Below are 144,179 nucleotides of genomic sequence, written 5' to 3'. Positions count from 1 at the left end.
TCCTTGGAACAGGGAAGATTAAGAGGTGACCTAATAGAGGTTTTCAAGATGATGAGAGGTTTCGATAGAATAGAGGAAATCTATTCGCTCTGGTGAATGGGTCAATAACCAGAGGTGATGGATTTAAAACCATTCGCAAAAGATGTAGAGGGGAGATGATAAGAATTTTATCATTTAGAGTTGTCTGGATCGGAAACACTCAACCTGAAAAGGTAGTGGAAGCTGATTCCACAAATAATTTTAAACAGAAGTTGGACGGGTACGTGAGGACAAGGAACTTACAGAGTTACAGACATAAAGCGGGGATGTGGGACTGAGCACCACTGCTCTTTCAAAGAGCCAGCACAGGCACGACGGGCTGAATATGAAATCTTTCTTCATATGTCCGTCCTGCCATCCTGGGAATCAGTCTGGTGAACCTTCGCTGCACTCCCTCAATAGCAAGAATGTCCTTCCTCAGATTAGGAGACCAAAACTGAACACAATATTCAAGGTGTGGCCTCACCAAGGCCCTGTACAACTGCAGTAAGACCTCGCTGCTCCTATACTCAAATCCTCTCGCTATGAAGACCAACATGCCATTTGCCTTCTTGACCGCCTGCTGTACCTGCATGCCAACTTTCAATGACTGATGTACCATAAAAACCCTCGTTGCACCTCCCCTTTTCCTAATCTGTCACCATTCAGATAATATTCTGCCTCCCTGTTTTTGCCACCGAAGTGGATAACCTCACATTTATCCACATTATACTGCATCTGCCATGCATTTGCCCACTCACCTAACCTGTCCAAGTCACCCTGCAGTCTCTTAGCATCCTCCTCACAGCTCACACTGCCACCCAGCTTAGTGTCATCTGCAAACTTGGAGATATTACATTCGTACAAATCATTAATGTATATTGTAAATAGTTGGGGGCCCAGCACTGAACCTTGCGGTACACCACTGTTAATACAGATTCTTTTTTCCTCAATCTGTTTCAGCGAATACACTGACACGAACACCTTGCCTTTTCTGTAAAGGACCTTTATTGAAGATTCTCCGGCCGGGTCTTGTCAAGACAAAGGGACACACTCAATCAGAGCCTGTTTACCTTCCTCTGGACAAGCCCCCTTTACAGTGCGAAAAGCACAGTAATTATACATTTTCAAAACAGAACACATTTGATTAGCACTTGGTCTATCCAATCCCTTTCTGCCTCCCCCCCCCCCGAGTACGTCCAATGGCAGACAAGGAAGTCTCCCAATTAGGGCTGGTGTCAGGGTCAGGTTAGTTATAGCTTCACTACACTGTCTTCCCTTATCAGTAAAGAACCCAATTAGTTTCCCTTCCTCCTTATCAGTAGAAGCTATTACTTTTCCCTTCCTATCTAGGATTGCTTTCTTTCTTTGTGCTGCCTTGGGCTTTCTCATGACCCGTGTTTAACCTCAACTTCAACTCTTGGTAACCCTTTTTTTTCCTGTCGATTCTGCAGTTGTCTGCATCTTGACATTTCTTTAGCTATTTTCCCATGATTCACTATTTCCATCCCTCTGCCACATTTACAATCCTTCTGTATCCATTCTCACCACTAGTCACTGCCTGCCATTCTGAAAAGGACCTGTTTATTCCCAATCTTAGCTTCCTGTCTGCCAACCAGTTCTCTATCCACGTCAATACATTACCCCCAATACCATGCGCTTTAATTTTGCACACCATTCTCTTGTGTGGGATCTTGTCAAAAGCCTTTTGAAAGTCCAAATACACCACATCCACTGGTTCTCCCTTGTCCACTCTACTAGTTACATCCTCAAAAAATTCTAGAAGATTTGTCAAGCATGATTTCCCTTTCATAAATCCATGCTGACTTGGATCAATCCTGTCACTGCTTTCTAAATGCGCTGCTATTACATCTTTAATAATTGATTCCAACATTTTCCTCACTACTGATGTCAGGCTAACCGTTCTATAATTACCCGTTTTCTCTCCCTCCTTTTTTAAAAATGGTGTTACATTAGCTACCCTCCAATCCATAGGAACTGATCCAGAATCTATAGAATGCTGGAAAATGACCACCAATGCGTCCACTATTTCTAGTCACTGTTGTAATGTAGAAAATGTGACAGCCAATTTTCTAGCTCCCAGAAATAGCAATGTGATCATGACCAGATAATCTGTTTTAGTGATGTTGATTGAGGGGTAAATATTGTTCACAGGACACCGGGGATAACTCCCCTGCTCTTCTTCAAAATAGTGCCATGGGATCTTTTATGTCCACTTGAGAGAGCAGACGGGGCCTCGGTTTAAACCGAAAGATGGCACTTCCAACAGTCCGGCACTTCCAACAGTCCCGCACTTCTCTCAGCAATGCACCGGGAGTGACAGCCTGGATTTTTCTGCTCAAGTGTGTGGAGTGGGACTTGAACCCACAACCTTCTGACTCAGAGGTGAGAGTATGACTCACTGAGCCACGCACGACTGACACTAAAGTGCAGAGGAACTGCAGGTCCTGAAATGGTCATTACAAGTAAAGTTCTAGAGCTGCACTAGGCCAACCTTCTGCCCAGCTGGCCTGGGAGACTGGAGATCACGTCTGGGGAGGAACTACTGCAGCTCACCGGGATGGGGCGCTGCAGCGCGGGGCATACCCCGCTATGACGTCTTCGAAACCGGTCCAGCGAAGGCGCGGACGGCGCATGCGCAGCCCCAGACTGACGCCACGACGCCTGTGCGGGAGAGGGGGGGGCGGGATCTGGTGATTGACAGCTGAGCGGACCAATCAGAAACTAAAGTCAAAAGCAAAAGAAAAAACACACGGCGGGGGCTTTTTTAAATTGAATTGGGGGAAATGCAAACACTTTCCAACACCGAGCTCACAGAAAGGCTGAGTGAGGAAGGAGCCTGAGGGGGAGGGGGAAGGGTAGGCGACCCGGGTGCTGATTGGCCGAGCGCGCGTCACTGACCTTGGCCCAGTGACCCCGGAAGTGGACGGCAGAGTGTCCGGAGCGTCTGAGATGGTGAGTGTGAAGGGGGGAGAGAGAGAGAGAGAGATAGATATATTATAGATAGATAGATAGATAGTGAGTGAATGAATACTGAGGGAGCGCCGCACTGTCGGAGGGGCAGTACTGAGGGAGCGCCGCACTGTCGGAGGGGCAGTACTGAGGGAGCGCCGCACTGTCGGAGGGGCAGTACTGAGGGAGCGCCGCACTGTCGGAGGGGCAGTACTGAGACAGTGCCGCACTGTCGGAGGGGCCGTCTTTTGGCTGAGACGTTAACCCGAGGCCCCCCCTGCTCTCTCAGGTGGTCATAAAAGATCCCATGGACCTATTTCGAGGAAGAGCAGGGAGTTCTCCCCGGTGTCCTGGGGCCAATATTTATCCCTCAACCAACATCACTAAATCAGATTATCTGGTCATTATCACATTGCTGTTTGTGGGAGCTTGCTGTGCGCAGATTGACTGCCGCGTTTCCCACATTCATCATCATAGGCAGTCCCTCGAACGAGGAGGACTTGCTTCCACATGGGTTCACAGATGTTTCGATGAAGGACCTGATGTTCCAGTCCTGAACTCCAATTGAGGGGGGTGGAAGATGCCTGCATGGATTTTTTTAACGTGTGGTGACCGTTGCACATCAGCCACCACACGGGCTTGACAGAGCCAGGCCTTTATCCAGTGGCAAGGGTTAACCGGGACGCCTGGAGACCTGCTCTGCTGCACGGACCCAGTGCGCTCACATATCGCACAGTGTGGGCTGCCCCTGGGCCCTCGGCTCTTCTGGGCCCCGTACCATTCGCCACACCTCCGCCACGATGTTCCAGGGCCCGGTGCTCCAGCTCTATTTCATCATAGGACAGTCGTTGAGGGTAAGGGAGGGTGGGACAGGTTTGCCGCGCGTTCCTTCCTCTGCCTGCTCATTACAACAGTGACTACACCCCAAAAGTATTTCATTGGCTGTAAAGTGCTTTGAGACGTCCTGAGGTTGTGAAAAGGGGCTATATAAATGTGAGACTTTTTTTTAACTTAATAGTAAAAAGGAAGCCCTTGCCTGTTTATAATCAGGCAAAAAGAAAGACTTGCATTTATAGGGCCTTTCACCACCTCAGGATGTCCCAAAGTGCTTTACAAAGGGATTGTGACCCAGTGACGAAGGAACGACAATATATTTCCAAGTCAGGATGGTGTGTAACACCAACAGAAACTTGCAGGAGATGGTGTTCCCACGCGCCTGCTGCCCTTGTCCTTATAGGTGGTAGAGGTCGCAGGTTTGGGAGATGCTGCCGGAAAAGCCTTGGCGAGTTGCTGCAGTGCATCTTGTACCGACTCACTGAACAATGGCGATGAATTTACCCGTTCAAATTCCATCATAATTTTGAACACCTCTATCAGATCACTATTTCATATGAAATGAGCCCCTACTTCTCTAGTCGCTGTTAACAACTGGCTCTCATTTTGAAATGTTTACGGGCTATGGAGGTGATCTCATCGAAACACACAAAATTCTTAAATGGCTTGACAGGATAGATGCTGAGAGGCTGTTTCCCCTGGCTGGAGAATCTAGAACTAGGGGGCATAGTCTTGGGATAAGGGGTCGGCCATTTAAGACTGGGATGAGGAGAAATTTCTTCACTCAGAGTTGTGAATCTTTGGAATTCTCTACCCCAGAGCGATGTGGATGCTCAGTCTTTGAGTATATCCAAGGATGAGATCGATAGATTTTTGGACACAGAATCAAGGATAGGACAGCAAGGTGGAGTTGAGTTAGAAGATGTTATTGAATGGCGGAGCACGTTTGAGGGGCAGTATGACCTACTCCTCCTATTCCTGATGTTCTTGCAACTAAACTTCACTTTTGATTGAGTTCTAGGTTGTGAGTGAAAGAAGGTCAGAATGTTTTTATGGGTTAAAATAGAAATGAGGAGCTTCCCCTGATGGCTAAGTTGGTAGATGCTGGACCACGCAGACTAGAAAGGTCGGAGGTACAATACCTGGTCTATGTTGAGTTCGCTGATTGCGAGTCAGGATAGCAGTAATTATGCTAAGTGGCCAGGAGTGAGGTTGGGTCACGAGGCCTGTATACAAGTGGTAACCAACCACCAAAGCATGAGTGGCTGGAGAGAGAGCGGAAAAGCGCAGCAGAGTCTGAGCATGGAGAGCAGCGTGCTGGAGCCGGGGGGCCGGGGGTACGCTGTCAGTATCCTATGGATAAATACGCAAGCTGAAAAACAGGGAGAGAGGACCTGAGGAAGGGAGGGGGTTAGTAGGAATGTGTGTGTTTGTGTTAGGCCCATGCAGCCGAGCCTGGTCTCCAATTGTCTCGAATCCCCTTGCCACTGGACCAAGACCTTATTCTGTCAAGTCCATGTGGCGGCTGGTGTGCAACGGCCACCCCACGTTAAAAGAATTCACGCACAGGATTCCACCCTTTAAAATGAAGTACAGGACCTGGCCCACATTGGTCTTATCAGTCACCTTAGAGCTCATTTTAGTGTGGAAGCAAGTCATCCCTGACTCCGGGGGACTGCCTAAGAAGAAGGTTCGATTCGATTGTACTCCCTATCTCTCTAATCTATTCCAGCACCACCCCCCCCCTCCCCCCCGAGATGTCTGAACTCCTCTAATTCTGCCCTCTTGAGCATCCCTGATTATAATTGCTCAACCATTGGTGGCCGTGCCTTCTGTTGCCTGGGCCCCAAGCTCTGGAACTCCCTGCCTAAACCTCTCTGCCTCTCTATCCTCCTTTTACGATGCTCCTTAAAACCTATCTCTTTGACCAAGCTTTTGGTCACCTGCCCTAATTTCTATTTATGTGGCTCGGTGTCAACGTTATTAGAATTGTCTTAAAGCTCTCCTGTGAAGTGCCTTGGGACGTTATACTACGTTGTTGTTGTACTTTCTCTGTCTGGTTCTATCACATTCTCGTGTCGTTCTACTCTTGAGAAGTAGCTCCAGGCTTTTCACAATCTGCTGTTGGTGTTTTCAATAAACAAAAATTTTAAAGCTGAGACCGATAGATTTTTGTTAGGAAAGGGTTGCAGAATCCAGACGGGTAGATGGAGTTAAGGTACTGTTCAGCTATGATCTAATTGAATGGGGGAACAGGCCTGAGGCTGGAAGGCCTGCTCTTGTTCCTGTGTTAATGCTGAATGATGTGGTTTGCAAATTCATAAACTATCCCATGAGAGAAACTTCAATAACCTTTCAGTGTCTTGACAATCTCTGCTGAGAATCATCTTCATACCATTTCTATGTTCTCCATAGCTGACACTTTCCATCTGTGACTATCTGTCCAACATCCGTCCAGTCTCCTGGAACCGAGCTCTTATCACATTTTATATATTATCCTTGTATAAAATTCTGACGGGATTGGACCGGTTAGATGCGGGAAGAATGTTCCCGATGTTGGCGAAGTCCAGAACCAGGGGTCACAGTCTAAGGATAAGGGGTAAGCCATTTAGGACCGAGATGAGGAGAAACTTCTTCACTCAGATAGTGGTGAACCTGTAGAATTCTCGACCACAGAAAGTTGTTGAGGCCAGTTCGTTAGATATATTCAAAAGGGAGTTAGATGTGACCCTTACGGCTAAAGGGATCAAGGGGTATGGAGAGAAAGCAGGAATGGGGTACTAAAGTTGCATGATCATATTGAATGATGGTGCAGGCTCGAAGGGCCGAATGGCCTACTCCTGCACCTATTTTCTATGTTTCTATATCAAATTCCGATCCTTGGGCATTCCCCTTAAATCTCCACTGATAGACTTCCTGTAACACTGATAACTGTAATCAGTATCAAGTATCTTTCAGTTGGAGTTACACTCGCTCGTGTTCATTTAAAACAAAACCTCCCTTGTGTCACTCTGACTAAATAAAGGCAGTGCTATTTCTGCTTCCTGATCTTCCTCCTGAATAGCTTGACTCTGTGATTATGCCGCCTTGTTCTTGATTCCCCCCACCAGAGGAAATAGTTTCTCTGTATCTGCCCTTATCAAAATCATGTTAACATTTTAAAAGCCTCAATCAGATCACCCCTCAATCTTCTAAACTCAAGGGAACAAAGGCCAAGTTTATGCAACCTGCCCTCATTATTCAACCCTCGGTATTAATCGAGTGAATCTGCACTGCACCCCCTCCAAGGCCAATATAATCCTGCCTACCTCACACTAAGTCCCACTCACCTATCACCCCCTGTGCTCGCTGCCCCATGTCCTAACTCGCACCGAGTCCCACTCACCCATCACCCCCTGTGCTCGCTGTCCCATGTCCTAACTTGCACCGAGTCCCACTCGCCCATCACCCCCTGTGCTCGCTGTCCCATGTCCTAACACGCACCAAGTCCCGCTCACCCATCACCCCCTGTACTCGCTGCCCCATGTCCTAACACGCACCAAGTCCCACTCACCCATCACCCCCTGTACTCGCTGCCCCGTGTCCTTACTCGCACCAAGTCCCGCTCATCCATCACCCCCTGTGCTCGCTGCCCCTGTCCTTGGCTGCTGGGATGCATATTTTGGCAGTCAAATTAAACAAAGCTAGTTCATGTAGTTGTCTTTCCTGCGTGTGCTATATCTCTCGTCGTCCATCTGTATTATCCAGTGCCTGCGTGGGCCTCAAGGTCCCCAGTATCCAGAGTCGAAGTAGACGCTGCGGTCCCATCTCGGTGAGTGTTTTATCTGCAAATTTTAAACAGATAGCCTGGTCGTCACCAGGTGTTAGGTTCTGGTCTACTCCTCTTTTATCCATGCATGTTGCGGTCACTCTGTGAAATCGGAGGTAAAGTTAGGTTGGGTTTGTAGACTACACTTACCCACCGTGGGGTACATTGGCTCTATTGCCATAGGTGATGGTGCTATGGCTGCGCACTGCACTATCCGTCTGGCCCCGTTTTAAAAAAAAAAAATCTCTTCCAGCTTATTTATCTTAGCTTTTAACTCTTGAATTTGTGTTGTTTGAGTATCTTTCTTTTATTTGTATCAGGCGAGTATTATTACATAGGCTAGTTCTGTTTTTATTTTTATTCTGACTATCGCACCATTTCCTCTGTTAGGTGAGTCTTTTTTATTCTATTAAGAAATCCAAATTAATAATGTCCATTGTAAAACAGCTGTCAATGGAAAGGGTTAACTCCTTTACAGGTTTGTAAGAAAGCCTGATGTCATTACGTGACTTCACGTAATCATCCGAAAAATTCTCTTTTTTCAAGTCTTTGTGCCTTCAAAACTTGCTTAGACATTAGGAATCCGTTAAAACAGCAGAAATCATTAGTAAAGCCGTCATAATAAAAGTCTTCTCATCAGGAAAGACGGCATTTTAGAGTAAACTCCAATGTTTTCTTAACTTCTAATTGCCAAAGATTTGTTTTTTTGATTGATTTAAAACGGGACCACACATTTTTAACAGCTATTTTGTTTACTGAAATCCAATTTTCACATACACTGTGTACATTCTAACATTTCGTTTTATTTTACGGTCTCCTTTACTGGGCAAATCTTGTGTTTTATTTCTCTCTCAGCACAAAATCTAAACATCCGTGCCAGTTCCATTTTCTATAAGAATTTTAAAATTTAGTAAGATTCCTAATTCCCAGTTCTTTCTGTGCTGAGTTCGTATAGCTTAGATCTTTTCTTCTCGTTATTTTCAAAACCCTCCTACTTGTTTAGACTGTTCGGGACTTTTCTTGATAAACAATGTCCATTTTGGAAATCTTTCAAACTGCAGTGAAACTTTCTTGTAATTTAAAATCATTATCAATGGAGAGTGTCTTTTACTACTTCAAATTCTTTTTTTCTTCAATTAAACCAATATCTTTTTCACAGCCAATATCAACCAGTATTTAGTAAGTTATGTCTTTTTCCATCGCAAACACCCCTCTTTTTTTTTTAGCACCTAATTAGTGCATTACGTCTTTTTTCCAGATCACCTTTCTTCAAATTAGGTTTTGTATTTTACACGGAGGGCTCGTGTCTCTAAATTTGTTAATTTAAAATCATTTGTTTACTTTTAAAGTGGCTTCTTCATCTTTTTCTTGTGAGGGTATTTCTAGATTGTTTCCAAACCTTTTAGTTTTATTTCCTCTTTTTTTCTTTAAGAGATCAGATTCAATTTAATAATTTTTTTTTTAGTTTGAATCCACCTCAGTATTTTGCTGTGCCTTCTCTTAATATCTCAAAATCCCAATTCAAATTTTGTAATTTCAATCTTTATTTAAAACTTTTTTTTTGAGCTAGAAGCTTTTTTTAAAAGGCAATCTTCATCTCAATCCGAGACTAAATTTATGTCTTTCAACCCAATGTAATCAATCCTTTGTGCATTTCCTAGCTCCATAACTTATCATCCGAATAAATCCACACCTGCGTTTCTAACTTAAAATGTCTTAAAACTTCCCACATACAGGACAACACTACAAAGGGTTGAAAAAACTTTCACCCTGTTTGGAGAAGTGGGTGGAGCTAAAATAAACAAACAGCTGCTCCACTCTTCCAAACAGGCTTTTAAAAACATGAAAACATAAAAATTAATTCCGCAGTCAAAAAATCACACAAGCATTCTCACTCAACGACAGACATTCACAAAAGTCTCTCTTCATTCAACAAAGCTTATTAATTAATTTTTTTCTTTGGCCGGCTCTATTTTTGGATCCATGATTGCCCATTCCACGTCGCCCCGCGGTAAAGAAATATTTTATCCTTACACAATTCCTTATATCCTTACACAATTCCTCGCGTCACCCCGCGATTTAGTTTTACACAATTCCTCGCGTCGTCCCGCGATTTAGTTTTACACAATTTCCCTTTTCTTCCGCGTCGCCCCGCGGTGTTCGTATTCGCGTCGCCCCGCAATAGTCTATTTCCCTATCCCTCCGCGTCGCCCCGCAGTGTTTCTATTCGCGTCGCCCCACGATGGTCTATTTAGGTCCAATCAGCGCCTAGACGGGCCAAGTGAAATACAAGGTCGACGTCGTACCTGACTTGGACACTTATTTCCTAAGTTAAAAGGTATTCGCCAGATTGACCTGGATCTCGTTCGGACGCTACCTGAGAACCAGCGAGTGGCAAAACTTTCTTCAGACTTTTGGGACTGGAGGGAACCGAAGTGGTATTTAAAAAGTACTCACTCCTGTGGCCATTTTCCTCCCGTCTCGTCCGAGGCTAGTTCGGCTCTTAATTCGCAAGCTTTCGGCAGTCGTCCGTTGAGATCCCACTTCTGACACCAAATGTTAATACGGATTCTTTTTCTCTCAATCTGTTTCAGCGAATACACTGACGCGAACACCTTCTTGCCTTTTCTGTAAAAGACCTTTATTGAAGATTCTTCGGCCGGGACTTGTCAAGACAAAGGAACACTCTCAATCAGAGCCTGTTTACCTTCCTCTGGACAAGCCCCTTTACAGCGCGAAAAGCACAGTAGTTATACATTTTCAAAACATAACACATTTGATTAGCACTTGGTCTGTCCACTCCCTTTTTTCCTCCTCCTCGAGTATGTCCAATGGCAGGCAAGGAGGTCTCCTAATTAGAGCTGGCCCCGAGGTCAGCTTGTTTATAGCCCATTAAATTCTTCTTCTTTATCAGTAAAACCTATTTCCCTCTTATCAGTAAAAAGCATTACGTTATTCTCCCCTCCTTATTAGTGAAAACCATTACGTTACCTTCTCCTATCTGTGATTACTTTTTCTTTCCCGTGACCCGTGTTTAACCTCAACTCTCAGTAACTCCCTTTTTTTCTGTCGATTCTGCAATGTCTGCATCTTGACATTTCTTTAGCTATTTTCACATGATTCCATATCTCCATCCCACTGCCACATTTACGATCCTTCTGTATCCATTCTCACCCCATGTCCTAACACGCACCAAGTCCCACTCGCCCATCACCCGCTGTGCTCGCTGCCCCGTGTCCTAACTCGCACCAAGTCCCGCTCACCCATCACCCCCTGTGCTCGCTGCCCCATGTCCTAACTCACACCAAGTCCTGCTCACCCATCACCCCCTGTGCTCGCTGCCCCATGTCTTAACTCGCACCAAGTCCCGCTCACCCATCACCCCTGTGCTCACTGACCTACATTGGCTCCTGGTTAAGCAACACTTCGATTTCAAAATTCTCATCCTTGTTTTCAAATCCCTCCATGCCCTCGCCGCTCCCTATCTCTGTAACCTCCTCCAATCCCTCCGAGATGTCTGCATTCCTCTAATTCTGCTCTCTTGATCATCCCTAATTATAATTGCTCAATCATTGGTGGCTGTGCCTTCTGTTGCCTAGGCCCCAAGCTCTGGAACTCCCTGCCTAAACCTCTCTACTTCTCCTTCCTCCTTCCAGATGCTCCTTAAAACCTACCTCTTTGACCAAGCATTTGGTCACCTGCCCTAATTTTTCCTTATGCGGCTCGGTGTGAGATTTTTTTATCTTGTAATACTCCTGTGAAGCGCCTTGGGACATTTCACTACGTTAAAGGCAATATATAAATACAGGTTGTTGTTGTTGAGGTGCAGTGCCCAGAACTGAACTCCAATTGGGGTCTGACCTAGAGTCCGTACAACAAGCAAACTGGGACTGCCGTGGACTTGGCTTTGGTCACAGTAGATTCTCATCCTCTGTACACTCCGTTCACACCCTCGATTTCCCACTGAGACAGAAGTAACTAGAGATAGTGCCTCCCTGGGCTGCTCTTCTACACCTTGTGACAGGCTTCAGGATAACTCTGATAAAGGTCCTGGGACAAAGATGTCAACAATTGGAGTAGGGTTACTCCCTTTATCTGTAACCTCCTCCAGCGCCACAACCCTCCGAGATCTCTGCCTTCCTCTAATTCTGGCCTTTTGAGCATCCTCCATTTTAACCGCTCCACCATTGGCGGCCGTGTGTTCAGCTGCCACGGTCCCAAGCTGTGGAATTCCCTCCCTAAACCTCTCCGCCTCACCTTTTAAGACTTTTCTTAAAACCTACCTCTTTGACCAAGCTTTTGGCCACCTGCCCTTGCATCTCCTTTTTGTGGCTCGGTGTCAAATTTTGTTAGATAATTGCTCCTGTCACGTGTCTTGGTACGTTTTATTACGTACTATATAAATAGAAGTTGTTGTTGTTACAAAAATCCAGGAAGTGGAGAAAAATGCCATCAATCAAAACCAACCTAACTGTCTAAAGTCATTCAGATCAGTCGCTATCCAGTGATTAATGGTGTGCATACAGTACAACTTGCACAATATTCTGTAATGATTATCACTCAATTAGAAATCTCTCAACTTAGAGTGTCTGCTGCAGGAAGTCTAAATGTCACACTGGTGTAATAGGGGCTGCCCGATAGAACTTCTATTATTGGCATAGTATCATCATAGGCAGTCCCTCAGAATCGAGGAAGACTTGCTTCCACTCTTAAAATGAGTCCTTAGGTGGCTGAACAGTCCAATACGAAAACCACAGTCCCTGCCACAGGTGGGACAGACAGTCGTTGAGGGTAAGGGAGGGTGGGACAGGCTTGCCGCACGCTCTTTCCGCTGCCTGCGCTTGATTTCTGCATGCTCTCGGTGATGAGACTCGAGGTACTCAGCGCCCTCCCGGATGCACTTCCTCCACTTAGGGCGATCTTTGGCCAGGGACTCCCAGGTGTCAGTGGGGATGTTGCACTTTATCAGGGAGGCTTTGAGGGTGTCTTTGTAACGTTTCCTCTGCCCATCTTTGGCTCGTTTGCCGTGAAGGAGTTCCGAGTAGAGCGCTTGCTTTGGCAGTCTCGTGTCTGGCATGCGGACAATGTGGCCTGCCCAGCGGAACTGATCTAGTGTGGTCAGTACTTCATTTCTGGGGATGTTGGCCTGGTCGACGACGCTAATGTTGGTGCGTCTGTCCTCCCAGGGGATTTGTAGGATCTTGTGGAGACATCGTTGGTGGTATTTCTCCAGTGACTTGAGGTGTCTACTGTACATGGTCCATGTCGCTGAGCCGTACAGGAGGGCGGGTATTACTACAGCCCTGTAGTCCATGAGCTTGGTGGCAGATTTGAGGGCCTGGTCTTCGAACACTCTTCCTCAGGCGGCCGAAGGCTGCACTGGCGCACTGGAGACGGTGTTGAATCTCCTCATCAATATCTGCTCTTGTTGATAAGAGGCTCCCGAGGTATGGGAAATGGTGCTCGTTGTCCAGGGCCGTGCCATGAATCTTGATGACTGGGGTGGCAGTGCTGTGCAGCGAGGACAGGTTGGTGAAGGCCCATGCTTTCGTACGCCTCAGTAAATACTTATGCCTTGTAGATGGTGGTGGACATGTACGGTTTGACTGTTTCCATGTGCACTGGAGATGGCAGACGTGTTGCTTGCTAAACTTCTCATGTTTTTCTCTTAGGCTACGGGAATAGACCAAGTGGTTGGGATGGGCCTCGTAGGGTTCAGCTTGGTACTTTTCACATATTACACTATCTGGGTCATCATCTTGGTGAGTACTGATTTTAAAGATGAGGTGCCACTGTGTTCAATGCAACTATATCACTTTTAGATCATGGCGATTTAAATACTTCTCATCAATCAGCAAGTTGCTGAGCATTTGGATTCATTTCCAGTACTGTTTTAAATTTTCCCCATTTTCAGATATCTGCACAGCCTCCCGAGCCTGCTCCGCCATTCAATAAGATCACGGCTGATCTTCGACCTCAATTCCACTTTCCCGCCCAATCCCTTGATCCCACTGTGTCAGCTGTGGCTCAGTGGGCACCACACTCGCCTCGGAGTCAGAAGGTTGTGGGTTCAAGTCCCACTCCAGAGACTTGAGCACATAAATCCAGGCTGACACTCCCAGTGCAGTGCTGAGGGAGCGCTGCACTGTCTTTCAGATGAGATGTTAAAGCAAGGCCCCGTTTGCGCTCTCAGGTGGATGTAAAAGATCCCATGGCACTATTTCGAAGAAGAGCAGGGGAGTTCTCCCCGGTGTCCTGGGCCAATATTTATCCCTCAATCAACATAACAAAAAAAACAAATTATCTGGTCGTTATCACATTGCTGTTTGTGGGAGTTTACTGTGCGCAAATTGGCTGTAAAGCGCTTTGAGACATCCGGTGGCCATGAAAGGTGCTGTATAAATGCAAGTCTTTTTATTTCTTTCGTATCCAAAAATCTGTCGATCTCTGCCTTAAATATACTCAAAGACTGAGCATCCACAGCCCTCTGGGGCCAAGAATTCCAGAGATTCACCACCCTCTGAGTGAAGAAATTCCTCCTCATCTCAGCCAACCCCTTATCCTGAGACTGTGATCCCTGGTTCTAGACTGGGAAATATCCTCCCTGCATCTACCCTGTCAAGCCCTCTAAGAATTTGATACCTTTCAATGAGATCCACTCTAGCCCGTAAATATTTTGCAACGAGAGGCAGACCCAGGACTTTTAAAATATTCATTCTTGGGGTGTGGGTATTGCTGCAAGGCTAGCAATTATTGCCCATTCCTAGTTGCCCTGACCAAGAAACTAGGTCACGTCAGAGAGGCAGTTAAGAGTCAAACATGTTGGTGTGGGACTGAAATCCCATATAGGCCCAGACCGGGTAAAGTCAGCGGGTTTTGTTTAGTGAACCAGTTGGGTTTTAAATGACAAACCCACAGCTTCATCTTTATTGATGCCAGCCTGATTTAATTACAGATTTCTTAACCTGCTTGTTTATTTAATGACACCAACTTTCTTCACACAAGGCACAAAGACAGAACGTCCCATTATACTACCCTTTTTCCAAACCTCTATGTCTCACCGTGTTTCTAGGCAACTACTGAAGCATAGTCACTGATGTAATGTAGCAAACACTGCAGCCAATTTGTGCAAAGTAAGATCCCACAAACAGCAGTGTGAGAAATCTTTTTTTTTTAAAAAGATGATTGAAAGATAAATAATAGCTGGGACTTGGAGAATTCCCCTGGTCTTGTTCAGCTAGTGCCATGGGACTTTTTTTGAGATCCACCTGAGAGGGCAGGTAATTTTTATTTTTGGCATTAAGAATTCCGGAGTCAGGGCAGGTGGATGGAGTTGCGATACAGCTCGACCATGATCTAATTGAATAGCAGAACGCACTCGAGAGGCTGAATGGACTCCTCCTTTTTGAAAGGGAAAATTTTGCTCTGGGAAGGAGCAGGACTAATTGGATCGCTCTTTGAAAGAGTCGGCACGGGAACGATGGGCCGCATGGCCTCCTTCTGTGCTGTTTGATTCTATATGTGATAGAACAAAAACCTGGAGCAGAAATGTCTGTGCAGCCATAGTGTCACTTAGAACAGTCTGTAGCGTTTGTACTTTATGCCTCCAACAATCACTTTTGGCTGCAGTGAGTTACAGTTTTCTGTGTCCATTACAGCCTGTGTGATGTAGAAATCCCAGTCTGGTTGATCATGTACTTGTATAATAATCGGCTCTTTGCTGTACATTTTTTCCCCTCTCATCTCGCAGTCTCCTGATAGAGTAAAGCGACTCTTCCCTCTTTAGTCTGCCTTTTAATATTGTGAGTAAATCTGCTGACCAAAGCAATTCTTGTGTTTGCAGCCATTTGTGGACAGTAGCCATCTTCTTCACAGCTATTTCCTGCCCCGGGAGTACGCCGTGATCCTGCCCGCTGTTGCTGGCCTGCTCCTGGTCTTACTTGTGGGTGAGTCGCTCTTTGTTGCCCAGTAGTCGTTTCATCAAAGCACTCGACGCACTTTCTGCCGGTCAGTTGTCCATGAGGGTCCTGACGTTCCAGTTCCCGAACTTCATGTTAACGGAGTGGAAGATGCCTGTGCGTGAGTTCTTTTAACGTGGGGTGGCCGTTGCACGCCGGCTACCACACGGGCTTAGCTGAGCGAGGTCTTGGTCCAGTGGCAAGGGGCTCCGAGACGACTGGAGACCAGGCACTGCTGTATGAGCCTCGCTGCCCACGGCGAGATGTTGGCTGCAAGCTCGGCACTGAGTGGTGCCTTTTGTTGAGATGGTAGGTGGTCCAAGGCTTGGTCGGGGGCAGGCATCGGGAGGGTCAGTGGGTCAGGGTGGTCGCAGCCTTTGTGCTCACCACGTGCTGGAGGAGAAGAGGCCAGGTCATCAGTGGGGAAGGAGAGGCCCAGTTGTCGCTGAAGGAGAGGAAGCCCCATCACCGTTGAGGAGGAGAGGCCCAGTCGCTGTTGAAGGAGGAGAAGCCAGCCGTCGTTGCTGAAGGAGCCAGTCAGATACTGCTCCTGAGCCCTTTAGTCGGCTGATTGATGATGGAAGGTGCGGGGGGGGGGGGGAACTACATTCCAGATTCAAGTTTTATTTTAGGCCCCTGTTGGCTACTTTTTAAGCTACTTTAGACAGACTTTCAGATTAATGCCGATTGGCAAAAAGGAAGGAGATATATTTCATCTTGATCGGTCTGTTCTCAGTTGCAGTGTCTCAGGATTCTGAGGTTTTATTTTGTTGTTGCCAGAGTTACAGAGAAGTGCATCGATCGGCCATTGTACTGTTCATGATTCTAAAACACTATATCGGTGTTTTTTAAAAATTTCTCTCATTTCTCATCTTTCTTTTAGTGTCTTTCCTTCCCCCCGCCCCTCCCCAGTGTCTCACATCTTTCTCTGACTAGGAGGGCAGATAGCTCGCCTTCCCCAAGGTCTCTGCTGATGACGTTCTCGAGCCCAGAGTTGTGAGGCGTGCTGGGACTTTTTTTTTTTCATATTTTAAAAGCTTGTGCTCTCTTCCAACATCACAACCCTAAAAAAAAAATCATTTTTGTCCCCTGTTTTTGTAAGACAATCAGGACAAATCAGTGCAGTACCAAAAAAGGAAAACTTACATTTATATAGCGCCTTTCACGACCACTGAACGTCTCAAAGCGCTTTACAGCCAATGAAGTACTTTTGGAGTGTAGTCACTGTTGTAATGTAGGCAATGCGGCAACCAATTTGTGCACAGCAAGCTCCCACAAACAGCAATGTGATAATGACCAGATAATCTGTTTTAGTAATGTTGATTGAGGGGTAAATATTGGCCCCAGGACACTGGGGATAACTTCCCCTGCTCTTCTTTGAAATAGTGCCATGGGATCTTTTACGTCCACCTGAGAGAGCAGACGGGACCTCGGTTTAACATCCCGTCTGAAAGACGGCACTTCTGACAGTGCGGCACTCCCGACAGTGCGGCACTCCCTCGATACTGCCCCTCCGACAGTGCAGCTGCCTCAGCACTGCACTGGGAGTGTCAGTCTGGATTATGTGCTCAAATCCCTGGAGTTGGACTTGAACCCCACAACCTTCTGACTCAGGCGAGAGTGCTGCCCACTGAACTGCAGCTGACACTAAAGGCTTGTGATCTCTCCCAACCCCACAACCCTCCAAAAAAAAAATTGTGCCCTGTTTTTTTTTAGGCCATGATTGTCTTACAATCAATGCAGTACCGAGGGACAATGTTCCCTTAGTGCAGCGTGGCTGCACAGCTGTCTCGAGAACCCGTCCAGCCGGTGAACCAGCTTCACAATCCCACCCCCCCCCCCCACCCCCAAAAACGCACATGTGCGGAAGTTTGAATGGGTTACACAGCCCCCCCAAAAAGTTAGTGGAAACATTGCTGAGGGACTGCCATCTTTTGATGAGACGTTGAATCGAGGCCCCGTCTGTCCTCTCAGGTGGACGTAACAGATCTCGTGGCCTCTATTCCAGGAAGAGCAGAGGAGTTAGGCCACAGCTGGAGTACTGCGTGTAGTTCTGGTCGCCACATTACAGGAAAGATGTGATTGCATTGGAGAGGGTGCAGAGGAGATTGACGAGGATGTTGCCAGGACTGGAGAATTTTAGCTATGAGGAAGGATTGGATAGACTGAGGTTGTTTTCTGTGGAACAATTGAGGCTGAGGGGAGAGATGTGTAAAATTATGAAGGGCCTAGATACAATGGATAGGAAGGACCTATTTCCTTTAGCAGAGGGGTCAAGTACCAGGGGGCATAGATTTAAAGTAATTGCTCGAAGGTTTTTTTACCCAGAAGATGGTGGGGGTGTGGGACTCACTGCCTGAAAGGGTGGTAGAGGCAGAAACCCTTATAGCATTTTAAAAGTGCTTTTATGTGCACTTGAAGTCCCGTAACCTACAGGGCTACGGACCAAGAGCTGGAAAGTGGGATTAGGCTGGGTAGTTCTTTTTCGACCGGCACAGACACGATGGGCCAAATGTCCTGCTTCTGTGATTTCTATGATTTACGCAGAGTACGGTGAGAATGTGGAACTCGCTACTACTTGAAGCAGTTGAGGCAAATAGCACAGATACATTTAAGGAGAAGCTGGATAAACACATGAGTGAGAAAGGAATAGAAGGATATGTCGACGGGGTGAGATGAATCGGGGTGGGAGGAGGTTTGCGTGGAGCATGGACCAGTTGGGCTGAATGGCCTGGTTTCGTGCTGTACACTCTGTGTAACCAAGGCGGGTGCGTGTTGACTGTGTCCTGTTCTTTTCTCATCCCAGGAACGTTTATTGCTGTGGTGATGTGGAAAAACAGAAAACCTGCAAAGAAAACCGATTAGCCAGGATTGAAATGAGAACTGCAGATTGCCCCAATGTCGACTTGTCCAGGTCAGAAAGCGGATTCAGTGGAGGATTAAAATACAGACAGCGGACTAGCAAAATAAACTTTTCTGCTTTGCTGAGAGCTGTGCGATGCAGTCACGCATTGTTCTTTTTATTTGACTGTCTGCTGCGTTATATTAATACCTCATTCCTGTCTGTATCAGGATTCCACTGTCGCCAGATTGGGACACAATATCCCCTTGTGTTGGTCTGTAAATCCTGTTGTAACACTGTGAAAATTGAACACTGTGCTTAGTCAGAGGGAAACCCGTGTGTACAGAAAAAAATCGGTTTTGTTCTGAAACTGTTTGAGTAAATTTTTTGTGCAATATACCTGTTTATTAGGAGATTCTGAAACACTGTCGTACATTGCAGGGGCTAACAAAAAACCTTGAGGAATTGAGCTACCCCAACTATGGTGGAGCTTTAGAAAGCATTGGGGCAAGAGTTTTAACACGTGCCGTGCATTCAACAATGTCTGAGGTCACTGGTCAATGTTTCTACTGATCTATTATCCTTTTAAACATAATGCGAAACTTAAGTCCCTGACAGTTTACCGCTATCAAGTCTCCCATCTTTAGACAAGTGTTTTTGAGAATAATGTTGCAGTTGTAACGCAGTGTAGGTGCTGAGGTCGCTCGGTGCCAAGTGCCAGATACAACCAACAACAGCCGAGGTGGGGACACAGGCAGGAAATTACACCCTAGACCTCCGGGGGGGGGGAAGAGAGCGAGAGAGAGAGAAACATACATAGAAACATAGAAAATAGGTGCAGGAGCAGGCCATTCAGCCCTTCTAGCCTGCACCGCCATTCAATGAGTTCATGGCTGAACATGAAACTTCAGTACCCCCTTCCTGCTTTCTCGCCTTTACTCGCATGTCTAGAGCTGCACTCCTGGCTGACCAAATTTTAAATGTTTTTGGAGCATTATTGGGAGCGTCCAGTTCTCACGGTATTAAAAAGACTCTGCTTATAAAAGATTCAAGAGGATCACTTAAGTTCTGTTTATACCCAGCAGCTCATTGCCCTGGTGTTTTATTTCACGCAATGGTGAGCTTTTTAAAAAAAAAATAATGAATTCTCTGGATATGGGCGTCGCTGGCAAGGCCGGCATTTATTGCCCATCCCTCACCCCTTGAGAAGGTGATGAGCCGCCTTCTTGAATCACTGCAGCCCGTGTGGTGAAGGTACTCCCACAGTTCTGTTAGGTCAGGGAGTTCCGGGATTTTGACCCAGCAACGATGAAGGAACGGCCGATATACTTTCAAGTCAGGATGGTGTGTGACTCGGAGGGGAACGTGGAGGTGGTGGTGTTCCCATGCGCCTGCTGCCCTTGTCCTTCTAGGTGGTAGAGGTTACGGGTTTGGGAGGTGTTGCCGAAGAAGCCGTGGAGAGTTGCTGCAATGCATCTTGTAGATGGTACACACTGCAGCCAGGGGGCGCCGGTGGTGGAGGGAGTGAATGTTTAAGTGGTGGATGGGATGCCAATCAAGCGGGCTGCTTTGTCCGGATTGGTGTGTCTCTACCTGAAGTCTGATCAGGACCTGACTGCAGTTACACACGTCATCCTTACATCACTGCAAGATGGAAATTGCTTTGCGGTGTACATGTGGGAGTGTGGTATAACTGGACTCTCTGTATAATGCTGCAGCATTTTAAAAACAACTTGAAGTGTGGGAGAGCTATGCTGGAAATTATTTTCTCTAATTTTTATCGTAAGTGCACATTTTGTATCAAATTGGCATGATAGAAACACACACAAAGGGATCCGTGTTATGATGTAAAAACAATTCTGTTTGACTTTGTGTAGGAGGAGCTCTCATTGTAAAAGACGATCGAGTATAAAGTGCCCTGTAAATAGATTTATGTAATTGACACGTCTATTAAACATGAGCAATAAAATCAGTTTAAAAATAAAAAGACTTGCATTTACTGTGAGAGTCAGCAAGTTATTCATTCACCCCTCCAGACCATTCCCAGCCGAGGAAGCTGGATAGCAGCCCGGAGTGGGAACATAGGCACAGAGGAGGCCATCCAGCCCCTCGAGTCTGTTCTGCCATTCAATGAGCTTGTGGCTGATCTGCGATCTAACTCCATATACCCGCATTTGGCCCATATCCCTTAATACCTCCTCGTTAACAAAAAGCTTTCAATCTCAGATTTACAATTGACAATTGACCTAGTATCAACTGCCATTTGCAAAAGAGAGTTCCAAACTTCGCTTTGTGTGCAGAAGTGTTTCCTAATTTCACTCCTGAAAGCCTGGCTCTAATTTTTAGACTATGCCCCCTAGTCCTAAACTCCCCAACCAGGGAAAATATTTTCTCTCCATCTACACAATCAGTTCCCCTTTACCGTCTAAATTCTAGGGAATACAACTCTAATTTGTGTTATCTCTCCTCGTAATTTAACCCTTGGAGTTCGGGTATTATTCTAGTAAATTTACGCTGCACTCCCTCCAAAGCCAATATATCCTTCCGAAGGTGCGGTACCCAGAACTGAACACGGTACCAGGTGTGGTCTAACCAGAGCTTTGTATAGCTGCAGCATGACTTCTACTCCCTTGTATTCTAGTCCTTCAGATATAATGGCTAGCACTCCATTGGAGCTTTTGATTATTTTCTGTACCTGTCCATGACATTTTAATGATCTATATACCTGGACGCCCCCCCCAGTCTCTTTGGACCTCCAATGTTTCTAGCTTTTCGGCATTTAGAAAGTACCCTGATCTATCCCTTATAGGTCCAAAGTGGATGGCCCCACAACTGCCTATATTGAAACGCTAGTTAATTTTTTTTTTCTACTAACACCACCTGACCCCCGCCCCCCTACCCACAAATGCAGCACCCCTGCTGTCAACGTGGGTGAGATAAGTTAACTCAGCCCAGGCTAGACATTGAACCCAGGGACTCCCTAATATGTGTGGCTTGGCTTCTCCCTGCACGAGCTTTTTAAAATATTTGTTTATTTTTACGTATAAATCTATTTTCTCTCTGGAAATTGAATGAGCGAGTATTGTCGCAAACTGCTACATATTTACTGTAATTGTGGAAAGTATCCGTACCTGTTGTGGTTGTAGTTGTTTTATTTACTTCAGTTATAGCATGCTGCAGATGGTCTGATTGGGCTCGGAGAATGTCGTGGAAATTTATAATTAGGAACATTAGAGTTAATTATAGCCCAACTTCTGTTGTTCCATCTGAGAATGATTGTTTGTGTTGCACAGTTCTGTGGATGGTGTGCTAAGTGACATGGATGGGATATGTGACGACTGGAAAAGTCCTTCCAGACTGCATAAAACTTATATTTTACGCTGTTAAACTTGTATCAAACCTTGGTTAGACCACACTTGGAGTACCGTGCACAAAAGGGATGCAGAGGCACTAGAAAAGGTGCAAAAAAGATATACAAAGATGATGCCAGAACTGTGAGGTGATACCTATGAGGGAAGACTGAACAGGCTGGGGCTCTTTTCTCCAGAAAAGAGACGGCTGAGGGGCGACCTGATAGAGGTCTTTATGAAATATTTTGACAAGGTAGACGTAGAGGAGACGTTTCCACTTGTGGGGAAGACCAGAACTAGGGGCCCTAAATTTAAGAAAGTCACTAATAAATCCAATGGGGAATTTAGGAGAAACTTTTTGACTCAGAGCGGTGAGAATGTGGAACTCGCTGCCACAGGGAGTGGTTGAGGCGAATAGCATAGATGCATTTAGGGGGAAGTTAGACAAGTATGAGAGAGAAAGGAATAGAAAGATATGTTGATAGGGTGAGATGAGGAGGCTGGTGTGGAACATAAACACCGGCACAGACCTGTTGGGCTGAATGGCCTGTTCCTGTGCTGTATATTCTATGTAACATCTTCAGCTTATCAGAGTGACTATTTTCATCAGCTCAAATTGTTCAATTGAAGTAACTTTATTCTTGCAGCTGTGATACTGGTTTTGGAGATCATGAAAAAAGTTGGCACCAGAGTAAAGGAAATCTTTTGTTTTTGAAGTTTCTTTTGCCCTTGTTATTCCAAGTGATTGTTCCATCCCTGGCTCTCCAAGTGTGAAACACTATCATAAACACCATCATTTTTCCAGCCAAATATATTTACTGAATATTGGGAATCCTGGCATTACCACAAAAACTACGTTTCTGTTGTCACAAATCTTGGGCTGGATCATGATTTGATGTATTTTGTATGATTGCACAAAGGGCTTAAATTCTGGAATAAATCTCAAGGTTTCTCTTGTTGCGCACTGATCCCGGTTTAACGCGGGCTTGTTTACTACACGCACCCAAAGCCAAAAGATGATTCTGCATATTGGACTCACTTGGGAATCGCAGGTAGTCCCCAGCTCTTGAGTTTAAAAAAAAATTAATAATTCTCAGGCATCGTTGGCAAGGCCCGCATTTATTGCGTTCGAAAAGGTAATGGTGAGCCGCCTTCTTGAACAGCCTTCTGGTTACATGCTCCCACCGTGCTGTTCGGGAGGGAGTTCCAGGATTTTGACCCAGCGATGATGAAGAAACGACGATTATACGTCCAAGTGTCATCTGTGGCTCAGTGGGTAGCACACTCAGCTCTGAGTCAGAAGGTTGTTGGTTCAAGTCCCACTCCAGGGACTTGAGCTCAAAAAAAAAGGCTGACACTCCAGTGCAGTGCTGAGGAAGCGTACCCCTGCTCTTTTTCGAGATAGTGCCATGTGATCTCTTGCATCCACCTGAGAGAGGGCAGACAGGGCCTCGGTTTAACATCTCATCTAAAAGACGGCACCTCCGACAGTGCAGCACTCCCTCAGCACTGCACTGGAATGTTAACCTAGATTTATGTGTTCAAGTCCCTGGAGTGGCACTTGAACCCACAACCTTCTGGCTCAGAGGTGAGTGTACTACCCACTGAGCTACAGCTGACACTGCTCAGAGGGGAGAAATTCAAAGAAAGAATGGCTCGTATTACCAATGATTTGATTTTCTCCTTTTTAATGCTGTTGCGGTGAAAATACTGACGATTTCAGAAGAGACTCGAGCTAGAAAGTGTAATATTTCTCAGATTGTCAGTTCTGAAATATATAGGGCCATAAATGGAATACTTAAATGCAATCCTATCTTCAAAGTACTTGTATCATCTCCTAGCAACCTTCTATGAGGTATGAATATTTAATAGTGATGCTGACACTATTGCAGCCTCGCTTTGCGGAACGCACTGAACCGCTCAAAATGATCAGGAGAGGATATATTCTCGCACGCTTACTGACGTTGAGAAGGAAGGAGGCTTCGGTCTTAAGAATAATGAACCAAGGAATGAGGTTCCCACACTGGAACTAAGGGGATTATCATACTACGGGCCTTGGGAGAGAGGCAAAAAACAATTCTTTTGCATTCGGGGAAAATAGCCTCTTCACGGGCAACAGAGAGAACCGCGATGAGAAGGAAAACAAGGTAAAGAAGCCAAACTTTCTATCATTGTTGACGTTAAGAACAATATCAATAAATGGGTCAGCCATTTAGGACGGAGATGAGGAGGAATTTTTTCACTCAGAGGGCTGTGCATGCTGAGTCATTGAATATATTCAGGCTGAAATCGATAGATTTTTGGACTTTAGGAGAATCAAGGGATGTGGGGATTGGCAGGAACATAAGAATATAAGAAATAGGAGCAGGAGTCGGCCATTCGGCTCCTCGAGCCTGCTCCGCCATTCAATGAGATCATGGCTGATCTTCTACTTCAACTCCACTTTCCTGCACTATCCCCATATCCCTCGATTCCCTTAATATCCAAAAATCTATCGATCTCTGTCTTGAATATACTCAAAGACTGAGCCTCCCCAGCCCGCTGGGGTAGAGAATTCCAAAGATTCCCCACCCTCTGAGTGAAGAAGTTTCTCCTCATCTCAGTCCTAAATGGCCAACCCCTTATTCTGAGACTGTGGCCCCTGGTTTTAGACTCTTCAACCAGGAGGAAACATCCTCCCTGAATCTATCCTGTCTAGCCCTGTAAGAATTTCGTATGTTTCAGTGAGATCACCTCTCATTCTTCTAAACTGAAGAGAGTGAAGTTGAGATAGAAGATCTTCCATGATCTTATTAAATGGCGGAGCAGGCTCGAGGGGCCAAAGGGGCCTACTCCTGCTATTCCTTATGTTCTTATCATCACAGCAACAAGAATTGGACCGAGCAAAGAGGGAGGAAGACATTCTGGCGCCACTGGTGACGGTCAAGCAAGTGGGGAGATAGTCTTGCACTCGACGAGAGCTTTGGATAGAGGTTCTCTTGCAAAGAGCAGTGAGAGGCAATGAGAAATATTCTTGCCTTCAACCTAGCACCAAAAAAAATGGATAGCTATTCAAAAGATGAATTCTGGATAATCCATGAAGGTCTTGATGTTTCTGTTCCAGGCAAGTTTTGTATTGTAAGATGTTATTGACGGAACTCCTAATCTGATCAGAATGACAGTGGACTTGGCTTTAGTTTGTGCTGTTATCCTGTTTGCGCTATTGTTCTTATCAACTGGGCCTTTGATTGCCACCATAACTCTTCATCCACTGAGCCTTGGTGTCCAGGTTCCACACAGCCATCCTCACCTGGAGCCACAAAACACCCCCCCACCCCCACACTCCGGTGTTAAAGGTGATGTATAAGTGCTCTTTTCCATTTGTGTATGGCCTGTCGTTTCTATGCATCTGATATATAGGAGATCTCGGTGGGGGGAGGGGGGGTGGTGTGGTTGATGGTGTCAAAGCTGCTCGGTAGAATTGGTTGTAGTCAAAGGATTATGAGTGCAAATCATATGAACCTGCCATCAGTAATGGAGCGCAGGGTGGTAAGTTTGTAGTAAGAACATAAGAATTGGGAAGCAGGAGTAATCCATTCGGCCCATCGGGCCTGCTCCACCATTCAATAAGATCATGGCTGATCTTCTACCTCAACTCCACTTTCCTGCCCGATCCTTGATTCCCTTAATATCCAAAAATCTATCGATCTCTGTCTTGAATACATTCAACGACTGAGCCTCCACAGCCCTCTTGAGTGAAGAAGTTTCTCCTCATCTCAGTCCTAAATGGCCGACCCCTTATTATGAGACTGTGACCCCTGGTTCTAGTAATGTATACAACAACAAAACACTAAGGGATTAAGGATTACATAGAATTACATAGTATTTACAGGCCATTCATCCTATCTGGTCTATTCTGGTGTTTATGCTCCACATGAGCCTCCTCCCACCCCTACTTCATCATCTCTATCCTATTCCTTTCTCCCTCTGGTGTTTATCTAGCTTCCCTTTAAATGCATTTATGTTATTCTCCTCAACCACTCCCTGTGGAATTATGCAGCTTGGCACTGGGGAGAGCTCCAATGAAAGATCGCGGAATCAGAATGATGTTCCTTTTGAGCAATCTCATTGGCCAACAGTAAAGCTGGGAATTCTGCTCCCAGCTTCGCTGCTCTTTCCCCTGCCTCCCATCCCCACCGAAACACCATTCTTCCCCTTCCCCTCAGGATGACTCTGGACTTCCTACCTGAGCGCTGTTGCTCTTCCGTGATTCCCACAGCGTGCTTTCTGTCCACCACCTTCAACATTCACTCCCTCCACCACCGGCGCCCCCTGGCTGCAGAGTGTACCACCTACAAAATGCACTGCAGCAACTCACCACGGCTTCTTCAGCAGCACCTCCCAAACCCGCCATCTCTACCACCTGGAAGGACAAGGGCAGCAGGCGCATGAGAACACCATCACCTACATGTTTCCCCCCCCCCCCCCAGTCACACACCATCCTGACTTGGAAATATATCGGCCGTTCCTTCATCGTCGCTGGGTCAAAATCCTGGAACTCCCTCCCTAACAGCACGGTGTGGGAGCACCTTCACCACAAGGACCGCAGCGGTTCAAGAAGGCGGCTCACCACCACCTTCTCAAGGGGCAATTAGGGATGGGCAATAAATGCCAGGCTTTGCCAGCGACGCCCACATCCCGTGAATGAATAAGAAAAAAAACTATGGATTGGAAATCTTGATCTCACCAGACCTCCCTGCCCAGAATATGCAAAAGATCGGTTCCAGTAGAGGCAGTGCTGAAGGCGGAGGGAACAGGGACCAGCCCCCAAAACATTGCTGTCAGCCTCAAAAGCCGATGGAATATGAAATTCCCTTCAAAACTCAAGTCAAGAAATAGAATATAGAATAGAATAAGAAATATAATAGGAGAGGGATGAGTTCAAAGTACAGGCAAGTGAACAATGGAACAGCAGGAAATCCATAACTTTGTGTAGTGCACTGCCTATAGAAAAATGTACGTTATATTTTATCTGGGAGCACTGCTACGGGAGCTCAGCTAGTGTTCCATCTGGATCACGTCTGCAGGTGGAAGAGGTGGCAATGCTGTCGTTTCTATGAAGCCACTTGCAGCTGCAAGAAGTTCACTAGATTGATTCCTGGCTGTCTTATGAGGAGAGATTGTGTAGAATGGGTCTATACTCTGGAGTTTAGAAGAATGAGCGGTGATATCATTGAAACATACAAGATTCTGAAGGGGATTGACAAGGTAGATGCTGAGAGGTTGTTTCCCCGGGTTGGAGTGTCTAGAACTCAGGGGCCGCAGTCTTAGGATAAGGGGTCGGCCATTTAAGACAGAGATGAGGAGGAATTTCTTCACTCGGAGGGTTGTGAATCTATGGAATTTTCTGTCCCAGAGGGCTGTGGATGCTGAGTTGTTGAGTATATTCAAGACTGAGATCGATAGATTTTTGGACTCTAGGAGAATCGAGGGATGAGGGGATCGAGCGGGAAAGTTGGGTTTAAGGTAGAAGATCAGCCATGATCTTATTGAATGGTGGAGCAGGCTCGAGGGGCTGTATGGCCTACTCCTGCTTCTAATTCTTCTGTTCTTATGTTACAATTAATAACAACAACACCAACCATTAGCCTTTGTGTCGCACCTGTAATGGAGAAAGAAACACCCAAAGAGCTTTATACAGGTGCAAATATCTGACAAAAGTGAATGTTGAGCCAAAGAAGAAGGTATTAAGCGGGGTGACCAACAGCTTGGTCAATGAGGTGGCTTTTAAGGAGGGTCTTAATAGAGGAGTGGCAGTGAGCAAGGGAGAGAGGTTTTGGGAGGGAATTCCAGAGTGTGCGAGGCACGGCAAAGGGGTCAGGGTGCACAAGAGGCCAGAGTCGGAGAAACGGAATGTTCTGGAGTGGCTGTAGAGTTCGAGATAGGGAGGGGCAAGACCATGAGAAAGAAAGAAAGATTTGCATTTATATAGCGCTTTTCATGACCACCGGGCGTCTCAAAGCACTTTACAGTCCCAATTAAGTACTTTTGGACTGTAGTCCCTGTTGTTAATAGTACAAGATAAAAGTTCACGGGGTTGGGGGTAATATATTAGCATGGATAGAGGATTGGCTAACTAACAGAAAACAGAGAGTCGGGATAAATGGTTCATTCTCGGGTTGGCAATCAGTAACTAGTGGGGTGCCGCAGGGATCAGTGCTGGGACCCCAATTATTTACAATCTACATTAACGACTTGGAAGAAGGGACTGAGTGTAACGTAGCCAAGTTTGCTGATGATATAAAGAAGGGAGGAAAAGCAATGTGTGAGGAGGACACAAAAAATCTGCAAAAGGACATGGACAGGCTAAGTGAGTGGGCAAAAATTTGGCAGATGGAGTATAATGTTGGAAAGTGTGAGGTCAAGCGCTTTGGCAGAAAACAAATCAAAGAGCAAGTTATTATTTAAATGGAGAAAGATTGCAAAGTGCTGCAGTACAGCGGGACCTAGGGTACTTGTGCATGAAACACAAAAGGATAGTATGCAGGTACAGCAAGTGATCAGGAAGACCAATTGAATCTTGGCCTTTATTGCAAGGGGGATGGAGTATAAAAGCAGGGAAGTCTTGCTACAGCTATACAGGGTATTGATGAGGCCACACCTGGAATACTGCGTGCAGTTTTGGTTTCCATATTTTCGAAAGGATATACTTGCCTTGGAGGCAGTTCAGAGAAGGTTCAATAGGTTGACTTATGAGGAAAGGTTGAGTAGGTTGGGCCTCTACTCATTGGAATTCAGAAGAATGAGAGGTGATCTTATCGAAACCTATAAGATTATGAAGGGGCCTGACAAGGTGGATGCAGAGAGGATGTTTCCACTGATGGGGAAGATTAGAACTAGAGGGCATGATCTTAGAATAAGGGGCTGCCCATTTAAAACTGAGATGAGGAGAAATTTCTTCTCTCAGAGGGTTGTAAATCAGTGGAATTTGCTGCCTCAGAGAACTGTGGAAGCTGGGACATTGAATAAATTTAAGACAGAAATAAACAGTTTCTTAAACGATAAGGGGATAAAGGGTTATGGGGAGTGGGCAGGGAAGTGGAGCTGAGTCCACGATCAGATCAGCCATGATTTTATTAAATGGCGGAGCAGGCTCGAGGGGCCATATGGCCTACTCCTGCTCCTATTTCTTATGTTCTTATGTAATGTGGGAAACGCGGCAGCCAAATTGCGCACAGCAAGCTCCCACAAACAGCAATGTGATAATGACCAGATTAACTTTTTGTTATGTTGATTGAGGGATAAATATTGGCCAGGACACCGGGGATAACTCCCCTGCTCTTTTTCGAGAAATAGCGCCATGGGATCTTTTACGTCCACTTGAGAGAGCAGACGAGGCCTCGGTTTAACGTCTCATCTGAAAGACGGGATTTAAAGTCGAGGGAGATTCAGTGAAGGGATTTAAACCCGAGCGGGAGCGGGAGCCGATGTCGGTCCGCAAACACAGGGATGGTGGGTGGGTGAGCGGGACTTGGTGCGGGATAGGATATGGGCAGTGGTGCTTTGCTGTAGTGCTGAAGATTACAGAGTGCGCAGGATGGGAGGCCGGCCAGGAGAGCATTGGGATTGGAAAAGTATCTCCTATATCTCTCTGTTTAACCAATGCAAATGCATACAAGATTGTAAGTTTGTAGCAATGGAATTTTTAAAATAGGATTGCTGATAAGAGGACCAGTGTACCTGGACTGGTTAAACCAGCTGTAACTAAACCTGGAGCACCCCACACATCTCTTCCACGTTTGCTTGAACAGCGTATTTGATTATTCAGATTTACCTGCAGGTGGATTTGAACGGCTTAACACGCCACAGGTAAGCATAAGGCAGATCTTGAAGAGGCAAGAGAGAGACAAAAGAACTGTCTGCCTTACTGCTGCCAGCGTCAGATTCTCCCCTGGACGTAACGCGGGTTTCTGGCCTGCGATTGTTGGTGAGAGACGTTGATGTCAGGAGACAGGTATGAGAAACGCGACGAGATGGGTCTGCGAGGGGCGGGGTTTGCATTGTGACCGCCCTGGCGGTTTTATAACACGGAGCTTCGTGTTAGGCTGGACAGATGACAACAGTGGGCTTTCCGTTTAATGCTCGGCCTTTAGTTTAGAATCCAGAGTGTGAACGTTTTGCACTAGCCTCGGGACAATGGAAGCTGTTTCCAGTGGTGGGTGGGCCGGTAACCAGAGGGTTCAGATTTCAGATAAATTTCAGATACTTCAGAAGCCGGTGGCCTTCCTGGGACTGAGGCAGTGAGGAGATGTATCCAGAGACATAACACGATGGCCGGTCGTGCTGTTGCAGAGCGGTGGTTTAAAATGAATCCTTACGCTATTGCGTACCGAGAGTTATGGCCCAGTCTAGCCATCACAACCTTTGTTGTTTTACAAGGTGTCACATAGAGCTAAAAAGGCAGTAAAAAAACAAATCTTCCAGTCAAGAACATTGATGCCACCACTAAGCTAGATGGACTTGTGCAAAAATTATGTGAACCACCACTGAACGAAATGGGTTTCAGAAGAATGAATATCATCTGGAAGCATACTGTGTATCTTGTACAAACTTGTGATAAAATGCTTATGAAATGATAACAATAAAATGTTGCTTTGGAAAAAAAAAATTGGCAAAAGAACCAGAGTGGGAGATGAGGAGATTTTGTTCTTACGCAGCAAGATTTGGAACGCGCTGCCTGAAAGGATGGTGGGAGCAGATTCAATGGCAACTTTCAAAAGGGAATTGGATAAATACTTTGAAGAGGAATAATTTGCAGGACAATGGGGAACAAGCAGCGGGGGAGTGGGACTAATTGAACAGCTCTTTCAAAGAGCCGGCACAGGCTCGATGGGCCGAATGGCCTCCTTCCGCGCTATATGGTTCTATGTTTTACCTGACCTCCCAACTAATTGTTGTCGATGCTGCGGGGAAACCAGGCCATGTCCGATGTGGTTCTAAACTCCATCTTGTGTCAGAGGAAGACAGTTGGAGCAGTTTGGGATACAGTCAGCGACAACATTCGGTCCGCCGATGGGGCTCGTCTCGCATCTCCCTCAGGTCAGGACGCTCAGGGCTTTTACACTTGAGTAGGTTTTTTTCTTTTGCTGACAACCTTCTCTCTGCACGGGAACTGAGCTGAATCCGGTTTAATTGCTCTTGAAATTGTGAGTAGGACACAAATAACCTGCAAAGGGATATAGACAGGCGAAGTGAGTGGGCAAATATTTGGCAGATGGAGTATAATGTGGGAAAATGTGAGGTTATCCACTTTGGCAGAAATAATAGAAAAGCAAATTATAATTTAAATGGGGAAAAATTGCAAAATGCTGCAGAACAGAGGGATCTGGGGGCCCTTGTGCATGAAACACAAAATGTTCGAATGCAGGTACAGCAAGTAATCAGGAAGGCAAAAGGAATGTTGGCCTTTATTGCAAGGGGCATAGAGTATAAAAGCAGAGAAGTCCTGCTACAACTGTACAGGGCATTGGTGAGGCCACACCTGGAGTACTGCGTACAATTTTGGTCTCCGTATTTAAGGAAGGATATACTTGCATTGGAGGCTGTTCAGAGAAGATTCACTGGGTTGATTCTGGAGATGAGGGGGTTGACTCCGCCATTCAATAAGATCATGGCTGATCTGATCATGGACTCAGCTCCAGTTCCCCGCCCGCTCCCCATAACCCCTTATCCCCTTATCGCTCAAGAAACTGTCTATTTCTGTCTTAAATTTATTCAATGTCCCAGCTTCCATAGCTCTCCGTGGCAGCAAATTCCACAGATTTACAACCCTCTGAGAGAAGAAATTCCTCCTTATCTCTGTTTTAAATGGGCGGCCCCTTATTCTAAGATCATGCCCTCTAGCTCTAGTCTTCCCCATCAGTGGAAACATCCTCTCTGAATCCACCTTGTCAAGCCCCCTCATAATCTTATACGTTTCGATAAGATCAGCTCTCATTCTTCTGAACTTCAATGAGTAGAGGCCCAACCTACTCAATCTTTCCTCATAAGTCAAACCCCTCATCCCCGGAATCAACCTAGTGAGCCTTCTCTGAACTGCCTCCAAAGAAAGTATATCCTTTCGAAAATATGGAAACCAAAACTGCACGCAGTATTCCAGGTGTGGCCTCACCAATACCCTGTATAGCTGTAGCAAGACTTCCCTGCTTTTATACTCCATCCCCCTTGCAATAAAGGCCAAGATACCATTGGCCTTCCTGATCACTTGCTGTACCTGCATACTATGCTTTTGTGTTTCATGCACAAGTACCCCCCAGGTCCCGCTGTACTGCGGCACTTTGCAATCTTTCTCCATTTAAATAATAACTTGCTCTTTGATTTTTTTTCTGACAAAATGCATGACCTCACACTTTCCAACATTATACTCCATCTGCCAAATTTTTGCCCAGTCACTTAGCCTGTCTATGTCCTTTTGCAGATTTTTTGTGTCCTCCTCACACATTGCTTTTCCTCCCATCTTTGTATCATCAGCAAACTTGGCTACTTTACACTCAGTCCCTTCTTCCAAGTCATTAATATAGATTGTAAATAGTTGGTGTCCCAGCACTGATCCCCGTGGCACCCCACTAGTTACTGGTTGCCAACCCGAGAATGAACCATTTATCCCGACTCTCTGTTTTCTGTTAGTTAACCAATCCTCTATCCATGCTAATATATTACCCCCAATCCCGTGAACTTTTATCTTGTGCAGTAACCTTTTATGTGGCACCTTGTCAAATGCCTTCTGGAAGTCCAAATACACCACATCCACTGGTTCCCCTTTATCCACCCTGTTCGTTACATCCTCAAAGAACTCCCAGCAAATTTGTCAAACATGACTTCCCCTTCATAAATACATGCTGACTCTGCCTGACCGAATTTTGCTTTTCCAAATGTCCTGCTACTGCTTCTTTAATAATGGACTCCAACATTTTCCCAACCACAGATGTTACTTCATTGGCTGTAAAGCATTCGGTGGTCATAAAAGGCGTTACATAAATGCAAGTCTTCCTTTCTGATAAACGCCTGAAGTTACTGCAAAATGGGGAGGGTAAACATTACAGTAAAACATTTCAAAGCATAAGAAAGAACTTGCATTTCTATAGGTCCTTTCACATCCTCCGGACATCGCAAAGCGCTTTGCAGCCAATTAAGTACTTTTGAAGAGCAGTCACTGTTGTAATATCGACGGTTGGTGTGGGCTGAGATCCCACACACAGCCATAAGATAAACGAGCAACCAACCTGGATTAAATGTCGCTGAGGCCTGATTTGAAATGTACAAATGCTCTTACAATGAAAGCATGCTTGAGTTTAGTAAATATTTAAAAAGAAAAAGGAAAGAAAGAATTGCATTTATATAGCACCTTTCATGACCAACCGACATCTTAAAGCGCTTTACAGCCAATGAAGTATATTTGGACTGCAGTCACTGTTGTAATGTGGGAACCGCAGCAGCCAACTTATGCACAGCAAGCTCCCACAAACAGCAATGTGATTATAACCAGATAATCTGTTTTTGTTGTGTTGATTGAGGGATAAATATTGTCCAGGACACCAGGGATAACTCCCCTGCTTTTCTCTGAAATAATGCCATGATATTTTATGTCCGCCTGAAAGCAGACACGGCCTCGGTTTAACATCTCATCCGAAAACTGCGCCTCTGACAGTGCAGCACTCCCTCAGCGCTGCACTGGAGTGTCAGTCTAGACTTAAGTGCTCAAGTTTCTGGAGCAGGACTTGAACCCACAACCTTCTGACTTAGGGGCGAAAGTGCTACCCACTGAACCACAGCTGAAATACATCAATATTTTGCTCTACTAGGGCGTGTTAGCCAGTGGTTCAATGGGTAGCACTCTTGCCTGAGTTAAAAGGTTGTGGGTTCAAGTCCCACTCCAGGGATTTCAGCACATAAATCTAGGCTGATACTCCAAGTACAGTGCTGAGGGAGTGCTGCACTGTCAGAGATGCCGTCTTTCGGATGAGACATTAAACTGAGGCCCTGTCTGCTCCCACAAGTGGACGTAAAAGATCCCGCGGCAGTATTTCAAAGAACAGCAGGGGAGTTTTCTCCGGTGTCCAGGCCAATATTTATCCCTCAATCAACATCACTAAAAGCAGATTATCTGGCCATTGCTGTTTGTGGAACCGTGTTATGTGCAAATTGGCCGCCATTTTTCCTACATTACAGCAGCGACTACACTTCAAAAAGTACGTCAACAAAAGCAAAATACTGCGGATGCTGGAAATCTGAAATAAAAATTGAAAATGCTGGAAATACTCAGCAGGTCAGGCAGCATCTGTGGAGAGAGAAACAGAGTTAACATTTCAGGTAATGACCTTTCATCAGAACTGACCCCAGTAGATGAACTTCAGTTATGTGGAGATACTGGAGAAGTTGTGATAGTTCTCCTGAGAGCCGAGAAGGTTGAGGGGAGATTTAATAGAAGTGTTCAAAATCATGAGGGGTTTTGATAGAGTAAATCGGGATAAAACTGTTTCCATTCGCAGGGGGGGGTCAGTGACCAGAGGACACAGATTTAAGGTAATTGGTAAAAGAACCAGAGGGGGGATGAAGATTTTTGTTACGCAGCGAGTTGTTGTGATCTGATTGCGCTGCCTGAAAGGGTGGTGGAAGCAGTTTCAGTTGTAACTTTCAAAAGGGAAATTGGATAAATACTTGGAAGGGAAAAATTTGCAGTGCTCTGGGGAACAGGCAGGGGGGAGTAATCCTGGCATGATGGGCTGAATGTCCTCCTTCTGTTAACACAGGAACAGGAGGAGGCCATTCAGCCCCTCGAGCCTGTCCCACCATTCAATGAGATCATGACCTTTGGCCCATATCCCTTAATACCTTTGGCTAACAATAAGCTATCAATCTCTGATTGAAAATTAACAATTGACCCAGCATCAATTGCCATTTCCAAACTTCTACCGCGCCTTGTGTGTAAAAGTGTCTCCCAATTTCACTCCTTGAAAGGTCTGGCTCTAATTTTTAGACTATGCCCCCTAGTCCTAGATGCCCCAACCTATCTACCCTATCTGTTCTCCTTAATATCCTGAAAACTTCAATCAGATCACCCCTTAGCCTTCTAAATTCGAAGGAATACAGTTTGTGTAATCTCTCCTCGTAACTTAACCGTTGGAGTCCAGATATCATTCTGGTCAATCTAAGATGCACCCCTCCAAGGCCAATATATCCTTCCTACAGCGTGGTGCACAGAACTACTCACAGTACTCCAGGTGTGGTCTAACCAGGGTTTTGTACAACTGCAGCATAACTCCTGCCCCCTTGTACTCTAGTCCTCTAGATATAAAGGCCAGCATCCCATTAGCCTTTTCATAGAATCATAGAAATTTACAGCACGGAAGGAGGTCATTTCGGCCCATCGTGTCCGCACCGGCCGACAAACAGCTATCTAGCCTAATCCCACTTTCCAGCTTTTGGTCCGTAGCCCTGTAGGTTATGGCACTTCAAGTGCACATCCAAATGTTGTGCTGTGCACTTGATCAGCTCCGTTGGGCAGGCCACATTGTTCGCATGCCTGACACAAGACTCCCAAAGCAAGCACTCTACTCGGAACTCCTTCACGGCAAACTAAAGGTGGGCAGAGGTAACGTTTTAAGGACACCCTCAAAGCCCCCTTGATAAAATGCAACATCCCCACCAACACCTGGGAGTCCCTGGCCAAAGACCGCCCTAAGTGGAGGAAGTGCATCCGGGAGGGCGCTGAGCACCTCGAGTCTCATCGTCGAGAGCATGCAGAATCCAAGCGCAGGCAGCGGGAGGAGCGTGCGGCAAACCAGTCCCACCCACCCCTTCCCTCAACGACTGTCTGTCCCACCTGTGACAGGTTCTGTGCTTCTCTTATTGGACTGTTCAGTCACCTAAGGACTCATTTTTAGAGTGGAAGCAAGTCTTCCTCGATTCCGAGTGACTGCCTATGATGACGATGTGCTGTGTCACTGTATGATTCTATAAAAGGGCGTCCTGAGGTGGTGAAAAGCGCTATATAAATGCAAGTTCCTTGCGTCTTTCTATTGAGCCTGTTTCCGAGAGGTGCATTTTGGCCCCCTTGTCTCACACGGTCGCAACTGCAGAGCGGAACAAGAAACTTGCAGAGAGGATTTCCAAACGCGGCAGTAAGGCACACCTGTCACTCTGGCGTGCATTGTTTTGCTGTAAGGGTATTTTTCTGGCCGGCTGTTTTTGTTGGAAGGCAGCTGCATGCACTGAACGGAGTCGGAGTTTGAAGTTACCTGGCAACGTGATTTGTTTATCACCTAGTGTGTGATTATGGGGTGGATCGAGAGCTCTGGAGTCAGCTGCAATGCTGTCAATATTAGTCCTGCTGACTGGAGCTGTTTTTTAAAAATATTCTGGTACAGTCTGAAAACACTGCCCTACAACCATCCCATTGTTGGAAAGTGGCACAAGTAATTGTTTTTTTTAAAAAAAACAAGTAGTATATTGTCAGAATAAAGTTTTTGCAATTGAGAAAAGGTTTTACTTTAAAGGGGTTATTCAGAGGAGTGCATAGACATTTGCATCCAGCAGTCTGAAATCTGGTCACCTCCTCTCCCCCCCCCCTGCTTCCAGTTAAATAAAGGTTCAGCCCACAAGCTCTCGATGCAGCAGACTTTGGCAGTGATGGATTTTCTGGGCTTTGTAAGTTTGCACCGTGCAGCGGAGGCCCTGGAATGATCACTCAGGTCTGTGGTGTGTGTGTGGGACACTTGAGGGTCTGAACTGGACCAGACCCCAGGAGGGGACTCGCCAGCAAAGGGAGATGCCAGGACGGAAGGGAGTGGTTATCAGCTGGACCTAGCCCCAGGGAACACCCCCCCCCCCCCCCCCCATCCCCAGCAAAAAAATAACCGATCAGATCAGAGGGAAGTCACAGTGCTGACAACATCCTTACATTATGGCTGAGGAGGTGAGTAAGATCTGATGAAATCTGTCCAATATCTTGGCATGCCTTGAAGGGATTATTGCTGTGATTTGCTTGCGTTTTGACTTTATTTTTAAGTGCTTAATCAGAATGAATTGGATTTGCTACTTACCAGTTTCATTGAAGAGCCTCAGAAATCTGGAGATTCCAGCAAATTGATTGATTTGGATTTTTTTGTACATTTTTTTCTCAATCTTGCTTTGCAAATGTTTTTCTTATTTATGACAGATTTTTATTTGCGGGCGGTCCAAATAATTCCCGTTTGGAAAGCTGCGGTGCCCAATTCAGCCTGCAAAATGCCTTTCATGCAGCAACTATCAATCCGGGCGCTATCAGTGTCAGGGAAATGCAAGACACCGGGAGGTGCAGTTGATGTTATCGATGAAAAGATGTCTGTGCTGGCACAAACTTTGATGACCCCCCATAGGTTCTGAAATGTTAATTTGTGCAGAATTTAAAGCAGGATGTTAGTATAATTACATAGAATATAACAGCACAGAAACAGGCCATTCGGCCCAACTGTTCCACACCAGCCTCCTCTCACCCCCTACTTAATCTCACCCCATCAGCATAGCCTTCTATTCCTTTCTCCCTCATGTGTTTATCCAGCCTCCCCTTAAAGGCATCTACGCTAATGGACACAACCATTCCTTGTGGTGGCGAGTTCCACATTCTCGCCACTCTCTGGGCAAAGAAGTTTCTCCTGAATTCCCTAGGTTACTGTAAGGAGGAGGAAGGGGTTATTTTTTAAATAATAATTTAAACAGTTGAGCTATGCGGTTCTTTTTGCAATCTATTCCTGTCAGAGGCTGAGTGGATAAGTGTTACTGAACTATATAGACCAGGGCGGTCTCGGATTCAATCACCTGTGTGCGCCGAGATAGCTGTGTTCAGCGGGAGCAGTATTTGAGCTGGAAGAATTGAGCTCATCCAAAACTCTAGCTCCCATGTCCTAATTCACACCATAATGGTTGATGGGTGTTTTTGTGACTGGACGGCTGTTTCCAGCGGGGTTCCGCAGAGCTCACTGGGTCACTTGCTTTTTGCGGTATATATCAATGATTTTAGACTTGAATGTTGGGGTTATGATTAAGAAGTTGGCAGACGATACAAAAATTGGCCTTGTGGTTGATAATGAAGAAGAAAGCTGTAGACTGCTGGAAGATATCAATGGACTGGTCAGGTGGGCAGAGCAGAGGCAAATTGAATTCAATCCAGAGAAATGTGAGATAATGCATTTGGGGAGGGCCAAAAAGGCAAGGGAATAAACAACAAATACTAGTAGAGGAACAAAAGGACCTTGGAGTGCATGTCCACAGATTCCTGAAGGTAGCAGGGCATATAGATAAGGTGGTTTAAAAAGGCATACGGAATACTTGCCTTTATTAGCCAAGGCATAGAATACAAGAACAGGGAGGTTATGCTTGAACTGTATAAAACACTAGAGTACTGCGTGCAGTTTTGGTCACCGCATTACAGGAAAGATGTGATTGCACTAGAGAGGGTACAGAGGAGATTTACGAGGATGTTGCCTGCACTGGAGAATTGTGGCTATGAGGGAAGATTGGATAGGCTGTGTTTGCTTTCTTTGGAACAGAGGAGGCTGAGGGGAGAACTTATTGAGGTATTGAGATTATGAAAGTAAACTAGCACGAAATATAAAAACAGATAGTAAAAATTTCTATAGGTACATAAAAAGAAAAAGAGTGGCTAAAGTAAACATTAGTCCCCTAGAGGATGAGACTGGGGAATTAATAATGGGGAACAGGGAAATGGCAGAGACTTTGAACAAATATTTTGTATCAGTCTTCATGGTAGAAGACACTAAAAACATCCCAATAAGGGATAATCGAGGGGCTATAGGGAGGGAGGAATTTAATAAATCACTAAAGAAGTAGTACTCGGTAAAATAATGGGATTAAAAGCAGACAAGTCCTCTGGACCTGATGGCGTGCATCCTAGGATCCTCAAAGTAGTGGCTGCAGAGATAATGGATGCATTGGTTGTAATCTACCAAAATTCCTTGGGTTCTGGGGAGGTCCCAGTGGATTGGAAAACCGCAAATGTATCGCCCCTATTTAAAAAAGGAGGCAGACAGAAAGCAGTAAACTAAAGACCAGTTAGCCTAACATCGGTCGTTGGGTAAAATGCTGGAGTCCATTATTAAGGAAACAGTGGCAGGACATTTGGAAAAGCATAATTCAATCAAGCAGAGTCAGCATGGGTTTATGAAAGGGAAATCATGTTTGACAAATTTACTGGAGTTCATCAAGGATGTAACAAACAGGGTAGATAAGGGGAAACCAGTGGATGTGGTGTATTTGGATTTCCAGAAGGCATTCGATAAGGTGCCACATAAAAGCACAAGATAAAGGTTTACTGCACAAGATAAAAGTTCACGGGGTTGGGGGTAATATATTAGCATGGATAGCGGATTGGCTAACTAACAGAAAACAGAGAGTCGGGATAAATGGGTCATTTTCCGGTTGGCAAACAGTAACTAGTGGGGTGCCGCAGGGATCGGTGCTGGGACCTCATATATTTACAATCTATATTAATGACTTGGATGAAGGGACTGAGTGTAATGTAACCAAGTTTGCTGATGACATAAAGATGGGTGGGAAAGCAAATTGTGAGGAGGACACAAAAAGTCTGCAAAGGGATATAGACAGGCTAAGTGAGTGGGCAAAAATTTGGCAGATGGAGTATAATGTGGGAAAATGTGAGGTTATCCACTTTGGCAGAAATAATAGAAAAGCAAATTATAATTTAAATGGGGAACAATTGCAGTGCTTCAGTACAGAGGGACCTTGTGCATGAAACACAAAAAGTTAGTATGCAGGTACAGCAAGTGATCAGGAAGGCAAATAGGATGTTGGCCTTTATTGCAAGGGGGCTATAGTATAAAAGCAGAGACGTCCTGCTACAACTGCACAGGGTATTGGTGAGGCCACACCTAGAGTACTGTGTACAGTTTTGGTCTCCATATTTAAGAAAGAATATACTTGCATTGGAGACTGTTCAGAGAAGGTTCACTAGGTTGATTCCGGAAATGAGGGAGTTGACTTATGAAGATAGGTTGAGTAGGTTGGGTCTATACTCATTGGAGTTCAGAAGAATGAGAGGTGATCTTATCGAAACATAAGATAATGAGGGGGCCCGACAAGGTGGATGCAGAGAGGAGGGCCCAAGTTTTCCCAGGAGTTGCTCCTTTTTTTTTTTGGAGCAACTTGATTTTTCTGGACTATCTTTTTAGTTGCAATTCTGGCCATTTAATTTGCGCCAGTGTAAATGAGTTAGTTCGGTTTTTTTTTAGGTTTTTTTTTTCAAAAGGGGGCATTCCCAGCCACTTACCCCTGTTTTAGACGTTTGGACAGCAAATAGTTGCTCCAAACTAACTTAGGGCAGCGTATACTGCCACTTCTGTCCGCACAGAAAAACCTTACCTAGAGTTAAGGAATCGGCGCAAGTAACTACATTTAAAGCACAACCAAGCACCAAACAAAGCACAAAAAGTAATAAGCAATTAATTAACAAATAAAATAGAAGGAACCCTGCACCTAAAGCACTAAGACCAAAGTAATAAGCAATCAATAAATAACAAATAATAAAATAGAAGGAACCCTGCACCTAAAGCACTAAGACCAAAGTAATAAGCAATCAATAAATAACAAATAAAAAAATAGAAGGAACCTTGCACCTAAAGCATCAAAATCAATCAGTAAGTAAAAAATAAAAAATACAAGTCCTACCTTGGGGAACGCTGCTGGCCGTTGATGAGGGAGCCATTTAGCCAGAGCTAGGGACAGCGTGCTTCAGGCCCCTCCCACACAGCCCACGCGCGTTTGCAGAAATGGCCTGCCAGGAGCTACTGCACATGCGCGCAGAGTCTCGCGTGCATGTGCAGAGGACCCAGCACTGTTTTCAGCGCCGGGACCTGGCTCCGCCCCCAATCCAATGAGCCACGCTGTGCCACGACCGATGAGAGGCTGGGGAGTGGCCTGAATACGGATGTCTTTTTTCGGCGCGCTTGGAGGCGGACAAAAACGGCGCACCTCGAGTGAGGGCGCCAGAAAAACAGGTTAGGGAAACTCTAGCCCTGTATTTCCACTCATGGGGGAGACTAGAACTAGGGGGCACAATCTCAGAATAAGGGGCTGCCATTTAAAACTGAGATGAGGAGGAATTTCTTCTCTCAGAGGGTGGAATTCTCTGCCCGAGAGAGCTGTGGAGTCTGGGTCTTTGAATATATTTAAGGCGAAGATAGACATATTTTTGAGCGATAAGGGAATAAAGGGTTATGGGGAGTGGGCAGGGAAGTGGAGCTGAGTCCATGATCAGGTCAGCCATGATCATATTACAAAAGCAAAATACTGCGGATGCTGGAATCTGGAATAAAAACAGAAAATGCGGAAATCTCAACAGGTCAGGCAGCATCTGTGGAGAGGAAGCAGAGTTAACGTTTCGGGTCGATGACCCTTCGTCAGAACTGGAGAATGTTCGGAAAGAACGGATTCTTAACAAGCACTGAAAGGGGCAGGGGAAGAGAGAACAAAAGGGAAGGCTTGTGATAGGGTGGAAGGCAGGAGAGATTAGAGAGACAAAAGGGATGATGGCCCAAATTCAAATGGCAATGCCAGGAGTTAGAAAAACATTAATCAAGTTAGGGTGCCAATGGTGGGATAATGACCAACTGCCACTAGAGACGAGGAGAAAAAAAGAAAGAAACAGGGGTGCTGGGCGGGGGGGATGGGGGGGAGGGCTGGGGGTGCTGGGTGGGGAGGGAGGCAAAGATTGGCAGCGGTTATGCTTTGAAATTTTTGAACTCGATGTTGAGTCCAGGAGGCTGTAAAGTGCCTAAACGAAAGATGGGGTGCTGTTCCTCGAGCTTGCGTTGAGCTTCATTGGAACAGTGCAGGAGGCCGAGGATGGAGAGGTCAGAGTGGGAGCGGAGAATTAAAGTGACAGGCGACCGGAAGCTCGGGGTCACACTTGCGGACTGAACGGAGGTGTTCTGCAAGCGGTCACCCAATCTACGCTCGGTCTCCCCAGTGTAGAGGAGACCCCACCGTGAGCAGTGAATACAGTATACTAAATTGAAAGAAGTACAAGTAAATCGCTGTTTCACCTGGAAGGAGTATCTGGGGCCCTGGATAGTGGGAAGGGAGGGGGTAAAAGGGCAGGTGTTGCATCTCCTGCGCTTGCACGGGAAGGTGCCGTGGGAAGGGGAGGGGGTGCTGGGGGTGACTGCGGAATGGACTAGGGTATCGCGGAGGGAGTGGTCCCTTCGGAATGCTGGGAGGAGAGTGGAAGATGTGATTGGTGGTGGGATCACGCTGGAGGTGACGGAAGTGGCGGAGGATGATCCGTTGAACCTGGAGGCTGGTGGGGTGAAAGGTGAGGACAAGGGGAACCCTGTCATGGTTCTGAGAGGGAGGGGAAGGGGTGAGAGCAGAGGTGTGGGAAATAGAACGGACACGATCGAGGGCCGTATTAACCACGGTGCAGGGGAATCCTCTGTTGAGCAAAAAGGAAGACATGGCAGAGGCACTAGTGTGAAAGGTGGCGTCGTCAGAGCAGATGCGACGGAGACGGAGAAACTGGGAGACTGGAATGGAGTCCTTACAGGATGCAGGGTGGGAGGACGTGTAGTCCAGGTAGCTGTGGGAGTCAGTGGGATTATAGTGGACACTGGTCGATAGCCTATCCCCAGAGATGGAGACGGAGAACTCGAGGAAGGGAAGGAAAGAGTCGGAGATGGACCGTGTGAAGGTGAGGGAAGGGTGGAAATTGGATGCAATGTCTCTCTAATCTCTCCTGTCTTCCAACCTATCACAGACCTTCCCCTCCCCCTTTCAGTGCTTGTTAAGAATCTTCTTTTTGCTCCAGTTCTGATGAAGGTTCATCGACCAGGAATGTTAACTCTCATGATCTTATTAAATGGCGGAGTAGGTTCGAGGGGGTCAAATGGCCTACTCCTGCTCCTATTTCTTGTGTTGTGTATAAAATTATGAGGGCCCTAGATAGAGTGAATAGGAAGGACCTATTTCCCTTAACAGAGGGGTCAACAACCAAGGGGCATAGATTTAAAGTAATTGATAGTCGGTTTAAAGGATACTTGAGAGCAACCTTTTCACCCAGAGGGTGGTGGGGGTCTGGAACTCACTGCCTGAAAGGGTGGTAGAGGCAGAAATCCTCATTACATTTAAAAAGTATTTGGATGTGCACTTGAAGTGCCGTAACCTACAGAGATACGGACCTAGAGCTGGAAGGTGGGATTAGGCTGGTTAGCTCTTTGTCGGCCGGCGCGGACACAATGGGCCGAAATGGCCTCCTTCCACGCTGTGAATTTCTATGACTCTATTATGTCCCGTTCACCCATCACCCCCTGTGCTCGCTGACCTACATTGGGTCCCGGTCCGGCAACGCCTCGAATTTAAAATTATCATCCTTGTTTTCAAATCCCTCCATGGCCTCACCCCTCCCTATCTCTGTAATCTCCTCCAGCCCCCCCCGAGATATCTGCACTCTTCCAATTCTATCCTAGCGAGCATCCCCGATTTTAATCTCTCCGCTATTGGCGGCCGTGCCTTCAGCTGCCGAGGCCCCAAACTCTGGAATTCCCTCCCTATACCTCTCCGTCTCTCCTCCTTTAAGATAAAACCCATCTCTGTGACCAAGCTTTGGTCACCTGCCCTAATACCTATTTGCGTTTCTCGATGTCAATTTCTGTTTGATAACACTCTTGTGGAGCGCTTTGGGATGTTTTCTTACAGCAACAACAACACACTGCATTTATATAGCGCCTTTAACTTAGTTGAGCGATTATAATCAGGGATGCTCAAGAGGGCAGAATTAGAGGCGAGCAGACATCTCGGGGGGGTTGGGGGGCTGGAGGAGATAGGGAGGGGCGAAGCCATGGAGGGATTTGAAAACGAGGATGAGAATTTTGAAATCGAGGCATTGCTTAACCAGGAGCCAATGTAGGTCAGCGAGCACAGGGGGCGATGGGTGAGCCGGAACTTGGTGCGAATTTGTCAGCATAGGTCACGGGCTATCGAATTTTGGATGACCTCAAGTTTACGAAGGGTAGAATGTGGGAGGCTAGCCAGGAGTTAATTGGAGTAGTCAAGTCTAGAGGTAACAAAGGTATGGATGAGGACTTCAGCAGCTGATGAGCTGAGGTAGGTGCAGAGGTGGGCGATGTTACGGAGGTGGAAAGAAGCGATTGTAGTTATGCCGTGGATATGTGGTCAGCAGCTCATTTCGGGATCAAATATGACACCCAGGTTGCGGACAGTTTGGTTCAGCCTCAGACCGATGCTAGGGAGAGGGATGGAGTCTTGGGTTAATCATCATCATTATAGGCAGTCCCTCGGAATTGAGTAAGACTTGCTTCCACTCTACAAGTGAGTTCTCAGATGGCTATACAGTCCAATACGGGAATTGCAGTCTCTGTCACAGATAGGACAGACAGTGGTTGAAGGAAAGGGTGGGTGGGGAGTCTGGTTTGCCGCACGCTCCTTCCGCTGTCTGCAGTCACTCGGAATCGAGGAAGACTTGCTTCCACTCTAAAAATGAGTCCTTAGGTGACTGAACAGTCCAATAAGAGAACCACAGAACCTGTCACAGGTGGGACAGACAGTCGTTGAGGGAAGGGGTGGGTGGGACAGGTTTGCTGCACGCTCCTCCCGCTGCCTGCGCTTGGTTTCTGCACGCTCTCGACAACGAGACTCGAGGTGCTCAGCGCCCTCCCGGATGCTCTTCCTCCACTTAGGACGATCTTGGGCCAGGGACTCCCAGGTGTCGGTGGGGATGTTGCACTTTATTAAGGAGGCTTTGAGGGTGTCCTTGAAACATTTCCTCTGCCCACCTGGGGCTCACTTGCCGTGTAGGAGATCCGAGTAGAGCACTTGCTTTGGGAGTCTCGTGTTAGGCATGCGGACGATGTGGCCCGCCCAACGGAGCTGGTCGAGTGTGGTCAGTACTTCGATGCTGGGGATGTTGGCCTGATCGAGAACACTGACGTTGGTGTGTCCATCTTCCCAGTGATTTGCAGGATCTTGCGGAGACAGTGCTGGTGGTACTTCTCCAGCGCTTTGCGGTGTCTACTGTATATAGTCCACGTCTCTGAGCCATATAGGAGGGCGGGTATCACTACTGCCCTGTAGACCATAAGCTTGGTGCCAGATTTGAGGTCCTGGTCTTCAAACACTCTCATCCTGACCAACGGATCCACCACAGACCCAATCCACGTCCGGACAGGGGTCAAGCAGGGCTGTGTCATCGCGCCAACCCTCTTCTCGATCTTCTTCGCTGCAATGTTCCACCTCACACTCAACAAGCTCCCCGCTGGAGTGGAACTAAACTATAGAACCAATGGGAACCTGTTCAACCTTCGTCGCCTCCAGGCTAGATCCAAGGTCACCCCATCCTCTGTCATCGAACTACAGTACGCAGACAAAGCTTGCACCTGCGCACATTCAGAGGCTGAACTCCAAGCCATTGTCAACATCTTCACCAAGGCAAGGTACGAAAGCATCGGCCTTACACTAAACATCCATAAGACAAAGGTCCTCCACCAACCTGACCCCGCCACACAGCACTGCCTCCCCAGTCATCAAAATCCACAGCGCAGCCTTGGACAACGTGGACCACTTTCCACACCTCGGGAGCCTACTATCAGCAAGGGCAGACATCGATGACGAGGTCCAACACCGCCTCCAGTGCGCCAGCGCAGCCTTCGGTCACCTGAGGGGGAGAGTGTTAGGTTAAAGGCACTATAGAAGTGCACGTTATTGTTGTAAACTTGGCTTCATTGGGCTCTTGATCACTAGCCAGGGCCTGACGGTGGATGGTGCAGAGTGCGTGGCTACCAGATCGGATTGGGTCACAGTCTGTGGCCAAATAACCTGCTGGCGCTCGTTGTCCAGACTCAGTCACAGCCACTTGGGCGAGATATTGGAGGTCCATCAGCGCCTGTACCCCAGAAAGAGCAATGTGTGCAGGAGAAAAGGGGTGAAAATTGGAGGGGGTGGGAAGAGAAGGGGACCTCCCTCCCGCCCCCCTCCCAATTCACTGGATACAAAACAATCGTTCCCAGAGAAAACTCAAAGGTTTCTAGTAAGAGACTTCTTGTATTGTCCCGTTCTGTCCAAATTCAACAGGCTCTCCCAGGGCATGTTCCAGCGCTAAGCATGTGTGTATTCTTGATGGTGACTTCCACCCGCAGCTCGCAGTAACTTGGCCCCTATCTCCACCACACCTCCACCTGCTTCAGGTAGGTTCATGTATACTAGCAGCCGAGTCATTGGACTTCAGTATTGCGATTGTTTAACACAACAAGTCAAGAAATGCTGACAAATTTACAGAATTCTACCCCCTTCAACTAATGGACCATCATCAAAGGGAGACAATATTTACGTCATTCTATAAACCCCGATCTTGATCACTCGCGCATGCACCAGAAGGAACTGTGCTCGGTATCAGAAATTAATACAATCATAGAATCACGCAGCACAGAGGAGGCCATTCGGCCCATTGTGTCTGTGCCGGCTCTTTGAAAGAGCTCTCCAAATAGTCCCCACTTCCCTGCTCTTTCCCTGTAGCTCCGTAAATTTCTCCCCTTGACTTTGTTTCCACCGCCCTTTCAGGCCGTGCATTCCAGAGCACAACAACTAATAGAACAATGTTCATGAGTCTTTGGGGGAAAAGAGTAGAGGTTTTCAATCAGCAGGTGAATTTAGGAGCCCGAGTGGCAGAGCTTGATGGCCATGATTGAATCTCAGCCTCGACTGATGTTCAAGTTCGACACTTCCTGGCCAGGTTGGTGAAGGAACAAACTCGGAAGTAGAAAAATCCATTTCCATCCACAAAAAAACCTCGCAGAATATCACGGGAGTCCAGGTTAGGAGTGTCTCCCACAAGTTCACCACCTAGTGGTCAGTGGTCTCACGGTGTACAACTTAAGTCAGTTTATACATGGATTACAATGACAGTTGAATACATGACATCACCTCCCCCACAAAGTCTTATTGGGATCACAGGTTGAGTCTCTCTGGTGGTTTACGCTCCCTTGTAGAGCGCCTGAGTTGGAGCTCCGGTTGTTGGGCGCTGGCCTGAGTGTCTACTGTTTGCGGTGCCTCAGGCCTGTCCGGACTGCCCACAGTGACTGGGCTCTCCTCCCTTTGGTTCCGGTGTTCGGTCACCTGTGGTGGAGTGAACTCTACATCGTGTTCTTCCTCTGCTTCTTCTATGGGGTTGCTGAACCTCCTTTTTGTTGATCCAGGTGTTTGCAGCAGATTTGTCCATTGGTAAGTTTAACTACCAGAATCCTATTCCCCTCTTTGGCAATCACAGTGCCTGCGAGCCATTTGGGCCCTGCAGCATAGTTGAGGACAAAGACAGGGGTCATTGACATCAATACATCGCGCTCTCGCATTCCTGTCATGGTAATCACATTGTGGCTGGCGCCTGCTCTCGACAATTTATTTCATGGTGGGGTGTATAAGGGATAACCTGGTTTTGAGCATTAGCAGCTCTGCGGGTGGAACCCCTATGAGCGAGTGTGATGTATTGGCCAACAGGAGGCATGATAAGCGGCTTTGTAGGGAGCTCCCTTAGATTCTGAGCATCCCCTGTTTGATTATCTGCACTGCTCGTTCTGCATGGCCGTTTTGAGGCCGGCTTGAACGGTGCCGTTCTGACATGCTTGATACCATTTCCTGCCATGAAGTCCTGGAATTCAATGCTTGTAAAGCACGGGCCATTGTCGCTGACCAAGATGTCTGGTCGACCATGGGCGGCGAACATTGCCCATAGACTTTCTACCGTGGCAGAGGATGTGCTTGAATTGAGAATGTCGCACTCAATCCATTTGGAGTAGGCGTCTACTACAACCAAAAACATATTTCCCATGAAAGGACCTGCGTGACCAAGGCTTGGTGGGCTAGGACCAGGGGCTAAGGGGGGCTTCCCTGGGCGCATTGCCCAGCTGGGCACACGTGTTGCACCTGCGAACACAAAGTTCCAGGTCTGCGTCTATCCCTGGCCACCAACCCTGGCAATTGCCTTCATCATGACAATACCCGGGTGCTCGTTGTGGAGTTCTCGGATGAATGCCTCTCTGCCCATCTGGGGCATGACTACTCGGTTTCCCTATAGTAGGCAATCGGTTGAATCGAGAGTTCATCCTTGCGCCTGTGAAATGGTTTAAATTCCTCAGGGCATGCCCCGTACGTGGCTGCCCAGTCCCCATTCAGGACACATTTCTTGACTAAAGACAGTAGTGGGTCTCTATTTGTCCAGACTTTGATCTGACGGGGTGTTACAGGTGAACCTTCGCTTTCGAAAGCTTCAACAGCCATGACTATCTCAGCAGCATGCTCGGTTGCCCCCTCGTGGTGGCTAGTGGGAGCCTGCTGAGTGCATCGGCGCAGTTTTCAGTGCCCGGTCTGTGCCGAATTGTATAGTCATAGGCGGATAACGTGAGTGCCCACCTCTGTATGCGGGCCGACGCATTTGCGTTTATGGCCTTGTTGTTGGCCAAAAGGGACGTTAGGGGTTTGTGATCTATCTCCAGCTCAAATTTCCTGCCAAACAGGTACTGGTGCATTTTCTTTACCACATATACACATGCAAGCGCTTCCTTTTCTACCATCCCGTAGCCCCTTTCTGCCTGGGACAGACTTCTGGAGGCATAAGCTACCGGCTGTAACTGACCCTTGGCATTCACATGCTGCAACACACACCCGACCCCATAGGACGACACATCGCACGTTAAAACAAGTTTCTTACATGGGTCATATAGCGTTAACAGATTGTTGGAGCATAACAAATTGCGTGTTCAATCAAAAGCCCTTTCCTGGCTGTCCCCCCAGACCCATTCGCGACCTTTGTGTAGGAGCACGTGTAGCGGCTCTAGCAGCGTACTCAATTTGGGAAGAAAGTTACCAAAATAGTTCAGGAGCCCCAGGAACGAACGCAGCTCCGTCGGGACCAATGTTCTCGCGGGTGGTTTTGATAGTGCGGTTGGGAGAGCTTTAAACTAGCTTGGCAGGGGGATGGGAACCCAGGAGAGGGATCTGAGCTAGTTAGAGTGAGTGAGAGCTCAGATGAACAGAACCGCAAGAAAGGATGCAAAAGGCAGGAGGTAACAGAGCAGAGTAGCACTGGGATAAGTGTAAACCACAAGGTGATAGGAAGGGACAATATGTTTGAATATAAAGGGGCTGCAGAAGGGGTCAAAACTAAAAATCATGGTTTAAAAACTAGTATTAAAACACTTTACCTAAACGCACGCAGCATTCGAAACAAAGTAAATTAGTTGACAGCACAAATCGTTACAAATGGGTATGATTTGGTGGCCATTACAGAAACGTGGTTGCAGGATGGCCAAGACTGGGAATTAAACATACAGGGGTATCTGACAATTCGGAAAGATAGACAAGAAGGGAAAGGAGGTGGGATAGCTCTGTTAATAAAGGATGCTATCAGGGCAGTTGTGAGAGACGATATTGGCTCTAATGAACAAAATGTTGAATCATTGTGGGTGGGGATTAGAGATAGCAAGGGGAAAAAGTCACTGGTGGGCGTAGTTTATAGGCCCCCAAATAATAACTTCACGGTGGGACGGACAATAATCAAGGGAATAATAGAGGCATGTGAAAAAGGAAAGGCAGTAATCATGGGGGATTTTAACCTACATATCGATTGGGCAAATCAAATCGCACGGGGTAGCCTTGAGGAGGAATTGTTTCTTAGAACAGTATGTTCCAGAACCTACAAGGGAGCAAGCTATCTTAGCTCTGGTAATGAGACAGGAATAATAAACGATCTCCTAGTAAAAGATCCTCTCAGAATGAGTGATCACAGTATGGTTGAAATTGTAATACAGATTGAGGGTGAGGAAGTAGTGTCTCAAACGAGCATACTATGCTTAAACAAAGGGGACTACAGTGGGATGAGGGCAGAGTTGGCTAATGTAGACTGGGAATACAGACTAAACGGTGGCACAATTGAGGAACAGTGGAGGACTTTTAAGGAGCTCTTTCATAGTGCGCAACAAAAATATATTCCAGTGAAAAAGAAGGGCGGTAAGAGAAGGGATAACCAGCCGTGGATAACCAAGGAAATAAAGGAGAGTATCAAATTAAAAACCAATGCGTATAAGGTGGCCAAGGTTAGTGGGAAACGAGAAGATTGGGAAAATTTTAAACGACTGCAAAGAATGACGAAGAAAGCAATAAAGAAAGGAAAGATAGATTACGAAAGTAAACTTGCGCAAAACATAAAAACAGATAGTAAAAGCTTTTACCGATACATAAAACGGAAAAGAGTGACTAAAGTAAATGTTGGTCCCTTAGAAGATGTGAAGGGGAATTTAATAATGGGAAATGTGGAAATGGCTGAGACCGTAAACAATTATTTTGCTTCGGTCTTCACAGTGGAAGACACAAAAACCATGCCAAAAATTGCTGGTCACGGGAATGTGGGAAGGGAGGACCTTGAGACAATCACTATCACTAGGGGGGTAGTGCTGGACAGGCTAATGGGACTCAAGGTAGACAAGTCCCCTAGTCCTGATGAAATGCATCCCAGGGTATTAAAAGAGATGGTGGAAGTTATGGCAGATGCATTCGTTATAATCTACCAAAATTCTCTGGACTCTGGGGAGGTACCAGCGGATTGGAAAGCAGCTAATGTAACGCCTCTGTTTAAAAAAGGGGGCAGACAAAAGGCAGGTAACTATATGCCGGTTAGTTTAACATCTGTAGTGGGGAAAATGCTTGAAGCTATCATTAAGGAAGAAATAGCGGGACATCTAGATAGGAATAGTGCAATCAAGCAGACGCAACATGGATTCATGAAGGGGAAATCATGTTTAACTAATTTACTGGAATTCTTTGAGGATATAACGAGCATGGTGGATAGAGGTGTACCGATGGATGTGGTGTATTTAGATTTCCAAAAGGCATTCGATAAGGTGCCACACAAAAGGTTACTGCAGAAGATAAAGGTACGCGGAGTCAGAGGAAATGTATTAGCATGGATAGAGAATTGGCTGGCAAACAGAAAGCAGAGAGTCGGGATAAATGGGTCCTTTTCCGGTTGGAAATCAGTGGTTAGTGGTGTGCCACAGGGATCGGTGCTGGGACCACAACTGTTTACAATATACATAGATGACCTGGAAGAGGGGACAGAGTGTAGTGTAACAAAATTTACAGATGACACAAAGATTAGTGGGAAAGCGGGTTGTGTAGAGGACACGGAGAGGCTGCAAAGAGATTTAGATAGGTTAAGCGAATGGGCTAAGGTTTGGCAGATGGAATATAATGTCGGAAAATGTGAGGTCATCCACCTTGGGAAAAAAAACAGTAAACGGGAATATTATTTGAATGGGGAGAAATTACAACATGCTGCGGTGCAGAGGGACCTGGGGGTCCTTGTGCATGAATCCCAAAAAGTTAGTTTGCAGGTGCAGCAGGTAATCAGGAAGGCGAATGGAATGTTGGCCTTCATTGCGAGAGGGATGGAGTACAAAAGCAGGGAAGTCCTGCTGCAACTGTACAGGGTATTGGTGAGGCCACACCTGGAGTACTGCGTGCAGTTTTGGCCACCTTACTTAAGGAAGGATATACTAGCTTTGGAGGAGGTACAGAGACGATTCACTAGGCTGATTCCGGAGATGAGGGGGTTACCTTATGATGATAGATTGAGTAGACTGGGTCTTTACTCGTTGGAGTTCAGAAGGATGAGGGGTGATCTTATAGAAACATTTAAAATCATGAAAGGGATAGACAAGATAGAGGCAGAGAGGTTGTTTCCACTGGTAGGGGAGACTAGAACTAGGGGGCACAGCCTCAAAATACGGGGGAGCCAATTTAAAACCGAGTTGAGAAGGAATTTCTTCTCCCAGAGGGTTGTGAATCTGTGGAATTCTCTGCCCAAGGAAGCAGTTGAGGCTAGCTCATTGAATGTATTCAAGTCACAGATAGATAGATTTTTAACCAATAAGAGAATTAAGGATTATGAGGAGCGGGCGGGTAAGTGGAGCTGAGTCCATGGCCAGATCAGCCATGATCTTGTTGAATGGCGAAGCAGGCTCGAGGGGCTAGGTAGCCTACTCCTGTTCCTAATTCTTATGTGTTACGGGGTCTGGCTGCTCTCTGGATTGCTTCCGTTTTGGACGCAGTCGGTCTGATCCCGTCTGCTGCTACCCTCATCCCCAGGAATTCTACCTCTGGAGCTAGGAAAACGCACTTCACCTTTTTCAGTCACAGACCTACCTGGTCCAGTCTGCGTAGCATCTACTCCAGGTTGTGGAGGTGTTCTTCAGTATCGCAACCCGTGATGAGGATGTCGTCTTGAAAAACCACCGTCCTTGTAATCGACTTGAGACTTTCCATGTTTCGTTGAAAGATCGCGGCGGCCGAGCGAAACCCGAACGGACATCGTTGTACTCAAACAACCCCTTGTGTGTCGTGATGGTGGTCAGCTTCTTTGACTCACTCGCCAGCTCCTGGGTCATGTAAGCTGAGGTCAGGTCCAATTTTGAAAAAAGTTTGCCACCGGATAGTGTCGCAAAGAGGTCCTCCGCTCTCGGTAGCAGGTACTGGTCTTGGAATGACACCCGATTGATGGTGGCCTTGTAATCGCCACATATCCTGACCGACCCATCCGCCTTGAGCACCGGCACAATCGGGCTCGCCCAGTCACTGAATTCGACTGGCGAGATGATGCCTTCCCTCAGCATGCGGTCCAATTCACCTTCTGTTTTTTCCCGCATCACGTACGGCACCGCTCTGGCCTTGTGGTGTACTGGCCTGGCGTCTGGATTTATGTGAATCACTACCTTGGCCCCCATGAAAGTGCCAATGCCGGGTTGGAATAGTGAGTCAAATTTGTCCAGGACCTGTGAGCATGATATTCGCTCCACAGAAGAAATTGCATTGACATCGCCCCATTTCCAGTTCATGACAGCAAACCAACTCCTCCCCAGCAGTGCGGGACCGTCCCCCGGGACAATCCAGAGAATCTTTGTGGGTCACGACTACCGTGGCGCTGCCTAGCACCGGAATGATCTCCTTTGTATATGTCCGTAGCTGTGCATCAATCGGCAATAATTTTGGCCTCATGGCCTTGGACACCCACAACTTGTCGAACTGTTTGATACTCATCAGGGACTGGCTGGCCCCCGTGTCTAGCTCCATTGATACTGGGATGCCATTGAGGAGCACTTTCATCATTATCGGTGGCGTCCTGGTGTATGAACTGTATACGTGCTCCACATGAACTCGCTGAACTTCAGCTTCCAGTGATTTCCTCCAGTGTCCATTTGGCCCCGTAGGGCTTACATCGGGCCCGTCCTCCTCGTACATCAACCTGGCTGCAGGCTTCCTGCACATACGCGCCGTGACCGCTGACGTTGCAATTTCTGCAGGTATATTGCTGATACCCGCAAGCTCTGGCTGTGTGTTTACCTCCACATCTCCAACATGAGCCGTTGTTGGAAACAAAAGATCGTCTCTGACTGTCTCTGTTACTGTCCTTAAACGCACTATTGACAGGTGTTGATGGCCCCATTACTGGCCGCATTGTCCCTTGCGATGGCATGAATCGCCGTTCAGCTAGCCATTGTCTCTGTTGAATTCCCCCTTTGGGTTCGACTACATGTTCGGGCATGTCTGAATGCCCCTATCTGCCTGGAGAACTGTGTGTCACATTAACGATGTTGACTTCCTGTCTATTTGCTGCATTTAAACCAAGATTTTTGTCAAACATCATTCTGGTCTCTTCTTCCCCTGAGATAAATGTCTAGGCCATCAAAGCCACCGTTTCCAGGGTCAAGTCTTTGGTCTCAATCAGTTTCCTGAAAACCCCAGCGTGCCCGATGCCCTCAATAAAAAAGTCTCGCAGCATCTCCGCTCTGCATGCATCTGGGAACTTACATAGGCTCGCCAGTCGCCGGGGGTCTGCCACGAAGTCAGGAACGCTTTGCCCTTCTCGCCGCCGGTGCGTGTAAAACCGGTGTCTCGCCATGTGCATGCTGCTCGCCGGTTTAAAGTGTTCCCTGATCAACTTACTGAGCTCTTCAAAAGTCCTGTCCGCCGGCTTCTCTGGCGCTAGAAGGTCCTTCATCAGGGAGTACGTTCTGGATCCACAAACCGTCAGGAGATGAGCCCTGCGTTTGTCGGCCGAATCCTGTACCAGCCATTCCTTAGTGACAAAACGTTGCTGTAGTCTCTCAATAAAATCATCCCAATCATCACCAACACAGTACCTCTCGTCTGTGCTGCTAGTGGCCATGCTCGCATGGTTTAAATCCCAGTTTCTCGTCGCCAACAATATGTCCCTACTATACAGTATAAATGCACACGAGGCCCATACTAGAGAGAAGGTCACTCTGTGACCAGCAACCTTTATTTGCCAGCACTGAAGTGGAGAAGGTGGGTGGAGATTCCCCTTTTATACCAGAGAGTCCAGGTTAGGAGTGTCTCCCACAAGTTCACCACCTAGTGGTCAGTGTTCTCACGTGTACAACTTAGGTCAGTTTATACATGGATTACAATGACAGTTGAATACATGACAATAACCTCCCAGTCACCCTTGTGAATCTTTTTTTTGCACCTTCATCCAGTGCCTCTATATCCTTTTGGTAATGTGGAGACCAGAACTGTGTCCTTGGAAACTGGGTGCTGGCCCACAGGGTTTGTGTTGTTTACCGTTTGGCAGTCAGTGTAAGAGCAACATACCCAGATGCCAGGGAACAGTCATGCATAAAATGGCATTTCACAGATTTCTGCAGCAGGTTGTCTGCATTCCCTTTACAGGTCTACAGATTACATGGTCTACAGGGCTGTAGTGATACCCGCCCTCCTGTATGGCTCAGAGACGTGTACAGCAGACACCTCAAATCGCTGGAGAAATACCACCAACAATGTCTCCGCAAGATCCTGAAAATCCCCTGGGGGGACACACACCAACGTTAGCGTCCTCGATCAGGCCAACATCCCCAGCATCGCAGCACTGACCACACTCGACCAGCTCTACTGGGCGGGCCACATTTATCACATGCCTGCCACCAAGACTCCCAAATCAAGCGCTCTACTCGGAACTCCTACACGGCAAGTGAGCCAAAGGTGGGCAGAGGAAACGTTTCAAGGACACCCTCAAAGCCTCCTTGATAAAATGCAACATCCTCACCGACACCTGGGAGTCCCTGGCCAAAGGCCGCCCTAAGTGGAGGAAGAGCATCCGGGAGGGCGCTGAGCACCTCGAGTGTCGTCGCCGAGAGCATGCAGAAAACAAGCGCAGGCAGTGGGAGGAGCGTGCGGCAAACCAGACTCCCCGCCCACCCTTTCCTTCAACCACTGTCTGTCCCACCTGTGACACAGACTGTAATTCCCATATTGGACTGTTCAGTCACCTGAGAACTCACTTTTAGAGTGGAAGCAAGTCTTCCTCGATTTTGAGGGACTGCATATGATGATGATGCAGTCCCTTTAGGAGGGGGTTTGTGCATTACAAAGACACACGCCCTCTCCCCACATACACTAATGTTTAGGTTGGTGAGGAATGGGATCAAGAGACAGGAACAGGAGTTAGTGTAAGATCTTCGTTGAACTTCTCAAATCTGCAGCAATATTCCAATCCCGACATACAAAACTGAATTCACTGTAGAATTTAATTTATCCAAATAACACATTTTGCACAGTGGAAGGACATCCATTTTCAGAATGTTGGCAGATCAGCAGAGAATGAGTCTGAGCCTTTCATGCTCAGTCTACATAGAGGCCTGGGCAGGCTCCTCCTCGCGTGCTCCATTCAGCTCAGATCATTGATGCATATGGGCAGGAACCTAAGCTTAGGAAACAGAGCCGCTTGGGCCTCTACACATTAGAATTCAGAAGAATGAGAGGTATCTTATCGAAACGTATAAGATTATGAGGGGGCTTGACAAGGTGGATGCAGAGAGGTTGTTTCCACTGATGGGGGAGACTAGAACTAGGGGGCATAATCTTAGAATAAGGGGCCGCCCATTTAAAACTGAGATGAAGAGAAATTGCTTCTCTCAGAGGGTTGTAAATCTGTGGAATTCGCTGCCTCAGAGAGCTGTGGAAGCTGGGACATTGAATAAATGAAAGACAGAAATAGACAGTTTCTTTACCGATAAGGGGATAAGGGGTTATGGGGAGTGGGCAGGGATCAAGTTATGAGATGAAAGGGTTGGAAAACTTGGATTCATTTTATTGAAAGGAGACAATTGAGAAGGGACCTTCTAAATGGACATAGGGACTGGAGGAGGCCATTCAGCCCCTCGAGCCTGTTCCCCCCCATTCGATCAGACCATGGCTGATCTGTATCTCATCTGTAACTCTTAATACCCTAACAAAAATCTATCAACACAGAAGCAAAATACTGCGGATGCTGGAATCTGATATAAAAACAGAAAATGCTGGAAATCTCAGCGGGTCAGGCAACATCTGTGGAGGGAGAAACAGAGTTAACGTTTCAGGTCGATGACCCTTTGTCAGAACTGGAAAAGTTTGAAATTAATAGATTTTTAAGGAAGGGGGCAGTGAAGAGAGGGGAGGAAAGAACAAAAGGGAAGGTTTGTGATAGGGTGGAAGGCAGGAGTGATTTGAGAGACAAAAGGGATGATGGGCCTAATTGAGGTGGTAATGGCTCACGTTAGGAAACAAAAGATGAGTCTAGATAGGGTGTGAATGGCAGAATAATTACCAACTGCCGTGGGAAACCGAGAGAAAAAATTAAATAAAAAGGGGCCGGGGCTATCAATCTCAGTTTTGAAATGATAGGCCTATAAAATCCTAATTGGAATAAAATAGGTTAATCCTAATATTTCAGAATAAACCACAACAGCAGGACAGGGGAACGCAGGTACAAACTCATAAGAACATAACAATTAGGAGCAGGAGTCGGCCATTCGGCCCCTCAAGTTTGCTCCACCATTCAACCTTAGATCTCAACTCCACCATCCTGGTCCCCATATCTCTTGATTCCCCTCGAGTCCAAAAATCTATCGATCTCTGTCTTGAATATACTCAAAGACTGAGCCTCCACAGCCCTCTGGGGCAGAGAATTCCAGAGATTCCCCACCCTCTGAGTGAAGAAATGTCTCCTCATCTCAGTCCTAAATGGCCGACCCCTTATTCTGAGACTGTGACCCCTGGTTCTAGACTCCCCAGCCAGGGGAAACATCCTCCCTGCATCTACCCTGTCAAGCCCTGTAAGAATCTTAGACGTTTCAATGAGTAGTGTAGTGGGGCCCTTCGAAAGGCAGTAGGATGCTGTGGTGACTGTTTCTATACAAGAATGAGATAAACAGGACAAATCGTCCCTCATATTTGTACTTAGCTTGTGTTCAGAAAGTAACTGGAAGTGACCCAGTGATTGATTGGGAATTTAGGAAAATTTGACGAGGTAAGTCTGGCACTAAAAGGAGGGAACATAATAACAGAAGGAGGACGTTCAGCCCCTCGAACCTGTTCTGTCATTTAGTTAGACCATGGCTGATCTGTATTCATGGATTCATGGCTATAACCATTCTCCCCACCCCCAGCCATATCCGTGTCTGTAACAGAACAACTTAGTCTCCGATCTTCCAGGATTGTAGTGATGTTTTTGGAGAAGCTTCTTCCAGGAAATTAGCTACGTGAAACTCCCCAGTGACATTACACATTCTTAATGCTTTTTCTTCCAATAAGCAAGCAATTAAGAAAGCAAATGGTATGTTGGCCTTTATTACAAATGGATTTGAGTACAAGTAATGACATTTTATGTCAATTATCTAGGGCCCTGGTGAGAACGCACCTGGAGTATTGTGAACAGTTTTGGCTTCCTTACCGAAGGAAGGATATACTTGCCATAGAGGGAGGTCAACAAAGGTTCGCCAGACTGATTCCTGGGATGGGGGATTGTCCTATGAGGCGAGATTGAGTCGACTAGACCTATATTCTCTAGAGTTTAGAAGAATGAAAGGTGATCTCATTGAAACATACAACATTCTTACAGGGCTTGACAGGGTAGATGCAGGGAGGATGTTTCCCCTGGCTGGGGAGTCTGGAACCAGGGGTGACAGTCTCAGAATAAGGGCTCGGCCATTTAGGACTGAGATGAGGAGAAACTTCTTCACTCAGAGGGTGGTGAATCTTTGTAATTCTCTACCCCAGAGAGCTGTGGAGGCTCAGTCGCTGAGTATATTCAAAACAGAGATCGATAGATTTTTGAATATTAAGGGAATCAAGGGAGATGGGGACAGTGCAGGAAAGTGGAGTTGAGGTAGAAGATCAGCCATGATCTTACTGAATGGCGGAGCAGGCTCGAGGGGCCGAATGGCCTACTCCTGCTCCTAATTCTTATGTTCTTATGTTCTAACTGTATGGACCGTAAACTGCGGCCTCTCTGGGTGAGAAATCCGGCCAATGCACCCCAGGAGATGGGCCTTCGCGGACGGAGATTTGGGCTATTTGCCCAACTCCTGCCCAGCAAAAGTCCTTCAAACTCTTGCACCTGGTAAGAGCAGGCATAAGGCCTTCTTTTACCAGCATAAGAATTTTAAAAGATAGAAAAATAAAATGTTATCAATAATTTTTATATTAAAAACCCTGTCCACTCAGGTAAGTTTATTTTTACCCCTATTAAAACATAATTTAAAAAATTCAAAATTGTTTTTGTCTAAAACATTTAATTAAATTCAATTTCAATTAATTTTAAATATGTAAAGTGTTTTTCTTATTTATTTAAAATGATTGTGTGTTTTTGGGGGTGTCCCCATTCACAGTTACGGCGATCTCCGTACAAACGGAACTCACCATTGCTGTGAATGGGGATGCGCCATTTCCATTGGTTGGCCAGGCCCACGTGATCCCGGGCTGTGCACACGCTCCTGGGATACGTGGGTTTCCGCGCTGGGCTGCGCGAGGAGGCCTCGGAGCGCAAGTGTTCGTTCCTCCGGGACCACCGGGTACTTTCGTAATTATTTTTGTGGTCGGAAGCATCCGACTTCAATTTCTGCATTTGTATAGTGCTTTTAGTGTGCAATTCCTATAACGTCTCCTTCCGGTACGAGGAGGGAATAAATAGAAGGAATAATGGAACTGACACCAAGGCAAGGTGAGAGAGGTAGGAGCAGAGAGGTGTTTAAGGACGTGCTTTTAGACACTGGAGAGGATGCAAAAATGATTTGCAAGGATGATACCAGAAATGCGAGGGTATACATATCAGGAAAGGATGAACAGGCTGGGTCTCTTGTCTCTTGAAAAAGATAAGGCTGAGGGGTGACCTAATAGAAGTCTTTAAAATTATGAAAGGTTTTGATAGGGTGGATAGAGAGAGTGTTTCCACTTGTGGGGAAGAGCATAACTAGAGGTCATCGATATAAGGTGGCTCCTAAGAAATCCAATATAACTATAATTCTATACAGCCTTAAAAATATTAGGAAGGCTGAGAGATGACCTGATGGAGCTCTTTAAGATAATGAAAGGGTTAGATGTAGAAAAAATGTTTCCACTTGTGGGGGAGACCAAAACTAGGGGCCATCAATACAAGACAGTCACTAATGAATCCGCTGGTGAATTCAGGAGAAACTTCTTTACCCAGAGAGTGGTGAGAATGTGAAACTCGCTACCACAGGGAGTGGTTGAGGCGAATAGTATCGATGCATTTACGGGGAGGCTAGATAAACATATGAGGGAGAAGGGAATAGAGGGTTATGCTGATAATTTAGCTGAGGAAAGACGGGAAGAGGCTTAAATGGAGCATAAACACCGGCATGGACTGGTTGGGCCGAATGGCCTGTTTCTGTGCTGTATATTCTGTGCATTCCTATGTAGTAGAGGTCACAATCTTCTTATTTCGTATGGTAGTAGCAAAGTCAATCAAATGTCAATATCTAAGTTGGATATCCAGGCCAGAGCTTCCGGTGTAACAGCGTGGATATCTTGTAGGCTGCCTGCGAATTCCCTCTGAGGGCAGTGCTCAGTGAGGTGCTCCAGGGTCTGATTAGGAGCTCCAGAGTCGCATGATGGGGAGGCTTCAATCTTCCACCTATGGAGAAGGTGGCAGCATCTGCCACGGCCTGTTCTGAGGCGGTTGATGGTTGTCCACTGTTTGCGAGAAAGGTTTGATCCTTCAGGTTGTATTGTGGGGTCCGCTGTAAGGAATCCATTCCGTATGTCTCAGTTCTTCCAAGCATTTCGCCGCCGGTCATCAAGGCTGAGGGGAGATCGCTGAAGGGCTTCGGCGACGGTCCAAAATGGCCTTCTAGATTTGAGACGGGTTGGTGGTCGGTTGTTGGAGTCGGCCTGGATCGGCATGTCTTTGCGAGTGTAGCGGTTGTATTCTCTGGAGATTGTATATTTGCTGCGTAGGTGTGGTGGTGCAATGTTTGCAAGCACGGGCAGCTAAGGTGTTGGTGTCGAGCAAAGCGTACTGGTGATAATTTTCATAGTAGAATTCAGCTGGACATCAACGGATTCGCCATGCGGATTTGATAGCCATGCCGGAGAGCAGTACTTTGCTGTAGAGTACACCAGGGCGAGTGCTGCCGTACGAATGGTGACAGATTAGGAAAAGGGGAGGTGCAAAGAGACCTGGGTGTCATGGTACATCAGTCATTGAAGGTTGGCATGCAGGTGCAGCAGGCGGTTAAGAAAGCAAATGGCATGTTGGCCTTCATAGCAAGGGGATTTGAGTACAGGGGCAGGGAGGTGTTGCTACAGTTGTACAGGGCATTGGTGAGGCCACACCTGGAGTATTGTGTACAGTTTTGGTCTCCTAACCTGAGGAAGGACATTCTTGCTATTGAGGAGTGCAGCGAAGGTTCACCAGACTGATTCCCGGGATGGCGGGACTGACCTATCAAGAAAGACTGGATCAACTGGGCTTGTATTCACTGGAGTTCAGAAGAATGAGAGGGGACCTCATAGAAACATATAAAATTCTGACGGGGTTAGACAGGTTAGATGCAGGAAGAATGTTCCCAATGTTGGGGAAGTCCAGAACCAGGGGTCACAGTCTAAGGATAAGGGGTAAGCCATTTAGGACCGAGATGCGGAGGAACTTCTTCACCCAGAGAGTGGTGAACCTGTGGAATTCTCTACCACAGAAAGTTGTTGAGGCCAATTCACTAAATATATTCAAAAAGGAGTTAGATGAGGTCCTTACTGCTAGGGGGATCAAGGGGTATGGCGAGAAAGCAGGAATGGGGTACTGAAGTTGAATGTTCAGCCATGAACTCATTGAATGGCGGTGCAGGCTAGAAGGGCCGAATGGCCTACTCCTGCACCTATTTTCTATGTTTCTATGTTTCTATGAAGGGTTTGAGCATCTGCTCCCCATGTGGATCCGGCGACTTTCCGGATCAAGTTGACCCAACTCTTCGGTTTCTTCCCAAGTTTCTGGAGATGCTGTCTATATGACAGGGTGCGATCGAGCGTGACTCCTAAATAGGAAGATTTCTTGGCCTGGTTTACCTCTGCGCTGCAAAAGGAGACTTTCAAAACTTGGTTTGCTTGATGGGTGTTGAGGTGGAATGTCGAGGTGACGGTCTTTTGCGGGTTTGGTCGAAGCCGCCATTGACGGAAGTAGGCCTCCAGCCTCTGTAAATCACTGGTCAGGATCTCCTCGGTGATGGACAGATTTGTGTTTTGCGCGGCCAAGGCAATGTCATCAGCGTATACCAACTTGCGGGACTCTGTTTCGGGCAGGTCACTGGTGTAAATGTTGAATAACACGGCTGCCATGACAGAACCCTGTGGGACTCTGTTGTTCAATGTCCTATATCTGTTCCTCTGGGTGCCAGAGTACAGACGGAAACGTTGCTTACTAAACAAGGCGGTCACAATGACTGGAGGCTTCGTCACCAGTTTTGGGATGTAGAAGGGAGCGGGTGCACAGAAGGTTCAAGTTGGAAGACCAGAGGACACGGAAGGAGATACAAGGCTGGAGGTTGCAGAGGCAGGGTGAGGGCTTACACGGGTTTGAAGACAAGGGTGGGAAACACTTACCTTAATGCGACGGAAAGCCAGTGTAGACGAGTGAGGGACGGGGGTGATGGACAGCTGCGGCAGCAAAAACCAAAGTCGTGAAGTCGTTGGAGCTCGTGGAGAACAATGGATGGCAAGACTTTGGGGCGATCAAGTCTGGAGCTGACAGAAGCAACGATGAAGGTTAAGGATGAGGTAGGAGCGGAGGCAGGAGATGGTTTGAAGTTCAGCTCTGGTTTGAGAACAGCAATGATTCACGGGGCAGGATTCCGTGTGGCCAGAGAGAGGACATTTACTAAATTATTCATTCCCATATCTCGCACAGAAGGAGCATAATCAGTCCATCGTGTCTGTGCTGACTTTTTGCCAGAGCAATCCAAAGCTAAACCCACTGCTCCGTGCTCTCCTGTAGACAGCGTGGTGGCCCCGACCTGCGAGAGACCATCAGTGGCAGGTCGGGGCCATAAAAGGAGCGGAGAGTGGCAGCATACCACTTCAGGGAGCAGTGCGAGCTGGCAGCGAAGAGTGACGTCATCAAGGTCCAGGTCGGTGATTGGAGCGTGGGCTGGTACAGCAGGAGCGGCGAGGTCGGGGCGAAGGAGCGGCGAGAGAATGTAGAGAGACGTGATCGGGGCCCGGGAGAGGCGTGAGTTCGGGGCTAGAAGAGGCGAGGGCCCAGGGGCAGCACTGGGCCAGCCCACACTGCGATGTGTGTGCGCACTAGGCCCGCGTAACAGAGCAGGTCTCCAGTCGTCTTGGATAACCCTTGCCACTGGACCAAGACCTAGCTCTGTCAAGCCCCGTGTGACGGCTATGTGCAACGTGTTAAAAAAATCCACGCATAGGCATCTTCCACCCTTCAACATGTAGTTCAGGACCTGGAATATTAGGTCCTTCATTGAAACACCTGTGAACTCATCCCTTTTTTGGCGTGGAAGCAAGTCATCCTCATTTCGAGGGACTGCCTATGATGATGATGATGAGTTCTGTTCCTCCATCGAGTGCTAATACTTATCCACATTTCCCTTCAAAGATCCAATGGTCGCGACCTCAAAGCATTCCATGCTCCAACAACCCTCTGCATAAGGACCTTTCTCCTAACCTTTCCCTTCACTTCCTTCGTGGTAATTTTAAGTTGACAATCCCTCATCATTGACTCACCAACCAGGTAAGATAGTCTTTATCTATTAACCCTATCAAAACCTTTCACCAATTTAAAAACTTGATTAAATCTCCTTTTAGCCATCTCTCCTCCTGTAGCACCAGTGTCTCAAGTGTCTCATTCATGGCATTGTCCAAGTGAATCGACACTGTACACTCTTCATGGCTTTAATGTTCTTCCTATAATTGGGAGCTCAAAACACCACAAAATACTCCAACCAATACCACGCATAAATTTAGCAATACCTCCAATTGAATATAGGGAAGACCGAAGCCATTGTTTTCGGTCCCCACCACCAAACGCCATTCCCTAGCCACTGACTCCATCCCTCTCCCCAACTTCTGCCTGAGGCCCAACCAGAATGTTTGCAACCTTGGCATCATATTTGACCCTGAAATGAGCTTTCGACCACATATCCGCAGCATAACTAAAACCACTTATTTCCACCTCCGTAACATCGCCCGTCTCCGCCCTTGCCTCAGCTCATCCGCTGCTGAAACCCTCATTCATGCCTTTGTTACCTCCAGACTTGACTATTCCAATGCACTCCTGGCTGGCCTCCCACATTCTACCCTTCGTAAACTAGAGGTGATCCAAAACTCGGCTGCCCCGTGTCCTAACTCGCACCAAATCCCGCTCACCCATCACCTCCTGTGCTCGCTGACCTATATTGGCTTCCGGTTAAGTAACGCCTCGATTTCAAAATTCTCATCCTTGTTTTCAAATCCCTCCATGGCCCTCGCCCCTCCCTATCTCTGTAATCTCCTCCAGCCCCACAACCCCCCCCGAGATGTCTGCGCTCCTCTAATTCTGCCCCCTTGAGCATCCCTGATTATAATCACTCAACCATCGGTGGCCGTGCCTTCTGTTGCCTGGGCCCTAAGCTCTGGAACTCCCTCCCTAAACCTCTGCATCTCTCTACCTCTCTTTCCTCCTTCAAGACGCTTCTTAAAATCTACCTCTTTGACCAAGCTTTTGTCATTTTTAAAAATCTCATAACACTCCTGTGAAGCGCCTTGGGACGTTTCACTGCATTAAAGGCGCTATATAAATACAAGTTGTTGTTGTTATACCTCTTTACTCTTGTACTCTAAACCCCTATTCATAAAACTCACAATGCTATTGGCCTTTTTAAGGCTTTTTCTACCTTGCAGGGAATTATGTATTTGAACCAATAGGAGTCTCTTCATGGATGCCACTGGCAAGGCCGACATTTATCGCTCATCCCTAATTGCCGTTGAGAATGAGGTGCTGAGCCAACTTCTTGAACCGCTGCAGTCCGTGTGGTGAAGGTACTCCCACATCGCTATTCGGGAGGAAGTTCCAGGATTTTGACCCAGCGACGATGAAGGAATATATTTCCAAGTCAGGATGGTGTGTGACTGGGGGGGGGGACATGTAGGTGATGGTGTTCTCATGCGCCTGCTGCCCTTGTCCTTCTAGGTGGTAGAGGTCGCGGGTTTGGGAGGTGCTGCCGAAGAAGCCTTGGCGAGTTGCCGCAGTGCATCTTCTAGATGGTACACACTGTAGCCAGGGGGCGCTGGTGGTGGAGGGAGTGAATGTTGAAGGTGGTGGATGGGGTGCCAATCAAGCGGGCTGCTTTGTCCTGGATGGTGTCGAGCCCCTTGAGTGTTGTTGGAGCTGCACTCACCCAGGCTTGTGCCTTGTAGGTGGTGGAGAGACTTTGGGGAGTCAGGAGGTGAGACACTCACCGCAGAATACCCAGCTTCTGACTCGCGCTCGTAGCCACAGCATTTACGTGGCTGGTCCAGTTAAGACCCCCAGGATGTTGATGGTGGGGGATTCGGTGATGGTAATGCCGCTGAATGTCAGGGGGAACGTTGAGGAGTAATGTCCGACTGAACAGCATGTGCAATATAGTTTCATGATGTCAAGTAACGATTGCATGTGAACACGCACATGCGTACGTACCAGCACACATGTGTTTGATCAACCTGGGAGTTGGAACAAATGCGAGAGAAATGGTAATGATTCATTGCCCAGCCAGAATGTTCTATGTCATCCCTGTCTCTGTTTGTGTTGGTTTATTGTGAGCCTGTTTATATTGTGTGTGTGTGTCACAAACCCTACGCAAGGCTCTAATGAATAAGCGGACTGAAGAGAATGGAAACCCTGGCAGCTTCCACGGAGAATGCCCAGCTCCCACTGCAGTTTTTCAGCAGCATTCTCAGGACTGAGTGTGACTCGGTGGGACCTCGAGGAAGGAATATCCCATTAGAATATCCTGTGGGGAAAGCCAGTTAGTGCCCGACGGCTGTTAGTTAGCAAAGGAAGATTAGAGTTTCTCCATCTCACCCAGTTGGCTTTTCAGATGATTGCCTGATTATTCAACAAAACCCTTTTGTGGTAGTTGTGCTTTAGTGAATGTTGCCGTGCCGTCTCTCTCACTTTTTTGTGGAGATGTAATCGTGTCAGCTTTGTAATTACAACAACTTGCATTTATACAGCGCCTTTAACATTGTAAAAATGTCCCACGGCGCTTCACAGGAGCGATTATCAGACAAAATCTGACACCGAGCCGCATAAGGAGATAGTAGGACAGGTGACCAAAAGTTTTGTCAAAGAGATAGGTTTTAAGAAGTGTCTTAAAGGAGAGAGAGGGATTTCCAGAGTTTAGGGCCCAGGCAGGTGAAGGCACAGCCGCCGATGGTGGAGCGATGAAAATCGGGGATGTGAAAGAGGCCAGAAATGGAGGAGCGCAGAGATCTCAGAGGGTTGTAGGGCCAGAGGAGAGCAGAGATCTCGGAGGGTTGTGGGGCTGGAGGAGAGCAGAGATCTTGGAGAGTTGTAGGGCTGGAGGAGCGCAGAGATCTTGGAGGGTTGTAGAGCTGGAGGAGAGCAGAGATCTCAGAGGGTTGTAGGGCTGGAGGACAGCAAAGATCTTGGAGTTGTAGAGCTAGAGGAGAGCAGAGATCTCAGAGGGTTGTAGAGCTGGAGGAGAGCAGAGATCTCGGAGGGTTGTAGAGCTGGAGGAGAGCAGAGATCTCGGAGGGTTGTAGGGCTGCAGGAGAGCAGAGATCTCGGTGGGTTGTAGGGCTGGAGGAGAGCAGAGATCTCGGTGGGTTGTAGGGCTGGAGGAGAGCAGAGATCTCGGAGGGTTGTAGAGCTGGAGGAGAGCAGAGATCTCGGAGGGTTGCAGTGAACAAGCTCTGGTGTTGAACACAATGTCTCCCACCTCGCACAAGCCTCTGAGTTGATTTGTAGCTGGGTATTGTGCATGAAACAATTGGGCCACTTGTGGGGAGCCCACAGAAATCCAATCTCCAAAGCAAGGGTATCAAGATTGCGCTACTGTGTCACGCGACATTTCTATCAATGATCCTGTGTATGTACTAAATTATGGTCAAGGTCAGAATTGGAGATGCGCAGAATCTCAGGATGGGGGGCAGGGGGCTGGTGGGGTTGTAGGGTGGGAGGAGGTCACAGAGATAGGGAGGGGCGAGGGCCATGGAGTAATTTGAAGATGAAGGTTGGGGTGTTGCCGAACTGGAAGCCAATAGGTCTGTGAGCACAGTGGGTGATGGGTGAGCGGGACGGTGCAAGTTAGGACACAAGGCAGCCGGGTTTTGGATGAGCTCAAGTTTATGCAGGGTGGAAGATGGGAGGCCGGCCAGGAGAGCATTGGAATAGTCAAGACCAGCACTGGTGGAATCCTGGGAGGAGGGATGGTGGTCTGTATTGTGCACGAGACCCGAAGGGGCAGGATCGAGGGGGAGAACAATAGCGAATAATATATAGGAGCAAGAGGAGGCCATTCAGCCCCTCTACCCTGTTCCGCCATTCAATTAGATCATGGCTGATCTGTATCTTAATTCCACCCACCCATCTTGGTTCCATAACCCTTAATACCCTTGCCTAACAAAACTCGTGAAATTTTTTTTTTATAAAAGGGAGAATACTTGCCAAGAAAATAAAGTTTGAAAACATAATGGGAAGAAAACAGACTAAGTAACAATCTGTGAGGGAGTGCAACAGATAAGAAATTCTACAACACGACAGAACTAAGGCTGACCTTACAAAAATGCACATTATCACACTTCAATATTTACAGAGTATCACATGGAGTGTACAGCACAGAAACAGGCCATTCGGCCCAACAGGTCCGTGCCGGTGTTTATGCTCCACACCAGCCCCTCCGACCCTTCAACATCTCACCCGACCAGTGTAACTTTCTATTCCTTTCTCCCTCATGTACTTAAAATCCATGTTTATTGGGTATCCCAAAACCCTTAAACTCATATGGAATAATCACGCTTGATTTTTTTAAAGATTAATTTTAAACTGTTTGTCTAGTGGCTGGTACTTAAGAATATAAGAATTAGGAGCAGGAGTCGGCCATTCGGCCCCTCGAGCCTGCTCCGCCATTCAATGAGATCACGGCTGATCTTCTACCTCAACTCCACTTTCCTGCACTATCCCCATATCCCTTGATTCCCTTAATATCCAAAAATCTATCGATCTCTGTCTTGAATATACTCAAAGTCTATGGGACCGAAATTTCCTTCCGCCCGAATCGGCCCGCACACACCCTGTTTCCGTTGTTTTTTCCGCGCGGTGGATGCGATGGCCTCTTGAGCGAAATTCCGCTCTTTGGTTTTTCTTTTGCCGGACCGGAAGTCGGTGATAATGTGGGCGGGGGGGGGGGGGGGCGGTGGAGGTGAGAACACTCGAGGGGCAGACATTGGTGGGGGTGGGGGGAGTGTAGTGGCCGTCGCTGTTAGTCACCAGCATAGCGCTGATGATGTCATCATGGCGCCGCGTCACTGTGGCTCTCCCCTTCACTTAAAGGGGCGAGCCTCATCGATTTCCAAAGTTCAGTCCACTTGGCCACCAGGGTGGGATTCGGCTGGGCCAGCAGCCTGGCACCCAAGGGGGGACAATTCACTGCCCGTTGGTGGCCCGACCGGACCCGGGGGCGTAATTACCGACCCGACATGGCAGTCGGCCAACAAAAAAAAACATGGTGGCAGCGGCAGTGCATCCTCCCCATTAACGGGAACCGTGCCGCCATTGCAGAAGGACGCAGCCTCACTGCACCGCCGGGGAAAAAAGCAGCTTTTGGCACCGCCCAGCGGGAGGAAGATTTTCACGGCGGAATATCACCATCGGGGGGGGGGGGGGGGGGTAGATCGTTGGTGCGCACAGTGATGACACACTTAGCACGGATTGGCAGCGATGGGGGGGGGGGGGGGGAGGGGAGCGGGTCACCGCCGCGATACCGCAGGAGCGGAAGTTCAGCGGCCATTGCCCTCGCAGCATAGCTGCCGATCCCCGGATTTTAGAAGTCTTCGGGAAAGGGGAAATTTTGGCCCTTGAGCATCCACAGCCCTCTTGGGTAGAGAATTCCAAAGATTCACCACTCTCTGAGTGAAGAAGTTCCTCCTCATCTCAGTCCTAAGGCCGGCCCCTTATCCTGAGACTGGGACCACAGTCTGCAAGACCACTTTTTAAAAAAAATGTTTAACACAAGTCTGGTCAAACCACGATCCCCTCGTGGTGATGGGAAGGAAGGAAAATCCAGTGGTACAGGATCTGAGATCCGTGAGGTCTCCAACTAACAGGAACAAAAAATTTGCTTCGAAACAATTTGGACCTCACACTGGGACAAGATGGACTTTTCCTTTTCAAGCTACTCCCATCAAATCATGATTTGAAACAATCACAAAAACTGCTGTTCATCTTTTTAAAGACATTTTACTCACTCTTAGGATGTGGGCGTCACTGACTTTGACGTCTGTATTCGACACGATTATTCAAGTCAGGGTGGGCAAGAGAGAGCCTGGTCTTGAGATATCTCCATCAATAGTTCAGCAGGGGAGACCCCGGTAAGCGTATGGGGTCTTGTCCTGTAACTAAGCAATATGCATGACAAGCGAGTTTGCAGTGAACCTTGAGTTACACGTTTCATACTCTGCTTGATGGTTTGGACCGCACGCTCTGCTTGACCATTGGATGCGGGTTTGAATGGTGCTGACCTCACATGTTTGATACTGTTATGTATGCATTAAAGGGACAAACTGAGTAATGTTTAACTAAACAAGGTACACCCTTGGCTCTGCTTTATTAGGGCCCAAAGTGCCTGACTCACAAAATGGCTAGCCTTTTATACCAGAGCAGAACCATGTGCGTGCTGCTCATGTGCCTTCAACAGTGGCACCATCTGGTGGCTACAAACAGCATGTACATACATGTTTGATACCATTGAATTTCATGAACTCTTGAAACTCCATACTGGTGAAGTAAGATCCGTTGTCGCTTACAACGATGTCAGGCAGACCATGCATAGCAAACATGACACAAAGGCTCTCAATGGAATCTGTGGATGTGCTGGATGACATGATTGTACACTCTATCCACTTGGAATAAGCATCCACCACAACTCAGAACATCTTTCCCAGGAAGGGACCTGCAAAGTCGATGTGGATCCTGGACCATGGTTTAGTTGGCCACGACCACAGACTCAACGGCGATTCCGCTGGTGCTTTACTAAACTGCATGCAAGTGTTGCACTGATGCACACACGATTCCAGATCAGTGTCAATTCCATGCCACCATACATGAGACCTGGCAATGGCTTTCATCATGACAATACCCAGGATTCGTGCTATGTAGATCATGTACAAATTTCTCTCTGCCTTTCTTGGGCATAACGACATGATTACTCCACAGTATACAATCTGATTGAATGGATAGTTTGTCTTGATGTAAGGCTTGGTCTCCTCACACATTTGCTTGGGTATGGCAGACCAATCACCACTAAGGATACAACGTTTCACAACCGATAATATTGGGTCCTGGCTGATCCAGGTCTTAACTTGTTGGGCCGTGACAGGGGTTCCTTCACTTTCAAAAGCATCCATGACTAACAGTAGGTCTGCCGGTTGTGGCGTTTCCACCTCCGGTGTGGGCAACGGCAGACGGCTCAATGCATCGGCACAATTCTCAGTGCCAGGTCTTTGGCGAATGACATAATCATAGGCAGATAATGTCAGCGTCCACCTCTGGATGCAGGATGATGCATTGGTGTTGATACCTTTGTTTTCCGAAAACAATGAAATGAGTGGCTTGTGATCTGTTTCCAGTTCAAATGAGACCAAACAGGTACTGATGCATCTTTTTAACCCCATACACACAGGCTAGTGCTTCTTTTTCTACCATGCTGTAGGCTCTTTCCGCCTTTGACAAACTTTTTGAAGCATATGCAAAAGGTTGTAATTTGCCCGACTCATTAGCTTGTTGGAGCACGCAACCAACTCCATATGACGAAACATCACAGGCCAATACTAGACGCTTACACGGATCATAATGTACCAGCAGCTTGTTAGAGCAAAGCAGATTAGTAGCTTTCTCAAAAGCTCTATCTTGAGACGCACCCCAAACCCAGTTGTCGCCTTTTCTTAGCAGCATGTGCAGTGGCTCTAATAAAGTGCTCAATCTAGGGAAGAAATTACCGAAGTAGTTGAGTAGACCATGGAACGAACGCAGCTCCGTCACGTTCTGAGGCTTGGGTATGTTTTTGATGGCCTTGGTTTTCGAGTCTGTCGGCCTGATACCGTCAGCAGCAATTTTCCTCCCCAGGAATTCGACTTCCGGTGCCATGAAGACGCAATTTGAGCGTTTCAATCCGAGTCCCACTTTGTCCAGACGATGTAGAACCTCTTCCAGGTTGTTCAGATGTTCGGCGGAGTCACGACCTGTGACCAGTATGTCATCTTGGAACACGACGGTTCTGGAGATGGACTTCAGTAGACTCTCCATGTTCCTCTGAAATATGGCTGCAGCCGAGCGAATTCCAAAAGGGCACCTGTTGTAGATAAACAGTCCTTTATGAGTGTTGATGCACGTAAGTTTCTTCGACGTCTCGACCAGCTCCTGTGTCATGTAGGCCGACGTCAGATCCAGTTTTGTGAATGATTTCCCCCCCGGCTAGCGTTGCAAACAGGTCATCAGCCTTTGGTAACGGGTATTGATCCTGTCTCGAAACTCGGTTGATCATAACCTTGTAGTCTCCACAAATCCTGACAGTGCCATCACTTTTCAACACGGGAACAATGGGGCTGGCCCATTCGCTAAATTTGACCGGTGATATGATCCCTTCACGCTGGAGTCTGTCCAGTTTGATTTCGACCTTCTCCCTCATCAGATACGGAACTGCCTGAGCTTTATGATGGCCGAGTCTTGCATCCGAGTCCCTGTGGATCTGCACCTTGGCTCCCGTGAAATTGCCAATGCCTGGTTCAAACAGCGAGGGGAACTTGCTCAGCGCTTGAGCATATGGAGTATTCTCCTCTGACGACAATGCTTTGATCTCGTTCCAGTTCCATTTGATTTTTTCTAACCAGTTGCTGCTGAATAGCGTTGGACCATTGCCTGGAACAATCCATAACGGTAAATCATGAACCACACCATCATAGACATCTTGATTACTGCACTGCCAATCACCGTTATGAGTTCTTTAGTGTACGTATGCAACTTGGCATTGACTGGACTCAGCTTAGGCCTCACAGCCTTAGTATCCCACAGCCTGTCAAATGGCTCATTATTGATTGACTCGCACCCGTGTCCAATTCCATCGATACCGGCACACCATTAAGTTTTACATTAATCATCAGTTGGCTCTTTGTTAGGAACGAATACAGTCCATACACTTCCTCCTCTGGTATCTCGGATTGCATATCCGGATCCACGCTAGACTGGTCATCATCCTCCACGTGGTGTGTCGCAGCACGCTTGCTCAGTTGCGGACACATGCGCTGGAGATGCCCCACTCCCGAACAGCCTTTACAAATATACTGTTTAAACCGACACTGATGATGCCGATGATTTCCCCCACAACGCCAACACGGTGATATCGGAGTCATTCCCGTTGGCGGACTTTGAGCAGCCACAGGTTTCGCGTACGCAGTCGGGTCGGCCCTGCCACGTGCAGCTCTGCCAAACGATGATACTATCTTGTTTACAGTACTTGTCGAGTTCCGATTTTTCAATGATATCTGCTTTAAGCTTTTGTCCATCGTCATGCATGATTGGGCAATCGTGATGGCCTTGTTCAAATCCAGCCTCTCCGTCACCAGTAGCTTACACAGGATCACCTCGTGGTTGATGCCAGTTACAAAGAAGTCCCGCAGATTGTCTGCCAACGCAGTTTCGAACTTACACGGTCCAGCTAGACGTCTTCGGTCGGCAACGAAGTCCGATACATCCTGGCCCTCAGAACGAACGTGCGTATAGAATCGATATCTTGAAACGATGATGCCTTCATCTGGTTTGAGATGGTCACCTACCAGAGCACACAATGTTTCATAATCCTTGTCCGTTGGACTTAAGGGCGAGAAGAGATTCTTTATGAGTCCATAGATTTCCGGACCGCAAACTGTGAGGAGGACCGCCCGGCAGCGAACTGCGTCTGCCACTGTCTCCATTTTGTTGGCCACGGAGTGTTGGTTCAAGCGGGCTACAAAGTCTGTCCAATCTTCTCCCTCTACGAATCGCTCCAGAATTCCAATTGTGCCCATTTTTGCATGTGAAGGTTCTTGTTACCCCGTCGCCAAATGTTGTGTGTGCGATAACTCAAAAGACTGAATACTGTAAACTCCGAACAGGTACAAACCTGGCTCTACTTTATCAGGGCCCAAAGTGATTACATTACAAGATGGCTGGCCTTTTATACCTGGGCTGCACACATGTGCGCACAGCCCAATGACCTCTGACAGTGGCGCCACCTGGTGGCTAGTAAACCCGGGCATACATACATGACAGGTCCTGGCAACATCCTCGTAAATCTCCTGTGTACCTTCTCTAGTGCAATCACATCTTTCCTGTAATGTGGTGTCAAGAACTGCACGCAGTACTTTAGCTGTGGCACAACTAGTGTTTTATACAGTTCAAACATAACCTCCCTGCTCTTGTATTCTATGCCTCTGCTAATAAAGGCAAGTATCCTGTAAGCTTTCTTAACCACCTTATCTACCTGGCCTGCTACCTTCAAGGATCTGTGGACCTGCACTCCAAGGTTCCTCTGTTCCTCTACACTTCTCAGTGTGCATTCTCTTACTTCATGGCTATTCCCCAAAGATGCAGCAAAGTGACCAGGAATGAATTGACTTTCTCCTATTTTTGTTTTAAATACTTTTTAACTGTGACACAGAGACCTGCATGTGAACGCATCACAAAACTTCTATAAATTGAGGGTTGAAAGTGGCCCTGATTTCAGACGCTGCTGCTGGGACAACATACTGTCGTGGTTCTAATTGACTAGGCCCAGGACCAACAACAACAACTTGTATTTATATAACGCCTTTAATGTAGCAAACCGCCCCAAGGTGTTTCGCAGGAGTGATTGTCAAACAACAATATTGACAATTAGCCACACAAAGAGATATTTGGACAGGAAATGCTTGGTCAAAGAGGTAGGTTTTAAAGAACGTCGTAAAGAAGGAGAGAGACGCGGAGAGGCTTAGGGAGGGAGTTCCAGAGCTTGAGGACCCAAGGCCGCTGATTGTGGGGTGCAGATAGTCTGGGATGTGCAAGAGGCTGGAATTGGAGGAGAGCAGCAATGCCGGTCCACAAAATGCCTTGATTTAAAAATCCTCATCCTCGTGTTCAAAATCCCTCCTTGGCCTCGATCTCCCTATCACTGTGACCTCCTCCAGCCCTACAACTATCTACACTGCTTATAGAATCATAGAATAGTACAGAACAGAAAGAGGCCATTCGGCCCATCCAGTCCGCACCGGCTCTTTCGAAGAGCCATCCAGTTAGTCCCACTCCCCTCGCTCTTTCCCCATTACCCTGCCATTTTTTCTCCTTGAAGTATTTACCCAAGTCCCTTTTGAAGGCTACTATTGAAACTGTATCCACCACCCTATCAGGCAGTGCATTCCAAATCCTAAACACTCGCTGCGTAAAAAAGTTTCCCCTCGTGTTGCCTCTAGTTTGTTTGCCAATCATCTTAAATCTGAGCCCTCTGGTTATCAACCCTTCAGCCAGTGGAAATAGCTTCTCTTTATTTACTCTATCTAAAATCATCATGATTTTGAACACCTCAATCAAATCTCCTCTTAGCCTTCTCTGCTCCAAAGGACAACAACCCCAGCTTCTCCAGTCTATCCAGATAACTGTAATCCCTCATCCCAGGAACTATTCTAGTAAATCTCTTCTGCACCCTCCCCAAAGCTTTCACGTCCTTCCTAAAATGCGGTGCCGGGAATTGAATACTTCTTCTAATTCTCAACCTTGTTACTAAAGCAAAAATGGACCAGTGTGCATATTTATCTAGGGTTTGACACCCAATTTGTATCTTGAGCTTTCCTACAAAAATGAACTCAAATGAAAGAAAGACATGCATTTATATAGCGCCTTTCACAATCTCAGGATGTCCCAAAGCGCTTTACACCCAATGAAATACTTTTGGAGTGCAGTCACTGTTGTAATGTGGGAAATGCGGCAGTCAACGTGTGCACAGCAAGCTCCCACAAACAGCGATGTGATAATGTCCAGATAATCTAGTTTTTAATTATGTTGACTGAGGGATAAATATTGGCCCCAGGACACCTGGGATAACTCCCCTGCTCTTCTTCAAAATAGTGCCACGGGATCTTTTACATCCACCCGGCAAGGCAGACGGGGCCTCGGTTTAACATTTCATCCGAAAGACGGCACCTCCGACAGTTCAGCGCTCCCTCAGTTTAGATTTATGTGCTCAAGTCCCTGGAGTGGGACTTGAACCCACAACCTTCTGACTCAGGGGCAAGAGTGCTGCCCACTGAGCCACGGCTGACACTAAAAAGATCGACTACACCTCCGGTATCAGAAGGCAAGCATTAGAACTTTGGTTGTAGGACTGAGAGGAACACAAGAAGATATATTTCTAAGCGCAACTTTATTTCAATTCTGTACGGGAAAAGATAATGCATCACAAACAGAACAATAACTTGCTTTCAGATATACAACAGCCCAGTGTTCGCTGGTTTCAATTTAATATGACACAGCGTACTTCCAGAATGACAGCATTAGCCGGGTTCAATATTCAGCAAAGATTGCAGCCCATTGCTTGGCAAAGTTCTCAGTTTATACAGCGCAATAATGAGTGACGTGCATGTTTGTTCGCTCCACGCTAAACAACTTGGCCCTGCAATTCAGCGGGGGAATCGGCGACTCTCCCAGCGTAGTCCTGGCAGAATCCCCACGGACTCGATGGGAAGGGGAATGGGTATAAGTGGCCATCTTCAGTTCGTGGTATTCACCTGAGGGCCGTTCTGGTCTCTCGCTGAAATTTTAAAAAAAAATTCTCGAGATACATGCGTCACTGGTAAGGCCCGCATTTATTGCCCATCCGACAGTCCGTGTGGTGAGGGTGCTCCTCATCCCACAGCGCTGTTATTGCCAGGATCTTACATAGAATTACATAGAATTTTATAGCACAGAAAATGGCCCTTTGGCCCAACTGGTCCATGCCGGTGTTTATGCTCCACACCAGTCTCCTCCCACCTTATTTCACCTCACCCTCTCAACCTATCATCCATTCAACCCAGCGGCAATGAACGGTGATCTATTTCCAAGTCAGGACGGTAAGTGGTGTTCCCATGCATCTGCTGTCCTTGTCCTTCTAGATGGTAGAGGTCGTGGGTTTGGGAGGTGCTGCCGAAGAAGCCTTGGCGAGTAGCTGCAGTGCATCTTGTGGATGGTGCACACTGCAGCCACGGTGCGCCGGTGGTGGAGGGAGTGAATGTTGAACATGGTGGATGGGGGGCCAATCAAGCGGGCTGCTTTGTCCTGGATGGTGTCGAGCTTCTTGAGTGTTGTTGGAGCTGCACTCATCCAGGCAAGTGGAGAGTATCCCATCACACTCCTGACTTGTGCCTTGTAGAGGGCAGAGGGCTGGGTAGAACCCCAGCAGAATTTTAGAAGCTATTAACATAAGGGAATACAACATCTTTGCCCGTGTCCTAACTCGCTCCGAGTCCCGTTCACCCATCATATCCTGTGCTCACTGACCTACATTGGCTGCCAGTCCAGGAATGCCTAGAATTTAAAATTCTTATCCTTGTGTTCAAATCCCTCCATGTCCTCGCCCCCTCCGGATCTCTGTAACCCCCTCCAGGCCTACAACCGTCCGAGAACCCTCCAAATTCTGTCCTCCGCTCCCTTTGTTCCACCATCGGCGGCCGTGCATTCAACCGTCCTTGCCCTAAACTCCAGAACTCCCTCCCTAAACCTCTCCGCCTCTCCACCCTCTCTCTCTCCTCCTTTAAGACGCTCCTTAAAACCAGCCTCTTTGACCAAGCTTTTGGTCACTTGTCATAAGGTCACCCTCTTTGGCTCGGTGCCAAAATTTTGTTGGATAATCGTTCCTGTGAAGCGCCTTGGGACGTTTTACTATGTTAAAGGCGCTATATAAAATCAAGTTGTTGTTGATAAGCAGCTACATCAAAATAGTTATCCTTCCTCTGTGGTGCTCTGGCTATACCTCCTCCATGGGCCTGGCATCTGAAATCGTTCTGCTTCATTTATTGTCAGCCTTCTGGCCCTGATTTCTAGTTAACAGCTGCATTTGTCGTCCTGAGTGTTACTGTGTTCCACGCTAATATGTTCAGTCTTCGCATGTCTTGCCTTCTGAAAGCCAAGAAAGTAGTGAAAGGCCCTTTCACTGACCCGAATTAACCTGACATTATGTTTCCACTTGTGGGGAACAGCATGGCTCGAGGCCATCAATATAAGATGGTCACCGGGAAATCCAATAGGGAATTCAGGGGAAACTTCTTTACCCAGAGAGTGGTGAGACTGCGGAAATCCCTACCGCAGGGAGTGGTTGAAGCAAAAAGTATAGACGCCTGGCCATAGACCGCCCTAAGTGGAGGAAGTGCATCCGGGAGGGCGCTGAGCACCTCGAGTTTCATCGCCGAGAGCATGCAGAAATCAAGGGCAGGCAGCGGAAGGAGCGTGCGGCAAACCAGTCCCACCCACCCTTTCCCTCAACGACTATCTGTCCCACCTGACAGGGACTGTGGTTCCCGTATTGGACTGTTCAGCCACCTAAGGACTCATTTTAAGAGTGGAAGCAAGTCTTCCTCGCATCCGAGGGACTGCCTATGATGATGATGATAGATGCATTTAAGGGGAGGCTGAATAAGCACATGAGGGAGATGGGAATAGAGGGTTATGTGGATGAGGAAAGACGGGAGCAGGCTCGAGTGGAGTCAGCATGGACTGGTTGGGCCGAATGGCCTGTTTCTGTGCCATATATGCAGACTATAGATATACTCTTTGTGTAGTCATTGTATAGTTGCATAAGATGGAGACTTGTTTACCTGATGCATTATCAATAAGGTTTACACTGTGTATATACATGCTGGCACCCCTAGAGGGTGCAACTGGTGGAGACCGGGGTTTCCTGCCCTGGTGGCAGGGGCTGTATAAAAGGGGAGCCACCATGCGGCTGCCTCACTCTGGAGTTACGAATAAAGGACCAAGATCACTACAGTTTGAGTACAACACATTGCCTCGTGGAGTCATTTACAAGTACATTACAGACATAATACTATGTAAAAACATCAGATTTGCCATTGCTTTTCCGACAGCAGCTATCTTCGGGTTACCCACTGTGCAGGATTACCTGGACAATGTTCCCTCTCATTTTTTGTTGGGCCGCGTTGCCCCTTTAACGGGTTGCGTGCGCAGATTTTCCATCTAGGAGCCGGCTCACCAGTTGCATGGGACCTCCGGAGCACAGTTTAAAGAAAACTCTGGCCCAGCCCAGGAGTCTCCGGGAATCGATGATTACTCTCCAGAACGCTGCCCCGAGCAACTCCCAGGAGATCAACCATAGAGATGTTAAAAACAATTGTGTGTGACTTTCACTTTCAGTGACCACTTCTGCTTGTTAGTTATAAAAATATTTGTGGGGGGGTGGGGGGGAGTTGGGGGGAAGGGGCTGTTGGACCGACAGTCAAGGGTCACCCATTCGGGTAATGAAGAGACTTTATGCTTTGCACATGGCTGTGGGAAGGCGGAGCGCCACAAGGATGGACTGTATAGAGTATTAGTGAGGCCGCACCTGGAGTACTGCGTGCAGTTTTGGTCACCTTACTTAAGGAAGGATATACTAGCTTTGGAGGGGGTACAGAGACGATTCACTCGGCTGATTCCGGAGATGAGGGGGTTACCTTATGATGATAGATTGAGTAGACTGGGTCTTTACTCGTTGGAGTTCAGAAGGATGAGGGGTGATCTTATAGAAACATTTAAAATAATGAAAGGGATAGACAAGATAGAGGCAGAGAGGTTGTTTCCACTGGTCGGGGAGACTAGAACTAGGGGGCACAGCCTCAAAATACGGGGGAGCCAATTTAAAACCGAGTTGAGAAGGAATTTCTTCTCCCAGAGGGTTGTGAATCTGTGGAATTTTCTGCCCAAGGAAGCAGTTGAGGCTAGCTCATTGAATGTATTCAAGTCACAGATAGATAGATTTTTAACCAATAAGGGAATTAAGGGTTACGGGGAGCGGGCGGGTAAGTGGAGCTGAGTCCACGGCCAGATCAGCCATGATCTTGTTGAATGGCGGAGCAGGCTCGAGGGGCTAGATGGCCTACTCCTGTTCCTAATTCTTATGTTCTTATGTCTTGTGAGCAATAGTGTGAGTGTGGGGAAGGGGAGAGCGGGGCAGTTGGTCATGTGATGAAACCTCCAGCATTGCATTTATTGCCCATCACTCGGTGCCCTTGAGAAGGTGGTGATGAGCCGCCTTCTTGAACCGCTGCAGTCCGTGTGGTGAAGGTACTCCCACAGTGCTGTTAGGGAGGGAGTTCCAGGATTTTGACCCAGCGACGATGAAGGAACGACCAAGTCAGGGTGGTGTGTGACTTGGAGGGGAACGTGGAGGTGGTGGTGTTCCCATGCGCCTGCTGCCCTTGTCCATCCAGGTGGTCGAGGTCACGGGTTTGGGAGGTGCTGTCGAATATAGCTCTGTAGACACTGCAGGAGTAATGATGAGATTGTTAGTCCAGTTCCTGTGCCTTGTAGCCAGCTTAACATCACCAGTACTTGCTCTTTCCTGTACAACAGCCTTGCAGTAATTTATCAAGTCCTCCCTGGGACCCAATTAGATGAATAATTAAGAGGGTTTTATGGCACTGATACAGTTTGTATGTTTTTATAGACAGCAAGCCAAGACGCCAGCATGAATCAGAGGTCAGCCGCTAAGAGGAAGTTTCTGTGGCGAGCCAGACAGAAGTGGAAACTATTGGGTCTGTTTGAGATTGACCGAGATCATGAATTTTATGAGTTTACCTGTATGCTGAAAGAGGGATTGACAGCTGCAGTCCAAGTCTCCATCGACACCCCACAATTGGTAAGCTCAACCAGAATGTCTATTCATAGAGTCATAGAAATTTACAGCAAGGAAGGAGGCCATTTGTCCCATCGTGTCCACGCCGGGCAACAAAGAGCTAGCCAGCCTAATCCCACTCTCCAGCTCTTGGTCCGTAGCCCTGTAGGTTACGGCTCTTCAAGTGCACATCCAAGTACTTTTTAAATGCGATGAGGCAGTGAGTTCCAGACCCTCATCACACTCTGGGTGAAGAAATTCCCCCTCAATTCCCCTCTAAACAACCTACCAATTAATTTAAATCGATGCCCCTTAGATCTTGACCCCTCTGCTATTGACACCACTGTGTCAGTTGGGGGCGGGACGGGACGGGACTTATGGCAAACAGTCTATTTTACAGAGTAGAGTTTTTATTCACAAACAGAGTTTATTATTCAGCAAACAGAATCAATTAATTCGCAAACAGAGTCTATTTACTCAACAATTAGTAAACAGAGTCTATTTATTCAGTAAACAGAGTCTATTTATTCAGCAAGCCGTCTGCAGAATCTATTTAAAAAGAGTCTCTACGAACTACAGCAAGCGTAACTCATGACCGAAATTACAGCAAACTCTCCCGATAAAAGCAGGATTATTTCTCCAGCAAAATGCAGTGATTGGGGGATAGTTACACAATACAAATGATGTGCAAAAAATCAATCCCAGTCACTGACAGCAGTGGGTCTCCAGGCATGATTGATGGGAGAATTACCCAATCATCTTATTCTGGCTGGGACTTGTGGTGTTACTAAATACAGCCAAGATCAACAGGCACTAATGCACAATTGTCCCTTCTGGACCTAATCTCTAATCCAGCGCAGAGAGAGAGAAGGGTTAAAGATAAGAAAGATTTGCATTTCTGTAGCGCCTTTCACCACCTCAGGACGCCTCAAAGCGCTTTATAGCTAATGTAGTAGTTTTGAAGTGAATCACTGTTGTAATGTAGGAAACACGGCAACCAATTTACACACAGCAAGCTCCCATAAACAGCAATGTAATAATGATCAGATAATCTATTTTTGTTATGTTGATTGAAAGATAAATATTGGCCCCACAAATAACTCCCCTGCTTTCTTCAAAATAGTGCCATAGGATCTTTTACATCCACCTGAGAGAGCAGATGGAGCCTCAGTTTAACATCAAATCTGAAAGACAGCACCTCCAACAGTGCAGCACTCCCTTGGAGTGTCAGCATAGATTTTTATGCTCAAGTCCCTGGAGTGGGACTTGAACCCACAACCTTCTGACGTAGAAGTAAGTGTGCTGCCCAGTGAGCCACAGCTGACATCTTACTTGCTAGCTTTCCAGGAATGTCCTAGAATCACCAGGAATTAAAGATGAATCTCCTTTGACACTGCTTCCAGCAGCCCGGGAGAAACGTTATTAGGGGCATTAAAAAATATATATTTTTTAAATTTTCTTTGAATCATCTTTTATTTATTAGTTAGAAAAAAATATTCGAGACACGAGAAAAAGTTTGACTGACAGTCAAAAAGCACGCAATCGGGTAAAGGAGCTTTCCGATTGGCCGTGTGATGATGATGGATGTGTTGGATGACCAATGGCGGGAGTGTGGGGGGTGGGGCGATTGTAGACAAGGGGTCATGTGATCGAGGACTCTGTCCAATCAGAGTTGGTAACCCGGTCAATGGCGGGAGCGAGGTGGTTGGTGGCGGGAGGGTCATATTGCAATAACCCCATGAATATGCCCAACCAGAGTTAGCAAGCCAAAGAGAGATGATGGACATTATCTCCCTCCGATGGTGCCTGTCTACCTCCAGCACTTGTACCAAACCAGCTCCACACCGAGGCAAACGGACCTGTCTTTGTGCTGCCTGCGGTGGCAAGTGATAGGGCAGATGAGTGAGGAATCAATCCAGTTGATATTCTGCACTGAATGTTCCACATTGTACAATTGCAAGAGTGGAGAACATCCTCCATAACACTTCTAACGTCCATTCATTAAAAGTAGCATTTCTGTAGCGACTTTCATAACCACCGGACGTCTAAAAGCACTTTTCAGCCAATGAAATACTTTTGGAGTGCAGTCACTGTTGCATTGTGGGAAACGCGGCAGCCAATTTGCGCACAGCAAGCTCCCACAAACAGCAATGTGATAATGACCAGATAATCAGTTTTTGTGATGTTGATTGAGCAATAAATATTGTCCCCAGGAATAACCCCCCTGCTCTTCTATTGAAATAATGCCATAGGATCTTTTACATTCACTTGAGAGAGCAGACAGTGATCTCGGTTTAACATCTCATCCAAAAAATGGCACCTCTGACAGTGCTGCGCTCCCTCAGCGCTGCACTGGAGTGTCAGCTTAGATTTATGTGTTCAAGTCCCTGGAGTGGGACTTGAACCCACAACCTTCTGACTCAAAGGCAAGAGTGCTACCCACTGAGCCACAGTGGAGACTACAATAGAAGCTCGAGTATGCGCATAAGAACATAAGAAATAGGGGCAGGAGCCGGCCATTTGGCCCCTCGAGCCTGCTCCGCCATTCACGAAGATTATGGCTGATCTTCTACCTCAACTCCACTTCCCTACCCGCTCCCCATAACCCTTGACTCCCTTATCATTCAAAATTCTATCCTCACCTTAAATATATTCCTTGACCCAGCCTCCACAGCTCTCTGGGGTACAGAATTCCACAGATTTACAACTCTCTGAGAGAAGAAATTCCTCCTCATCTCTGTTTTAAATGGGCGCCCATTTATTCTGAAACTATACCCCCTAGTTTTAGATTGCCCCACAAGGGGAAACATCCTCTCTGCATCTACCCTGTCAACCTTATATATTTCAATAAGATCACCTCTCATTCTTCTAAACTCCAATGAGTATAGGCCCAAACTGCACAATCTTTCTTTATAAGACAAACCCCTTCATCTCAGGAATCAACCTCGTGAACCTTCTCTGAACTACCTCCAATGTAAGTATATCCCTACTTAAATAAGGAGACCAAAACTGTACGCAGTACTCCAGGTGTGGTCTCACCAATACCCTGTATAGTTGTAACAGGACTTCTCTGCTTTTATACTCTATCCCCCTTGCAATAAAGGCTAACATTCCATTTGCCTTCCTGATTGCTTGCTGTACCTGCATACTAACTTTTTGTGTTTCATTTACAAGGACCCCCAGATCCCTCTGTACCGCAGCATTTTGTAGTCTCTCTCCATTTAACTAATAATTTGCTGTTTTATTCTTCCTACCAAAGTGGATAACCTCACATTTTCCTACGTAGGTTGGGGGCAGGGAACTGTCACCATCATCATAGGCAGTCCCTCGGGATCGAGGAAGACTTGCTTCCACTCTTAGCATGAGTTCTTAGGTGGCTGAACAGTCCAATACGGGAACCACAGTCTCAGTCACAGGTGGGACAGACAGTCATTGAGGGAAAGGGTGGGTGGGACTGGTTTGCTGCATGCTCTTTCTGCATGCTCTCGGCGATGAGACTCGAGGTACTCAGCGCCCTCCCAGATGCACTTCCTCCACTTAGGACGGTCTTTGGCCAGGGACTCCCAGGTGTCAGTGGGAATGTTGCACTTTATCAGGGAGGCTTCGAGGGTGTCCTTGTAATGTTTCCTCTGCCCACCTTTGGCTCGTTTGCCGTGGACGAGTTCCGAGTTCTCCGCAAGATTCTGCAAATCCTCTGGGAGGACAGACGCACAAATGTTAGCGTCCTCGTCCAGACCAAGCTCCCCAGCTTTGAAACACTGACCACACTTGATCAGCTCCGCTGGGCAGGCCACGTAGTTCGTATGCCAGGCACAAGACTCGCAAAGCAAGGGAACTGTAGACTGGTTGTAACACTCAGGAAACCAACACAAGTTAGAAAGTCCCCAATCTGAGGAAGCATCTCACTAGAGAGTCTCCACACAGTCACTGAAAATCCTTATCCTTCATGAAGAATTCTTCAGCGCAGATCAATTAAATGTAGGTGCACAGGAACACATTGAACAAAGTTAGGATGTTCCTACATTCCCACAATGAAATGAGAAGCTTTCAACATATATCTCAAGGGACCTTTGTTACCTCTAGACTTGACTATTCCACCGCACTCCTGGCTGGCCTCCCACATTCTACCCTACGTAAACTAGAGGTAATCCAAAACTCAGCTGCCCGTGTCCTAACTCGCACCAAGTCTCACTCACACATCACCCGTGCTCGCTGACCTACATTGGCTGCCGGTTAAGCAACGCCTTGATTTCAAAATTCTCATCCTTGTTTCAAATTCCTCCATGGCCTTGCCCCTCACTATCTCTGTAATCTCCTCCAGCCCCACAACCCCCCCCCCCCCCGCCGAGATGTCTGCGCCGCTCTAATTCTGCCCTCTTGAGCATCCCTGATTATAATCGCTCAACCATCGGTGGCCGTGCCTTCTGTTGCCTGGGCCCCAAGCTCTGGAACTCCCTCCCTAAACCTCTCCACCTCTCTTTCCTCCTTCAAGACGCTCCTTAAAACATACCTCTTTGACCAAGCTTTTGGTCACCTGCCGTAATTGTGATGTTATGTATTGATGTGTGTATCGTCCTGGTACCTTAAATGTAATGTAAGCACAATGCTACACCACAGAGGGCGCTGTGGTGGGAAACCCCACCCCCACCAGGACGCAGGACTACGATACACACATCAATACATAACAGTAATTTCTACTTATTTTTACAAATTTGTTATCTCATACCACTCCTGTGAAGCGCCTTGGGAGGTTTCACAACGTTAAGGATGCTATATAAATACAAGTTGTTGTGGTTGTCTGGGTTACAAAGGGGTGGGCCTTATAATTGAGTTGTACAGAGTCTCGGTCAGACCCCATCTGGAGCACTGCGTCCATTTCTAGGCCCCACCCCTCAGGGAGGCCTTACAGGGGGAGCAGTGCAGATTGACCAGGTTGATACCGGGGTGGAGAGGGTTAAGTTATGAGGATGGACTGCGTAGACTAGGCTTGCATTCCCTTGAGTACAGGAGGTCGAGGAGGTGATCTAATCGAGGTGTTTAAAATGTTGAAAGGATTCGATAGAGTAGATAATATAAGAACATAAGAACATAAGAAATAGGAACAGGAGTAGGCCATAGGCCTGCTCCGCCATTCAATAAGATCATGGCTGATCTGATCATGGACTCAGCTCCACTTCCCCGCCCACTCCCCATAATCCTTTATCCACTTATCATTTAAGAAACTGTCTATTTCTGTCTTAAATTTATTCACTATCCCAGTTTCCACAGCTTTCTGAGGCAGTGAATTCCACAGATTTACAACCCTCTGAGAGAAGAAATTTCTTCTCATCTCAGTTTTAAATGGGCGGCCCCTTAGTCTAAGATCGTGCCCTCTAGTTCTAGTCTTCCCCATCAGTGGAAACATCCTCTCTGCATCCACCTTGTCAAGCCCCCTCATAATCTTATACGTTTCGATAAGATCACCTCTCATTCTTCTGAATTCCAATGAGTAGAGGCCCAACCTACTCAACCTTTCCTCATAAGTCAACCCCCTCATCCCCAGAATCAACCTAGTGAACCTTCTCTGAACTGCCTCCAAAGCAAGTATATCCTTTCATAAATATGGAAACCAAAACTGCATGCAGTATTCCAGATGTGGCCTCACCAATGCCCTGTACAGCCGTAACAAGACTTCTCTGCTATTATACTCCATCCCCTTTGCAATAAAGGCCAAGATACCATTGGCCTTCCTGATCACTTGCTGTACCTGCATACTATGCTTTTGTGTTTCATGCACAAGGAACCCCAGGTCCCGCTGTACTGCGGCACTTTGCAATCTTTCTCCATTTAAATAATAACTTGCTCTTTGATTTTTTTTCTGCCAAAATGCATCACCTTACACTTCCCAACATTATACTCCATCTGCCAAATTTTTGTTCACTCACTTAGCCTGTCTATGTCCTTTTGTAGATTTTTTGTGTCCTCCTCACACATTGCTTCTCCTCCCATCTTTGTACTGTCAGCAAACTTGGCTACGTTACACTCGGTCCCTTCTTCCAAGTCGTTAATATAGATTGTAAATAGTTGGGGTCCCAGCACTGATCCCTGCGGCACTCCTTTTCGAGTGTGGTCACTATTGTAACGCAAGAAAGCATATTGTCACACAAAGGGTCGTGGAAATCTGGAATTCTCTCCCCTCAAAAGGCTGTGGATACTGGGAGACAATTGGAGCTTTCAAGACTGAGATTGCTAAATTTTGTTTGGTGAGGGGCATCAAGGGATATGGAGCAAAGGCAGGTAAATGGAGTTGAGGTACAGATCAGCCAGGATCTCATTGCATGGCGGAGCAGGCTCGAGGGGCTGAATGACCCAATCCTGCTCCTAATGTACCACAGTTGCACATTGGTAGATAGAAAGATACCCAGCTCAACCACCCAGCCACTCCTGCTTTCCACACTGTGATGTATTTGCTTCATGGGTTCTTTGCTTAAGAATTCATAGCAACACATTGCTATTAAGAACTGGTTGGTTTATTAACAAAGGTTTAACAATCACACTACACATTGCCATTTTATCCACTAGGCTCACAATTGCATACCTCATCGCGGATGACCTAGACCCAACTGACTGGGGTTTTATTGAGTCTTGTGAACATCACGTGACTGGCTAAGCCACTCACAGTGCAACAGCTCTACAATTATTTTTGTGAACCTATAAATCAAGTGCCCCCGTGTTAAAGGGGCACTAAAACCGCAAGTTAAGCTTTAAACTTTAAACAATCAAATTAATATTTGGTTGCCGGGGGTGATGATGCACTCCAGTCCCTCCGGTGCCCACCTCTTGCGGAAGGCCGCGAGCGTACCGGTGGACACCGCGTGCTCCATCGTCAGGGACACCCTGGCTCGGATGTAACCGCGGAAGAGAGGCAGGCAGTCGGGCTGAACCACCCCCTCGACAGCCTGTTGCCTGGACCGGTTAATGACCACCTTGGCTATGCCCAGGAGCAGGCCCACGAGGAGGCCTTCCGACCTGCCCGCTCCCCTCCGCACCGAGTGCCCAAAGATCAGGAACGTGGGACTGAAGTGCAACTAGAATTTGAGAAGCAGCTCCCTCAAATATTGAAACACATTGGACATAGACATGGAACACGGACTCCTCCAGACTGCAGAATTTGCAGGCGGCCTGGGAGTCCATGAACTGACTTAAAAACTTATTGCACGGGATTGCTCTGTGCAACACCCTCCAGGCCAAGTCCCCAATAAATAGAGGGAGGACTCCCACGTAGAGAGCACTCCATTAGGGACCCCCGCCTCCTCCGGACGGCAAGATGGTGCGCCGTGGCGTGTTCGGACGGCAGACGAGGATAGCAAGGTGGAGAGTGTGCAGGAGCAGCCCGTACAGGAAACCCCTCCATGCAGATCAACAGCTCTACAACTCTTTTGATTGGAGAACAAAATAAACAGTTAAATCAAGTGCCCCCCAATCTGGGGGACACTCTAACACTTATCAAGGCCCAACAGTTCTACAACTCTTTTGGCGGGGGGGAACAAAATAGACATTAGATCAAGTGCCCCCCCCCTGATCTGGGGGACACTCCAGACACTTATAACTGCCCTCTTTTTTTTTATTTTTTGTTTTTTTTGGTGTTTTTTTTTTCCTTTTGTGATTTTTTTTGGGCATTAAAATCATATAATTTACGAGTGCCCCCTATAAAAGGGGAGGGGGACACTAAAACCCGGCAATTAAAACAAATTAAACTTTAAAACATAAAATCAAATTAAAATTTGGTTGCCGAGGGTGACAATGCTCTCCAGTCCCTCCGGCGCCCACCTCTCGCGGAAGGCCGCGAGCGTACCGGTGGACACCGCGTGCTCCATCTCTAAGGACACCCTGGACCGGATGTAACCGCGGAAGAGAGGCAGGCAGTCGGGCTGAACGGCCCCCTCGACCGCCCACTGCCTGGACCGGCTGATGGCACCCTTGGCCGTGCCCAGGAGCAGGCCTACGAGGAGGCCCTCGGACCTACCCGCTCCCCTCCGCACAGGGTGCCCAAAGATCAGGAGTGTGAGACTGAAGTGCAACCAGAAATTGAGGAGCAGCCGCTTTAAATAATGGAACAGGGGCTGCAACCTCGCACATTCTATAAAAACGTGGAACACGGACTCTTCCAGACCGCAGAAATTGCAGGCGGCCTGGGAGCCCGTGAACCGACTTTAAAATTTATTGCACGGGACTGCTCTGTGCACCACCCTCCAGGCCAAGTCCCCGATAAATAGTGGGAGGACTCCCGTGTAGAGTGCCCTCCATCGGGGACCCCCGCCTCCTCCGGACGGCAAGATGGTACGCCATGGCGTGTCCGGACGGCAGACGAGGATGGCAAGGTGGAGAGTGTGCAGGAGCAGCCCGTACAGGAATCCCCTCTGCGCAGGCAACAGCTCTACAAACCTGTGAGCATCCTCACAGGTGCACACGTTACACACACTCACGCATAGCAGTCACATGACCTGGCCGTTCCCTTATGGTAACTGGAGACATTGAGACATTTTGGCACTCTGCACGCCTCATACACTGATTGGAAACCTGATCGTTGACTGAGCTCCTTGTTGACTGACACGTAGCAGGCACTCTGCAATACCCCAAGGGTTAAAGCTACCCTGTTATTACAGCTGCAGGATCTCCTGTGGTTACAGTGCTGATATCAACATAACAGTTCTTTAATCACCGGTGGAACGCGTGGGCATTTCTGAACCAGATTAAATCCTCGAATATTCACTGATATCACCAGGCTAATGTTGACAAGTAAATATTTACTGGTCAGCGCGTAGAAACATTAAGAACCGGAGGAGACTGTTCAGCCCCTCGAGCCTGTTCCACCATTCAATTAGATTACGGCTGATCTGTATCTCAATCCATCTACCCGCCTTGGTTCCATAATCCCGTAATACCTTTACCTAATAAACTCCTATCAAGTGTGAATCAGTTACGGCAATAAAATATAAAAGGCAAGCTTGATTGCCAGGGACTTGTGCACCAAAAAACCTAGGATGACACTCCAGTGCAGTGCTGAGGGAGTGCCGCACTATTGGAGGTGCCGTCTTTCGGAGGAGACATTAAACCGAGGTCCCATCTGCTCTCTCAAGTGGATGTAAACAATCCCATGACACGATTTCGAAGAACAGCAGGGGTGTTATCCCTGGTGTCCTAGGCCAATACTTATCCCTCAATCAACAGATCAAAAAACAGATTACCTGGTCATTATCACATTCCTGACTGTGGGAGCTCACTGTGCAATAATTGGCTGCCGCGTTTCCGACATTACAACAGTGACTACACTCCAAAATTACTTTATTGGCTGTGGTTGGGAAAATGTTGGAGTTCATTATTAAAGAAGCAGTAGAAGGACATTTGGAAAAGCAAAATTCGGTCAGGCAGAGTCAGCATGGATTTATGAAGGGGAAGTCATGTTTGACAAATTTGCTGGAATTCTTTGAGGAAGTAACGAACAGAGTGGATAAAGGGGAGCCAGTGGATGTGGTGTATTTGGACTTCCAGAAGGCATTTGACAAGGTGCCACATAAAAGGTTACTGCACAAGATAAAAGTTCATGTGGTTGGGGGTAATATATTAGCATGAATAGAATATTGGCTAACTAACAGAAAACAGAGAGTCGGGATAAATGGTTCATTCTTGGGTTGGCAACCAGTAACTAGTGGGGTGCCGCAAGGATCAGTGCTGGGACCCCAACTATTTACAATCTATATTAACGACTTGGAAGAGGGGACCGAGTGTAACGTAGCCAAGTTTGCTGATGATACAAAGATGGGAGGAAAAGCAATGTGTGAGGAGGACATACAAAATCTGCAAAAGGACATAGACAGGCTAAGTGAGTGGGCAAAAATTTGACAGATGGAGTATAATGTTGGGAAGTGTGAGGTCATACACTTTGGCAGAAAAAAAATCAAAGAGCAAGTTATTATTTAAATGGAGAAGGATTGCAAAGTGCCGCAGTACAGCGGGACCTGGGGGGTAACGGAACCAACCAGGGGGCAGGCTATCCTAGATCTGGTCCTGTGTAATGAGACAGGATTAATAAACAATCTCCTAGTAAAGGATCCCCTTGGAATGAGTGATCATAGCATGATTGAGTTTCAAATTCAGAGGGAGGGTGAGAAAGTTGGATCTCTAACCAGCGTACTAAGATTAAATAAAGGAGACTATGAAGGTATGAGGGCAGAGTTGGCTAAAGTGGACTGGGAAAATAGATTGAAGTGTCAGACGGTTGATGAACAGTGGTGTACATTTAAAGAGATATTTCACAACTCTCAAGAAAAATATATTACAGTAAGGAGGAAAGGGTGCAAAAGAAAAGAAGGCCATCCATGGCTAACTAAAGAAATATAGGATGGTGTCCAATTAAAAACAAGGGCATACAAAGTGGCCAAAACTAGTTGGAGGACAGAAGATTGGGAAGCTTTTAAAAGCCAGCAAAGAACGACTAAAAAAATTATTAAGAAAGGGAAGATAGACTATAAAAGTAAACTAACACAAAATATAAAAACAGATAGCAAGATTTTCTAAAGGTATATAAAGAGAAAAAGAGAGGCTAAAGTAAATGTTGGTCCCTTAGAGGACGAGACCGGGGAATTAGTAATGGGGAACATAGAGATTGCAGAAACTCTAAACAAGTGTTTTGTATCAGTTTTTACGGTAGAGGACACTAACAATATTCCAATAGTGGATAGTCAAGGAGCTATAGGGGGGGAGGAACTTAACACAATCACAATCACTAAGGAGGTGGTACTCAGTAAGATAATGGGACTAAAGGCAGATAAATCCCCTGGACCTGATGGCTTTCATCCTGGGGTCTTCAGAGAAGTAGCGGCAGGGATTGTGGATGCATTAGTTGTAATTTACCAAAATTCCCTGGATTCTGGGGAGGTCCCAGCAGATTGGAAAACTGTAAATGTAACGCCTCTATTCAAAAAAGGTGGCAGACAAAAAGCAGGAAACTATAGACCAGTTAGCCTAACATCTGTGGTTGGGAAAATGTTGGAGTCCATTATTAATAAAGCAGTAACAGGACATTTGGAAAAGCAAAATTTGGTCAGGCAAAGTCAGCATGGATTTATGAAGGGGAAGTCATGTTTGACAAATTTGCTGGATTTCTTTGAGGATATAACGAACAGGGTGGATAAAGGGGAACCAGTGGATGTGGTGTATTTGGACTTCCAGAAGGCATTTGACAAGGTGCCACACAAAAGGTTACTGCACAAGATAAAAGTTCACGGGGTTGGGGGTAATATATTAGCATGGATAGAAGATTGGCTGACAAACAGAAAAGAGAGTCGGGATAAATGGTTCATTCTCTGGTTGGCAACCAGTAACGAGTGGGGTGCCGCAGGGATCAGTGCTGGGACCCCAACTATTTACAATCTATATTAATAACTTGGAAGAGGGGACTGAGTGTAACGTAGCCAAGTTTGCTGACAATACAAAGATGGGAGGAAGGGCAATGTATGAGGAGGACATAAAGAGACTGCAGGAGGACGTAGACAGGCTAAGTGAGTGGGCAATGATTTGGCAGATGGAGTATAATGTTGGAAAGTGTGAGGTCATGCACTTTGGCAGAAAAAATCAAAGAGCATGTTATTATTTAAATGGAGAAAGATTGCAAAGTGCCGCAGTACAGCGGGACCTGAGGGTCCTTGTGCATGAAACACACAAGTACAGCAGGTACAGCAAGTGATCAGGAAGGCCAATGTAATTTTGACCTTTATTGCAAAGGAGATGGAGTATAAAAGCAGGGAAGTCTTGTTACAGCTGCACAGGTTATTGGTGAGGCCACACCTGGAATACTGCATGCAGTATTTGGTTTCCATATTTACGAAAGGATATACTTGCTGTGGAGGCAGTTCAGAGAAAGTTCACTAGGTTGATCCTGGGGATGAGGGGGTTGACTTATGAGGAAAAGTTGAGTAGGTTGGGCCTCTACTCATTGGAATTCAGTAGAATGAGAGGTGATCTTATCGAAACGTATAAGGTTATGAGGGTGCTTGACAAGATGGATGTAGAGAGGATGCTTCCGTTCATGGGGGAGACTAGAACCAGGGGGCATAATCTTAGAATAAGGGGCCGTCCATTTAAAACTGAGATGAGGAGGAATTTCGTATCTCGGAGTGTTGTGGAGCTGCCTCAGACAGCTGTGGAAGCTGGGACATTGAATAAATTTAAGACAGAGATAGACCAGTTTCTTAACCGAGAAGGGAATAAGAGGTTATGGGAAGCGGGCAGGAAAGTGGACCTGAGTCCATGATTGGATCAGCCATGATTGTATCAAATGGCGGAGCAGGCTCGAGGAGCCGTACGGCCTACTCCTGCTCCTATTTCTTATGTTCTTATGTAAAGCACTTTGAGACGTCCGGTGGTCGTGAAAGGCGCTATATAAATCCAAGTCTTTCTTTCTTCTCTACGTAAAAGAGGAGATTTGATGTTCAAAATCATGCAGAGTTTTGATAGAGTGAGAAGGGTCGGTAGCAAGAGGGCACAGACTTAAGGTAATTGGTAAATGAACCAGAGGCAACTTGAGGAAACTTTTTTTACACAGCAGGTTATTACAATCTGGAACGCGCTGCCTGAAAGGGAGGTAGAAGCAGATTCAGTAGTAACTTACAACAGGGAACTGGAAAACAAAATTACAGAGCTATAGGGAAAGAGCAGAGAGAGTGGGACTAGTTGGACAGCATGATGGGCCAACTGGCCTCCTTCTGTGCTGTATCATTCTCTGATTGTAAAATGAGAGTTCTTTCCTTTGACCATGAAGACAAGCAGATTGAGTGTAAAACAACACTCGGGGCTACCTCAGAAAACGCTCTTCTGAATCTACTGTTCGAAGAGCTTCATCCTGCAACAGTCAGGTGACGTCTTCAATCCACCACCATAGCTGCTATCAGAAAACCTGCTACTTGTCTTCGCCGTGGCACAGTGGGTAGCACTCTCGCTCCTGAGTCAGGAAGTTGTGGGTTCAAGTCCCCATTCTGGAGACCTAGAGCCCATGATTCCGACAGACACTCCAGTGCAGTACTGAGAGAGCGCCGCACTGTCAGAGGAGCAGTACTGAGGGAGTGCCGCACTGTCGGAGGGGCAGTACTGAGGGAGTGCCGCACTGTCGGAGGGGCAGTACTGAGGGAGCGCTGCACTGTCGAAGGGTCGGTACTGAGGGAGCGCCGCACTGTCGGAGGGGCAGTACTGAGGGAGCGCCGCACTGTCGGAGGGGCAGTACTGAGGGAGCGCCGCACTGTCGGAGGGTCGGTACTGAGGGAGCGCCGCACTGTCGGAGGGTTGGTACTGAGGGAGCGCAGTACTGAGGGAGCGCTGCACTGTCGGAGGGACAGTACTGAGGGAGCGCTGCACTGTCGGAGGGTAGGTACTGAGGGAGCGCTGCACTGTCGGAGGGTTGGTACTGAGGGAGCGCTGCACTGTCGGAGGGGCAGTACTGAGGGAGCGCTGCACTGTCGGAGGGGTGGTACTGAGGGAGCGCTGCACTGTCGGAGGGACAGTACTGAGGGAGCACTGCACTGTGGGAGGGGCAGTACTGAGGGAGCGCTGCACTGTCGGAGGGGCGGTACTGAGGGAGTGCTGCACTGTCGGAGGGACAGTACTGAGGGAGCGCCGCGCTGTCGGAGGGTCGGTACTGAGGGAGCGCTGCGCTGTCGGAGGGTTGGTACTGAGGGAGCGCTGCACTGTCGGAGGGGCAGTACTGAGGGAGCGCTGCACTGTCGGAGGGACAGTACTGAGGGAGCGCCGCGCTGTCGGAGGGTCGGTACTGAGGGAGCGCTGCACTGTCGGAGGGTTGGTACTGAGGGAGTGCTGCACTGTCGGAGGGGCAGTACTGAGGGAGCGCCGCACTGTCGGAGGGGCAGTACTGAGGGAGCGCTGCACTGTTGGAGGGGCAGTACTGAGGGAGTGCCGCACTGTTGGAGGGGCAGTACTGAGGGAGCGCTGCACTGTCAGAGGGGCAGTGCTGAGAGAGCACTGCACTGTCGGAGGTGCCGTCTTTCGGTTGAGACATTAAACCGAGGCCCCGTCTGCTCTCTCAGATGGACGTAAAAGATCCCATGGCACCATTTTGAAGAAGAGCAGGGGAGTTATCCCCGGTGTCCTGGGGCCAATATTTATCCCTCAATCAACATAACGAAAACAGATTGGGCCTGGAATTGGGTACCACTGGAAAGCTGGTGCTCCCCTCACATTTTTGTGGCCATTAGCACTGAAATTTTTGAGTGGCTGGGCCACCCCATATTCAGCTCCAAAAGTGAACAAATGGGTTCCAGCGCTAATGAACCCTTCCAAAGTGGATTTTTAAGCGGTGTGGCTGTCTTAATTTGAGCGTTATCACCACTGAGAAATTCAGCATGTAGGTAAGGGTTTCTAATGAGCCAGCTGCTCCCTGGATTTTTAAAGGCCAGGGTTTGCAGCAAGGCCCTGAGGGGGGAAGGCGTTTGGAAGGTTCACTGATATGGAGCTGGAGACACTGTGGAGGAAGAAGAAGAATACTGTTTCCTGACGTGGGGAGACCTGGCAGACGGGTAGTACATAATGCATGGAGGGAGATTGCAGGGGAGGTGTCAGACACCTCTATATATATGTGAGGACGCACCCTTCCAGGAGGGTGCTGGCCAGTCTGCACCCATCCCTTCCAGGGTGGCGATGGGTCGACGCCTCCTAGCTCTGGGGCGACCGGGATCCTCCTCCTCTTCCTGCACCTCCTCCTCCTCCTCCTCCTCAGGTGGTGCTGTTGGCTCGGCCTCCAGTGGCTGTCCCCTTATGATGGCCAGGCTGAGCAGCATACAGCAGACCACGACGATTATGGAGACCCGTTGAGAAGAGTACTGCAAGGTGTCAACAGAGCGGTCTGGGCACCGGAATCCCTGCTTGAGGATGCCTATGCACTGCTCGGTGATGCACCTGGTGGCATAATGAGCGTCATTGTATGCATGCGCTGGCGCTGTCCTGGGGATCTGCAGAGGAGTGAGCAGCCAAGTGGACAGGGGATATCCCTTGTCCCCAAGCAGCCAACCGCAATCCTGATTCGGGCCGGTGAAGATGGTGGGCACACTGGTCTGGTGCAGAATGAACGAATCATGGCTGCTGACTCCCTTGCCCGCTGCCTCTCTGCACGGAGCTGACGACAATGCCTTCTCCTGCGTGCCGCCCTGCATCTGACCAGGTGTATCAGGTGTTGCCTTCCCAACACTCCTCCCATCCTCAGGGTGAACCCTGCCAAGCAGCTCTCTGCAGCCCACAGGACTCCACTAAAGATTTAGAACTGAAAGCTTAACAAAAATACAGGGGTAAGTGCAAACCTCTGAGCAGATTTAATGGAGCCAAAACAATGAATAAAATTATATGAAAAGCTAAATATTGCGGATGCTGGAAAATGAAATAAAAACACAAATAAGTAATAAAACTATTTACCTACCAAAGGGCCCCAGCGATGTCACTGCTGGGATAAGTCCTACAGTTTCGCGGTGAATTTCGCTGTCCTGGCGGCTTTCCAGCAGCCTGCACGCTGCTTCCCTCTCCGCTGGAAACTCACCTTTACTGCGGCTTCACCGTGCCGTTTCCGGCAGAAGTGAACACCACTCAAATCCTCCCTGACCTGAATATGGCTCAGGGAGGGAAAAGTACCGGACCGCCCAAACTCCGCGACAGCCATCCCTTCAGGGACGGTGAATTTCGGGCCCATTATCTGTTCATGATCACATTGCTGTTAGTGGGAGCTGCTTGCTGTGTGTAAATTGGCTGCTGCGTTTCCCACATTACAACAGTGACTACACTGCAAAAAGTACTTCATTGGCTGTAAAGCGCTTTGGGACGACCGGTGGTCGTGAAAGGTGCTATATAAATGCAACTCTGTCTATCTGATAATTGCCTGCAGCTGTTGCGAAATGGGGAGGATAAACATTACAGTGAAACTTTTAAAAGCTTAAGAAAGAACTTGTGTTTCTATAGCGCCTTTCACATCCTCGGGATGTTGCAAAACGCTTAGCAGCCAATGAAGTACCTTCGAAGTAAAAAACAGAAAATGCTGGAAATCTCAGCGGGTCAGGCAGCATCTGTGGAGAGAAACAAGAGTTAATGTTTCGGGTCAATGACCCTTCGTCAGAATGGGAAAAGTTTGAGATGTAACCGATTCTTAAGGAAGTGCAGGGGGGCAGTGAAAGGGGGGAGGGGAGGAATGAACAAAAGGGGAAGGTCTGTGATAGGGCGGAAGGCAGGAGAGATTAGAGAGACAAAAGGGATGATGGGCAAAAATGAGATGGTAATGGCACAAGTTAGGAAACAAAAGACGAGTCTAGATAGGGTGTGAATGGCGGAACAAAATCATCACCAGCTGCCGTGGGAAAGGGGGGAAGAAAAGGGAGGGGGGGGGGGGAGAGGGTGTCGGGGGTTGTAAAAAAAACAAGCGAGGAAAGGGAAAGGAAAAATAAGGGCAGAGGTTGTGGTCTGAAATTGTTGAACTCGATGTTGAGTCCAGGAGGCTGTAAAGTGCCTAAACGAAAGATGAGGTGCTGTTCCTCGAGCTTGCGTTGAGCTTCGTTGGAACAGTGCAGGAGGCCGAGGACGGAGAGGTCAGAGTGGGAGCAGAGCGGGGAATTAAAGTGACAGGCGACCGGAAGCTCGGGGGTCACGCCTACGGACTGAAGGGAGGTGTTCCGCAAAACGGTCGCCAGATCTGCGTTTGGTTTCCGCAATGTAGAGGAGACCACTTTCAAAGAGTGGCCACGGTTGAATTGTAGACGGTCGGTGTGAGCCGAGATCCCACGCACAGCCCTAAGATAAACAAGCGTTACGAGTACAAAGCTTTCTTTTCCTTTCACTGAACAATACTGAAATGGAAGCCCTTGCCTGTTTGTGATCTGACTTTCTCCCTGTTCCAGGGCATACTCAATGAACCAGACTTCGATGCTGTGCTAACGCAGCTACACAAGGTAGGTCACAGTGCTTTCTCTCTTGCTGCATTTAACGAGCGGTAACTGGAAAGGGGCTGGTCATCCGGGGAGCGGCAAGGTCGACATTCAGAACGGCCTCAGAAGCCAAGAATTTTTAGGAGAACGTTGCAGGCTCCTTCCTTATCGAGCGATCGATTCCACCTCCGCCTCCCATTCCCCTTCAGAAACGCATTGGGCCGTCAATCACGGTCCCTCCGGGCGCGCACGATGTGTGCACGTACCAGTGGAGGCCCCACAAGTGCCGCTTCTCAGAGCGCGAGGCGCACGCGGTGAAGTCCGGCACCTCCGATCTGTCAAAATGTCTTTTGAGCGTTCCAACGCCTCCCCGGGGGAAGGGCCTTAGCGGGCAGAGATTTGGGCTATTTGCCCAACTCCTGCCCAGCGAAAGTCCTTCAAACTCTTACACCTAGCTAAAGCAAGCGTAAGGCCAGCTTTTACCCAGCGTAAGAGTATTAAAACATAGAAAAATACAATTTTTATAAATAATATCTATGTTAAAAACCCTGTCCATTAAGGTTATTTAATTTTTACCCCTATTAAAACATATTAAAAAAAGTCCCCCAAAAATATTTTTTTGTCTAAAACATTCAATTTCAATTAATTTTAAATATGTGAAGTGATTTTCTTATTTATTTAAAATGATTGTGTGTTTTTGGGGGTGTCCCCATTCACAGTTACGGCGATCTCCGTACAAACGGAACTCACCATTGCTGTGAATGGGGATACGCCATTTCCATTGGTTGGCCAGGCCCATGTGATCCCGGGCTGCGCACACGCTCCTGGGATACGTGGGTCTCTGCCGGGAAAGAAAATAGTCAAAGAGCGGAATTTGGCTCAAGAGGCCACTGCATCTAGCGCGCCGGTAAAACCAAGAGAAACAGGGTGGGTGCGTCCCATTTCCAGCGGTGGCTAATTTCGGCCTCTACCAGTTCACCCACCAGGCTTACAACCACCGGCCTCATGTAGATCCCCAAAACCCAACTGGCTGGGGTTTTATTGAGTCTTGTGAACATCACATGACTGGCTAAGCCACTCACAATGCAACAGCTCCACAAACGTGTGAGCATACTCACAGGTGCCTACATTACAGTCACCTTATCAGACACCAGTAACAACAACTTACATTTATATAGCACCTTTAACGTAATTAAACATCCCACGGCACTTCACAGGAGTGTAATTTTTTTTTTTAATTGATACCATGCCACAGAAGGAGAAATTAGGGCAGAATGACCATAGGCTTGGTCAAAGAGGTAGGTTTTAAGGAGCATCTTAAAGGAGGATAGAGAGGCGGAGAGGTTTAGGGAGGGAATTCCAGGGCTTAGGGCCCAGGCAACAGAAGGCACGGCCGCCAATGGTGGTGCGATGAAAATTGGGGATGTCCAAAAGGCAAGAAAAGATGGAGCACCAAGATCTCTGGGCGTTGTGGGGCTTGAGATTACAGAGGTAGGGAGGGGCGAGGCCGTGGAGGGGTTTGAACATGAGGATGAGAACCTTAACTCTCAATGAGCTCAGATTGTCCTGTGTTGTGTGTGACAGGGCTTTGAGATGAGGACGTTTGCGGGGCCAGTGTTTGCACAGTTTCGGCACATGCTGGGGTTGAGTGAGAAGGATTACCAGCAGTCCCTCAGCTCGGAGGGATCCTATCTACAGTTCATCAGCAACTCCAAGAGCAAAGCAGACTTCTTCCTGACGTGAGTGAGACCGTCACACGCGGAGAACGGGTGTGGGAGAGGGAGGTAATAACCCCCGCCGGCAGCGACAGTCGGTGATGGAAGACCCTGATCACTCCCCGTGCACTGACCTACACTCCCCGTGCACACTCCCCGTGCACTGACCCACACTCCCCTCACACACTCCCCGTGCACACTCCCCGTGCACTGACCCACACTCCCCGGGTACACTCCCTGCACACTGACCCACACTCTCCGCGCACACTCCCCGTGCACTGACCCACACTCCCCTCACACACTCCCCGTGCACACTCCCCGCGAACTGACCCACACTCCCCTCACACACTCCCCGTGCACTGACCCACACTCCCCGCGCACACTCCCCGTGCACTGACTCACACTCCCCTCACACACTCCCGCGCAGTGACCCTTTTTCCCCGCGCAGTGACCCACACTCCCCACGTACACTCCCCGCGCAGTGCCCACACTCCCCTCACACACTCCCCCCTCACACACACTCCCCTCACACACACTCCCCTCACACACACTCCCCCCTCACACACACTCCCCTCACACACACTCCCCCCTCACACACACTCCCCTCACACACACTCTCCCCTCACACACACTCCCCTCACACACACACCCCCTCACACACACTCCCCCTCACACACACTCCCCTCACACACAATCCCCTCATACACACTCCCCTCACACACACTCACCTTCACACACACTCCCCTCACACACACTCCACTCACACACACTCCCCCTCACACACAATCACCTCACACACACTCCCCTCACACACACTCCCCTCACACACACTCTCCCCTCACACACGCTCCCCTCACACACGCGCCCCTCACACACGCTCCCCTCACACACGCTCCCCTCACACACTCACCCCTCACACACACTCCCCTCACACATTCCCCTCACACACACTCCCTCCTCACACACACTCCCCTCACACACACTCCCCTCACACACACTCCCCTCACACACACTCTCCCCTCACACACACTCTCCCCTCACACACACTCCCCTCACACACACACCCCCTCACACACACTCCCCCTCACACACACTCCCCTCACACACACTCCCCCCTCACACACACTCCCCTCACACACACTCCCCCCTCACACACACTCCCCTCACACACACTCTCCCCTCACACACACTCCCCTCACACACACACCCCCTCACACACACTCCCCCTCACACACACTCCCCTCACACACAATCCCCTCATACACACTCCCCTCACACACACTCACCTTCACACACACTCCCCTCACACACACTCCACTCACACACACTCCCCCTCACACACAATCACCTCACACACACTCCCCTCACACACACTCCCCTCACACACACTCTCCCCTCACACACGCTCCCCTCACACACGCGCCCCTCACACACGCTCCCCTCACACACGCTCCCCTCACACACTCACCCCTCACACACACTCCCCTCACACATTCCCCTCACACACATTCCCTCCTCACACACACTCCCCTCACACACACTCCCCTCACACACACTCCTCCCACATGCACTCCCCTCACACACTCCCCTCTCACACGCACTCCCCTCACACACTCCCCCCTCACACACACTCCCCTCACACACTCCCCTCACACACATTCCCCCCTCACACACACTCCCCCCTCACACACACTTCCCTCACACACACTCCCCTCACACACACTCCCCTCACACACTCCCCCCTCACACGCACTCCCCGCACATAGTCTCCCCACACACACTCCTCTCACACACTCCCCTCACACACACTCCCCTCACACACTCCCCTTACAAACTCGTCCCGTTCTGTGCCTGCGCGCTGGCTCCAAGGTCCATCTGCACCCGCGCAGTACCCACAGTGCATTGCAGTGTGGGCCAGGCTTTGTTCAACTCTGTGCGTCAAGGCCCCGGAGAATCTTCGATCGAAAGGGGAGAGAGGGGGTGATGGGGAGAGAGAGGGAGGGGGCGGAGAGGGGGAGACGGGGGAGAGAGAGAGAGGGGAATTGAGAGAGAGAGGGGGGGTGGATGGGGAGAGAGAGAGGGGGAGACAGGGAGAGAGGGGGGAGAGAAAGGGGAGACTGGGGAGAGAGGGGAAGATTGGAGGGAGAGAAAGAGAGGGAGATGGGGCGAGAGAGAGGGAAAGACTGGGGAGAGAGAGGCGGAGACAGAGAGAGAGTGAGGGGAGTGAGAGGGGTAGATCGGAGAGAGAGAGAGATTGGAGGGTGGGAGTGAGAGAGAGACTAGGGAGAGAGAGAGAGAGATCGGAGGGAGGGAGAGAGAGAGAGAGATTGGAGAGAGGAAGAGAGAGAGAGAGACTGGAGAGAGAGCGGGGGGATCGGAGAGGGAGACGGGGAGGGGGGAGGAGTACAGAGAGCACAGTGGGGATGGCGGAAGAACGTGAACCAGTTCTAAAGCAGGGGTTGAGAGCAAAAACGTGAACCAGATGGTGAGACTGGACGAAATCCGGAAGTCACGACACTGTCACTATTCACTTCATAGCCAATAAGCCTTTTAACAATCCGTGACCCACACACAATGCCCCATTGATGGCGGTGGGGAGAAGGTGAGTAACTTGTTGGGGGGGTGGAAAGGTCATGAATCCGTGGGGTAGGAACTTGGGCAGGGGGAGAACGTCAGGAACCCGGGCGGAGGGGGGGGGATGAAAGTCAGGAACTTAGGGGGAGGGGGCTGGAATTTCTTTGGGGGGTCTTAACCCATGAGAGTGAGTCCTGCATGTTCCAAGTGAGCTCTGCTCTGTCTGGAGTCGGCAGTCAGAATGGCTCGAATTACACTTTGCAAAGAGAAACTGCTGGGTGCAACTTATCCTCCAAAGGGGCCAATCAGCAATCAGGACTTGTCATCAAGGGGGCCCAATCAGAGCTTTAGGTGTTGCAAATAAACGCGTCCTTGTTTTTGGCGGACGCACGTAGGCACGACAAGAGGATTTTCCTGAAGACTCAGGAGAAGAGAGAGATAAAGTTCCTGCTGTCGAACCTGCGGTCCTACATACAACACATGGAGAAGTACCCACACTCGCTGCTCGTCAAGTTTCTAGGTAAGAGCGAGACCAGCGTCGCCATGGAGACAGCTTGGCCTTGAAGGTGGGGGTCGCTGGAAACCGGCCGATAACATTGACGGCCCGAGGAGGTGGGGGGGGGTGGGCGCAGGCAGCATTAGGTATTTCAAGGCCGAGGAGCTCCCTCTTCCCCAGTAAAGGCAGGGACTAACCGGGAGAAACAGACCAGACGATCCCAGCTACCGTCCCCAGTGCTTCCTTCGCTGATCGCGGGCAGGGTAGCAGTCGAGCTGTTGGGGGCAAAAAAAATCACCCCGAGCTCCATTTTCTGATCGCTCTCCGGGGCCCCTCACTCCATCTTTAGGGATGTTACATGGAATTGCATGGAACAGCTCAGAAACCGGCCATTCAGCCCAACCGCTCCGTGCCGGTGTTTATGCCCCACACCAGCCTCCTCCCACCCCTCGTCATCTCACCCCATCAACATATCCTCTATTCCTTTCTCCCTCGTGTGCTTATCCAGCTTCCCTTTAAATGCATCGATACTATTCGCCTCAACCCCTCCCTGCAGCAGTGAGTTCCACATTCTCACCGCTCTCTGGAGAAACTCTGTCTGAAGGAGTTTCTCCTGAATTTCCGATTCCATTTATTAGTGACGATCTTATATTTATGGCCCCTAGATTTGTTCTCCCCCACAAGTGAGAATATCTTCTCTATGTCTAACCTATTGAACCCCTTTCATAATCTTAAAGACTTCTCATCATCATCATAGGCGGTCCCTCGTGTCGAGGATGACTTGTTTCCACGTCAAAAAGGGATGAGTTCACAGTTGTTTCAATGAAGGACCTAATATTCCAGGTCCCGAACTCCAATTGAAGGGTGGAAGATGCCTGTGCGTGGATTTTTTTAACGTGGGGTTGCTGATGCACACCAGCCACCACACGGGCTTGACAGAGCTAGGGTTTTGGTCCAGTGGCAAGGATTACCCAAGACGACTGGAGACCAGCTCTGCTGCACAGACCTAGTGCGCACACACATATCGCAGTGTGGGCTGGTCCGTGCTGCCCCTGGGTCCTCGTCTCTCATGGACCCCGATCACGCCGCTCTACCTCTATTCGGTCAACCTTCTCTTTGCTAGAGAAAGGAGCCGCAGCCTGTTCAGTCTCCCCTGATCGGTGTAAAGTCTTGTGTCTGGTATTATCTGGTTGGGTCCTATCAGATCACACTGATCAATTCCAACACCACATGCAAGGCAACCATTCTGAATTTTGGATTTCAGGTAGTAAATTCTTTTATCCTATCTTTACATCCAGTCTTTCAGCTGCTTTGGTCAGCTGTGGCTCAGTGGGCAGCATTCTTGCCTCTGAGTCAGACGCTCGTGGGTTCAAGTCCCACTCCAGAGATTTGAGCACATAAATCTAGGCTTACACTCCAGTGCAGTGCTGAGGGAGTACTGCACTGTCGGAGGTGCCGTCTTTCAGATGAGACGTTAAACCAAAGCCCCGTCTGCTCTCTCAGGCGGACGTAAAAGATCCCATGGCACTATTTCGAAGAGGAACAAGGGAGTTATCCCCAGTTTCCTGGGGCCAATATTTATCCCTCAACCAACATCACTAAAACAGATTATCTGGTCATTATCGCATTACTGTTTGTGGGAGCTTGCTGTGCGCAAATTGGCTGCCGCGTTTCCCACATTACAACAGTGACTACACTCCAAAAAGTACTTCATTGGCTGTAAAGCACTTTGAGATGTCCGGTGGTCATGAAAGGCACGACATAAATGCAAGTCCTACTTCTTCAGTAGCGTCTCTCTTTGAATAACAACAACTAGAAACTGTTCTAAACCCACCTCCAGTGTTTCTACGATCATAATATTCTTCATGGGGACTTGGACTATGACACTGTTCGCAACCTTGGTGTCATATTTGACCCCGAGATGACCTTCCGACCATCACTAAAACCATGTATTTCCACCTCCGTAACATCGCCCGTCTCCGCCCCCTGCCTCAACACATCTGCTGCTGAAACCCTCATCCATGCCTTTGTTACCTCTAGACTTGACTATTCCAACGCACTCCTGGCCGGCCTCCCATCTTCCATCCTCTGTAAATTTGAGCTCATCCAAAACTCGGCTGCCCATGCCCTAACTCACACCAAGTCCCGGTCACCCATCGCCCCTGTGCTCACTGACCTACATTGGCTCCCGGTTGGGCAACGCCTCGATTTCAAAATTCTCATCCTCGTTTCCCAATCCCTCCATGGCCCTCGCCCCTCCCTATCCCTGTAATCTCCTCCAGCCCCACAACCCCCCGAGATGTCTGTGCTCCTCTAATTCTGCCCTCCTGCCCATGCCCCCCAATCTTCTTTTCCCCACCATTCAGCTGCCTGGGCCCTAAGCTCTGGAACTCCCTCCTTAAACCTCTCCTCCTCTCTCTCCTCCTTCAAAACGCTCCTTAAAACCTACCTCTCTGACCAACTGCCCTAATTTCTCCTTATGTGGCTCGGTGTCAGAACTTGTTTGAGAATCGCTCCCTGTGAAGTGCCTTTGGGCGTTTTGCTACATCAGAGCCACTGTAGAAATGCAAATTGCTGTTTCTGCTCATCTATTTTATCTCTAATGATTATATAAGTGGGCACAAAGCAGCAGCGGAGGGAGAGAGTTATTATTGTAACACAGCTCCCATTGTTTCAAGCGCGCTGGGCGAGGGACACATTTATTTACCTGTTCCCTGAATAATGTCACAGGAGGCCCATTGTATTCTTAAAAATAATCAGTACCCTGGGGTGATCACAGTGTTGTTCCACCTTTCATCCCAAATGATAGTTACAAACTGCGGGAGTCATCAGCATTTATGATGTTATTTGAAGGCCTGCGTGGGGTTACTGCCCAGTAATTGCTCCCTGGCAGCCCTGATCCTGCATGTATTACATAACTACATAGCCACACAATGAAGCGTTGTTGGTAAACATAGAAACATAGAAACATAGAAAATAGGTGCAGGAGTAGGCCATTCGGCCCTTCTAGCCTGCACCGCCATTCAATGAGTTCATGGCTGAACATTCAACTTCAGTACCCCATTCCTGCTTTCTCGCCATACCCCTTGATCCCCCTAGTAGTAAGGACCTCATCTAACTCCTTTTTGAATATATTTAGTAATGTCCCTCCTGTGAATTGCAAGCATCGCTACAATGGTGCCGCAGTCAGTAACACTCGGCCATCAATTCCTCCCTCTCCTCGAGAGCTGTGTACCTTCACTGGCCTTCCTCGCCCGCCCATCAGTGCTGGAGTGTGGAGGTCCCACACCCTCCCACACCCCCCCCCCCTACCACCCCACGCCCCCCATACACCCCCCCCCCCACACACCACACATACCCCCACACCCCCCATACACCCTCCACACACCCCGCCCGCTCCCCTCCCCCCCATCAGTGCTGGAGTGTGGAGGTCCCACACACTCCCAAACCCCTCCCCCCACCCCACGCCCCCCATACACCCCCCCCCACACACCACACATACCCCCACACCCCCCATACACCCTCCACACACCCCGCCCGCTCCCCTCCCCATCCCATCAGTGCTGGAGTGTGGAGGTCCCACACCCTCCCAAACCCCTCCCCCCACCCCACGCCCCCCATACACCCCCCACACACCACACATACCCCCACACCCCCCATACACCCTCCACACACCCCGCCCCCTCCCCTCCCCCCCCATCAGTGCTGGAGTGCGGGGGTCCCACACTGCCCCCCCTCCCATCCAACCCCCACACCCACCCACCCCCTATACACCGCCTCCCACACCAAACCCCCCACACCCCCACCCCACACCCCCCTACACCCCCATACACCCCCCACCCCACCCCACCCCCCCATACACACCCCCCACACATACCCCCACACCCCCCCATACATCCCCATACAACCCCCCCCCCCACATCCCCCACATGCCCTCCCCACACCCCGCCCCCTCCCCTCCCCCCCCTATCAGTGCTGGAGTGTGGAGGTCCCACACCCTCCCCCCCCCACACACCACACATACCCCCACACCCCCCATATACCCTCCCCACACCCCACCCCCTCCCCTCCCCCCCATCAGTGCTGGAGTGCAGGGGTCCCACACCGCCTCCCCACACCAAACCCCCCACACCCCCCCACCCCACACCCCCCTACACCCCCATACACCCCCCCACATCCCCCACCCTATCCCCCCCATACACACCCCACACACATACCCCCACACCCCCCCATACATCCCCATACACCCCCCCCCCCCACATCTCCCACATGCCCTCCCCACACCCCGCCCCCTCCCTTCCCCCCCATCAGTGCTGGAGTGCGGGGGTCCCACACCGTTCCCCCCTCCCATCCAATCCCCACACCCCCTACACCCCCTTCCCACACACCCCCCCCACACCCTCCCCCACACCTCTCCCCCACACCCACAGCCCTCCCCCACACCCACAGCCCTCCCCCACACCCTCCCCACCTACCCGCCACCCTTCTCTGGTGCTTCACCCCAAAGAGCCATTCTCCGCGCTGGCCAGCTCTCCAGCGAGTCCCTCGGAAATCTGCGATCTCCGTGGCTGGTTTGGGGGTCACTGAGTGGGAGCAGGACCCGTTGCTGCCTGAAATGCGGGGGTTTCCTGGGAATGGGGTTTTGCGAGGGTGGGGGGCCGAATTTCAAACCCCCCCCTTGCAGCCTGATGTCAGAATGGAGTCAGGACTGGCGGGATGAAGTCACTTCCTGGAACGCCTGCCATTCCCGTCAGCAGGAAGCACGGAGTACTTCGAACAACAACAACTTGTATTTATATAGCGCCTTTAAAATAGTAAAATAGTAAGACAAAACAAATAAATTTGACACCGAGCCACATAAGTAGAAATTAGCGCAGGTGACCAAAAGCTTGATCAAAGAGGCAGGTTATAAGGAGCATCTTAAAGGAGGAAAGAGAGGTAGAGAGGTTTATGGAGGGAGTTCCAGAGCTTGGGGCTCAGGCAACAGAAGGCACGGCCACCGATGGTTGAGCGATTATAATCAGGGAAGCTCAGGAGGGCAGAATTTGAGGAGCGCAGACATCTCGGGGGGGTTTGGGGCTGGAGGAGATTACAGTGAGGGGCAAGGCCATGGAGGGATTTGAAAACAAAGATGAGAATTTTGAAATTGAGGTGTTGCTTAACCGGGAGCCAATGTAGGTCGGCGAGCACAGGGAGTGATGGGTGAGCGGGACTTAGTGCGAGTTTGGATGAGCTCAAGTTTACGTCGTGTAGAATGTGGGAGGCCGGCCAGGAGTGAGTTGGAATAGTCAAGTCTAGAGGTAATAAAGGCATTGATGAGGGTTTCCGCAGCAGATGATCTGAGGCAGGGGCGGAGACGGGCGATATTACGGAGATGGAAATAGGCGGTCTTAGTTTTGCTGCGGATATGTGGTCGTAAGCTCATTTCAGGGTCAAATATGATACCTAGATTGCGAACAGTCTGGTTCAGCCTCAGACAGATGCAAGGGAGAAGGATGGAGTCAGTGGCTAGGGAACGGAGTTTGTGGTGGGGACCAAAGACAATGGCTTCGGTTTTCCAAATATTTCATTGGAGAAAATTTCTGCTCATCCAGAACTGGATGTCGGACAAGCAGTCTGACAATTCAGAGACCGTGGAGGGGGCGAGAGAAGTGGTGGTGAGGTAGAGCTGGGAGTCGTCAGCGTACATGTGGAAACTGACGTCGTATTTCCGGATGATGTCGCCAAGGGGCAGCATATAGATGAGAAATTGGGGGGGGGCCGAGGATAGATCCTTGGGGGACACCAGAGGTAACGATGCGGGGGCGGGAAGAGAAGCCATTGCAGCTGATTTTCTGGCTACGATTAGATGGATAAGAATGGAACCAGGCGAGTGCAGTCCCACCCAGCTGGACGATGGTGGAGAGGCGTTGGAGGACATTGTTCCTAAGCCAGTATCCGTGTTCATGACCACGCTGAGATTACAACCAGGTAACTGGTCACTCGGCCCATCCGCTCCCTAACAGCACTGTGGGAGCACCTTCACCACACGGACTGCAGCGGTTCAAGAAGGCGCTCACCACCATCTTCTCAAGGGCAATTAGGGATACCCTCCTCACCACCAATAGTCCGAATCCCATGCCTGCCTTGTCCCCACATCCCTTTATTCCCTGTTCCTTCAACCACGTATCTAACACGTTCTTAAATGTTGACTTAGCCTCTTGGTTCAGTCAATAACTCGGGTGAATTCCACAGCCTCACGACCCAGTGTCTATAAAGATGTTTCTCCCGCTCCCTCTGCTAAATCTCTTCCATTTAATCTTATTATCTACGTTCCTTCATTGGAAACCATCTGTTTCTATCTACTCTGTCCCAACTCTTCATCATTTTAAACACCTCAATCAAATCATCTCACAGGTTCCTCTGGGCCGGTGAAAACAGCTCCATATTTTTCAAGCCTTTCTTCGTATTTGTATTTCCTCATACCACCTCCACGTTCCCCCCCTCCAAAGTCACGCACCATCCTGACTTGGAAATATAATCGGCTGTTCCTTCATCGTCGCTGGGTCACAATCCTGGAACTCCCTCCCTAACAGCACTGTGGGAGCACCTTCACCACACGGACTGCAACGGTTCAAGAAGGCGGCTCACCACCATCTTCTCAAGGGCAATTAGGGATGGGCAATAAATGCCGGTTAAAAAAAAATAATTAAAAAAAATAAATGCCGGCCTTGCCAACGACGCCCACATCCCAGGAACGAATGCAAAATAAACCCAGTATTCCAGTGATCCTGCACTGTCCCCGTTCTATTGCCTCAGCATGGAGCCCAAAACTGCACACATTGTTCTTCAGTGGTCTGACTAAGGTTTTATTTCAATTCACTGTTACAGCTGGGCTCTTATATTCTAAATCTCTTTCCGTAAATCCAGTATTTATTTGTTTTTTTTGTGGCCTTATTCACTTGAGGTGCTGGTTTTAACATCTTGTGAACCCCAAAATCCCTCATCTCCGCCACATCTTCCCCAGTCAAAGTGACGTTATTTTTAGTGCTTGATACCAAAATACACCATCTCACATTTTCTAATATTGAATTCCACCTGCCACTATTTTGCCCATTGCACCATCTTACTATAAGAACATAAGAAATAGGAGCAGGAGTTAGCTATTCGGCCCCTCGAGCCTGCTCTACCATTCAATGAGATCATGGCTGATCTTCTACCTCAACTCCACTTTCCCACCCGATCCCCATATCCCTTGATTCCCTTAATATCCAAAAATCTATTGATCACGGTCTTGAATATACTCAACGACTGAACATCTACAGCCCCCAGTGTAGAGAATTCCAAAGATTCACTATCCACTGAGTGAAGAAATTTCTCCTCATCTCAGTCCTAAATGGCCGACCCCTTATTCTGAGACTGTGACCCCTGGTTCTAGATTCTCCAGCCCGGGGAAACATCCTCCCTGCATCTACCCTGTCAAGCCCGGTAAGAATTTTGTATGTTTCAATGACATCACAACTCATTCTTCTAAACTCTAGGGAATATAGGCCTAGTCTACTCAATCTCCCCCTCAAAAGGACAACTACATTCTGTAGAGCAACGATAATATTGAGATAGTAAGCGAACACATTTGATGAAGTCACTCAGTCTCAGGCTCGGGCCCGCTCTCTGCTGTTAGAATATTGCTGTTCACGCCTGTTAATGACCGGCAAATTGCGGTCTCTCGGGGTGTGTACAATGTGTGCACGCGCGTAGCGGCCCCGTGAGTTCTGGGTTTAGCCGCGCGATGCACATGCACCCAAACCCGGCACTTGCGATCTGTCAAAATGTCTTTTGACTGTTCCAACACATCCCCGGGAGAAGGGCCTCCGTGGGCAGAGATTTGGACTATTTGTCCGACTGCTGCCCAACAAATGTCCTTCAAACTCTTACGCCCGGTAAAATCAGCGTTTTGCCTACGTTTACCCAGCGTAAGAATTTTGAAATTTAGAAAAATTCAATTTTATCACTAATTTTCATATTTAAAACCCTGTCCATTAAGGCAAGTTTATTTTTAACCCTATTAAAACATAATTTAAAAAAAAAATTTAAAAAGTATTTTTTGTCTAAAACATTCGATTTCAATTAATTTTAAATATGTGAGATGTTTTTAAAATTTGTTGTGTTGTGTTTCCGAGTTTTGGGAGGTATTCTCATTGATAGTCATGGGAGCTAGTACAAACGGAACTCACCATTATTATCACTGAGAATGCTACATTGTGATTGTTGGTAAAGGCCCACGTGATCCCGGGCTGTACAAACGTTCCTGGGATACGTGGGCCTCTGCGCTGGGCTGCGATTGGAGGTCTCGGAGCGCGAGTGTTCGTTCCTCTGGGACCACCAGGCGCTCCCGTAAAAAATAATTCGGTCGGAGGCGTCCGTCTGCAGGAAGCCTCCGACCGCAATTTCTGGGCCATTAATTTATGAGTCTGTGTTTCCCGTGAATCGCTCGCGCTGTGTGGATCAGTGCGCTCTTGGTCACCCGTTCTTTCTCTACTTGCAGGTGTGCACAGTATCAAGATACCTGACGAGGGCAGGGTGAGTCAATGTGTGCATCTCCTGTGATAAACTGTACCTGAAGTGTGTTCAGAGGGCTAGGGTCTAACCCAGGCCATCTCCACCAGCCCTGGGTCCGGACAGCTTCAAGCTGCGTCAAGATCAACAGGCCTTGGCCTGGAATATGTCCCGACTTTATTCCCATCAGCGTTTTGTGATATAACGCACTGCGCTGGACTTTATAGCTTCTGGTGACAGCACGTGGGTCCTGTGTCCAGGTGGTTTATAGCACAATGCAAACCCTCCCCAGCCCAACCCTCCGAATATAAACACACTCCTGGGGACGCGGTGTAAATACTGACACACTCCCAGGGACTCCCTGTAAATACTGACACACTCCCGGAGACCCAGTGTAAATACTGACACACTCCCGGGGACCCAGTGTAAATACTGACACACTCCCAAGGACTCCCTGTAAATACTGACACACTCCCGGGGACCCAGTGTAAATACTGACACACTCCCGGGGACCCAGTGTAAATACTGACACACTCCCGGGGACCCAGTGTAAATACTGACACACTCCCAAGGACTCCCTGTAAATACTGACACACTCCCGGGGACCCAATGTAAATACTGACACACTCCCGGGGACCCAGTGTAAATACTGACACACTCCCGGGGACCCAGTGTAAATACTGACACACTCCCAAGGACTCCCTGTAAATACTGACACACTTCCAGCGACCCAGTGTAAATACTGACACTCTCCCAGGGACCCAGTGTAAATACTGACACACTCCCGGGGACCCAGTGTAAATACTGCCACACTCCCAAGGACTCCCTGTAAATGCCGACACACTCCCGGGCACTCCCTGTAAATACTGACACACTCCCAGGGACTCATTGTAAATACTGACATACTCCCGGGGACCCAGTGTAAATACTGACACACTCCCGGGGACCCAGTGTAAATACTGCCACACTCCCAAGGACTCCCTGTAAATGCCGACACACTCCCGGGGACTCCCTGTAAATACTGACACACTCCCAGGGACTCATTGTAAATACTGACATACTCCCGGAGACTCCCTGTAAATACTGACACACTCCCGGGGACCCAGTGTAAATACTGACACACTCCCAAGGACTCCCTGTAAATACTGACACACTCCCGGAGACCCCCTGTAAATACCGACACACTCCCGGGGACCCAGTGTAAATACTGACACACTCCCAAGGACTCCCTGTAAATGCCGACACACTCCCGGGGACTCCCTGTAAATACTGACACACTCCCAGGGACTCATTGTAAATACTGACACACTCCCGGGGACCCTCTGTAAATACTGACACAGTCCCGGGGACCCGGTGTAAATACTGACACACTCCCAGGGACTCATTGTAAATTCTGACACACTCCCGGGGACCCCCTGTAAATACTGACACATCCTCGGGGACCCCCTGTAAATACTGACACACTCCTGGGGACCCCCTGTAAATACTGACACACTCCCGGGGACCCCCTGTAAATACTGACACACGCCTGGGGACCCCCTGTAAATACTGACACACTCCCGGGGACCCAGTGTAAATACTGACACACACCCAGGGACCCCCTGTAAATACTGACACACTCCCGGGGACCCCCTGTAAATACTGACACTCCCAGGGACTCCCTGTAAATACTGACACACTCCCAAGGACTCCCTGTAAATACTGACACACTCCCAGGGACACCCTGTAAATACTGACACATCCTCGGGGACCCCCTGTAAATACTGACACACTCTCAGGGAACCCCTGTAAATACTGACACACTCCCAGGGACACCCTGTAAATACTGACACATCCTCGGGGACCCCCTGTAAATACTGACACACTCCCAGTGAACCCCTGTAAATACTGACACACTCCCAGGGACTCCCTGTAAATACTGACACACTCCCGGATACCCCCTGTAAATACTGACACACTCCCGGTGACCCCCTGTAAATACTGACACATTCCCAGGGACCCCTGTAAATACTGACACACTCCCGGGGACCCCCTGTAAATACTGACACACTCCCGGGGACCCCTGTAAACACTGACACACTCCCAGGGAACCCCTGTAAATGCTGACACACTCCCAGGGACTCCCTGTAAATACTGACAAACTCCCAGCGAACCCCTGTAAATACTGACACACTCCCGGGGACTCTCTCTAAACACTGACACACTCCCAGGGAACCCCTGTAAATACTGACACACTCCCTGGGACTCCCTGTAAATACTGACACACTCCCAGGGAACCCCTGTAAATATTGACACACTCCCAGGGAACCCCTGTAAATACTGACACACTCCCAGGGGCTCCCTGTAAATACTGACACACTCCCAGGGACCCCCTGTAAATACTGACACACTCCTGGGGACCCCCTGTAAATACTGACACACTCCCAGGGACACCCTGTAAATACTGACACACTCCCGGGGACCCCCTGTAAATACTGACACACTCCCAGGGACACCCTGTAAATACTGACACACTCCTGGGGACCCCCTGTAAATACTGACACACTCCCGGGGACCCCCTGTAAATACTGACACACTCCCGGGGACCCCCTGTAAATACTGACACACTCCCAGGGACTCCCTGTAAATACTGACAGATTCCCGGGGACCCGGTGTAAATACTGACGCACTCCCAGGGACGCCGTAAATACTGACACATTCCCGGGGACCCCCTGTAAATACTGACACACTCCCGGGGACCCAGTGTAAATACTGACACACTCCCGGGGACCCCCTGTAAATACTGACACACTCCCAAGGACTCCCTGTAAATACTGACACACTCCCAGCGACCCAGTGTAAATACTGACACACTCCCGGGGACCCAGTGTAAATACTGACACACTCCCGGGGACCCAGTGTAAATACTGACACACTCCCGGGGACCCAGTGTAAATACTGCCACACTCCCAAGGACTCCCTGTAAATGCCGACACACTCCCGGGGACTCCCTGTAAATACTGACACACTCCCAGGGACTCATTGTAAATACTGACATACTCCCGGAGACCCCCTGTAAATACTGACACACTCCCGGGGACCCAGTGTAAATACTGACACACTCCCAAGGACTCCCTGTAAATACTGACACACTCCCGGAGACCCCCTGTAAATACCGACACACTCCCGGGGACCCAGTGTAAATACTGACACACTCCCAAGGACTCCCTGTAAATGCCGACACACTCCCGGGGACCCTCTGTAAATACTGACACACTCCCGGGGACCCGGTGTAAATACTGACACACTCCCAGGGACTCATTGTAAATTCTGACACACTCCCGGGGACCCCCTGTAAATACTGACACACTCCCAGGGACACCCTGTAAATACTGACACATCCTCGGGGACCCCCTGTAAATACTGACACACTCCTAAGGACCCCCTGTAAATACTGACACGCTCCCGGGGACCCCCTGTAAATACTGACACACTCCTGGGGACCCAGTGTAAATACTGAAAGGAAAATCATGCTTGACAAATCTTCTGGAATTTTTTGAGGATGTTTCCAGTAGAGTGGACAAGGGAGAACCAATTGATGTGGTGTATTTGGACTTTCAGAAGGCTTTCGACAAGGTCCCACACAAGAGATTAATGTGCAAAGTTAAAGCACATGGGATTGGGGGTAGTGTGCTGACGTGGATTGTGAACTGGTTGTCAGACAGGAAGCAAAGAGTAGGAGTAAATGGGTACTTTTCAGAATGGCAGGCAGTGACTAGTGGGGTACCACAAGGTTCTGTGCTGGGGCCCCAGCTGTTTACATTGTACATTAATGATTTAGACGAGGGGATTAAATGTAGTATCTCCAAATTTGCAGATGACACTAAGTTGGGTGGCAGTGTGAGCTGCGAGGAGGATGCTATGAGGCTGCAGAGTGACTTGGATAGGTTAGGTGAGTGGGCAAATGCATGGCAGATGAAGTATAATGTGGATAAATGTGAGGTTATCCACTTTGGTGGTAAAAACAGAGACAGACTATTATCTGAATGGTGACAGATTAGGAAAAGGGGAGGTGTAACGAGACCTGGGTGTCATGGTACATCAGTCATTGAAGGTTGGCATGCAGGTACAGCAGGCGGTTAAGAAAGCATAGAAACATAGAAACATAGAAAATAGGTGCAGGAGTAGGCCATTCGGCCCTTCTAGCCTGCACCGCCATTCAATGAGTTCATGGCTGAACATTCAACTTCAGTACCCCATTCCTGCTTTCTCGCCATACCCCTTGATCCCCCGAGTAGTAAGGACCTCATCTAACTCCTTTTTGAATATATTTAGTGAATTGGCCTCAACAACTTTCTGTGGTAGAGAATTCCACAGGTTCACCACTCTCTGGGTGAAGAAGTTCCTCCGCATCTCGGTCCTAAATGGCTTACCCCTTATCCTTAGACCGTGACCTCTGGTTCTGGACTTCCCCAACATTGGGAACATTCTTCCTGCATCTAACCTGTCTAACCCCGTCAGAATTTTAAATGTTTCTATGAGGTCCCCTCTCATTCTTCTGAACTCCAGTGAATACAAGCCCAGTTGATCCAGTCTTTCTTGATAGGTCAGTCCCGCCATCCCGGGAATCAGTCTGGTGAACCTTCGCTGCACTCCCTCAATAGCAAGAATGTCCTTCCTCAGGTTAGGAGACCAAAACTGTACACAATACTCCAGGTGTGGCCTCACCAATGCCCTGTACAACTGTAGCAACACCTCCCTGCCCCTGTACTCAAATCCCCTTGCTATGAAGGCCAACATGCCATTTGCTTTCTTAACCGCCTGCTGCACCTGCATGCCAACCTTCAATGACTGATGTACCATGACACCCAGGTCTCTTTGCACCTCCCCTTTTCCTAATCTGTCACCATTCAGATAATAGTCTGTCTCTCTGTTTTTACCACCAAAGTGGATAACCTCACATTTATCCACATTATACTTCATGTTGGCCTTCATAGCGAGGGGATTTGAGTACAGGGGCAGGGAGGTGTTTTTTTTTTTTTATAAATTCGTAGCCAATCGTTTCCAATTCTTTGTCAAGTCACAAACGCCAGAGGTCACCCTGCACCAGTCAAGGATCACTCTGCGCCAATGCTCTTAGCCAAAAGGCCTAGAGCCACTGCACCGTTCCTGGAAGTACTGCAATACCAGGTGTCTCGGCCTTTTGGCTAAGATCTGCATAACTAACCTGACCAGCCACCATGACCTCCGGGTGGTTTCTCCCTGGTCAGGAAGGTATATGCTTACATTTTTGTAAACAGGAGGTGGGTGGGATGGCTTGACCCATCCACCTCCACGTTGTGTGGGGGACCTGACCCATCCACCTCCATGGCACGAACCTGGTATTGCAGTACTTCCAGGAACGGTGCAGTGGCTCTAGGCCTTTTGGCTAAGAGCATTGGCGCAGAGTGATCCTTGACTGGTGCAGGGTGACCTCTGGCGTTTGTGACTTGACAAAGAATTGGAAACGATTGGCTACGAATTTATTTAAAAAAAACACCTCCCTGCCCCTGTACTCAAATCCCCTCGCTATGAAGGCCAACATGAAGTATAATGTGGATAAATGTGAGGTTATCCACTTTGGTGGTAAAAACAGAGAGACAGACTATTATCTGAATGGTGACAGATTAGGAAAAGGGGAGGTGCAAAGAGACCTGGGTGTCATGGTACATCAGTCATTGAAGGTTGGCATGCAGGTGCAGCAGGCGGTTAAGAAAGCAAATGGCATGTTGGCCTTCATAGCAAGGGGATTTGAGTACAGGGGCAGGGAGGTGTTACTACAGTTGTACAGGGCATTGGTGAGGCCACACCTGGAGTATTGTGTACAGTTTTGGTCTCCTAACTTCAGGAAGGACATTCTTGCTATTGAGGGAGTGCAGTGAAGGTTCACCAGACTGATTCCCGGGATGGTGGGACTGACATATCAAGAAAGACTGGATCAACTGGGCTTGTATTCACTGGAGTTCAGAAGAATGAGAGGAGATCTCATAGAAACGTTTGAAATTCTGATGGGTTTAGACAGGTTAGATGCAGGAAGAATGTTCCCAATGTTGCGGAAGTCCAGAACCAGGGGTCACAGTCTAAGGATAAGGGGTAAGCCATTTAGGACCGAGATGAGGAGAAACTTCTTCACCCAGAGAGTGGTGAACCTGTGGAATTCTCTACCACAGAAAGTTGTTGAGGCCAATTCACTAAATATATTCAAAAAGGAGTTAGATGTAGTCCTTACTATTAGGGGGAATCGAGGGGTATGGCGAGAAAGCAGGAATGGGGTACTGAAGTTGCATGTTCAGCCATGAACTCATTGAATGGCGGTGCACGCTCGAAGGGCCGAATGGCTTACTCCTGTACCTATTTTCTATGTTTCTATGTTTCTATGTTTACTGACACACTCCCGGGGACCCCCTGTAAATACTGACACGCTCCTGGGGACTCTCTGTAAATAATGACACACTCCCGGGGACTTGAGATCATAATCTGCGATGACGCTTCAGTGCTGAGGGAGTGCTGCACTGTCGGAGGTGCCGTCTTTTGGATAAGATGTTAAACCGAGGCCCCGTCTGTTCTCTCAGGTGGATGTAAAGGATCCCATGGCACTATTTCGAAGAAGAGCAGGGGAGTTATCCCCAGTGTCCTGGGGCCTATATTTATCCCGCAATCAACATAACTAAAAAGGTTATGTGGTCATTATCACATTGCTGTTTGTGGGAGCTTGCTGTGCGCAAATTGAGCTGCCGTGTTTCCCACATTACAACAATGACTACACTTTTAAAAGTATTTAATTGGCTGTAAAGCACTTTGGGACGTCCTGAGATCGTGAAAGGGGTACAATTTCGCTGGAGCTAGTAGGGCACCTCTTGGCCCCCGGGGCGAAAACACTTTTGTGCACCTTCAGTGCCCCCTGGAGGTGCTAATGGGAGGCACACCACAGGGTTATTCTGTCCCCCCCACCCCCAAGTCTCCAATTCGGTGACAACAGGTCAGACTTTGCTGGAGAAATCACAGCGTGTTTAGGATCCATGCCGCTTTTCATGGGCAACTCAGTCATCAAGTTCAGGGGATTGTAACAGATACTCCATGAGTTGTGAATCTCCAGAAATTGCTGGTCGATTTACGCCGCTCTGCCATTAGCTTCACACAAATGGCGCCTCGCCCTCAGCCTCCCCGTTATTTTTAAGAACTTGCTGGATTTGCACATTCGTTACCTGTTAAACTCGCCGCAGAAAGTTAAGTCTAGTAATCTAGTAATCAGATCAGCCATGATCATATTGAATGGCGGAGCAGGCTCGAAGGGCCGAATGGCCGACTCCTGCTCCTATTTCTTATGCAATTAACAACGCAAGTACCCTTTCAACTTTGTGATAATTGTTAATATGAAGCCAATCAATCCCCTCCGGCCCAGAAAGGGAACAATTTAAACTGTTCAGTCTCGTTCCTGCAGGTAGTAAATTGTTGTTGGAGAATTAATTTTTTTAAATTTTTAATTTGCTTGCTTTCTTTTCTCTCTCTCTCTCTCTCTCACACACAATGCAATCTTTTTTTCCCTCCCTTTATTTCTCTCTCTGTACTTAATTTGACTAATTCTTTCTCAATCTGTAAGTCTCATGCATTATGGAGACAGACTGCTGGTCCCGTCGCTCACTGAGGTCCCAGATGCTCTGTTACCCTCGCCGCGCAACCAGCTCGCTCGCCCGGCAAGTTACAGAGCAGAAACATTTTAATAAGTAAAACGTCCCAAGGCGCTTCACAGGAGCGTTATCAAACAAAATTTGACACCGAGTCATAGAAGGAGATATTAGGGACAGGTGACCCAAAGCTTGGTCAAAGAGATAGGTTTTAAGGAGCGTCTTGGAGGAGGAGAGAGAGGTAGAGAGGCAGAGAGGTTTAGGGAGGGAGTTCCAGAGCTTGGGGCCCGGGCGACAGAAGGCACGGCCACCGATGGTTGAGCGATTATAATCAGGGATGCTCAGGAGGGCAGAATTAGAGGAGCGCAGACATCTCGCGGGGTTGTAGGGCTGGAGGAGATTACAGAGATAGGGAGGAGCGAGGGCCATGGAGGGATTTGAAAACAAGAGTGAGAATTTTAAAATCGAGGCGTTGCCGGGCCGGGAGCCAATGTAGGTCAGCGAGCACGGTGGGTGAACGGGACTTGGTGTGAGTTAGGACATGGGGCAGCCGATTTTTGGATGAGCTCAATTGAGAAAGGCCTGAGAGGGGCAAAAGAAAAACGAAAAGAAAGGGAGACAGTGCTGTGGGGCTTGGATCTGGAGGGTCTGTACCAACACATTTTCCACTCTCAGATAGGGTCCCACTTTATAAAGAGGCGGGGGCTGGGGAGGCCACAGGTTCCTCGCAGGGAGAGCGAGGTGGGTGAGCTGCACCCTCTGGTGGATGTCTGCAGAACATCAGGCCAGTGAGTTAATTTGACGCAGGGAGATCTGCAGGAAATAAAATAACTGCACTGATCCAAATGGAACCAGAATTGAGGTTTTCACAATATTCAAATTGTGACCCAATTTGCAAATGGCTCCTATCGCTGAGTTTATCTGGTTTGCCAGTCAGGGCTCTCGGTATTAAGTCGTGGCGTAAACAAACTGGATCCCCAGAGAGATACACGTTTAATCCCTCACAGGGCGCAAACTGTTGGAACACCCGGGAGGGGAAATTTCCTCGGTAGGTGCCAAACATATATTCAGTAAACTTGTGCTTGCTGTTGTAATGACTGGTGATGTGGAACAGTCATTTGACACCATCTTCAGCCAGAACAGAATAATTCCTGTGGCAGCACTGTCCCTTGGTGGTGAGATCAGGATCAGCAAGCTGGGCTTTATTCAGGTTTGATAGAATCATTGAAGCATACGGCACAGCAGGAGGCCATTCGGCCCATTGAAAGAGCGATCCAATAAGTCGCACTTCCCCCCTGCTCTGTCCCCATAGCATTACAATTGTTTCTGTCATGTATTCAACTGTCATTGTAACCCATGTATAAACTGACCTAAGTTGTACACCGTGAGAACACTGACCACTAGGTGGTGAACCTGTGGGAGACACTCCTAACCTGGACTTTCAGGTATAAAAGGGGAAGCTCCACCCACCTTCATCACTTCAGTGCTGGCTAATAAAAGGACTGGTCACAGAGTGACCTTCTCTCTAGTATGGGCCTCGTGTGCATTTGTACTGTATAGTAAAGACATTAGTTTCCCTTCAAGTATTTATCCAATTTATTTTTCTGCTTCCACCTGCCCTTTCAGGCAGTGCATTCCATTGATCATAACAACTCACTGCGCAAAAAAATGTTTCCTTATATGGCCTCTGGTTCTGTGGCCTCTGGTTACCGACCCTTCTGCCACTGGAAACAATTTCTCCCGATTTACTCTATCACAACCATTCATGATTTTGAACACCTCTATCCAACCTCCTCTGAACCTTCTCTGCTCTAAGGAGAATAACCTCAGCTTCCCCGGTCTCACCACATAACTGAAGTCCCTCATCCCCTGATACCATTCCAGTCAACCTCCTCTGCACCCTCTCTAAGGCCTTGACATCCTTCCTAAAGTCTGGTGCCCAGAATTGGAACAGAGTACTCCAGTATCCCACTTCAAGGACTGGAGCACAGAAATCTAGGCTGACACACCCAATGCAGTGCTGAGGGAGCGCTGCACTGTTGGAGGTGCCGTCTTTCGGATGAGACGTTAAACCGAGGCCCCGTCTGCCCTCTCAGGTGGACATAAAAATCCCATGGCACTATTTCGAAGAAGAGCAGGGGAAGTTATCCCTGGTGTCCTGGGCCAATATTTATCCCTCAATCAACATAACAAAAAACAGATTATCTGGTCATTGTCACACTGTTGTTTGTGGGAGCTTGCTGTGCGCAAATTGGCTGCTGCATTTCCCACATTACAACAGTGACTACACTCCAAAAGTACTTAATTGGCTGTAAAGCGTTTTGAGATGTCCGGTGGTCGTGAAAGGTGTTATATAAATGCAAGTCTTTTCTTTCTGTGTCTGTTCGGAAAGTTTATCCTGAGTTCTGAACACACAGGCCCAGGAAGTTATTCATTTCACTGCATTTGCTGAAAGATTTTTGAGGGTTTTTTTTTTAGACCTGGTTTGCACGCTGCTGTGGTTCATAAGAACATAAGAAATAGGAGCAGGAGGAGGCCATACGGCCCCTCGAGCCTGCCCCACCATTCAATGAGATCATGGCTGATCTTCTACCTCAACTCCACTTTCCTGCCCGATCCCCATATCCCTTGATTCCCTTAATATTCAAAAATCTATCGATCTCTGTCTTGAATATACTCGATGATTGAGCCTCCACAGCCCTCTGGGGTAGAGAATTCCAAAGATTCACAACCTTCGGAACGAAGAAATTCCTCTTCATCTCTGTCTTAAATGACCAACCATTATTCCTGAGACTGTGACCCCTAGTTCTAGACACTTCAGCCAGGGGAAACAAGATCTCAGCATCTACACTGTCAATCCCCCTCACAATCTTGTATGTTTCAATGAGATAAGAAGCAGGAGTAGGCCATTTGACCCCTCGAGCCTGCTCTGCCATTCAATAAGATCATGGCTGATCTGATCATGGACTCAGCTCCACTTCCCCGCCCGCTCCCCATAACCCTTTACTCCCTTATCACTCAAAAGTCTATTTCCGCCTTAAACATATTCAATGACCCAGCCTCCACAGCTCTCTGGCACAGAGAATTCCATAGATTTGCAACCCTCAGAGAGAAAAAATTTCTCCTCATCTCAGTTTTAAATGGGCGGCCCCTTATTCTGAGACTATGTCCCCCAGTTTTAGTTTCCCCTATGTGTGGAAATATTCTCTCTGCATCCACCTTATCGAGCCCCCTCATTATCTTGTAAGTTTTAATAAGATCCCCTCTCATCTAAACTCCAGCGAGTACAGGCCCAATCTACACAATATGGGCTTGAGATACTCTGACACATCCCGCAGTGCTGTTAGGGAGGGAGTTCCAGGACTTGGAGCCAGCTATGAAGAAGCAGCTCGCACTGTGGGAGCACCTTCACCACACAGACTGCTGCGGTTCAAGTAGAAAGCCCACCACAAGGGGCAATTAGGGATGGGCAATAAAGGCCGACCTTGCCAGCGACGCCCACGTCCCGAGAATGATTTTTATTTCCCCTCGTGATACAAAACATGAATCCTGGAGTGACCTTCTCCTCTCAGGGCCGGGGAACACACTCAAAGGTTGTTAACGGATTGCTTAATCGGTGAAAGAAAGATTGTTGGGCCAAAATGGAGTATGTTTCATTCCCCAGCACTAATGTCCCTTACCTCCATGCCAAGAATGTCTATTAAAAATCAGTAATGCTTGAGCATAAGTGATTCTTTCAAGCCAGTGGTGCAGAAATGTATTGACAGAATTACACTCATGAGCTCTGACTCACCAGCACAGCTGTCTGTGAGCAACTTTAGATCAATTTTCAATTGTATGTTCTATCAGACTTGTATGATTTTATTAGAATTTTAAAATCTTTTGAGTACGAGTTTGATTTGATCTGTTTTCAAATATTTGAAGCATGTCACGGAAGCGCATACTAAAGAAAGACTTGCATTTCTATAGTTCCTTTCATGACCACCGGACGTCTCAAAGCGCTTTTCACAGCCAGTGAAGTACTTTTGGAGTGTAGTCACTGTTGTAATGTGCGAAATGCAGCCAATTTGTGCACAGCAAGCTCCCACAAACAGCAATGTGATAATGACCAGATAATCTGCTTTTAGTGATGTTGATTGAGGGATAAATATTGGCCCCAGCACACCGGGGAGAACTCCCCTGCCCTTCTTTGAAATAGTGCCATGGGATCTTTTGCAACGACCTGAGAGAGCAGACGGGACCTCGGTTTAACCTCTCATCCAAAAGGCAGCATTCCCCTGGAGCATCAGCCTAGATTTTTATGTTCAAGTCCTTGGAGTGGGACTTGAACCCACAGACGAGAGTGCTACCCACTGAGACACAGCTGACACCTATCAGAGAAGGATGAACAGGCTGGGTCACTTTTCTCTTGAAACGAGAAGCCTGATATGACCTAATAGACGTCTTTAAAATTATGAAAGGTTTTGCTAGAGTCGACACGGAGAAAGTGTTGATTGAATGTCACAGAAGCGTATACTGTACTGTATTCCATTTTTATTTTCACCTTTTGAAAAAAATCTGTATTTTGTCAGTTGTAAAACTCTGCAACTTTATCTAGCTAAACAAAAAGTAAATAAAACTTGATCTATGTTCATTAAAAGACAGAAAGACTTGCATTTCCACAGCTTCATTCGCGACCTCAGGGCGGACAGAGCGCGTTGAAGTCCCAATGCACTTTTTTTGAAGTGTGGTCATTGCTGTAACGTGGGAAACGTGGTCGCCAGTTTGCGCAGGTGTGGAACTGTTCAGGTTCGAAGCGTGAGCTGGGGGAGGGGCGGAGGGTCTTTAGTTACCTCTGCCACCACTTTCTGAAAACAAAATGTCTTTTTTATTCTGACAGAAATACTTCATCGTAATGCAGAGTGTGTTTTACCCCGACGAGCGAATAGTTGCTCGGTAAGTAGTCATTTCAGGAGTGATTTTACGCGGCAAAGTAAGTTAGATCTCGGACAAGCTTCCACTGACGGTGTTTGTTTGAAGGTCGACGTCGGTTCGGGTCTCAGTCTCGTCCTGTAACGGGCTGGCCGCCCGACCGGCTGGTATAAAGCCCACATCGCTTACCATCAGAGCCTCATTCTACCCGACGTAAACTACAGGTGTCCCGTGTCTTAACTCGCACAAAGTCCCGCTCACCCATCACCCCCTGTGCTCGCTGACCTACATTGGTTCCCGGTCAAGCAACGCCTCAATTTTAAGATTCTCATCCTTGTTTTCAAATCCCTCCACGGCCCTCGCCCCTCCCTACCTCTGTAATCTCCTCCAGCCCCACAACCCCCCGAGATATCTGCGCTCCTCTAATTCTGCCCTCCTGAGCATCCCTGATTATAATCGCTCCACCATCGGTGGCCGTGCCTTCTGTTGCCTGGGCCCCAAGCTCTGGAACTCCCTCTCTAAACCTCTCCGCCTCGCTACCTCTCTTTTCTCCTTCAAGACGCTCCTTAAAACCTACCTCTTTGACCAAGCCTGCGTTAATTTCTACTTATGCAGCTTGGTGTAAAATTTTTATCGCATAATACTCCTTTGAAGCACCTTGGGACATTTCACTACGTTAAAGGCGCTATATAAATATAAGTTGTTGTTAATCATCCCGCACACCCTCCCATACTGCACTCTGCTCCCAAATCACTAAAAGTTACCCCACAGGTTAATAAAGGCCATAAAAAAAAGCAAACCAAGCACTAGGGTTTATTTCTAGAGGTATAGAGTTGAAAAGTAGGGAAGTTATGCTAAACCTGTATCGAACCTTGGTTACACCACACATTGAGTACTGTGTACAGTTCTGGTCACCATATAATAAAAAAGATATAGAGGCACTGGAGAGGGTGCAGAGAAGATTTACAAGGATGATACCAGAAATGCGAGGGTATACATATCAGGAAAGGATGAACAGGCTGGGTCTCTTGTCTCTTGAAAAAGATAAGGCCGAGGGGTGACCTAATAGAGGTCTTTAAAATTATGAAAGGTTTTGATAGGGTGAACACAGAGAGAATGTTTCTACTTGTGGGGAAGAGCATAACTAGAGGCCATCAATATAAGATAGTCACCAAAAGATTCAATAGGGGATTCAGAAGAAGCCTCTTTACCCAGAGAGTGGTGAGAATGTGGAACTCGCTACCACAGGGAGAGGTTGAAGCGAATAGTATCGATGTATTTAAGGTGAGGCTAGACAAGCACCATGAGGAAGAAGGGAATAGAGGGTTATGCTGATAGAGTTATAGTCATAGAGTCATTATGGCACAGAAGGAGGCCATTCGGCCCATCGAGTCCATGTCGGCTCTCTGTAGAGCAATCGAGTCAGTCCCACTCCCCCGCTCTATCCCCGCAGCCCAGCAAGTTTATTTCCTTCTATAGATTTAGATGAGGAAAGACGGGAGGAGGCTCGAGTGGAGCATAAAGGCCGGCCTGGACTGATGGGCCGAATGGCCTGTTTCTGTGCCGTATATCCTGGGTAATCCTACGGAAGAGCGTGTAGATACAGAAACCATGACAACGCCATCCTGCCAGACTGTTAATCAGCCGTGAATCTTTGTGCTACTGTCCAAGCGAAGAGCGTGAATGTACATTTAGGTTCGGCACCTCCTCGGACAGAGCTTAAGAACATAAGAAATAGGAGCAGGAGTAGGCCAAACAGCCCCTCGAGCCTGCTCCGCCATTTAATACGATCATGGCTGATTCGATCATGGACTCAAGTCCACTTCCCTGCCTGATACCCATAACCCCTTATTTCCCTTATCGGTTAAGAAACTGTCTATCCCCAGCTCTCTGAGGCAGCAAATTCCACAGATTTACAACCCTCTGAGAGAAGAAATTCCTCCTCATCTCAGTTTTAAATGGGCGGCCCCTTATTCTGAGACCATGTCCCCTAGTTCTAGTCTCCCCCATCAGTGGAAACGACCTCTCTGCATCCACCTTGTCAAGCCCCCTCGTAATCTTATACATTTCGATAAGATCATTCTTCTGAATTCCAATGAGTAGAGACCCAACCTACTCAACCTTTCCTCATAAGTTAACCCCCTCATCTTCAGAATCAACCGAGTGAACCTTCTATGAACTGCCTCCAAAGCAAGTATATCCTTCCTTAAATATGGAAACCAAAACTGTACGCAGTACTCCAGGTGTGGCCTCACCAGTACCCTGTATAACTGTAGCAGGACTTCTCTGCTTTTACACTCTATCCCCCTTGCAATAAAGGCCAACATTCCATTGGCCTTCCTGATCACTTGCTGTACCTGCATAGAATCCCAATGGCTTTTTTTTTAACAGCCATAGCAACCTGAGGTGCTGCCGTTGAATATCCTGCGCCCCCCCCCACCTCCCCCCACACCACTTCCTCCCCACCCACCCACATCTCCCGCTGCCCTGAGTGTGACACCAATGGACGTGCTCGCTAACGTTGCTGCTCTCCACAGGTACGACATCAAGGGATGCCAGGTGAGTCGATGGACCGAGCCTGCCCCCGAGGGAAGCAATGTCATCGTGGTGCTTAAAGACTTGAACTTCGAGGGGACCACTATCTGCCTGGGTAAGGAGTGTTCTTCATCTTCTCCCAATCACAAATACTAAATCTGTCTGCAGCGATCTTCACTTCTCTAGTGCTAGGCCATGAGTCCCATTACACTCAGTTTTAAGATGCGACTCCCATTATACTCAATAAGATGGAAGTGACTGCTGCCAACGACATGATGGCGTTGCGCGTGCACAGTTCCGATGGTCTCTTGGTTGTTCCTGCTGGACTTCGTTGTCAGCAGTCATTTTGATAGAATGGAAGATGTGTTACTTTTGCCGGTCACTGGAACCATTCACAGCCCTGCCTCTCAAATGTGGCCACTGTCCCCAAAGGTTGAGGAAAGGACAGTAACTGTTCATAAAATCAGGCAGACCTCTGTCGGTTGTGATATTATTTGTTAAATTTGGGACTTGACAGTTATGTGCAGAATGCTTCTGAGCAGCTTCCGGGTCGTTGGTAGGAGTCATTCCGTTTTCAGATACGAGTCCCATTACACTCAGTTCTTGAATCTGCAAACATGTGCCTACAAGACGGCACCTTGTAACGTGTGGGGAAATGGCCATGTCCGTTATCAACACCAAAAACGATTGGCAAGGGAATGCTGTAGAGCTTACTAACTTTACCCAGTATTGTTTCCTAACGCGCCTACAAATGCAATCTGCTATCCGAGGAAATGTTTAACATGGGGGTAAGCTGCATTTGTGCAGTGAGCTCTCAGTCCCCAGGGGTGAAGTCGGGAATTGGGATCGTGGGATGTCATGTGACCTCGGGTCAGGTTCCGATCGGAACACGCTGGAGAATCTATCGCACTTGATGCACAAGAGCAGGGAGCTTATGCGTGAACTGTATAAAACACCAGTTAGGCTGCAGCTAGAGTACTGCGTGCAGTTCTGGTCACCACATTACAGGAAAGATGTGATTGCACTGGAGAGAGTACAGAGGAGATTTACGAGGACGTTGCCTGGACTGGAGAATTTTAGCTGTGAGGAAAGATTGGATAGGCTGGGGTTTGTTTTCTTTGAAACAGAGGGAGGCTGAGGAGAGATTTAATTGAGGTGTATAAAATGATGAGGGACGTAGATAGAGTGGATAGGAAGGACCTATTTCCCTTAGCAGAGGGGTCAATAACCAGGGGGCATAGATTTAAAGTGATTGGTAGAAGGTTTAGAGGGGAGATGAGGAAAAGTTTCTTTGCCCAGAGGGTGGTGGGGGTCTGGAACTCACTGCCTGAAAGGGTGGTAGAGGCAGAAACCCTCACCACATTTAAAAGGTACTTGGATATGCACTCAAAGTGCCGTAACCTGAAGGGCTACGGACCAAGTGTTGGAAAGTGGGATGAGGCTGGCTAGCTCTTTTGCGACCGGCGCGGGTATAATGGGCCGAATGGCCTCCTTCTGTGCCGTAATTTTCTATGATTCTATGATCAACCTGGAACTGGCATGAGCTCACGGTCAGATCAGAGTTCGGACGGGGGAGGGGTAGATATCTTGCTGAGCCGGCTCAGTATTATTATTGAATCTCGGGGTGTGGGCATCGCTGGCACGGCCGGCATTTATTGCCCGTCTCTAATTGCCGTGAGAAGGTGGTGCTGAACCTCCTTGTTGAACCGGCCGTGGTTTTGATACAGCCCCATTGGCTTGCCGGGCCATTTCCGAGGGGCAGTTAAGAGTCAGTCACGTTGGTATGGGTCTGGAGTCACATTTAGGCCCAGGCTGGGTAAGGACGGCAGGTTTCCTCCCCTAGAGGGACATTGGGGAACGCAGTTGGGGTTTTTTTTTTTTACACAACAATCCGACAGCTTCATGGTCACTTTGGCAGACACCGGCTTTTATATTTCCAGATTGTTTCCGCAAACTAAAGTCAAATTCTCAAACCGTAGCAAGGACAATCCTACCCCTCCCCCGCCCTCTGGCCAGCCCAGCTGAGGATTCCTGTCACAATTTGGGATTACACGGGAAGGCCATATTTCGCAGGATCTCATGGGTTCCACAACAACAACAACCTGCATTTGTATAGCACCTTTAACATAGTCAAACGTCCCAAGGCGCTTCACAGGAACGATTATCCATCAAAATGTGACGCCGAGTCACATAAGGAGATATTAGGACAGGTGACCAAAAGCTCGGTCAAAGAGGTAGGTTTTATGGAGTGTCTTAAAGGAGGAGAAAGAGGCGGAGAGGTTTAGGGAGAGAGTTCCAGAGCTTGGGGCCTAGGCAGCTGAAGGCAGGGCCGTACATGGCGGAACGATGGAAATCAGGGGGTGGACAAGATGCCAGAATTGGAGGAGCGCTGAGATCTCGGAGGTTTGGAGGAGGTGACAGAGATTGGGAAGGGGAAAGGCCGCAGAGGGATTTGAACACCGGGATGAGAATGATCAAGTCCTGAGTGACCCGGGCATCCCGCCCGCTCCCCCCCCCCCACCCAGTAGCTTTAACTCCAGCGGTTTCTGGTGGGTGTGTTTCGGTTCTATCCACACTGCTCTGAATTCCTGAGACTTTCGTTTGCAGATCAGCAACGGTCCTGGCTCATTCGGCAAATGGACGTTGACACGGAGTATCTGAAGGGCCTCAACGTTCTGGACTACAGCCTCCTGGTGGCCCACCAGCCCCTCCACCTCGACGAGCGGCGCCAGAGCTGGTCGTTTGCCAACGTCATTCTCCGCACCAAGAAGTAAGCAGATTTACCGGAACAGGCCAGTCCCATGGTGTGGCCCTCTCCTTCTGCCGTGAGCCAGCCATCCCATAATTAGGCTGGGCGTGAAGTATCAAATAACCAGATCCAGCAATGATGGGCCAAGTAGCCTCCTTCTGCGCTGCACGTGTGATAACGATTTGGTGATGTGTTACTTTACGTGTCGGACATGACTCAGTGGATAGCACCCTCACCTCGGAGTCAGAAGGTTGTGGGTTCAAAGTCCCCACTCCAGGAACTTGAGCATAAGATACCGGCCAACACGGCCAGTGCAATACTGAGGGAGAGCTGCACTGTCGGAGGGGCAGTACTGAGGGAGCGCTGCACTGTCGGAGGGGTGGTACTGAGGGAGTGCTGCACTGTCGGAGGGGCAGTACTGAGGGAGCGCTGCACTGTCGGAGGGATAGTACTGAGGGAGTGCTGCACTGTCAGAGGGGCAGTACTGAGGGAGTGCTGCACTGTCGGAGTGGTAGTACTGAGGGAGCACTGCACTGTCGGAGGGGCAGTACTGAGGGAGCATTGCACTGTCGGAGGGGCAGTACTGAGGGAGTGCTGCACTGTCGGAGGGATAGTACTGAGGGAGTGCTGCACTGTCAGAGGGGCAGTACTGAGGGAGTGTCACACTGTCGGAAGGGCAGTACTGAGGGAGCATTGCACTATCGGAGGGGCAGTACTGAGGGAGCACTGCACTGTCGGAGGGGCAGTACTGAGGGAGCATTGCACTGTCGGAGGAGCAGTACTGAGGGAGTGCTGCACTGTCGGAGGGGCAGTACTGAGGGAGCGCTGCACTGTCAGAGGGGCAGTACTGAGGGAGTGTCACACTGTCGGAAGGGCAGTACTGAGGGAGCATTGCACTATCGGAGGGGCAGTACTGAGGGAGCACTGCACTGTCGGAGGGGCAGTACTGAGGGAGCATTGCACTGTCGGAGGAGCAGTACTGAGGGAGTGCTGCACTGTCGGAGGGGCAGTACTGAGGGAGCGCTGCACTGTCAGAGGGGCAGTACTGAGGGAGTGTCACACTGTCGGAAGGGAAGTACTGAGGGAGCGTTGCACTGTCAAGGTGCCGTCTTTCAAATGGGACATTAAACCGAGGCCCCATCTGCTCTCTCAGTTGGATGTAAAAGATCCCATGACACTATTTTGAAGAGCAGGGGAGATAACCCCGGTGTTCTGGGGCTAATATTTATCCCTCAATCAACATCATTAAAGCAGATTACCTGGTCATGATCAGATTGCTGTTTGTGGGAGCTTGCTGTGCGCAAATTGGCCACATTTCCCTACATTACAACAGTGACGACACTTGAATAAAGTACTTCATTGGCTGTAAAGGGTTTTGGGATGTCCGGTGGTTGTGAAAGGCGCTATATGGTGAACGGGGTACTGTGCACAGTTTTGCTCTCCTTACCTAAGGAAGGATATACTTGCCATAGAGGGATTGCAACAAAGGTTCACCAGACTGATTCCTGGGATGGGGGGATTGTCCTATGAGGAGAGATTGAGTTCTCTCGAGTTTAGAAGAATGAGGTGTGATCTCATTGTAATATACAAAATTCTTACAGGGCTTGACAGGGTAGATGCTGGGAGGATGTTTCCTCTGGCTGGGGAGTCTAGAACCAGGGGTCACAGTCTCAGGATAAGGGGTCGGCCATTTACGACTGAGGATGAGGAGAAACTTCTTCACTCAGAGGGTGGTGAATCTTTGGAATTCTCTGCCCCATAGGGCTGTGGAGGCTCAGTCTTTGACTATGTTCAAGTTGGAGGCCGATAGATTTTTGGCTATTAAGGGAATCAAGGGATGTGGGGATTGGGCGGGAAAGTGGAGTTGAGGTAGAAGATCAGCCATGATCTCATTGAATGGCGGAGCAGGCTCGAGGGGCCGAATGGCCGTCTCCTCCTATGTCTTATGTTCTTGTATATAAATGCGGGTCTTTCTGTGTATCTGGCAGGTCGATGACGAGCGGGGGCAGCCCCGTCACCTCCATGGGGAGCCCTGTCCCGGGGCTGGTGACGGAGGAGGAGGAGTCGACGGTGCTGGTGTCGGAGTCGGTGAGCGGCACGGGCGAGTGCCGGGTGAAGGAGATCCCCGGGGCAGTGGTGGCCGCGGTGGTGGGTGGCGGGGGGGGCGCGGAGCCGGAGCGGGTGGACGCCGAGGCCCAGAACCGCCGGCTGCTGCCCAACTACAAGAACTCCCTGCACATCATCGACGGCGCCCAGTCCCGCTACTTCGTGGGCATCATCGACATCTTCACCGTCTACGGCATCCGCAAGAAGCTGGAGCACCTGTGGAAGTCCATCCGCTATCGGGGGCGATCGTTCTCCACCGTCAACCCCAACAGATACGCCAAGCGATTGTGCCAGTGGGTGGAAGCTCACGCGGTCTAGGATGCCGGGTGTGGGGGGGGGGGGGGGGGTGGGGGCTTCGGGGGTGGGTGGGGAGAGATATCGGGTGAATGCTCGGGGCTTTTGAAGCGAGCGAGTAGGTGCGGGACTGGGTGGGTGTCAGGGGGGGAGGGAGAGGGTGGCCACACAGCATTGAAGGAATGGTTGTCTCATCTCCAATAGATCTATCGAGTAATGCCACCAAAGCAATGGCACACCCTGTTAATGTTAAGAAACTGAGGACCACGAGATGAAATACTCCTTCATCCCAAGCACCAAGCCTCGCCCAGGTTTGTGGGGGCTTGCTGTGCACAAGTTGGCCACACTTCCCTGCATTACAACAGCGACTGCACATCGATGAGGGACTTCGTTGGCTGTACAGTGTTTCTGGGAGGTCCCGAGGTGGGGAAAGGCACTATATAAATGCAAGTTCAATCCTTTCTCTTGCTCTCCGTCTTTGTACAGGTGGATGGCAAGTGCAAGCAGCCCCACCGCCTCCAGGTACACAGCCGTGTGGTTCAGGAAGAGATCCCTCAAAGAAAATCCTGACCTTACTGAAAGTCATGGGTGGACTCCCAAAGGACCGGGGCGGGGGGCGGGGGGGGGGGGGGGGAGACGAGCAACTTTGTCAATCGGGTGAGATGAGGCGCGCGTGGCGCGTTAACAGCAGGCGTAGACCAATATGGGGCAGGGGGAGTGCGGGTGTTGGACCGGACTGGCTGTAAAATTCTCGCGTAAACCATCGGCACGATGTCGGTGCCGGCAGTGGGCTGTCGCGGTGAAGCTGCATCTGCAAAAAAATAAAGCCCAACACCGCCGGTTCCCGCACGACCAAGGCTACCCGGCCCTGGCATGCACCCCTAGGCTGCCCTGACCCACCGGGAGCGGTGTGCATGCACTGAACTGCTCTCCCCCGGCACCTGTATAGAGAATGGTTTTCTATCGCTGTGTATTATATAATCAATCAGCAGCCCGCAACTGGCGGAGTCAGCTCCCGCCACACACAGCCCGCAATCTCCCCAACGCTTCGCTGCGAAATGTGGCGCTCCGGCCGGCAAAGGGTTAAACGCATGGCCGCCCATCATCATCTTCACAGGCAGTCCCTGGGAATCGAGGAAGACTTGCTTCCACTCTAAAAGTGAGTTCTCAGGTGGCTGCACATCCCAATACGGGAATTACACTCTCGGTCACAGGTGGGACAGACAGTGGTTGGAGGAAAGGGTGGGTGGGGAGTCTGGTTTGCCGCACGCTCCTTCCGGCAAAGGGTTAAGCGCATGGCCGCCCATTCAGTGCACCATCGGCAGTGGTGAAAGGATTTCCCTTCCCGAATCCTGCGTCTTGGTTGATGCCGGGATTAATTCTACACCGGGACAGAGATCCATGCCGACGGTAAAACTCAGGACTAGACTGGGGGAGGGGGGGGGGGGATAGAAGGGGGCTGGGGAATTAGGGAAGGGATTGAGGACCGGGCTCCAGCTATCAGTGTTTGCTGAGGATTAATCATAAACCTCAAGTTGCACAAATTGCCTCTCTGTGACCAGACGCAGGAGTGAGGTGGTTGAAAGCGAGACTTTTGAGATGAAATGTCCCAAGCCCTCGCTCCCGACCATCCCCTAGCGACTAGCGCCAGCGAGCAAACGTACAAACTGGTCTGTAGTCTCCCTTCTAACACTCCAGGAGTGGCAAAACAACCTGAAGCGAGATGAGGAGAATATATATTTTTTATGCAGCGAGTTGTTGAGATCTGGAACACGCTGCCTGAACGGGAGCAGGTTCAATCATCACTTACAAAAGGGAATCGGATAGATACTTGAAAAGGAACAATTTGCAGGGCTGTGGGGAAAGAGCAGGGGGGAGTGGGACTAATTGGATCGCTCATTCAAAGAGCCGGCACAGGCACGATGGGCCGAATGGCCTCCTCCTGTGCCGTATGGTTCTACGTTCCTGGTCAAAAAGCAGAATACCTCGTCCCAAAACTGGACACGTGGCAGCTCCACACCAGGGCCACGATTTCGCCAATGATGGCGCTACCGGTAAGACCGGCATTGGTCAGTCTTTCCTTGATTGGGCTTGTTAAGCCCGCCCTGCGAGGTTCCCAGCCAATAGAAGGAAGCGGGTCTACTGACATCATCTGATGACGCGTCATCAGCCGGTTTCCTTAAAGGGACCATGCCCAACTTTTTTTTTGACAGTTGTGCTGTCAGTGTTCTACAGCATTGAGGTGCTGCAAACACTGACAAGCACGGCACAGAGGTGTATGGCGGCACAGAGGTGTATGGCTGCACCCAGGCTCTCCCATCGCTCCCTCCAGATGCTTATGGAGGGAGTCACAGTATGCAGGGAGGTTCTCTTTCCTTCCAATGGACGGAAGAGACCTCCCCAGGACACCAACGCAGCCTGGTTGCACATTGCGCAGGAGGGCACAAGCAGGGATGTGGTCAGGAGGACCAGGCTGCAGTGGTGCAAACCTTTCAATGATCTCAGTAGATCACGAAACGTTACTGCAAAGCCACACTCAACCTCATCCTGCTGTGCCACTCATCCCATCCCCATCACTCTGCCTTCCCTACCCTACTCCTACACATCCTTACTCACACCAACTTACCTTGCATCTCCATCCAAACCTCTCTATCTACATTATCACATCCCCATCTCACTAGGCACCCCTCACACTCACCCTCATCCTTGTCCAATCATACCAATTAACAACTCACAATGGTAGGCACTTGGGTCTTTTAGCCAATGTTCATGTGAAGTTTCTGCTAATGTGTTGTCAAACATTGAAATCTTTATTTTGAACAGATCTTGGACAGATTTGTGTGCACCTTTGGGAGTGACTTAGTGGGTTGTAGTGAATGGTGAGACATAAGGGTAGCCCCTGCAATGGTGATGAGTGTGAACGGAATGGGTTGGACATTGCAGGGATGCTTTATGTTGTTGGTGTGGGGTGGTGTCAAGTGAAGTAAATCTGACCATGGTGCTGATGCCCTGTGCCCTGTGCAGCATCAGGTGATTGTGGAGAGGTTTGGTGTTGTTGCTGGTGCTGCTGGTGTGTTTATTGATATTGGTGTTGGGGCTGATCGTGGTGAGATTCTGAGGACCAAGGTGAGATTTCTTTCAAGGGCTCCGATGCTGCTGGAATAGATGGCAGGTGGGGTTGAGATGACAGAAGCGATCTGTCAGTGGTGAGAGAGGTTGCTCCAAGGAGGTGACAGTGAATAGAGAGGTCACTGCAGACACTTCCAAACTGCATACAGCTCAAAAGTGTCTTCCAAATCCTGAAGACACCTGACATTGGAAAGTGAACAGCTGTGAAATGGTAGCTGTTATACCACTTCTGCCGCTGTCAACTAGCCAAGGCAATAGAAAGTCACTGAGAACCCGACACATTTACCTGGTGTGAAGCCCGAGGGACGACAAACTAATTGAAAATTTGGTAAAATGGTAAGTACCTGGGTAAAATCCTTTTAAATATCTTTAAGTTACCTCTTAAGCTTCTTAATTGACTGGCCCACCGCTTGGTATTGGATCTTTGATCCGCAGCCAGACCCGAGAATTGAGAAACTGATACGGAGGCGGGTTCAGAGCTGGGTCCCGCTCCCTGTCAATCACGGCCATTTTGACAGCAGCCTCGCCTCCAAACCCACACTCGTAGGACTGGGAAGATTCCGACTCAGGGGTGACCTGGATTTGTGGAGAGTCCAACACCGATCCTGGTTACACTTGTAGCGGGAGAGTCAGTTCTAGCTCCAGCTGCAGGGTTCATTGAATGACCGCACTTGGATTCGGGAGAGAGGGCAAGGGGTCAATGGTCAGAGTCGCCTGTTTAATATTCACAGTGGGACAGCACTGACGGCACCTTGGGCTGGCTGAACCTGTAATGTATTTGCTTCATGGGTTCTTTGCTTAAGAATTCATAACAACACATTGCTATTTAAGAACTAGTTGGTTTATTAACAATCACACTACACATTACCAGCTCATCCACCAGGCTCACAACCACCTGCCTCATCGTGGACCCCCCGCAAACCCAACTGGCCGGGGTTTTATTGAGTCTTTGAATATCACATGACTGGCTAAGCCACTCACAACTCAACAGCTCTACAACTATTTAAAAATAACTTTAAATCACGTGCCCCCTTTATGTAAGGGCACTAGAACCCTCCAGTTAACTGGGAACTTTGCCAAATTAAATTAAGATTCTATTCCCGGGGGTGATGATGCTCTCCAGTTCCTCCGGCGCCCACCTCTCGCAGAAGGCCGCGAGCATGCCGGTGGACACCGCGTGCTCCATCTCCAGGGACACCCTGGCGCGATCGTAACCGCGGAAGAGAGGCAGGCAGTCGGGCTGAACGACCCCCTCGGCCGCCCGCTGCTTGGATCGGTTAATGTCCACCTTCTCCATGTCAACAGCTCTACAAACCTGTGAGTACACTCACTGGTGCATACATTACAGAGCCCATTCAGGTCATAGATGGAATCATCAAATGGTTGTATGCAATCCAGGATACGCTGAGAAACCAGTTCAGTGCACTTTTAGCCTACATATTCCAGTTGTCTCTATCTTTCCCTGAAATAGTCTGGTCCCGACAAGGTTAGTGCAACGACGGGGGGAAAATTGGATTGCAGAATAAGAGCGCTACAATGTGCGAGTGGGGAGGTTGGGCGGAAGTGGGCAGAGCTCGGTCAGTCAGCTGGCTTAAAGTGTCAGGCCTGTCGCCCACATAGAAATGCTGGAAATGCACAATGTCTGACAGGCTCTGAAAAGCTGGGTGAATGCTTGAGGTGAAGACCCTTCCATCAGCATTGCAAGCTGAAGGATAAGCAGGCTCCTGAAACTGCAACTTGTACTGCGCTCCCGCAGAACCACATGACTTGTAATGCACTCCCGTTAAATTACGTGACTTACACCTCACCCCAATAGAAACACCGCTTACACCACACCCTAATTGGACCACCACATATCGTCACTCCCTTGGCAGAGAGGTCAATGACATGGGGGCATAGATTTAAAGTAATGGTAGGAGGTTTAGAGGGGAGTTGAGGAGAAGTTTTTTCACCCAGAGGGTGGTAGGGGTCTGGAACTCACTGCCTGAAAGGGTGGTAGAGGCAGAAGCCCTCACCACATTTAAAAAGTACTTAGATACGCACTCAAAGTGCCGTAACCTACAGGGCTACGGACCTAGAGCTGGAGTGTGGGATTCGGCTGGGTAGCTCTTAGTCGGCCGGCGCGGACACAATGGGCCGAATGGCCTCTTTCTGTGCTGTAAATTTCTATGATTCTATTTACTGCTCCCCAATTAGACCACGTATTTTGTAATAACACTCCCATAGAACCACCTGATGTGTCATACACCCGCTTTGAACCATATGACCTGTAATAGGCTTTTATTTAACCTTAGGGCATGTAATAATCCACAGGACCACGTGATCTGTCAGGGCTCTGCTTTGCTCAGTGGGTACTACTCTCGACTCTGAGCCAGAAGGTTGTGACTCCAGGACTCGAGGGTATATTAAATTTGTAAAATATGAAAACTCAGGCATCATATATCATGGCTACACACTGTGCAAATAACTGATTTAATACATTGTATAATACTTGAAAATGTAAATGCTAAATCCGGTTAATAAAATGATTTTTCCAGTCCTACCTTGTTATTGTTCTCATGTATTCTGGTCACAATCAATCCAATCGAAAAAAAGAAAGGCTTGCATTTCTATAGCACCTCTCACCACTGGATGTCTCAAAGCGCTTTACAGCCAATGAAGTACTTTTGAAGTGCAGTCACTGTTGTAATGTGGGAAACACGGCAGCCTATTGGCGCACAGCAAGCTCCCACAAACAGCAATGTGATAATAACCAGATAATCTGTTTTAGTGGTGTTGATTGAGGAATAAATATTGGCCCAGGACACCGGGGATAACTCCCCTGCTCCTTTTCAAAATAGTGCCCATGGGATCTTTAACGCCCAGCTGAGAGAGACCACCTCGTGTCTTGTTCACCACACGGGTTCCATGAACTCGGAAAAGCCTCTGACAGAGAATATTTGCACGTCACAGGGCTCATCCATTCATTACCAGCACATTTTTTTTAAATTCCTTCACGGGATGTGGGTGTCGCTGGCAAGGCCGGCATTTATTGCCCATCCCTAATTGCCCCTCGAGGAGATGGTGGTGAGCCGCCTTCTTGAACCGCTGCAGTCCGTGTGGTGAAGGTGCTCCCACAGTGCTGTTAGGGAGGGAGTTCCAGGATTGTGACCCAGCGACAATGAAGGAACGGCCGATATATTCCCAAGTCAGGATGGTGCGTGACTTGGAGGGGAACGTGGGGATGCTGGAGTTCCCATGTGCCTGCTGCCCTTGTCCTTCTAGGTGGTGGAGGTTGCGGGTTTGGGAGGTGCTGCCGAAGAAGCCTTGGCGAGTTGCTGCAGTGCATCTTGTAGATGGTACACACTGCAGCCATGGTGGAGGGAGGGGATGTTCAAGGTGGTGGGTGGGGTGTCAATCAAACACTACAGGGGCTCATCCATTCATTATTAGCAGAAGCTTGAAGCCAGCTGTCTACGCCAGTGGTGCACAGATACGTCTTTGTCAGGTGAACTTCTGATGGTCCCAACAAAGCATCAACTGGGAGTCCAGGAGTCCACTCCACCCCTGCCTCAGCTCATCTGATGCTGAAACCCTCATCCCTCTCTTTGTTACGTCCTAACCCGCACCAAGTCCCGCTCACCCATCACCCTGTGCTATCTGACCATCATTGGCTCCTGGTTAAGCAACGCCTTGATTTCAAAATTCTAATCCTTATTTTCAAATCCCTCCATGGCCCTCGCCCCTCCCTATCTCTGTAATCTTCTCCAGCCCCACAACCCCCCGAAATGTCTGCGCTCCTCTAATTCTGCCCTCCTGAGCATCCCTGATTATAATCACTCAACCATCGGTGGCCATGCCTTATATTGCCTGGGCCCCAAGCTCTGGAACTCCCTCCCTAAACCTCTCCACCTCTCTACCTCTCCTCCTTCAAGACGCCCCTTAAAACCTATCTCTTTGACCAAGCTTTTGGTCACCTGCACTAAATTTCTCCTTATGTGGCTCGGTGTCAAATTTTTTTGTCTCATAATCGCTCTTGTGAAGCACCTTGGGAAGTTTCACTATGTTAAAGGCGCTATAAAAATATACGTTGTTGTTGTTCCAACGCACTCCTGGCAGTCATCCCATCTTACAACCTCCAAAAACTTAAGCTCATTCAACCCTCTGCTGCCCAGTATCTTAGCAGGTGCTGGAGCGAGAGGTGAGAGTTCACAGAGTGATTCAAACAAAGCAACAAAAAACGCTACAACTTTTATGATATAATAAACCCTGGGGCTCGAGTTGGACTCTCGTTGGTATCTCTGCCTAACCCCTTCCTCAGACAGGATCACTGCGAAGTATAAAGAACGCTGTAATTTTGATTATGCTTTGAAACGTGACAAAGGAAAAGTCTTATTGCAACTGACTGATTTGAGGAGAAGACCCACAATGATTTGCTGATTGTGTGATTGAATGCTGAGGCCATAAGAATTAGGAGTCGGCCATTCGGCCCCTCGAGCCTGCTCCTCCATTCAATGAGATCACGGCTGATCATTGACCTCAACTCCACTTTCCCGCCTGATCTCCATACCCCTTGATTCACCATTAGTATCCAAAATTCTATCGATCGCAGTTTTGAATATACTCAACGACTGAGCCTTCACAGCTCTCTGGAGTAGAGAATTGCAAAGATTCACAATCCTCTGAGTGAAGAAATTTAGAAGATAAGAACATAAGAAATAGGAGCAGGAGTTGGCCATTCGGCCCCTCGAGCCTGCTCCACCATTCAATGAGATCATGGCTGATCTTCTGCCTCAACTCCACTTTCCTGCACTGTCCCCACATCCCTTGATTCCCTTAGTATCCAAAATTCTATTGATCTCAGTCTTGAATATACTTAACAACTGAGCCTCCACAGCCCTCTGGGGTAGAGAATTCCAGAGATTCACCACCCTCTGAGTGAAGAAATTTCTCCTCATCTCAGTCCTCAGACCCCTTATTCTGAGGCTGTGACCCCTGGTTCTAGACTCTCCAGCGAGGGGAAACATCCTCCCTGCATCTACCCTGTCAAGCCCTGTAAGAATTTTGTATGTTTCAATGAGATCACCTCTCACTCTTCTAAACTCTAGAGAATATAGGCCTAGTCTACTCAATCACTCCTCAATGCCCCTTTTTTACAAAGCCAAGTATCCCATACACTTTCTTAACTGCCTTATCAACTTGCCCTGGCACCTTTGAAGATTGAATACCTACCCCCAGGTCCCTGTGTTCTTGCATACCCTTCTCATTGACTGGCGAAGCAGGCTCAAGAGGGCCGAATAGCCTACTCCTGCTCCTAATTCTTACGTTCTTAAATCTCTGGTTAGGCCTCAGCTGGAGTAGTGTGTAAAATTATGGGCACCACACTTCTGGAAGCCCTGGAGAGGCTAGAGAAGAGGTTTACCAGGATGATACCAGGGATGACTGAGTTCAGTTATGTGGTGAGATTGGAGAAGCTAGGACTGTTTCCCTTAGAGCTGAGAAGGTTAAGTGGTGACCTAATAGAGGTATTCAAAACTATGAGGGGTTTTGATAGAGCAAGTAGGGAGGAACTGCTTCCTCTGGCAACTGGGTTGGTAACCAGAGGTCACAGGTTGCAAATAATTGGCAGAAGAATGAGAGGAGAATTGAGGAGAAATGTCTTCACACGGAGTGTTGTTAAGCTCTGGAACACACTACCTGAAAGGGTGGTGGAATCAGATTCCATGGGAACTTTTTAAAGGCAGTGGACATGTCCTTGAAGAGGACTACTTTGCAAGGTTATGGGATAGAAGCTGAGGTGTGGGACTAAATTGGATCACTCTGCCAAAGACCCAGGACAGGAGGTCCCAAAAGCACTTTACAACCTGTTATGCATGTAACCCTTGGCAACCTGTATCACACCACCACCAGAGGGCCTACCTGTTGGAGTCCCAAGGGATCCCAGCATCCCTTGGGAGCACGGTATATAAGCAGGCCTCCCACGCTGTACCAGCACTCTGGGGTTCAATTAAAGGAGCTAAGGTCACACTTACTCATTGCATACAGTACGCAGTTTCATCCTTTATTATGAGCATAATAATTGGCGACGAGATAATGAACAACTGCACGAAAATGCAAAGAACAGTTGGTATGGAGAAATTCTCAGAAGGGGACGATTGGGAGATCTTCGTGGAGAGACTCGACCAATACTTCATGGCCAACGAGCTGGAAGGGGACAAGAACGCTGCCAAACAAAGGGCGATCCTCCTCACCGTCTGCGGGGCAACAACCTATGGCCTCATGAAGAAACTCCTAGCTCTGGTGAAACCAACAACCAAATCCTATGAAGAATTGTGTACGCTGGTCGGGAGCACTTAAATCTGAAGGAAAGCGTTTTGATGGCGAGGTATCGTTTCTACATGTGTCAACGGTCGGAGGGCCAGGAAGTGGCGAGCTACGTTGTCAAACTAAGGCACCTTGCAGGACATTGCGAATTCGACAGATTCCTTGAACAAATGCTAAGAGACTTTTTTGTGCTTGGCATTGGCCATGAAGTTATCCTTCGCAAACTATTGACTGTTGAAACACCGAATCTAAGTAAAGCCATAACGATAGCCCAGACATTTATGTCCACCAGCGATAACACCAAACAGATTTCGCAGCATAACGAGGTTTTGGCTAGTACTGTACACAAAGTAACGTCGTTTTCAAGCAGGAATACATCTGGCAGAACGTAGACGCCGGCTGCTGTACGACCTCAGATGACCCAGAGTCAGCCATCAATCATTAATGCAAGGCAGTTAACATCTTGTTGGCGCTGTGGAGGTGATCATCGGGCCTATCAATGCCACTTCAAACACTATGTGTGTAAAGGCTGCAGAACAATGGGACACCCCCAGCGAATGCGCAGGCAAGCTGCAAACCCTGAAAACCACCACGTTGCAGAGGAAGATCGATCCATGGCGGATCAGGCTGAACTAGAGACTCGAACCGAGGAGGCAGAAGTGTACGGGGTACATACCTTCACCACGAAATGTCCACCGATCATGTTAAAAGTTGAACTGAATGGAATTCCAGTATCCATGGAACTGGACACGGGTGCGAGTCAGTCTATAATGAACAAAAAGGCCTTCGACAGGCTGTGGTGCATCAAGGCACATAGGCCCAAGCTTAGCCCCATTCATATCAAGCTAAGGAATTACACCAAAGAGCTGATCCCTGTTGTTGGCAGCGCAGAAGTAAAAGTCTCCTATGATGGAGAAGTGCAAGAACTCTCACTATGGATCGTGCCAGGGGATGGCCCCACACTGTTCGGCAGAAGCTGGCTGGGAAAAATCCACTGGAACTGGGATGACATCCGAGCGCTTTCATCCGTCGATGATGCCTCATGTGCCCAGATTGTGAGCAGATTCCCATCGTTGTTTGAGCCAGGCATTGGAAGTTTCTTGGGGGCGAAGGTGCAGATCCACTTGGTTCCCGGTACACAACCCATCCACCACAAGGCACGGGCGGTGCCATATATGATGCGAGAGAAAGTGGAAATTGAGCTGGACAGGCTACAGCGAGAAGGCATCATCGCGCCGGTGGAATTCAACGTGTGGGCCAGTCCGATTGTCCCGGTATTCAAAGGTGACGGCACGGTCAGAATTTATGGGGACTATAAAGTAACGATTAACCGTTTTTCGCTACAGGACCAGTACCCACTACCCAAGGCAGACGACCTATTTGCGACCCTGGCTAGAGGAAAGACATTCACCAAGTTGGACCTGACCTCGGCCTACATGACGCAGGAGCTGGTGGAATCTTCGAAAGGCCTCACCTGCATCAACACGCACAAGGGTCTGTTCATCTATAACAGATGCCCATTTGGGATTCGTTCTGCCACGGCAATATTCCAACGGAACATGGAGAGCCTGCTAAAGTCGGTTCCACGCACCATGGTTTTCCAGGATGACATACTGGTCACAGGTCGGGACACCATCGAACACTTGAAGAATCTGGAAGAGGTTTTAAGTCGGCTAGATCGGGTGGGACCCAGGTTGAAATGCTCGAAGTGTGTTTTCCTGGCGCCAGAGGTCGAGTTCTCAGGGAGAAGAATCGCGGCAGACGGCATCAGACCCACCGACGCCAAGACGGAGGCCATCAAGCACGCGCCGAGACCACAGAACGTGACGGAGCTGCGGTCGTTCCTGGGACTCCTCAACTATTTCGGTAATTTCCTACCCGGTTTAAGCACCTTGCTGGAACCTCTACATGTGTTACACAAGGGAGACGACTGGGTACGGGGGAACTCACAAGAGGCTGCTTTTGAGAAAGCCAGAAATCTGTTACGTTCCAACAAACTGCTTGTTCTGTACAACCCATGTAAATGTTTAGTGCTCGCTTGCGATGCGTCGTCATACGGGGTCGGGTGTGTGTTTCAACAGGCTAACGAATCGGGAACATTGCAACCGGTCGCCTGTGCATCCAGGAGTTTGTCCAAGGCCGAAAGGGCCTTCATCATGATTGAAAAAGATGCTCTGGCGTGCGTTTACAGGGTGAAAAGAATGCACCAGTATTTGTTTGGTCTCAAGTTTGAGCTAGAAACTGACCATAAGTCACTCATATCGCTATTCTCAGAGAGCAAAGGGATTAACACCAATGCTTCTGCCCGCATCCAAAGATGGGCGCTCATGCTGTCGGTATACAACTATGTAATCTGCCAGAGACCGGGCACAGAGTACTGCGCTGATGCTCTCAGTCAGCTACCATTGTCCATCACCGGGGTGGAAATGACACGGCCTGCAGACTTGCTCTTGGTGATGGATGCATTCAAAAATGAAAAGTCACCTGTTACAGTCTGCCAGATCAGGACCTGGACCAGCCTGGATCCTTTACTGTCCCTGGTAAAAAAAAACTGTGTCCTCCATGGGAGCTGGTCCAGTGTCCCAGCAGAGATGCAGGAAGAGATTAAGCTGTTCCACTGGCGCAAAGACGAAATGTCCTTACAGGCGGACTGTCTTTTGTGGCGTGGTCTTGCCCAAGAAAGGCAGAGAAACATTCATATGCGACCTACACAGCACCCACCCAGGCATAGTAATGTTGAAAGCCATTGCCAGATTTCATGTGTGGTGGCCCGGTATTGACTCAGATTTAGAGTCATGCGTGCGCCAGTGCAACACTTGCTCTCATCTGAGAGAGGCACCGCTAAGTTTGTGGTTGTGGCCCTCCAAACCGTGGTCTAGGATTCACTTTGACTTTGCGGGCCCATTTCTAGGCAAAATGTTCTTGGTTGTTGTGGATGCTTATTCAAAATGGATTGAATGTGTAATAATGTCTGTAAGCACGTCCACCGCCACCATCGAAAGCCTACAAGCCATGTTTGCCACACACGCCCTACCTGATGTCCTAGTCGGCGACAATGGGCCATGTTTCACCAGTGCTGAATTCAAGGAATTCACAAGCCGCATTGGGATCAAGCACGTCACATCTGCCCCGTTCAAGCCCGCATCCAACGGACAGGCAGAACGGGCAGTCCAAACCATCAAGCAAAGCTTGAAACGCGTGTCGGAAGGCTCCCTGCAGACCCAACTGTTTCGAGTCCTGCACAGCTACCGCACCAGACCCCACTCGCTCACCAGGGTTCCCCCAGCCGAGTTGCTCATGAAAAGGGTGCTCAAAACAAGGCTCTCTCTTGTCCACCCTGATCTCCATGATCACGTGGAGGGCAGGCGGCATCAACAAAGCATGGACCATGACCGCGCAAACTTGTCACGCGATATTGAGGTCAATGACCCTGTTTATACTCAATTATGGACATGGTCCCAAATGGCTTGCTGGCACGGTCATAGCCAAAGAAGGGAATAGGGTGTTTCAGGTCAAATTGGCCAATGGACTAACGTGCAGAAAGCGTTTGGACCAAACCAAATTGTGGTTCACTAACAGCTACGAGCAACCCGAAGAGGACATCACCAACTTTGACCCTCCAACACACACACAAGTGGCAACCTACATCACGGTTGACCACGAAACCGAACTCATCATCCCCAGCAGCCCGACAAGACCAGCTAACCAGCAGCCCAGGGAAGAACCAACCAACTCACCCACACCTGCATTCGTACCGATACGATCGACAAGGGAGCGTAAAGCCCCAGATCGTCTCACCCTGTAAATAAGTGTACTGTTGACTTCACGAGGAAGGGATGTTATGTATGTAACCCTTGGCAACCTGTATCACACCACCACCAGAGAGCCTACAGTTAGAGTCTCAAGGGATCCCAGCATCCCTTGGGAGCACGGTATATAAGAGGGCCTCCCACGCTGTACCAGCTCTCTGGAGTTCAATTAAAGGAGCTAAGGTCACACTTATTCATTGCATACAGTAGTCAGTTTCACCTTTATTATGAGCATAATACAACGAACGAAGCACTTATTGGAGTGTAGCCACTGTTGTAATGTGGGAAATGCAGCCGCCAATTTGCGCACAGCAAGCTCCCACAAACAGCAATGTGATAATGACCAGATAATCTATTTTGTTATGTTGATTGAGGGATAAATATTGGCCAGGACACCGGGGATAACTCTGTCGAAATCTCGACCCCCGAAAAGAATGACTCCGACACTTACAGCTCCGGCAAAAGTTTCTTTAATTCGCTTGCTAGCAAGGGGTAGGTCACACTCAGTCAAGGGCTAAGTGAACACCTCCGAAATGGTACAGCTTCACAAGATATTTATACAGTAAAACCCAAGTTATGGCCTCTCCCTGTGTATTGCTCTGTCTCACAGTCAGTGAATACAGATAAAGAGTTAATTACTATATCCTGGTCCTGACATGGTTTCCAGATATTTCCTTTTGTCAGGGTTATCAGTTGGCCAGTCGGCCATTACTCCATGAGAATGAGGTAATGGGCTATCACCTGTCTTGTATTGTGTCAGGATTGTTCAATTTCCTGGTCAGTTTATCTGTTTGCATCAAATGGATGAGGTCTCTACAAGAGATAATGGCTGGTGGTTTGAGTCAAGAAGATAAGGGTGGGGTGACATGGAACTTCTGTAGTGTAGACAATAGGAAAGCACCATGGGGGGGTACTTGTCTCAGCATGACTTGTCTCCTAGCTGTCTGATGGCCATCAGCCATCTCAAACCAGGTTTAGCTGTTTATGCAAGCTGACTGCTAAAAAGCAGAAAGTTCTGGAAAGACCAGGACTCCATTTTGATATATATATATTGCATGGGGCACACAAATACCATATGGTATCAGCTTAGATAAAAATACATTTCCACATTCCCCCATTTTGTCCTTCACAAGGACAACTCAATCCACTCTGATTTTGTACAGTCT

At 48.4% G+C, this 144,179-nt stretch overlaps 2 protein-coding genes across 4 annotated transcripts; both read left to right on the top strand.

Moving 5' to 3' along the window:
* The first annotated feature begins 2,909 nt into the window (after window positions 1–2,909).
* Window positions 2,910–20,432, top strand: dpm2 (dolichyl-phosphate mannosyltransferase subunit 2, regulatory). 2 transcript variants are annotated; one of them, XM_070863721.1, is made up of 4 exons: window positions 2,910–2,994; window positions 13,306–13,395; window positions 15,477–15,579; window positions 18,398–20,432. In XM_070863721.1, the coding sequence occupies exons 1-4, from the start codon at window positions 2,992–2,994 to the stop codon at window positions 18,454–18,456; spliced, it is 255 nt and encodes an 84-aa protein (XP_070719822.1). In that variant the 5' UTR covers window positions 2,910–2,991; the 3' UTR covers window positions 18,457–20,432. The 2 variants fall into 2 exon arrangements, with proteins under 2 accessions (XP_070719822.1, XP_070719823.1); XM_070863722.1 differs by lacking the exon at window positions 2,910–2,994 and adding an exon at window positions 7,578–7,636.
* Window positions 20,433–36,660: 16,228 nt separating this feature from the next.
* On the top strand, window positions 36,661–129,796 carry pip5kl1 (phosphatidylinositol-4-phosphate 5-kinase-like 1). 2 transcript variants are annotated; one of them, XM_070863350.1, is made up of 10 exons: window positions 36,661–36,736; window positions 79,101–79,292; window positions 96,188–96,238; window positions 97,799–97,953; window positions 100,899–101,023; window positions 109,524–109,558; window positions 122,057–122,112; window positions 124,626–124,738; window positions 127,231–127,393; window positions 129,361–129,796. In XM_070863350.1, exons 1-10 carry the CDS (start codon window positions 36,725–36,727, stop codon window positions 129,794–129,796), a joined length of 1,338 nt encoding a protein of 445 aa, XP_070719451.1. In that variant the 5' UTR covers window positions 36,661–36,724. The 2 variants fall into 2 exon arrangements, with proteins under 2 accessions (XP_070719451.1, XP_070719450.1); XM_070863349.1 differs by lacking the exon at window positions 36,661–36,736 and adding an exon at window positions 77,734–77,788.
* The last annotated feature ends 14,383 nt before the right edge of the window (window positions 129,797–144,179 follow it).

This window comes from Pristiophorus japonicus, chromosome 20 (assembly GCF_044704955.1).
Source record: "Pristiophorus japonicus isolate sPriJap1 chromosome 20, sPriJap1.hap1, whole genome shotgun sequence".
Lineage (NCBI taxonomy): Eukaryota > Metazoa > Chordata > Chondrichthyes > Pristiophoridae > Pristiophorus > Pristiophorus japonicus.
The sequence above is the reverse complement of the archived record's forward strand: the minus strand, read 5'-3'. Positions and strand labels throughout refer to the sequence as shown.

Coding starts and splice junctions, on each gene's coding strand:
- pip5kl1 (XM_070863349.1), top strand. Junction 79,293..96,187: donor CCATCGACACCCCACAATTG/GTAAGCTCAACC, acceptor TCCCTGTTCCAG/GGCATACTCAATGAACCAGA. Junction 96,239..97,798: donor TGCTAACGCAGCTACACAAG/GTAGGTCACAGT, acceptor TGTGTGTGACAG/GGCTTTGAGATGAGGACGTT.
- dpm2 (XM_070863721.1), top strand. Junction 13,396..15,476: donor CTATCTGGGTCATCATCTTG/GTGAGTACTGAT, acceptor TTGTGTTTGCAG/CCATTTGTGGACAGTAGCCA. Junction 15,580..18,397: donor GCTCCTGGTCTTACTTGTGG/GTGAGTCGCTCT, acceptor TTCTCATCCCAG/GAACGTTTATTGCTGTGGTG.